This window comes from Lepisma saccharinum, chromosome 27 (genome assembly GCF_977018435.1).
Source record: "Lepisma saccharinum chromosome 27, izLepSacc3.1, whole genome shotgun sequence".
NCBI lineage: Eukaryota > Metazoa > Arthropoda > Insecta > Zygentoma > Lepismatidae > Lepisma > Lepisma saccharinum.
In genome coordinates, this window is record NC_139255.1 from 17,013,026 (window position 1) to 17,151,583 (window position 138,558).

The 138,558-nt window shown below is 38.1% G+C and overlaps 4 protein-coding genes and 1 pseudogene across 4 annotated transcripts; 4 read left to right on the forward strand and 1 right to left on the reverse strand.

The window, feature by feature from the left end:
• Window positions 1-38,185: 38,185 nt before the first annotated feature.
• LOC145980169 (zinc finger MYM-type protein 1-like) lies at window positions 38,186-40,123 on the forward strand. Its single transcript, XM_083113206.1, has one exon. It carries the CDS (start codon window positions 38,186-38,188, stop codon window positions 40,121-40,123), a length of 1,938 nt encoding a protein of 645 aa, XP_082969332.1.
• Window positions 40,124-76,742: 36,619 nt separating this feature from the next.
• LOC145980171 (DGAT1/2-independent enzyme synthesizing storage lipids) lies at window positions 76,743-108,541 on the reverse strand. Its single transcript, XM_083113207.1, has 4 exons — window positions 108,418-108,541; window positions 105,319-105,512; window positions 88,721-88,924; window positions 76,743-77,286 (listed from the first exon to the last, which is right to left on the reverse strand). Exons 1-4 carry the CDS (start codon window positions 108,539-108,541, stop codon window positions 77,176-77,178), a joined length of 633 nt encoding a protein of 210 aa, XP_082969333.1. The 3' UTR covers window positions 76,743-77,175.
• A 361-nt stretch (window positions 108,542-108,902) lies between these two features.
• Window positions 108,903-111,724, forward strand: LOC145980172 (uncharacterized). The gene is made up of 2 exons (XM_083113208.1): window positions 108,903-108,974; window positions 109,715-111,724. The coding sequence occupies exons 1-2, from the start codon at window positions 108,903-108,905 to the stop codon at window positions 111,722-111,724; spliced, it is 2,082 nt and encodes a 693-aa protein (XP_082969334.1).
• Window positions 111,725-113,509: 1,785 nt separating this feature from the next.
• LOC145980173 (uncharacterized) lies at window positions 113,510-113,998 on the forward strand. Its single transcript, XM_083113209.1, has one exon. It carries the CDS (start codon window positions 113,510-113,512, stop codon window positions 113,996-113,998), a length of 489 nt encoding a protein of 162 aa, XP_082969335.1.
• An 11,244-nt stretch (window positions 113,999-125,242) lies between these two features.
• On the forward strand, window positions 125,243-125,710 carry LOC145980174 (puff-specific protein Bx42 pseudogene; annotated as a pseudogene).
• Window positions 125,711-138,558: the final 12,848 nt, after the last annotated feature.

The following is a 138,558-nucleotide window of genomic DNA, read 5'->3' on the forward strand; positions in this document are numbered from 1 at the left end:
GAATACATAATTTTTTAAAGAGAAATTCACGTTCAATGCTAATATTAGTTTGAAAGGAATTTTGTCTGCAGAGCAAGCCGGAGATGATTTCTATTAAAATGTTAAATTATTAAGCTTTTCGGTAACAGAAAAGCTTTTTAGATATCACTTTTCGAATGTAGGATCAAAAATTGATTTTTCGAGAAATTCGCGTTCAATGCTAATACTCACTTGAAACTCATATTCTATAGAGACCAATCCAGAACTGATTTTATTAAAATGTTGAATTTTATGCTCTTCAGTGCCTGAAAAGAGTTTGAATTATCACATTTCTCCTATAGGATCAAAACTTGATTTTTCGAGAAATTCGCATTCACTTGACTCACTTGAAACTCTTTTTCTATACAGACCAATCCAGAACTGATTTTCATAAAAATATTATTGTATTATTTAGATTTCCAGAACATAATATGAGAGACAGTGTTCCAAAAAGTGATATAATGATTATATTAGGAGATTTTAATGCAAAGTTGGGAAAAGAACAAATATATAGTAAAATATCAGGTAGGCACACATTACATGATGTAACAAGTAAGAATGCTGAAATATTATGTGAATTTGCAGCTGCAAATAACCTGATGGTTATGAGCACCCAATTCCAGCATAAACGAATACATAAAGGAACGTGGATATCATCTGACCAAAGTAATATTAATCAGATAGAACATGTCCTGATTAACAGAAGCAAAAAGGATTTGATAAATGATGTAAGATCTTTAAGAGGCCCAAATATTGACTCTGACCAAATATTCATGCGAATTATCCTAAAACAGACTATCCCTGAATGTATAAGATAAAATCTTCGCCAAAAAGCAAGTGGAATCAATCAAACCTACAAAACCCGAAAAAAATGAAGGAGCAGTATTACATGAAAAATTGAAAAATCTCCAGGGAAGCAAAGGTGTTAACGAAGATTGGGATAACATACAGAATGCGATAAATGAGGCAGCTAAAGAAGTTATACAAGAAGAAAGAAATACCCCCCAAAAATGAATGGTGGGATGAAGATTGCAGAAGGATTATTCAAGAAAAGAACAAAGCAAGAAGGAGAGCAATGCAAATAAAGACCAAGGCAGGGCAAGAAATATATAATATAAGAAGAAAAGAAGCTAATAAAATGTGTAGAGAGAAGAAGAAGAAATGGTTGAATGATAAAATAAGGCAAATTGAAGTTAATTATAAGAAAAATGAGACAAGAAAATTTTTCAAAGAGATACAATCCTTTAAACAACGGCAAACAGTATCGCCAATGATGTGTAAAGATACAGAAGGTAACATCATCTCAGAAAAAGCACTAGTCCTAAATAGATGGAAGGAATACTTTAAAAAGATTCTTAATAATAATGTAACAACAAGTATTCAGGCACCAATAGAACAGAATGACAATAATCAACAAGAACTATATCCTCCATCGTGGAACGAAATAACCCACATAATACAAAATCTAAAAACAAATAATGCTGCAGGATCAGACAACATCCCTCCAGAATTAATTAAAAATGGAGGGAGAACATTGAAACAGAAGTTGCACTAGCTGATATTAAGTGTATGGAATGATACCAACTCTATGGAATAAAGGTATAGTCTGCGCAATTTTCAAAAAGGGAAATAGATATAATTGTGATAATTACAGGCCAATTACACTCCTAAACATTGCATATAAAATACTTGCTATAATACTAAATGAAAGGCTATTGGAATGCACTGAATACAAACTTGACGAATATCAAATGGGATTCCGAGCCAACAGATCAACAATAGATAATATTTTCATAGTAACACAGATTTTTGAAAAAAGCTATGAATTTATTGGACTCTACAACTTGTTTATAGATTTTACACATGCATTTGACTCAGTGAACAGTAACAAAGTAATAGATGTTTTAAAATCATATGAATTACCATCTAAAGTAATGAGACTAATTATGTTACCTTACCCAACAATAAAGGAAGAGTCAAAATTAACAGGGAACTGAGTGAAGAATTCGAAATAGAAGGTGGAGTCAAGCAAGGTGATCCCATTTCCGCAACTCTGTTTAGTATAGTGATAGACTGTGTATTGAAACAGATGGAATCGAGAGGAAATATATCAACAAGATTAAAACAATGTATTGCATATGCCGATGACATCCTTATAACAGCAAGGACAAAAAATACATTAATAGAAACATTGGAAGAACTAAAATGTCAAGCTTTGAATTTGGAGCTCATAACTAATATGCAGAAAACTAAATATCTCAGATGTGTAAAAGGTAAAAGCAGATTACAAGACCTAATTATAAACGACGAGAGAATAGAAGAAATGAGATCTTTCAAATATCTTGGATCAGTTGTAAATGGCGTTAACACAATTGAAGAAGAAATTAGAGAGAGAATTATTCTAGGTAATAAAGCATATTTTGCCAACTTAGCCCTATATAAGACCAAACTAATATCTAAATCTGCAAAACTGAGACTTTATTATAGCATAATAAGACCCATAACCACATATGCATGCGAAACTTGGACACTCAAAGACTCCTGTAAACAGAAACTCTCAATATTTGAAAGGAAAATCTAAAGAAGAATTTATGGCCCTCTGAAAGAAATTGATGGAAATTGGAGAATACAAACCAACGAAGAACTCAACAAGTTAATCAGGAATGAAAATATCATAAATTTCATAAAATCACAATGACTAAGATGGTTTAAGAACGTAAATACAATGTTTGATGAAAGATTAGTAAGAAAAATATATAAATGGAAACCACTTGGGATACGAGCCATAGGCAGGCCAAAGAAACGGTGGGAAGATGAAATAATTAAAAATGTAAAAGACATGAAAGTAAAGGATTGGACGAAGAGCATCCAGGATAGGAAAAAATGGAGAGATGTTGTTGAGAAGGCCAAAACTTTCAATACATGAAGTTGTAGCGATTCAAAAAGAAGATCCTGAAAAGCGTTTTAATTATGACTCTTCGAATATAGGATCAAAACTTGATTTTTCGAGAAATTCACGCTCGTTTGAAACTCATTTTCTCTATAGACGAAACCAGAGATGATTTCCTTTAAAGTGTTGAGTTATTATGTATTTCAGTCGCTGAAAAGCGTTTTAATTTTGACATTTGGACTATAGGATGAATACATAATTTTTTCGAGAAATTCGCGTTCAATGCTAATATTAGTTTGAAAGGAATTTTGTCTGCAGAGCAAGCCAGAGATGATTTCTTTTAAAATGTTAAATTATTATGCTTTTCTGAAACAGAAAAGCGTTTTAGTGATCACATTTCGAATGTAGGAACAAAAATGGATTTTTCGAGAAATTCGCGTTCAATGCTAATACTCACTTGAAACTCATATTCTATAGAGACCATTCCAGAACTGATTTTATTAAAATGTTGAATTATTATGCTCTTCAGAGCCTGAAAAGCGTTTAAATTATCACATTTCTCCTATATGATCAAAACTTGATTTTTCGAGAAATTCGCATTCACTTGACTCACTTGAAACTCTTTTTCTATACAGACCAATCCAGAACTGATTTTCATAAAAATATTATTGTATTTATTAGATTTCCAGAACATAATATGAGAGACAGTGTATCAAAAAGGGATATAATGATTATATTAGGAGATTTTAATGGAAAGTTGGGAAAAGAACAAATATATAGTAAAATATCAGGTAGGCTGATCATTACATGATCTATCAAGTAAGAATGGTGAAATATTATGTGAATTTGCAGCTGCAAATAACTTGATGGTTATGAGCACCCAATTCCAGCATAAACGAATACATAAAGGAACGTGGATATCAACTGACCAAAATACTATTAATCAGATTAACAGCAGCATAAAGGATTTGATAAATGATGTAAGATCTTTAAGAGGCCCAAATATTGACTCTGACCACATATTTGTGCGAGTAATCCTAAAACAGACTATCCCTGAATGTATAAGATAAAATCTTCGCCAAAAAGCAAATGGAATCAATCAAACCTACAAAACCCGAAAAAAATGAAGGAATATCGAGCAGTATTACATGAAAAATTGAAAAATCTCCAGGGAAGCAAAGGTGTTAACGAAGATTGGGGTAACATACAGACTGCGATAAACGAGGCAGCTAAAGAAGTTATACAAGAAGAAAGAAATACCCCCCAAAAATGAATGGTGGGATGAAGATTGCAGTAGGATTATTCAAGAAAAGAACAAAGCAAGAAGGAGAGCAATGCTAATAAAGACCAGGGCAGGACAAGATATATATAATATAAAAAGAAAAGAAGCTAATAAAATGTGTAGAGAGAAGAAGAAGAAATGGTTGAATGATAAAATAAGGCAAGTTGAAGTTAATTATAAGAAAAATGAGACAAGTAAATTTTTCAAAGAGATACAATCCTTTAAACAACTGCAAACAGTATCGCCAATGATGTGTAAAGATACAGAAGGTAACATCATCTCAGAAAAAGCACTAGTCCTAAATAGATGGAAGGAATACTTTAATAAGATTCTAATAATAATGTAACAACAAGTATGCATGCACCAATATAACAGAATGAAAATAATCACCAAGAACTATATCCTCCATCGTGGAACGAAATAACCCACATAATACAAAATCTAAAAACAAATAAAGTTGCAAAATCAGACAACATCCCTCCAGAATTAATTAAAAATGGAGGGAGAACTTTGAAACAGAAGTTGCACAAGCTGATATTAAGTGTATGGAATGATAACAACTCTATGGAATAAATTTATAGTCTGCGCAATTTTCAAAAAGGGAAATAGATTAAATTGTGATAATTACAGGCCAATTACACTCCTAAACATTGCATATAAAATACTTGCTATAATACTAAATAAAAGGCTATTGGAATGCACTGAATGCAAACTTGACGAATATCATTTGGGTATTGTTTAGTATAGTGATAGACTCTGTATTGAAACAGATTGAATCGAGAAGAAATATATCAACAAGATTAAAACAATGTATTACATACGCCGATGACATCCTCATAACAGCAAGGACAAAAAATACACTAATAGAAACATTTGAAGAACTAAAAAGTGAAGCTTTGAACATGGGGCTCGTAACTAATATGCAGAAAACTAAATATCTCAGATGTGTAAAAGGTAAAGCAGATTACAAGACCTAATAGTAGTGGAGAAAAGAGAGTTCTATAGTGCAAAAAAAAACTGATGAAAAAAAAAGACATTGTAACTGATAACTGGTGAAATTGACATTGTAACTGATCTGAACTAGTGAAATTCATATTATCATTGTAACTGATTGTGCTAGTACAAAATTCTTATTGTAACTGATTGTGCGAAAAACGTCTTATCTAAAAAAACCTGTTAAAACTGTTCCGTGACCTTCTATTTCTTCACGTCGTACGCGAAGGACTTCTCGGCGACCAGGATGACGCTGCACACGTATCCTCGGTCAGCGCGTCTTGGAACTCGCAGACGACCTTGATGGTGGTTCGATCGTTGACCACCACCTGCTTCCTCTTCGTCGTGTTGATGACGAACATCGGCCTGTGGGTTTTGAATTCGCTGGGCGTGTAGTACACGTCCACGCTTCCCTCGGTCACGCGCTTGTAAGCGGTGTACGCTTCCTAAAGTTTGAGGTAATCATCTTTGGTCATGTCGAGGTTGTAATTTTCGCGCGGGAACACTTCGTTCCTACCATTATTGAGATAAACGTTCTTGATCTTGCAGTCGTCGAACTTGCTGGAATCTTTTTCCTGATTCTTGTCCCGCCCGATCTGAAAGAGCACTACGACGAAATATGGCATGTCGTACTGTATGTTGTTGAACTGAGTCGTCACGTCGAATTCCAGATGACGTCCGGACGCTATTTTCTGCACGCACTGGTAACCTTGAAAGTGAATGGGCACCTGCGGACTTTTCAAGATCTCTGCTTTGTACTTGAGGGCGTAGTTCGTTTCGTATTCCACGATCGGCATTCTCAATTCCATGCTCCGGATTATACATTTGGCTGCTTCGGGTAAAGTGTTGGGCAGCGGCGTTTTGCCGTCCGCGTTCAAGTTACTGTATCTCATCAGTGCGTCGTTGTCGTTGGCCGCTCTTCGAAATGTGATTCTCAGTCCTCTCTTCCACATGATCTCCTTGTAGTCCGAGAAGAATCCCGGAAGCAGACGCATGTGAAAGAGCACCGTGTGACTTCTCGTCGATATTTTCGTCCCCGCTTCGAACCCTCCCGCCTGATAGTATGCTGCGTCCGTTTTGGATAATTTCAATGTTCCCACTGCCTCCACGTGATGCCTGGATAATCGATTCTGTCGATGACGGTGTTGTGTATATAAATAACACACATTGTGAAAAAATAAAATTCTGTAACACACACACACACACACCCTGAATTTCTCTTCGATATGACTGAAAAAATAAGTGACCTCTAAGCATTAAAACAAATGCTAAATTTGTCAGTCGAGTATATAAAAATTCAGGAATTGGAAGTCGACAAACCTTACACGATAACTTCCGGTTCAATTGTTTCTACCCAGTATGGTCCCAAGGTGCGTCTGTTGCTCAACGGACAATACAGTCTATTTTTACCAGATCGATACGCTAACATGTTATCCGACGAGAAGCTATCTATTTTAATCGAGAACAAAACTCGAATCGTGTACAAGGGGACAAAGGAACTTCTTGGTAAGAAAACAAAGCACGTAATAGAATTTGTGTAACGGCTGCGCGGAGTATATAAAATAACATACCTCGGAAAAAAAAATTACACGAGAGGGAAACAAAAAAAAATCTCAGAACATTTATATATATATAAATAACATACCGTGAAAATAACATGAAGCCCAAGGGTGTCGTGTACCAGATACCATATTCGAATCTGAAAACGCTGGGTGCCCTCGATGGGTTACTCACCAAGAAACAACGCGAGAAGAAACATTCTTGCTTGTCCAAAGGACACGGAATGAAATTACTGCTCAGCACTCCACAATTGAGACGGTTGCATCGTTCGCGGAAACAGCAAAAAACAGGGGGGTTCATATTCAGCATCCCGGCCATCCTGGCAGCATTGGGGGCCGTTGGAAGTTTGGCTGGGGGTAGCGCCGCCATCGCGAAAACCGTCATCGACTCGAAGAAGAACAAGGCGGAATTGGAAGAACAGAAACGTCACAACCTGGCCATGGAGAAGAAGGGGAAGGTGGTCCCGAGGAAGTTTAAAAAAAAGAAACAGCACTCACAAACCGAGACATTGAATCTCTGATCAAACCATTACAAATCAAACATTTCAGAGACGTTTTCATGTCACGTGTTCAAACGTTCCGGTAAACGTTGAAACGTTTATACAGAAAGGTTGAAACGTATTGTCACAAATAGTCGAACGTGTCGCGAAAGGCAAAATAATAATTAAAAAAAAATCTCAAATTGAAAATCGGTTAAACGAGACAGAACAAGATAAAAGTGGAATCTTCGGGGTCGCTTTTTTTAAAAAAAACTCAGAAACTGTCATACGCGAGAGCTATATTTTGCAACAACTATAATTACCCAACACTAGCAACAAGAACAAAAAAAATTATATCAATTACTTGTAAACTATTAATTAGTAACTTTAGATAATATTAATTATTAGTTTTCAGTTGTAATTAATTTTTAAAAATACACAATTAATTACATGTTAGGTGATGATAACCAAGTGCAAAAAGCATTGCATTTTTTTACACACAAACAAAGCACCACTTAGTTCACAAAACATCTAAAAGATGATAGATAGTTACGTGGTTCTAGTTAGGATGATGATTTTTGGTTTGTTGGATAGGGGTTGAAGAAGACTATTTGTTGTAGTGACCACAGTATTGTTTTGTTTTGTTTTGTGTGTTTTCTGTTCTCTTACGAGAATTAATATAGGTTGTCATAGAACCCTCCAATTCATGACTTAGCAAAAAATCTGTTTGCGGATTCATCACGTACACCTATAGCTGAGAAAAAGTATGAATAGAACCTATGCTCGGAAATCGAAAATGGCGACCGGAAGTGGGGTTATCTTGGAAACGGTAAGACTTGGGAAAAATCTGTTTGCGGATTCATCATGTACACCTATACGTGAGAAAAAGTATGAATAGAACCTGTGTTCGGAAATCGAAAATGGCGACCGGGAGTGGGGTTATCTTGGAAACGGTAAGACTTGGGAAAAATCTGTTTGCGGATTCATCACGTACACCTATACGTGAGAAAAAGTTTGAATAGAACCTATGCTCGAAAATCGAAAATGGCGACCGGAAGTGGGGTTATCTTGGAAACGGTAAGACTTGGGAAAAATCTGTTTGCGGATTCATCATGTACACCTATACGTGAGAAAAAGTATGAATAGAACCTATGTTCGGAAATCGAAAATGGCGACCGGAAGTGGGGTTATCTTGGAGATAAAAAAAATTCTTCGGTATATAAATAACACACATTGTGAAAAATTAAAATTCTGTAACACACACACACACACCCTGAATTTCTCTTCGATATGACTGAAAAAATAAGTGACCTCTAAGCATTAAAACAAATGCTAAATTTGTCAGTCGAGTATATAAAAATTCAGGAATTGGAAGTCGACAAACCTTACACGATAACTTCCGGTTCAATTGTTTCTACCCAGTATGGTCCCAAGGTGCGTCTGTTGCTCAACGGACAATACAGTCTATTTTTACCAGATCGATACGCTAACATGTTATCCGACGAGAAGCTATCTATTTTAATCGAGAACAAAACTCGAATCGTGTACAAGGGGACAAAGGAACTTCTTGGTAAGAAAACAAAGCACGTAATAGAATTTGTGTAACGGCTGCGCGGAGTATATAAAATAACATACCTCGGAAAAAAAATTACACGAGAGGGAAACAAAAAAAAATCTCAGAACATTTGTATATATATATATAAATAACATACCGTGAAAATAACACGAAGCCCAAGGGTGTCGTGTACCAGATACCATATTCGAATCTGAAAACGCTGGGTGCCCTCGATGGGTTACTCACCAAGAAACAACACGAGAAGAAACGTTCTTGCTTGTCCAAAGGACACGGAATGAAATTACTGCTCAGCACTCCACAATTGAGACGGTTGCATCGTTCGCGGAAAACGCAAAAGACAGGGGGGTTCATATTCAGCATCCCGGCCATCCTGGCAGCATTGGGGGCCGTTGGAAGTTTGGCTGGGGGTAGCGCCGCCATCGCGAAAACCGTCATCGACTCGAAGAAGAACAAGGCGGAATTGGAAGAACAGAAACGTCACAACCTGGCCATGGAGAAGAAGGGGAAGGGGGTCTCGGGAAGTTTAAAAAAAAGAAACAGCACTCACCAACCGAGACATTGAATCTCTGATCAAACCATTATAAATCAAACATTTCAGAGGCGTTTTCATGTCCGATTCGTTACCTTCAACCGTTAAAAATAGAGAATGCGGAGTAGTCAACTTGGACAGTCAAGAAAATCCAGGCACGCATTGGATATGTTACCACAAAAATTATAAAGCATTCGTTTTCGATTCTTTCGGAGGTGTTCCACCTACAAATTTAGTTCATTATCTGAAAACGAACAAACCTATATACTACAAAGACGAACGCATTCAAAATTTCGGAGACGTGAACTGCGGTCATCTCTGTCTCTCCATGCTCGCGTTTCTCTCTAAAATAAATAAGCCACAGGTGGAAGATTTCCAGAAAGCATTGTGGAACCTAAAGCATCACGATGGGCGTGTTCCATCTCACGAGCGAATCTGCGATCTTGAAACTCACGCTGCACGACGACATCGTCTATCCTAAATCCATAGCTCTGCGTGCATTCTACAGCATGTACCTCATACCTAACGTCACGCAGCACAACAACAAAATTAGCGTCGGAAGCGAACATATCGTCGTCACGCCAGGCCAATACAATCTTTCTACTTTGCAAGCTCAATTACCCAAAGGCACGTTCCTTTCTCAAAATTCAGTCACGCACAGAGTGGAAATCGTGTCCGCAACGGAGACCGTGGACCTGGGTACCATAGGAGAACTTTTAGGTTTCGAGAACGACACCAAACTCGAAGCTGGTATCAAGCACACGGGAGCAAACATGCCTAAGTTTCTAGCCATCGAAACTTTGAACGTTCACTATAACGTGGCCGAAGGCATGATCACGAAATCCGACGGGTTGCTGGGAAGTCACAAGCAGACGGGAATCATAGATACGTTCAAACCCAGTTCCGAATTCATGGAACCGATCATCTACACACCCTTTCGCCGATCTATTTTCCAGTATGTCGCAACCGCATAGACGACATAGAGTTGGTGGTGACGAACGAGAAAGGAGACGTGGTGGATTTTGCAGGTGCCACGACCACGGCCGTCGTGGAGATCAACGTATAATAAATAACACATAGTGAAAAAAAAATTGGAGCAAATCGAAAGTTACGAATTGCAATCTTTCAATCCCAACCGTCGCACGTTCGCAAATTTGAACGAAGCGAACCGGGAGATCGAATACGACGTGGACGTAGGCGAAGGGTTCGTTCATCCTCACAGAGCGGACCTGTACCTTCAATTCGACGTGGTGAAAAAGGAAAGCGGAGACGCGTTCCCCGCAGCAGCAAATTTGATACTCGTGGACAACTTCGTGCCTCACCTGTTCTCGCAGGTGGAGGTGAGGAAACACAACACCGTCATCGACAGAATCGATTATCCAGGCATCACGTCGACGGCAGTGGGAACATTGAAATTATCCAAAACGGACGCAGCATACTATCAAGCGGGAGGATTCGAAGCGGGGACGAAAATATCGACGAGAAGTCACACGGTGCTCTTTCACATGCGTCTGCTTCCGGGATTCTTCTCGGACTACAAGGAGATCATGTGGAAGGGAGGACTGAGAATCACATTTCGAAGAGCGGCCAACGACAACGACACACTGATGAGATACAGTAACTTGAACGCGGACGGCAAAACGCCGCTGCCCAATACTTTACCCGAAGCAGCCAAATGCGTCATCCGGAGCATGGAATTGAGAATGCCGATCGTGGAATACGAAACGAACTACGCCCTCAAGTACAAAGCAGAGATCTTGAAAAGTCCGCAGGTGCCCATTCACTTTCAAGGTTACCAGTGCGTGCAGAAAATAACGTCCGGAAGTCATCTGGAATTCGACGTGACGACTCAGTTCAACAACATACAGTACGACATGCCATATTTCGTCGTAGTGCTCTTTCAGATCGGGCGGGACAAGAATCAGGAAAAAGATTCCAGCAAGTTCGACGACTGCAAGATCAAGAACGTTTATCTCAATAATGGTAGGAACGAAGTGTTCCCGCGCGAAAATTACAACCTCGACATGACCAAAGATGATTACCTCAAACTTTAGGAAGCGTACACCGCTTACAAGCGCGTGACCGAGGGAAGCGTGGACGTGTACTACACGCCCAGCGAATTCAAAACCCACAGGCCGATGTTCGTCATCAACACGACGAAGAGGAAGCAGGTGGTGGTCAACGATCGAACCAACATCAAGGTCGTCCCCGAGTTCCACGACGCGCTGACCGAGGATACCGTGTGCAGCGTCATCCTGGTCGCCGAGAAGTCCTTCGCGTACGACGTGAAGAACGAGAGGGTCACGGAACAGTTTTAACAGGTTTTTTTAGATAAGAAGTTTTTTGCACAATCAGTTACAATAAGAATTTTGTACTAGCACAATCAGTTACAATGATAATACGAATTTCACTAGTTCAGATCAGTTACAATGTCAATTTCACCAGTTATCAGTTACAATGTCTTTTTTTTCATCAGTTTTTTTTTTTTGCACTATAACACGACATAGAATATTTTTTTTTCATTTCAGGTGCTGCAGAACAACGAGCAAACACACACACTAGAAAAAAAGCATGCAACTTTATTTGTAACACACACATTCTCCATCTTCATCAAGAAAATATTATAATAAACATAATTTTTATCTATGGCACAAATAAAACTCTAGATCAAAAAAATACAACATCAAATAACACTAGAGTCGTTAGTACACGTTGCATGCATTACGGAGGTCCTCTGTAGAGTTTCATGGAAGTTTGAGGAAAAAAAAACACGTGAAACTCTACAGAGGTGTGGTTATCTAACCGCAGCCGTTAGAACCTTTTATTTTTTTGGTTGGGCACCACGCACCCTGGCGGGGTTATAGCGGCCAGGAATCCTAAAAAAAAAACAATTATTATTTGTTTTGTTTGCTTGCGTCACAATACAGAAATAATTAGAGGCGCGCGCGCGCGTGTGTGTGGCACATCGTTCCCGAGAAGTTTACAAAGGTCACGATATATAAACATGACCCCCGGACTTAGAAAATTACGATAAGGCACATTCATCCTTCAAGGATGAGAAAGTGCATTTACTCGTACCGGCTTTTTTTTTTCGCTGTGAAAGATCGTCAGCGCAATAAATGAGGCACAGAAGAGGGAGGACATCGCTCACCACTGTTGCCAGCTATAGGTCTTTTAAATCTCTCTCTCTTCATCTTACAGCAACGTTGGAATCTCTCTCTTTTTTTTAGTTGTAGGTGGTTTACCAACACTCTCTAGTTAATAATGCTACATATTATACACACACACGCACACACGCACACGCACAGATATACTGTGTTGCCATCCATCCATCTCTCTCTCTTCTACGGCAGTGTAAGTTTGTTACCAGCTCTCCTTGCCCAGTGTGTGTATGTTACGCCAGTGTATACATTGGCTAAGCCTAAAAAAAAAAAAAAAAAAAAAAAGTAGTAGCCCTTGCCAAGTAAGAAGAAGAAGAGGTGTAGGTAGGTGTTGGCAACACTGCAAGAAAATGAGGCGTATGCCTTACAAGACAAAACCATTAAGCCGAGCCTCGCCGAGCCTCACTTCGAGCCTCACTTTCGGGCGTTGAACTCACTTTACTCCACTACTACCGTTACAAATCAAACACTTCAGAGACGTTTTCATGTCCGACTCGTTACCTTCAACCGTTAAAAGAAGAGAATGCGGACTAGTCATCTTGGACAGTCAAGAAAATCCAGGCACGCATTGGATATGTTACCACAAAAATTATAAAGCATTCGTTTTCGATTCTTTCGGAGGTGTTCCACCTACAAATTTAGTTCATTATCTGAAAACGAACAAACATATATACTACAACGACGATCGCATTCAAAATTTCGGAGACGTGAACTGCGGTCATCTCTGTCTCTCCATGCTCGCGTTTCTCTCTAAAATAAATAAGCCACAGGTGGAAGATTTCCAGAAAGCATTGTGGAACCTAAAGCATCACGATGGGCGTGTTCCATCTCACGAGCGAATCTGCGATCTTGAAACTCACGCTGCACGACGACATCGTCTATCCTAAATCCATAGCTCTGCGTGCATTCTACAGCATGTACCCCATACCTAACGTCACGCAGCACAACAACAAAATTAGCGTCGGAAGCGAACATATCGTCGTCACGCCAGGTCAATACAATCTTTCTACTTTGCAAGCTCAATTACCCAAAGGCACGTTCCTTTCTCAAAATTCAGTCACGCACAGAGTGGAAATCGTGTCCGCAACGGAGACCGTGGACCTGGGTACCATAGGAGAACTTTTAGGTTTCGAGAACGACACCAAACTCGAAGCTGGTATCAAGCACACGGGAGCAAACATGCCTAAGTTTCTAGCCATCGAAACTTTGAACGTTCACTATAACGTGGCCGAAGGCATGATCACGAAATCCGACGGGTTGCTGGGAAGTCACAAGCAGACGGGAATCATAGATACGTTCAAACCCAGTTCCGAATTCATGGAACCGATCATCTACACACCCTTTCGCCGATCTATTTTCCAGTATGTCGCAACCGCATAGACGACATAGAGTTGGTGGTGACGAACGAGAAAGGAGACGTGGTGGATTTTGCAGGTGCCACGACCACGGCCGTCGTGGAGATCAACGTATAATAAATAACACATAGTGAAAAAAAAATTGGAGCAAATCGAAAGTTACGAATTGCAATCTTTCAATCCCAACCGTCGCACGTTCGCAAATTTGAACGAAGCGAACCGGGAGATCGAATACGACGTGGACGTAGGCGAAGGGTTCGTTCATCCTCACAGAGCGGACCTGTACCTTCAATTCGACGTGGTGAAAAAGGAAAGCGGAGACGCGTTCCCCGCAGCAGCAAATTTGATACTCGTGGACAACTTCGTGCCTCACCTGTTCTCGCAGGTGGAGGTGAGGAAACACAACACCGTCATCGACAGAATCGATTATCCAGGCATCACGTCGACGGCAGTGGGAACATTGAAATTATCCAAAACGGACGCAGCATACTATCAAGCGGGAGGATTCGAAGCGGGGACGAAAATATCGACGAGAAGTCACACGGTGCTCTTTCACATGCGTCTGCTTCCGGGATTCTTCTCGGACTACAAGCAGATCATGTGGAAGGGAGGACTGAGAATCACATTTCGAAGAGCGGCCAACGACAACGACACACTGATGAGATACAGTAACTTGAACGCGGACGGCAAAACGCCGCTGCCCAACACTTTACCCGAAGCAGCCAAATGCGTCATCCGGAGCATGGAATTGAGAATGCCGATCGTGGAATACGAAACGAACTACGCCCTCAAGTACAAAGCAGAGATCTTGAAAAGTCCGCAGGTGCCCATTCACTTTCAAGGTTACCAGTGCGTGCAGAAAATAACGTCCGGAAGTCATCTGGAATTCGACGTGACGACTCAGTTCAACAACATACAGTACGACATGCCATATTTCGTCGTAGTGCTCTTTCAGATCGGGCGGGACAAGAATCAGGAAAAAGATTCCAGCAAGTTCGACGACTGCAAGATCAAGAACGTTTATCTCAATAATGGTAGGAACGAAGTGTTCCCGCGCGAAAATTACAACCTCGACATGACCAAAGATGATTACCTCAAACTTTAGGAAGCGTACACCGCTTACAAGCGCGTGACCGAGGGAAGCGTGGACGTGTACTACACGCCCAGCGAATTCAAAACCCACAGGCCGATGTTCGTCATCAACACGACGAAGAGGAAGCAGGTGGTGGTCAACGATCGAACCAACATCAAGGTCGTCTGCGAGTTCCACGACGCGCTGACCGAGGATACCGTGTGCAGCGTCATCCTGGTCGCCGAGAAGTCCTTCGCGTACGACGTGAAGAACGAGAGGGTCACGGAACAGTTTTAACAGGTTTTTTTAGATAAGAAGTTTTTTGCACAATCAGTTACAATAAGAATTTTGTACTAGCACAATCAGTTACAATGATAATACGAATTTCACTAGTTCAGATCAGTTACAATGTCAATTTCACCAGTAATCAGTTACAATGTCTTTTTTTTCATCAGTTTTTTTTTTTTGCACTATAACACGACATTGAATATTTTTTTTTCATTTCAGGTGCTGCAGAACAACGAGCAAACACACACACTAGAAAAAAAAGCATGCAACTTTATTTGTAACACACACATTCTCCATCTTCATCAAGAAAATATTATAATAAACATAATTTTTATCTATGGCACAAATAAAACTCTAGATCAAAAAAATACAACATCAAATAACACTAGAGTCGTTAGTACACGTTGCATGCATTACGGAGGTCCTCTGTAGAGTTTCATGGAAGTTTGAGGAAAAAAAAACACGTGAAACTCTACAGAGGTGTGGTTATCTAACCGCAGCCGTTAGAACCTTTTATTTTTTTGGTTGGGCACCACGCACCCTGGCGGGGTTATAGCGGCCAGGAATCCTAAAAAAAAACAATTATTATTTGTTTTGTTTGCTTGCGTCACAATACAGAAATAATTAGAGGCGCGCGCGCGCGTGTGTGTGGCACATCGTTCCCGAGAAGTTTACAAAGGTCACGATATATAAACATGACCCCCGGACTTAGAAAATTACGATAAGGCACATTCATCCTTCAAGGATGAGAAAGTGCATTTACTCGTACCGGCTTTTTTTTTTTTCGCTGTGAAACATCGTCAGCGCAATAAATGAGGCACAGAAGAGGGAGGACATCGCTCACCACTGTTGCCAGCTATAGGTCTTTTAAATCTCTCTCTCTTCATCTTACAGCAACGTTGGAATCTCTCTCTTTTTTTTAGTTGTAGGTGGTTTACCAACACTCTCTAGTTAATAATGCTACATATTATACACACACACGCACACACGCACACGCACAGATATACTGTGTTGCCATCCATCCATCTCTCTCTCTTCTACGGCAGTGTAAGTTTGTTACCAGCTCTCCTTGCCCAGTGTGTGTATGTTACGCCAGTGTATACATTGGCTAAGCCTAAAAAAAAAAAAAAAAAAAAAGTAGTAGCCCTTGCCAAGTAAGAAGAAGAAGAGGTGTAGGTAGGTGTTGGCAACACTGCAAGAAAATGAGGCGTATGCCTTACAAGACAAAACCATTAAGCCGAGCCTCGCCGAGCCTCACTTCGAGCCTCACTTTCGGGCGTTGAACTCACTTTACTCCACTACTACCGTTACAAATCAAACACTTCAGAGACGTTTTCATGTCCGACTCGTTACCTTCAACCGTTAAAAGAAGAGAATGCGGACTAGTCATCTTGGACAGTCAAGAAAATCCAGGCACGCATTGGATATGTTACCACAAAAATTATAAAGCATTCGTTTTCGATTCTTTCGGAGGTGTTCCACCTACAAATTTAGTTCATTATCTGAAAACGAACAAACATATATACTACAACGACGATCGCATTCAAAATTTCGGAGACGTGAACTGCGGTCATCTCTGTCTCTCCATGCTCGCGTTTCTCTCTAAAATAAATAAGCCACAGGTGGAAGATTTCCAGAAAGCATTGTGGAACCTAAAGCATCACGATGGGCGTGTTCCATCTCACGAGCGAATCTGCGATCTTGAAACTCACGCTGCACGACGACATCGTCTATCCTAAATCCATAGCTCTGCGTGCATTCTACAGCATGTACCCCATACCTAACGTCACGCAGCACAACAACAAAATTAGCGTCGGAAGCGAACATATCGTCGTCACGCCAGGTCAATACAATATTTCTACTTTGCAAGCTCAATTACCCAAAGGCACGTTCCTTTCTCAAAATTCAGTCACGCACAGAGTGGAAATCGTGTCCGCAACGGAGACCGTGGACCTGGGTACCATAGGAGAACTTTTAGGTTTCGAGAACAAGCACCCAAAACTCGAAGCTGGCATCAAGCACACGGGAGCAAACATTCCTAAATTCTTGGCCATCGAAACTTTGAACGTAACGTAGCGGAAGGCATGATCACGAAATCTGACGGATTGTTAGGAAGTCACAAGCAGACGGGAATCATAGCCACGTTCAAACCCAGTTCCGAATTCATGGAACCGATCATCTACACACCCTCTTCGCCGATCTATTTTCCAGTATGTCGCAACCGCATAGACGACATAGAGTTGTTGGTGATGAACAAGAAAGGAGACGTGGTGGATTTTGCAGGTGCCACGACCACGGCCGTCGTGGAGATCAACGTATAATAAATAACACATAGTGAAAAAAAATTGGAGCAAATCGAAAGTTACGAATTGCAAAATTTCCCTCCCAACCGTCGCACGTTCGCAAATTTGAACGAAGCGAACCGGGAGATCGAATACGACGTGGACGTAGGCGACGGGTTCGTTCATCCTCACAGAGCGGACCTTTACCTTCAATTCGACGTGGTGAAGAAAGAAAGCGGAGACGCGTTCCCCGCAGCAGCAAATTTGATACTCGTGGACAACTTCGTGTCTCACCTGTTCTCGCAGGTGGAGGTGAGGAAACACAACACCGTCATCGACAGAATCGATTATCCAGGCATCACGTCGACGGCAGTGGGAACATTGAAATTATCCAAAACGGACGCAGCATACTATCAAGCGGGAGGATTCGAAGCGGGGACGAAAATATCGACGAGAAGTCACACGGTGCTCTTTCACATGCGTCTGCTTCCGGGATTCTTCTCGGACTACAAGGAGATCATGTGGAAGGGAGGACTGAGAATCACATTTCGAAGAGCGGCCAACGACAACGACGCACTGATGCGATACAGCAACTTGAACGTGGACGGTATCACGCCGCTGCCCAACACTTTACCCGATGCTGCCAAATGCATCATCCGGAGCATGGAATTGAGAATGCCGGTGGTGGAATACGAAACGAACTACGCCCTCAAGTACAAAGCGAATATCTTTAAAAGTCCGCAGGTGCCCATTCACTTTCACGGTTACCAGTGCGTGCAGAAGATAGCGTCCGGAAGTCATCTGGAATTCGACGTGGCGACTCAGTTCAACAACATACAGTACGACATGCCAGATTTCGTCGTAGTGCTCTTTCAGACCGGGCGGGACAAGAATCAGGAAAAAGATTCCAGCAAGTTCGACGACTGCAAGATCAAGAACGTTTATCTCAATAATGGTAGGAACGAAGTGTTCCCGCGCGAAAATTACAACCTCGACATGACCAAAGATGATTACCTCAAACTTTAGGAAGCGTACACCGCTTACAAGCGCGTGACCGAGGGAAGCGTGGACGTGTACTACACGCCCAGCGAATTCAAAATCCACAGGCCGATGTACGTCATCAACACGACGAAGCGGAAGCAGGTGGTGGTCAACGATCGAACCAACATCAAGATCGTCTGCGAGTTCCACGACGCGCTGACCGAGGATACCGTGTGCAGCGTCATCCTGGTCGCCGAGAAGTCCTTCGCGTACGACGCGAAGAACGAGAGGGTCACGGAGCAGATTTAACAGGTTTTTTAGATAAGAAGTTTTTTGCACAATCAGTTACAATAAGAATTTTGTACTAGCACAATCAGTTACAATGGCACAATACGAATTTCACTAGTTCAGATCAGTTACAATGTCAATTTCACCAGTTATCAGTTACAATGTCTTTTTTTTCATCAGTTTTTTTTTTTTTTTGCACTATAACACGACAATGAATATTTTTTTTTCATTTCAGGTGCTTCAGAACAACAAGCACGCATACACACTAGAAGAAAAAAAAGCATGCAACTTTATTTGTAACACACACACATTTTCCATCTTCATCAAGAAAATATTATAATAAACATAATTTTTTATCTATCTCACAATAAAACTCTATATCAAAAAATACAACATCAAATAACACTAGAGTCGTTAGTACACGTTGCATGCATTACGGAGGTCCTCTGTAGAGTTTCATGGAAGTTTGAGAAAAAAAAAAAACACGTGAAACTCTACAGAGGTGTGGTTATCTAACTGCAGCCGTTAGAACCTTTTATTTTTTTGGTTGGGCACCACGTACCCTGGCGGGGTTATAGGGGCCAGGAATCCTAAAAAAGAAAAAAAAACAATTATTATTTGTTTTGTTTGCTTGCGTCACAATACGGAAATAATGAGAGGCGCGCGCGCGTGTATGTGTGGCACATCGTTCCCGAGAGGCTTACAAAGGTCACGATATATAAACTTGACCCCCGGACTTAGAAAGTGTGTGTTTGATGAGAAAGTGTGTGTTTGTTGCCGGCTCTCCTTGCCCAGTGTGTGCATGTTACGCCAGTATATACATTGGCTAAGCCTCAAAAAAAAAAGTAGTAGCCTTTGCCAAGTAAGAAGAAGAAGGGGTGTAGGTAGGTGTTGGCAACACTGCAAGAAAATGAGGCTTATGCCTTACAAGAGCAAACCATTAAGGCGAGCCTCACCGAGCCACACTTCGAGCCTCACTTTCGGGCGCAGAACTCTCTTTCTCCACTACTCCTAATTATAAACGACGAGAGAATAGAAGAAGTGAGATCTTTCAAATATCTTGGATCAATTGTAAACACAATTGAAGAAGAAATTAGAGAGAGAATTATTCTTTGTAATAAAGCATATTTTGCCAACTTAGCCCTATATAAGAGCAAACTAATATTTAAATCTGCGAAACTGAGACTTTATTATAGCATAATAAGACCCATAACCACATATGCATGCGAAACGTGGACCCTCAAAGACTCCTGTACACAGAAATTCTCAATATTTGAAAGGAAAGTCTTAAGAAGAATTTATGGCCCTCTGAAATAAATTGATGGAAATTGGAGAATACAAACCAACGAAGAACTCAACAAGTTAATCACGAATGAAAATGTCATAAATTTCATAAAATCACAAAGACTAAGATGGTTTAAGAACGTAAATAGAATGTTTGATGAAAGATTAGTAAGAAAAATATATAAATGGAAACCACTTGGGATACGAGCCATAGGCAGGCCAAAGAAACGGTGGGAAGATGAAATAATTCAAGATCTGAAAGACATGAAAGTAAAGAATTGGACGAAGAACATCCAGGATAGGAAAAAATGGAGAGATGTTGTTGAGAAGGCCAAAACTTTCAATACATGAAGTTGTAGCGATTCGAAAAGAAAATCCTGAAAAGCGCTTTAAGTATGACTTTTCGAATATAGGATCAAAACTTGATTTTTCGAGAAATACACGCTCGTTTGAAACTCATTTTCTCTATAGACGAAACCAGAGATGATTTCCTTTAAAATGTTGAATTATTATGCTTTTCAGTCGCTGAAAAGCTTTTTAATTCTGACATTTCGTCTACAGGATCAAAACTTGATTTTTCGAGAAATTCGCGTTCAATGCTAATATTTGTTTGAAAGTAACTTTGTCTGCAGAGCAAGCCAGAAAAGATTTTCATGAAAATGTTGTATTCTTATGTTTTCGAGAGACTGAAAAGCGTTTTAATTCTGACATTTCGTCTATAGGATCAAAACTTGATTTTTCCAGAAATTCACGTTCAATGATATTACTCGTTTGAAACTCATTTTCTATACAGAGCAATCCAGAGATAATTTTCATAAAGATGTTGTATTATTATGTTTTTTAGAGCCTTAAAAGTGTTTTAATTCAGACATTTCGACTATACGATCAGAACTTGATTTTTCGAGATATTCACTCTCGTTTGAAACTCATTTTCTCTACAGACCAAGCCAGAGATGATTTTTATGAAAATGTTGAATTACTATGCTTTTCAGAGCCTGAAAAGCGTTTTAATTCCGACATTTCATCTATAGGATCAAAACTTGATTTTTCGAGAAATTCGCGTTCAATGCTAATATTAGTTTAAAAGTAATTTTGTCTGCAAGGCAAGACAGAGATGATTTCTATTAAAATGTTAAATTATTATGCTTTTCAGAAACAGAACGTTATCACATTTCGAATGTAGGATCAAAAATTGATCTTTCGAAAAATTCGCGTTCAATGCTAATACTCACTTGAAACTCATATTCTATACAGACCAGTTCTATATCCAGAACTGATTTTATTAAAATGTTGAATTATTATGCTCTTCAGATCCTGAAAAGCGTTTAAATTATCACATTTCTCCTATATGATCAAAACTTGATTTTTCGAGAAATTCGCATTCAATGCTAATACTCACTAGAAACTCTTTTTCTATACAGACCAATCCAGAACTGATTTTCATAAAAATATTATTGTATTATTTAGTTTTCCAGATCAAAATATGAGAGACAGTGTTCCAAAAAGTGATATAATGATTATATTAGGAGATTTTAATGCAAAGTTGGGAAAATAACAAATTACTTACTTACTTATTCCGATCCTCTTCTACCGATTGGTGTCGAGGTTTTGTAGAGAGCTCGCCATCTGTCACGATCTTCTGCCAACTTCCTTCCTTCACTCCACGAGATGTTCCTCCTGCTCAGGATATCCTTCATTCCCTCATTCCATGTCCTCCGTGGTCTTCCTTTCGGTCTCTTGGAACCCAATCCTCCCATTCTTGCTTCCCATACCTGTTTAGGTATTCGATGTTCAGGCATTCTGCTGAGGTGTCCAAACCATCTGAGTTGTGCTTGCTCCACATCCTGATATATTGGTTTTGTGTTTAATGTTATTCTGATTGTTTGATTTCTGATTTTGTCCCTTCTGGTCTTTCCCACTGTTCTCCTCAAATATTTCATTTCTACTGTTTGTAAGTTTTGTTTTTGTTTTTCATTAATTATCCAGGATTCACTTCCATATATCAATGTTGGTACATAAGTTGATTTGTACACAATCATTTTTGTTTTTTGGCTTATTTCCTTTTTCCCTAAAAATCCTTTGTTTATTTCATAATTTAATCTGTTTGTATTCTTTATTCGAGTGTTTAATTCTTCATCTATTTTTCCATTACTATTGATTGTAACACCTAGATACTTAAAACTTTGTACTTGTTTTAGCTCTGAGTCTTCAAGGCTTATTATGCAGGCTTTTTCTATTCTTCCTATCCTTAACACAGTTGTTTTATCTTTGTTTATTTTCATATATTTCTTTGACATATTACCATTTATTATTTCTAAATTTCTTTGTAGGTTTGCTTGTGAATTTGCAAACAATACAATATCATCTGCATATAAAAGTTCAGATACAGTTACAGTTTTCAGTTTCCAATTTCCTACTTTGAATGTTCTCATCTTTGGTTTTATTTCTTTCAGAACATCATCCATCAGAATAATAAACAAATATGGGGATAAAATATCACCTTTCCTCACTCCTGTTGATGTTTTGAATTCCTCTGATCTGTTATTGCCAGTTCTGACATAGCATTTTTTTTCTGTAGAAACTTTGTATTGCTTCTACTAATTGTTTGTTTACATTGTTTTTCTTTAGGGTTTTCCATAGCTCTTGCCATGGCACACCATCGAAAGCCTTTTCCAAATCTATAAAGCATAGGTATAATTCTCTATTGTATTCTATAACTTTCTCTATTATTTGCCTTATTGTAAATATGTGATCTTGGACACCTCTACCTGGTCTGAATCCACTTTGTGTCTCCTCTAATTTATCCTCGATTTCTTGTCTTAGTCTAGTTTCCAAAATTCTTGAATAGACTTTGCCAGGCACATTGAGTAGTGAAATACCTCTGTGATTTCCGCATTCCCTGTTATCTCCTTTCTTATATATTGGTATTAGTATTGATATTTCCCAATCCTTCACTATCTTCTTTTCCTTCCATGCCACATTTATTATTCTGAGCAGCAAATCTTCTCCTTCCTTTCCCATATACTTGATCATTTCTGGTGCAATGCCATCATGACCAGCTGCCTTTCCTAGTTTCATTCTACTAATAGCTTTCTTTAACTCTTCCCTTGTAATTACTTCTTGTTCTACATCTAGCATATCTGGTTCTTCAGGCCTTCTCTCCTCCTCCTCCTCCTCCTCCTCCTCTTCATTTGGTACGTTTCTTTCGTTTTCACTTAATAATTTTTGGAAATAGTTTTTCCATCTTTTCATTATTTCTTCAGACTTTGTTAAAGGGACGCATTTTTATATAGACAATGATTGGCAACTTGGGATCAAATATCAGTAGTTGGGTCGATTTATATACAAACAAACACAAATTACTAAATAAGATTAAAATCTCATGAAAAAATCAACTTTGGGCACTAATGGGTTAATAATTTCTTATTTTCATCATATATAAATTTTAAAGGGCAATCTTTTTGTTTTCTCATGTTCTTCAAAACTTTGTAAAAAAGTTTTTGATTTTCCTTACGATTTTGCTCCATATTTCTTCCAAATTGCTCCCACATTTCTTTCTTTGGCTCTTGAACCACTTTCTTCACTTTATCCCTCTGCTTTCTATATTCTTCAAATGTCTCCAGAGTACCCACTGACAGGTATTTCTTCCATTTTTCTTTCTTATCTCTTACCTCTGCTTCTATTTCTGGATTCCACCAATTTGTTATCTTTTTCTTGCTTCCTACTATAGATGTTCCACATACTTGTTCAGCTTCAGAACAAATATATAGTAAAATATCAGGTAGGCACACATTACATGATGTAACAAGTAAGAATGGTGAAATATTATGTAAATTTCCAGCTGCAAATAACCTGATGGTCATGAGCACCCAATTCCAGCATAAACGAATACATAAAGGAACGTGGATATCATCTGACCAAAGTACTATTAATCAGATAGACCATGTCCTGATTAACAGCAGCAAAAAGGATTTGATAAATCTTTAAGAGGCCCAAATATTGACTCTGACCACATATTGGTGCGAGTAATCCTAAAACAGACTATCCCTGAATGTATATGATAAAATCTTCGCCAAAAAGCAAATGGAATCAATCAAACCTACAAAACCCGACAGACATGAAGGAATATCGTGCAGTATTACATGAAAAATTGAAAAATCTCCAGGGAAGCAAAGGTGTTAACGAAGATTGTGGTAACATACAGACTGCGATAAATGAGGCAGCTAAAGAAGTTATATGTTGAAAAATCTTTAAAATGTTGAATTATTATGCTCTCCAGAGCCTTAAAAGCGTTTAAATTATCACATTTCTCTTATAGGATCAAAACTTGATTTTTCGAGAAATTCGCGTTCAATGCTAATACTCACTTGAAACTCTTTTTCTATACAGACCAATCGAGAACTGATTTTCATAAAAATATTGTATTATTTAGTTTTCCAGATCCTGAAAAGCCTGGGCTGGGTTATCTTCCCAGAGGCAGAGCTGCATGCCACCAGGCGCGTCCCCAGGTTGCGGATAGGGGAACGGCCAGCAGATATGTTGGCTAGCAGGAAACAGTCGCGGACAAGCAGCAGCAGGATTGGAGGAGGCTGTGAGATGCGGAGTGGCAACTGCATCTCAGTAAATACTGCAAGACTCCGATGAAAATCCTGTGATGTAGCGAGGAGAGCCGCCACTAAATAAGCTCAGCTACTGCTGCCTTGCAGTAAAAGGAGGTATCCCCAAAGGCTAAGGGAAGGAAAGCCCTAACAGAAAACCAAGGGCGGGAGGAGCTCAACAGGCATAGAGAAGCCAATCTTCCTAAGGGAAACAACACTAAAAAAAATCCTAGTCCTCCAAGGTATGGGGGTTGGGCGCGAGGCCAGCACCCTAGCACCATAAAAATACCACCCGCTAAAAATTCTCAACAAGGAAAAGCCGGACAGATTCATGGATGCCGAAAAAAGCATGTGAAAAGAACTTGGAATGTAATGACACTTCTGAAACCAGGAAAGATGCAAGAATTGTCTGAACAAATAAAGAAAACACAAATTGAAATAGTAGCTCTGCAAGAAACCAGATGGAGTGGATATGGTATAATAAACAAAAAGGACTATACAGTATTCTATAGTGGTGCAAGAGATAAAAGAGGACTGGCTGGTACAGGTTTCATTGTACAAAAAAGGGTAACAGTAGTATAAGCCGGAGACACATAAAACTCGGTTGTTTTCAAATAAAAATCATTGCTACTTACCTCATATGCATAGCGGAAGATTTTTCAAGCTGGCCATAACTTTTTTCCCATGGAAAACACGTTACTTTTAACATTATAATCATTTATTGGTCGTTGCTAATTCGGCGGGCAAATCTTGACTCACGTTGTCTATCGTCGGCTGATGTGCAGTGTTTCCAAACTTATGAACCGATAAATGCCGCACAAACTATTCACAAAAGGTTTTTAAGCGAAAATTGAGGCTAGACTCTACTTTACGTCCTTATCTGCATGGTGATTGCTTCTTTGCGTTCGCGGTGCGCGATCGTGGTGTGGCACTCGGCATCTCTTCGGGTAAGTACCTTATTCTTTTTACACTTTCTGTTCACGATACCCCCACTATCCATTAACGGGGTCGAGGTATGCCTACGAGGTTAGGTTAGGCTTGTTAGGTTAGGTTCCATTAGCACTCATTTCACCTCTAAATATGTGCTTCATCATCTAAAAAATACCTCAGTACGTTCAATTGCGCATATCCGGACAACATCTGTTTTTCTCGATTTACTCCTTCAGGAAATTTTTGCTCGCTTTGGAATTTACGTTGTTGAATTCCTTATAAAATAAGCTTTCCAACTATATATGACACGTATTCCTTAGGAAAAGGACGTAAACTAGAGTCTTACCTTTTATTGAAAAAAAAACAAAACCCGCTCACACGTCATCTTGTCAAACTTCCGCGTGGTTGCTACACTGTGAGGGGGTTACATAACCAAACGCAAGGAACATTTGATTCACGTAGTCGACGGTAATGGCGGCACGAGCTATCGCACAACGGAGATGCATGATTGACGAAAAATACCTTATTTACAGGCAAAACACGTAGCACGATTATAAAAAAAAATATCTCCGGCTTCAGAAAGTCCTCAAGAACACAATTCCGTAAGTACTTTCTCGTATTTTCTCCTGAAAATTTTAAGAAATCCGTCTCCGACTTATACTACTGTTACCCAAAAAAGAATAAAAAAAATCACATAATAGGATTTGTGCTTTACAACGAAAGATTATGTAAACTGAGAATTAAGGGCAAGTATAACAATATAACCCTAATCAACACATATGCACCAACTGAAGATAAAGAAGATGAAATAAAAGAAAACTTTTATGAAAATATTCAAAATATGATAGACAGTGTTCCAAAAAGTGATATAATGATTATATTAGGAGATTTTAACACATTACATGATGTAACAAGTAAGAATGGTGAAATATTATGTGAATTTGCAGCTGCAAATAACCTGATGGCTATGAGCACCCAATTATAGCATAAACGAATACATAAAGGAACGTGGATATCATCTGACCAAAGTACTATTAATCAGATAGACCATGTCCTGATTAACAGCAGCAAAAAGGATTTGATAAATCTTTAAGAGGCCCAAATATTGACTCTGACCACATATTGGTGCGAGTAATCCTAAAACAGACTATCCCTGAATGTATAAGATAAAATCTTCGCCAAAAAGCAAATGGAATCAATCAAACCTACAAAACCCGACAGACATGAAGGAATATCGAGCAGTATTACATGAAAAATTGAAAAATCTCCAGGAAAGCAAAGGTGTTAACGAAGATTGGGGTAACATACAGACTGCGATAAATGAGGCAGCTAAAGAAGTTATACAAAACGAAAGAAATACCTCCAAAAATGAATGGTGGGATGAAGATTGCAGAAGGATTATTCAAGAAAAGAACAAAGCAAGAAGGAGAGCAATGCAAATAAAGACCAGGGCAGGGCAAGAAATATATAATCTAAAAAGAAAAGAAGCTAATACAATGTGTAGAGAGAAGAAGAAGAAATGGTTGAATGATAAAATAAGGCAAATTGAAATTAATTATAAGAAAAATGAGACAAGAAAATTTTTCAAAAAGATACAATCCTTTAAACAACAGCAAACAGTATCGCCAATGATGTGTAAAGATACAGAAGGTAACATCATCTCAGAAAAGCACTAGTCCTAAATAGATGGAAGGTATACTTTAAAAAGATTCTTAATAATAATGTAACAACAAGTATGCAGGCACCAATAGAACAGAATGACAATAATCAACAAGAACTATATCCTCCATCGTGGAACGAAATAACCCTCATAATACAAAATATAAAAACAAATAAAGCTGCAGGATCAGACAACATCCCTCCAGAATTAATTAAAAATGGAGGGAGAACATTGAAACAGAAGTTGCACAAGCTGATATTAAGTGTGTGGAATGATACCAACTCTATGGAATAAAGGTATAGTGTGCGCAATTTTCAAAAATTTTCAATTGTGATCATTACATTCCAATTACACTCCTAAACATTGCATATAAAATACTTGCTATAATACTAAATGAAAGGCTATTGGAATGCACTGAATACAAACTTGACGAATATCAAATGGGATTCCGAGCCAACAGATCAACTATAGATAATATATTCATAGTAAGACAGATTTTTGAAAATAGCTATGAATTTAATATTGGACTCTACAACTTGTTTATAGATTTTACCCATGCATTAGACTTAGTGAACAGGAACAAAGTAATAGATGTTTTAAAATCATATGAAGTACCATCTAAACTAATCAGACTAATTATGTTAACCTTAACCAACAATAAAGGAAGAGTCAAAATTAACAATGAACTGAGTGAAGAATTCGAAATAGAAGGTGAAGTCAAGCAAGGTGATCCCTTATCTGCAACTCTGTTTAGTATAGTGATAGACTCTGTATTGAAACAGATGGAATTAAGAGGAAATATATCAACAAGATTAAAACAATGTATTGCATATGCCGATGACATCATTATAACAGCAAGGACAAAACATACATTAATAGAAACATTTGTAACGTGTAGCAGTGTCCACGTTACAAATATATATATAAACTTAATAATTTCCTTTGTTTGGTATTTATAATTTTTGGGTGTTAATGGTTAATTACCAAGAAAAGTGGAACCAACCTCGTATATAGACTATACATCCAAATGTTAAACATAAGTTCAAAGAGTTTGTTTCTTTCTGCCAGCAAGCTGAGCTGGAATTTCATTATCGGGGACAACAATGCGAGAAAGCAATCGCTATTGTGTAGAAGCCAGGCAGACTCAACTTTATGTAAACGTTGAAACCGGGAAAAAGACGAAAGATTAGGCTGTCTTCCCCACGCTATATCAGTCGTGTCCCTTGACGGACAATAATTTAACTAATATCATATTAATCCCTGATTTTTTTACTGCAAGACGGTGTAATCAGAATTTAGTTACGTTAAGGTAAACGAAAGTTATGCCCGCGCAAGACAAAACCTGTATTTAAAAAAAATTGCTTAACATTTTAACGTTGTAAACTTTCTTTCTTTTCTTTGTTGTCTTTTCGCGTGGCCGTTGCAGGGAGAGAGTCAAATTAAATGCTGAGTGTAACAATTAAAATTATATTGCATATTTAATATTCACAAAAGGTTAAAAATAGTAATTTCTGCATGTATTTAATTATGTTCCTCATTGATATTTTATTAATATGTATTTTATTATAATGTAAAATTGATGTTAAGATAAAAGTTGGTAAATCCTTCACGGCACCGAGAAATCCTATATAAGCAACAAAGCTCGGTGGCCCGTGGACTTTGTATTCGAACTCCAGATAAATACGGAACTCGTATTACCGTCTTTTCTTTTCACACCCGTATTTCTGCGCTTACTTCCACGTCGCTACTAGGAATTAGGTTATTCTGGATTATCGTTAGGACAATTACTTAGCTCTTCTGGTCAGAAGGCTTATGTTCTCTCGGTTCTATGCTCCTGGTCAGGAGATATAATTGAGAGGATTGTGATTGTCGTAGGATATACCAGAATTCGGGATCGGTCGATAGACTGTTAGTAGTCAACGTTTGTGTCCCTGGTCAGGGAACACCTTTTCTTATTCTGTGGTCACGGATTAATTTTCAGTTCTCTGGTCAGAGGCTGAAAAGAGAAAAGGAAGCTGGATACTTAATCGAATATCGACAGAACCTAGTGGGAAAAAGGATTGTTGATTGCTTATAGAATCTTGGTCAAGATCTATAAGTACATTGAGAACCTTTGACCTAGAATTACGAGGGACCTTACATCGAGGATTGAAGAAGCCGGAATAACCCGAACCTTGAGCCGAGGAGACTCAAGCCCCGAAGAGATACTGAGCGTGAAGCCGAGGCTCAATAGACCTAACCGAACCAAGTACGATCCAGGGCGGCTCGTTACACATTTGAAGAACTAAAAAGTGAAGCTTTGAACATGGGTCTCGTAACTAATATGCAGAAAACTAAATATCTCAGATGCAGGCACGTATCCAGGATTTCCTTTCGGGGGGGGGGCTCAACACCATTTTTAAGGGGTATAGTAAGAACTGTATGTTCTGTATGTTCAAGACCAGTGGTGGCAATTGGGTTCCAAAACGGAGGGGGGGGTGCGGAGGGCGTTGCAAGGAAAGTTTACTTTCTCTTGGTAGACAAGGCTTAACATTAAGAGGCCATAATGTTGAGGCAAAAAAATGGGGAGCAACTATTCCTTAAATCGTCGCCACTCTAAGGCTGTCATTTTAATCAGAACGTGAAATCGGAACATTTTTTACCACTCGACTCCTCTGTTTCCATGCATTAACATTGTGTGCAGGAACCATCTCAGTATGTGTATTTGTCCATTTCTTCTCATCAGGCATAAAAACATCTATGGTGTCTTTGAGTGTTTTTATGAAGCTGTTACACATGCACAAGATGGACAATCCACTCGACAACGCGAGATTCAAATTGTGGGCTGCGAACTTGACGCAGACAGCTCTCGATAGATTGATTGATTGATTTGGTGTTTTAAGTCCACAGTAAGGCTAATCGGGACTGGACCTACAGTTTAAAGTGGGATCCGAACCACTTTTACCTCCACCAAGTATCGAACCCGGGACCCCTTGATTACAAGGCGACGACGCTACCACTGCGCCATCGGGAAGGCCCACAGACAGCTCTTTTTTTCTCTGATTCGAGCCTGAACACCACTAACGTGTCTTGTCCTCCCATGTTTGCAGCTCTTATAAAAGCCGAAACCCACCAAATTGTTCAGATTCAGACCTTAGCACCCACAAGTGTTCAAAAATGCCTGTCACAGCTTCCGCTGTCTTGTCATATATCGGCACAAGGAAGTTTTCTCGAATACAGGTAGGTCACGAAACAATTAATGCACAGTGAAAACCCTTCCGTTCCCAACACATCTAATGTTTCGTCTCCCAGTATGATCAAATGCTTACTTATTTATCTCCAGTGTCGTGCCCAAGGGAGGGTTGGTAAGGTCATAACCCCATTTGACCCAGTGTTTCTTTTCTTTTTTTTAAAAAAAAAAAAGAGGAACGTCAAAGACAGGGAAAAAATGGCAAAATCAGGACTGACCACCAAAAATAGTATGCGTAACCCCTCTCCCATCCGAAAATCCTGGGCACGCCTCTCTTTATCTCGGACACATTTTTTAAAATCAACTCACCAGAAGTTTTTCTCATTCCGTATTGGAGATTGAAGTAAGATGCGTTCTTCCTGCAGGGTTGGATATGATCCTTTAGGGTGCTGTCGTCTGCCTGCCTTCACACCTAACCTTAACAAGGCCCTAATTTTCCATCCTTGTGACTTGGATTTTCAAGACTTATGAAGGTTTCAGACCGAAGAGACACGCGATACATATCGATTGGAATGAGCCAATCAACAGCAACGTTTCACACCGTAGAGACACAAAAGGCCGCACAAACCTAATCTTCATTCGACACGGTGTGAAATCTCCCTTATTAATTCACTGTCATTGTCACCTCGAAGTAGTAGCTCGTGTTGACCACAGAAAAAAAAATCTCCTCAACCGGTGGGAATGCTCCTCAGTTTTCTTCTCTCTCCTATATTTTCTGTGCTTGTTCACTATACAGGCAACACCTTACGATTTGACATACCCAGGACATGTATGTACTATGTAGACATTTTAACGAAAAATCGGTTGAAGTCAACGGTGGCTAGGTGGCTCAGTTGGTAGAGCCCTGATTCGGGTGCTGGTAGAGCCTGCAATTTCCACCTAAAATGTCTACATATGCAATATCTTCTTGCTTTCTCTTCTCGACATTCATAAAATTTTCGGCTGTCTCTTTATGGTAGTTAAGTGTTTGAATGAGTTTCAAACCCAGTAGGCTTAAACAAAAATATTTTTTTATAACATGAAATTCTCGGATTGCATATACGAAATTTAGTTCTGGCAAAACTAAATCATCACTCAAAACTTTGATTTTGAGTTGATCTATGCAGCTTATTTCTGTTTTAATAAACCACTCCAATATCCTGTACTGCTCAAATATTCACTTTAGAGAGAGAGAGAGAGAGGGGGGGGGGCTTGATCTCTTCGGCCCTCGAACCGAACTAGCACTACACAGAGACCCCGGAAGTTCTGCTGTCGTCATTGTCTTCATTTTCGAATCACTATATCTTATAAAGCAACCAGAGGACGCTGACTGATCTGATCACCAATCGACTGTATGAATTGTCACACTTACCTCTGAAATCTCATTAACCCAAATCATCATCACATTATTCAAGAAGCCAAAATCCTAATTTTATCTAATGTAAACAGAAAAAATTCCTGAAGGGGGGCTCGAGCCTCCCGATTCTCACCTTGAATACGTGCTATTGACAATAATAAGGTTATAGAACGCTCTCCGTCTTGTCTCGATAATTATTTCTCTGAGATTTATAAATTTATTATCTTCACATTATTCAAGACGCCAAAAATCTAATTTTATCTAGTCTAAATTGAGACATTTCCAGAGGGGGGGAGCTCGAGCCACCTCATTTCCACCTTGGATACGTGCTATTAAATATAACAGGGGTATAAAACATGCTACGTCTTGCCTCGATAATTATTTCTCTCCTTACATTATTTTCACATTATTCAAGAAGCCAAAAACCTAATTTTATCTAACGTAAACTGAAAAATTTCCTGGGGAGAGGGTCGAGCCCCTGTGCCCCATCTTGGATACGTGCTATTATCAATAACAGGGTTACGGAACATTCTCCGTCTTGCCTCGATAATTATTTCTCTCCTTAAATTATTGTCATATTATTTTATTTCATTTTATTTTAACCTCATTTTATCTAGTGTAAACCTAAAACTTTCGGGGGGGGCTCGAGCCCCCTAAGCCCCCCCTCTGGATACGTGCCTGCTCAGATGTGTAAAAGGTAAAAGCAGATTACAAGACCTAATTATAAACGACGAGAGAATAGAAGAAGTGAGATCTTTCAAATATCTTGGATCAGTTGTAAATGGCGTTAACACAATTGAAGGAGAAATTAGAGAGAGAATTATTCTAGGTAATAAAGCATATTTTGCCAACTTAGCCCTAAATAAGAGCAAACGAATATCTAAATCTGCGAAACTGAGACTTTATTATAGCATAATAACACCCATAACCACATATGCATGCGAAACTTGGACCCTCAAAGACTCCTGTAAACAGAAACTCTCAATATTTGAAAGGAAAATCTTAAGAAGAATTTATGGCCCTCTGAAAGAAATTGATGGAAATTGGAGAATACAAACCAACGAAGAACTCAACAAACTAATCAGGAATGAAAATATCATAAATTTCATAAAATCACAAAGACTAAGATGGTTTAAGCACGTAAATAGAATGTTTAATGAAAGATTAGTAACAAAAATATACAAATATATACAAAAATATAAAAAAAAAACACTTGGGATACGAGCCATAGGCAGGCCAAAGAAACGGTGGGAAGATGAAGTAATTCAAGATCTGAAAGACATGAAAGTAAAGAATTGGACGAAAAGCATAAAGGATAGGAAAAATTGGAGAGATCTTGTTGAGAAGGCCAAAAGTTTCAATACCGAAGTTATAGCGATTCAAAAAGAAGATCCTGAAAAACGTTTTAATTATGACTTTTCGAATATAGGATCAAAAATTGATTTTTCGAGAAATTCGGGTTCAATGCTAATACTCACTTGAAACTCTTTTTCTATACAGACCAATCCAGAACTGATTTTAATAAAAATATTATTGTATTATTTAATTTTCCAAAACAAAATATGAGAGACAATGTTCCAAAAACTGATATAATGATTATATTAAGAGATTTTAATGCAAAGTTGGGAAAAGAACAAATATATAGTAAAATATCAGGTAGGCACACATTACATGATGTAACAAGTTAGAATGGTGAAATATTATGTGAATTTGCAGCTGCGAATACCCTGATGGTTATGAGCACCCAATTCCAGCATAAACGAATACATAAAGGAACGTGTATATCACCTGACCAAAGTACTATTAATCAGATAGACCATGTCCTGATTAACAGCAGCAAAAAGGATTTGATAAATGATGTAAGATCTTTAAGAGGCTAAAATATTGACTCTGACCACATATTTGTGCGAGTAATCCTAAAACAGACTATCCCTGAATGTATAAGATAAAATCTTCGCCAAAAAGCAAATAGAATCAATCAAACCTACAAAACCCGACAGAAATGAAGGAATATCGAGCAGTATTACATGAAAATGTAATCTAAAAATCTCCAGGAAAGCAAAGGTGTTAACGAAGATTGGGGTAACATACAGACTGCGATAAATGAGGCAGCTAAAGAAGTTATACAAAAAGAAAGAAATACCCCCAAAAATGAATGGTGGGATGAAGATTGCAGAAGGATTATTCAAGAAAATAACAAAGCAAGAAGGAGAGATATGCAAATAAAGACCAGGGCAGGGCAAGAAATATATAATCTAAAAAGAAAAGAAGCTAATAAAATGTGTATAGAGAAGAAGAAGAAATGGTTGCATGATAAAATAAGACAAGTTGAAGTTAATTATAAGAAAAATGCGACAAGAAAATTTTTCAAAAAGATACAATCCTTTAAACAACGGCAAACAGTATCGCCAATGATGTGTAAAGATACAGAAGGTAACATCATCTCAGAAAAGCACTAGTCCTAAATAGATGGAAGGTATACTTTAAAAAGATTCTTAATAATAATGTAACAACAAGTATGCAGGCACCAATAGAACAGAATGACAATAATCAACAAGAACTATATCCTCCATCGTGGAACGAAATAACCCTCATAATACAAAATATAAAAACAAATAAAGCTGCAGGATCAGACAACATCCCTCCAGAATTAATTAAAAATGGAGGGAGAACATTGAAACAGAAGTTGCACAAGCTGATATTAAGTGTATGGAATGATACCAACTCTATGGAATAAAGGTATAGTGTGCGCAATTTTCAAAAATTTTCAATTGTGATCATTACATTCCAATTACACTCCTAAACATTGCATATAAAATACTTGCTATAATACTAAATGAAAGGCTATTGGAATGCACTGAATACAAACTTGACGAATATCAAATGGGATTCCGAGCCAACAGATCAACTATAGATAATATATTCATAGTAAGACAGATTTTTGAAAAAAGCTATGAATTTAATATTGGGCCCCACAACTTGTTTATAGATTTTACCCATGCATTTGACTCAGTGCACAGGAACAAAATAATAGATGTTTTAAAATCATATGAAGTACCATCTAAACTAATCAGACTAATTATGTTAACCTTAACCAACAATAAAGGAAGAGTCAAAATTAACAGGGAACTGAGTGAAGAATTCGAATTAGAAGGTGGAGTCAAGCAAGGTGATCCCATTTCTGCAACTCTGTTTAGTATAGTGATAGACTCTGTATTGAAACAGATGGAATCGAGAGGAAATATATCAACAAGATTAAAACAATGTATTGCATATGCCGATGACATCCTTATAACAGCAAGGACAAAAAATACATTAATAGAAACATTTGAAGAACTAAAAAGTGAAGCTTTGAACATGGGTCTCGCAACTAATATGCAGAAAACTAAATATCTCAGATGAGTAAAAGGTAAAAGCAGATTACAAGACCCAATTATAAACGACGAGAGAATAGAAGAAGTGAGATCTTTCAAATATATTGGATCAGTTGTAAATGGCGACAACACAATTGAAGAAGAAATTAGAGAGAGAATTATTCTAGGTAATAAAGCATATTTTGCCAACTTAGCCCTATTTAAGAGCAAACTAATATCTAAATCTGCGAAACTGAGACTTTATTATAGCATAATAAGACCCATAACCACATATGCATGCGAAACTTGGACCCTCAAAGACTCCTGTAAACAGAAACTCTCAATATTTGAAAGGAAAATCTTAAGAAGAATTTATGGCCCTCTGAAATAAATTGATGGAAATTGGAGAATACAAACCAACGAAGAACTCAACAAGTTAATCAGGAATGGAAATATCATAAATTTCATAAAATCACAAAGACTAAGATGGTTTAAGCACGTAAATAGAATGTTTGATGAAAGATTAGTAAGAGAAAAATATAAATGGAAACCATTTGGGATACGAGCCATAGGCAGGCCAAAGAAACGGTGGGAAAATGAAATAATTCAAGATCTGAAAGACATGAAAGTAAAGAATTGGACGAAGAGCATCCAGGATAGGAAAAAATGGAAAGATGTTGTTGAGAAGGCCAAAACTTTCAATACATGAAGTTGTAGCACCTCAAGAAGAAGATCCTGAAAAGCGTTTTAATTATGACTTTTCGAATATAGGATCAAAATTTGATTTTTCGAAAAATTCACCCTCGTTTGAAATTCATTTTCTCTATAGACGAAACCAGAGATGATTTCCTTTAAAATGTTGAATTATTATGCAATTCAGAGTCTGAAAAGCGTTTTAATTCTGACATTTCGTCTACAGGGACAAAACTTGATTTTTTCGAGAAATTCCCGTTCAATGCTAATATTTGTTTGAATGTAACTTTGTCTGCAGACCAAGACAAAGATGATTTCTATCAAAATGTTAATTTATTATGCTTTTCAGAGCCTGCAAAGCGTTTTAATTATCACATTTCGACCCTAGGATGTTCGCTTTCAATGCTAATACACACCTGAAACTCATTTACTATACAGACCAAACCAGAGATGATTTTGATAAAAAGTTATATTGTTATGCATTTCAGAGCCTAAAGAGCGTTTTAATTCTTAGACTTGGACTATACGATGAATGCTTAATTTTCTCGAGAAAAACGCGTACAATGCTAATACTCACCCTGAAATTCATTTTCTATACAGACCAAGCCAAATATGATTTTCATTAAAATGATGAATTATTAAGTTTTTCAGAAACTGAAAAGCTTTTTAATTATGACATTTCGACTATAGGATCAAAACTTGGTTTTTCGAGAAATTCGCGTTCAATGCTAATATTCACTTGAAATTCATTTTCTATGCAGACCAAGCCAGAGATAATTTTCTTTAAAATTTTGAATTATTATGCTATTCAGAGCCTGAAAAGCGTTTTCATTATGACGTTTCGACTATAGAACTTAATTTTTCGTGAAATTTGAGTTCAATGCTAATATTCGTTTTAAACTATTTTTCTGTACAGACCAAGCCAGAGATGATTTAAATAAAAATGTTATATTATTAAGCTTTTCCAAGTCTGAAAATCGATTTAATTCTGACATTCGAACTATAGGATGAATACTTGAATTTTCGAGAAATACGCGTTCGTTTGAAAGTAATTTTGTCTAGAGAGCAAGCCAGAGAGGATTTCTATTCAAATGTTGAATTATTATGCTTTTCAGAGCCTGAAAAACGTTTTTATTATGCCATCTCGACTACAGGATCAAAACTTCATTTCTCAAGAAATTCGCGTTTAATGCTAAAATTCGTTTGAAACTCATTTTCTCTACAGACCAAGTCAAATATAATTTTCCTTAAAATGTTGAATTATGCTTTTTAGGGTCTAAAAAGCGTTTTAGTTATCACATTTCGACTATAGGATGAAATTTGATTTTTGCCAGAAATTCACGTTCAAGGCTATAACTCGTTTGAAACTAATTTTCTCTACAGAGCAATCCAGAGATAATTTTCATAAAGATGTTGTATTATTATGCTTTTCAGAGCCTGAAGAGAGTTTTAATTCCAAGAGCTGGCCTACAAGGCGCTGTAGGTGGTCTAACGAAGTTGACACATGTGCGGAGGGTTGAAGAAGTCTGAGCTGAAAGCAAGGCGGCGGTGGAAAGGGGGGTAGCCTTTCTGGTCATAAGACCCAGCCGTCGGGCCCGATTTTGCGTGGCTCGAAGGAGGGAACTTTCGCAGTGTTGCTCTTCAGAGATAAGTCGCTAAATCTGACTGATTTGTACGACCCGCTGGGGAAGTAATTCGTGAGAAAAGTAATATCTACTTTTCTGCCTATTTTGGAAAAAAAATCCAACTGGACGTCGAACATATACTACATATCTGTTGTAAAGAAAAAATAAGTCGAAATATCGAACGAAATTCCCATCACCATAGAATCTTTCACTTTTATATTTTTAATAAAAACACGCAGGAAACTTAGTATATGAACTTTACTTGGTGATAGAATTCGATTTTTTACATTGGATTTTGCAATATTTAGATCCACATTTTATTCAGCAGATGCTACTGGAGTTTTAGCGCTAAATATATTGTAGTTGTTAGTAACACTGGTTGTTGATGTGCCTTGCTGGAGTGGAGGAATTGGAAACAAAGCAAAGCGTTATTTCCGTGTTGGACTTTGCGGCTCTAATTGTTGTTCTTTTAGTGGAGTGGAAGGTGTCCGATAATGTACAAACGGTAGGGTAGTGAGTGAAGATGAATCAGATTAGTGCGTTATTACATACCTCGTTTTCCACGTTACCATATGAGGATAAATTAAAAGTTAAGCATCTTGGCCGGCCCTCGCCAGATTTAAACATCACTTGTACACAAAAGAGTGGTAAAGGCGAGAGGCGTCGAAAATTCAATAGTGGCATATATTCTAAGAACAAGTGGTTATGTGGCTGTGAAGAGAAAATGGCCTTGTTCTGTTTTCCGTGTGTACTCTTCGGCGGGGAATTCCACTGGACTAAAGGGGGTGTTACAGATATTGTGCATGTGTGGGAGAAAATGAAAGCTCATGAAAAATCAACAGAACACATGAACAATGTAGTGAGTTTATCCATGTTGGGAAAAGTTAATATCGAAGCTCAACTGAGTTCGTATTACAGAGAATCCATTGCGAAGCACAATGAACATGTGGACAGAAACAGGTATGTGTTGAATTTGATAATAAATTGTATTCGTTTCTGTGGCGCTCTTGAATTGGCTTTGAGGGGTCATGATGAGAGAGAGCAATCGGAAAATAAAGGCATTTTTCGGGAGTTAATTCACTTCAGTTCCGAATTAGATAAAGATTTGAAAGATCACCTTGATAGAGCTCAGTATAGTTCCTACGCTGCTAAATACACTTCGAAAACAATACAGAACGAACTGCTTCAGTGCATGCTGGAAGTGTATCATAACGAAGTTCGTGAAGAGATTAAAGGTGCAGATTACATAGCGATTATTGCTGACGAAACCACCGATGTGTCTAACCAATATCAATTTGTTATTGTACTGCGTTACATAGTTGGAGGAAAGCCTGTCGAAAGATTTTGGAAATTCATGAATCCAGGTGGACACGATGCAAATGCTATTTCGAAATGCATCCTTCAAGAACTTGAGTCAATTATAAGAAATAATTCACCTTTATTGATCGCACAAAGTTACGACGGAGCATCGGTAATGAGCGGGCGCATCAATGGAGTGCAAAGGCAAATAAAAGATAAGTATCCCTTTGCAAATTACATCCATTGCTATGCACACCAAATGAATTTAGTGATGTCAAAGGCAGCTTCCATCAATAGGGACGTGCGAATCTTTTTCGCTAATCTGTCTTCGATTTGTTCGTTTTTCTCCAGTTCTTCGCAGAGAACGGCAATTCTGGACGAGATCGTTCACAGGAGGTTGCCTCGGGCATCTCAGACGCGATGGAACTTTCATTCTCGCGGAGCGAACACGGTGCACGAGTACAGAGAAGACCTCATTACCGTCATGGACACAATTCAGAACCGCGATGACATAACTCTGCAAGCCACCCTCACCCAAGCCTCATCCTACAAGCTGCTGCTGCGCGAAGCGAACTTCGTGTTTTGGTTGACTTTCTTCCATCACATTATGCCACACGTAGAAATAATCTTCAGCCAACTGCAAAGGAGGAACGTAGATTCATTAAAAGCTCGCCAGTGTTTACAAAACTTCGAAACATGCATACAGGCAGTGCGGCAGCAGATTGATAATGTAATTGATTCTGTTAAACTGGAAACTGGTGGTGATGAAAGTGCACCCAAAAGACAGAGGACAGTACATTCTGACAACAAGAGAAGAGAAGCACTGGAAGTATGCGATACCATTTTGTCCGAAATGAAAACAAGATTTCAGTTCACGACACACCTTGCGGCGGCAAATTTGTTCGATGTGCAGGAATTTGAACACCATTTAAAACACTTCCCCGATGGGCACCTAAAAGAATTGACCAAAGCGTACCCGTTCTTAGAAGACAAAAGACTAAAAAGTGAACTCCAAGTATGCTACTCCCGACCAGAATTGAGAGCGGTGTCTGGCGCTGTTCCGTTCCTTTCTCTCATCATGAACGAAGAGTTATGTGATACATTTCAAGAAACCACTAAAGTGCTCAAATTGCTAATAACAATGCCAATGTCATCGTCAGAAGCAGAAAGGTGCTTTTCGATGATGAAGAGAATAAAAACATTTCTACGCAACACAATGAAAGAAGAAAGACTCGCGTCGTTGGGCATGCTCTCTTGCGAGAAAAGTTTTGTGAACAACATAGACAATTTTAACAAGAAAGTGATAGATTTATTCGCAAACAAAAAGGAACGCAGGATGGACTTCATCTATCGCTCTTGCTGACTGTCTCGCGAGGAATGCAGGCCTTTTCCTCTCTGGATCTCGGTGAGTAAAGCATTTCAGATTGTTACTATTGTTTAGAAAATTGATATTTTGTCTGCATGTAAATTCTATTAAACAAAATTCCATTTAAAATTACTATTTCACTAGATTCCTGTCATTGATATGCTAACGGAGATTTTTTCGATTTCTCGATCACGTTGGCACTACCCATCATAGCAGGCGCTATGCTACAGGGTGTTTCAAAATAATATCCGCTTTCTTAATACTAATACCCAAGTAGTCAGAGTGCATATAAAGTTTTTATAAGCAAAGTAAGGCGTCTCAAAAATAACTAGTAATCAAGTAGTCAGTAGTTTTTTTCATATCTAAGGATCTATCTTAACACCAACCCAAAACTCAGGTAGCATTCTCAAACAAGACTAACCACCTGTTTGGAGCATAACCCAAGTACACTCTCAACAAATCAACAGGTGGTCACATGACCCTGGGGGTAGAATATTCCCAAGCCAGATATTCAAGAATTTGAACTCTTGTTAATCACCCTAGTACGAGGGTTTAGAATCCGTAGTATGGTTAGGCAATTTGTTACACTTATAGATTAGCTAAATCCACCAGAAGATATGAAATTATAGCTTAATTTTATCCAAAATAGGCTATGGTATCAAACGACCTTGAGCAAGGTCGCAAGGTGAAGTCTCCATTTTATTTTACTGTCCCTTTTCTGGCAGGAGATGAATGACAAATATGCCACGGTTCTTTCAGGTTCCCACACTCAACCCTTGTGCTCATAACCTGCAATGAAGGGAAAGGCCATAATAAGCCTTTGTAATGTACAAACTTTACATCCTTCCTTGGTAACTTTCCACTCATTTTGAAGAAATATCTGCTTCTTTTTGCCCTGCTGTGTTGATTGGTGGACAATTGATGACTGTCAGCTAGTTCGAACTACAGTTTGATCCGAGAAGTGGTTTCCTAGTTATCTTCTGTAAACGCGAGATTCCGGTAGGATCAATGAGTGCTTGTGATCTCGTTTTCATGCATTGCGAATGAAATTTTGAAGAGTATAATAAATAATTAGCATGTAAAATTTGAAGTTCCATAGATTGGGCAACAATATTGTGCAGAATTGTCTTTTTTATTATTATTATTATTTTAATTACGTGAGAAGTACTTTAATGTTCTGATTCAACTGTTGAATATTTTGAAGGAAAACTCTGATAAATCGATGCTTCTAATTGGGCTGGAATACTCACCCAATAATATTGATCAGTATTTTGAACAATTAGAAAAAGGTAAAATCTCTCGCCAGACATCAGTGCTCGGTCAAGCGAGAATTTACAACACAAGGTAACATTCCACAAATTGCGGAAACAAATGACGTCAGGAGACACGGCATTCTTCGATACTACCGGGTTCAAGCCCGTCATCGGCTGGCAAATACGGAAGTACTGTCCAAGCAGCTAGTTAGTATTTGCAAGCAGCTTGAAAGCTTATGACCAGAATTCGATGCTCAGTCAAGTCTCAGAATTCAAAGAACCTCCAGAAGAATATCAGCTACTAGGCGAAGACCTCGACACCTTTCAGATCTCAGCCCGGCTCGGGAAACCGAGACGAAGCTTTCGCCTAAGGCAACCGCAGTGCATTCGCGAGTTGACTATCTTCAGTACCACGGCCTGCAACTTGTAGCCGTCGGTCAGACCATCGTACCAATGCCTTTTCTAGGGCCGATACTTCAAGACCAGCGCGTGCTTCGTCGCCAAGCCACGGGCAAGAAGACCGTGGGCAGTCGAACTCAGGACTCCGTGCTCTGTCGCCTGACGTCCACACTCAACCGCTTGGCCGAGAGGTAAGATGTACGTCGAGTATGCGATCGAACAAGATGTTTGAATTCTCGAAAATACATCTGCCCCAGACACCCCTCGCTCTTTTGCCATCTATTACAAGTTTAGAGGTAAAATAATAGAGAAAATGGACGCGAATTCTTACAAGGTTTCATTCAAAGATGGTCGAAATAGAGAGAAAGTCGATACGATCTCAATAGCTAGACTAAAGCCTCGCTTTGAGGGCGATCTCTCTGACACAGATGAACAGACAGATCCCTCTCACAGTACTGCAGATTAAAAGAAAAAACAAATAAACTAATTTTCGTTTTGTACTCACCAGGCACATGCTCCAATGTCGCCCCCTCCCCCATGCTCCTGCAAAACTCACTAAACACCCAATAGCTGCACTAATTCTCCTTTCTTTTATCCATGGCTCTCCTATACGTTAAACACTGCATTTATTTCAATATGGACAAATATTAGAAGTAGCACAACAACTCCAGTGTTGCCAGATTTATTTATTTTTCTCACAAATCAGAATAACGAAACGGAAAGAATAGCAAACTTTTCCGAGCATAACATGGCTATAAGAAACAGTAATTTTTGCAAGCGTACAAGACATAAAACCAACAACACGGAAAGCACGATGAATTGTTTCAGACTAGCGATTCATACGAATCAGTTGAAACAGCGTGCATCGCGTATATGCTTACTCCACAGAATTCATGTGTCCTTGGGAACCACGTATGGAAAAGCATAGAATCAAGAAAACTCAACAATCAAATGAAAGTCAGCACTTCACTGTGTCAGTAGATTATGCCGACAGCCTAGAATCGCTGTGTGTATGACACAGTTTCGGCTGAGGAATATAACAAAGCATAAATAAAAAGCAAATTCGTGTTAGGAAGCTAGAATTGTTCGCTCAGGAATACTCGATTCTTATAGTTTCTAACTATTCTTTATTAACAATAATAACAAATCAAAAGTGATAAATAATATTAATATTAACAACATTAACATTATGCACAAATGTCAATAGTGCATAAACTTGTGCTTTATTTTAGTGTCACTCATTCATTCTTTACAGCGAGTTAATAAGTAAATCACTAATAAATAAGAAAGAATGTAGCAGTGAACATTAATTATTCTGCAACGATACATCCCACATTGCTAGCTAAATTGAGGCCGTGTCTGAAAGGTGCAAGACCGTACTTGAAGCGAGCATCCTCCGAGTATGGTCTTGGAGTGCAGTCTTCAAGTCGTGGACTGGAAGTGAAAGTCTTTCGAATTCCACTTCGACTGCAGCGCCATATACGATCAGTAGATAAAACTTAGTACTCGTTGTTTTCCCCACGTTTTAAACACTTGTTTTTCACCATAGAAATCACATAGCATTTTCAAATGTTCGTACACATACATTTCTACACATTATACGAACTTTAACCAACAACTTGCTGGCCCATAACGTATTATGTTGCTGGCTTTCTACCTCCGTGATTTTAAACAAATGAACAACGAGTGTGGAAGTCACGTGACCTAGTCAGCTCCCGTCTGTACTGCAAGCTGTGCACTTGCGTACTTCTGTTCTTGGCGCTTTCGCTAAGACCATACTTCAAGTCCGTACTTTGTACCTTTCGGACAGAACCTAACATACGCTTTTACCATCTTTGCAGAACACTACGGAAACGAGATGTGTGCCATCCTTCTCTTCTTCCTCACCTGCACCTTTGCAATAGGGCGAGTCTCCTGTACTGCGCGTCAAGCAAATTAGAAAAAGTAATTGCAAATATTGAGGAAAATATGCCCGAAGTTCTTGAGTGGTATCAATCTAACATGTTGAAAGTGAACGAGTCTAAGACGCAAGTATTAATACTATCCAGTGAAAATAATAACAATACGCTAATTGAAAACATTAAAATAGGAAATTTCAATATAAAACCATGTGAATCTCTGAAATATCTCGGTATGCACCTAGATAAAAGTTTATCCTTTTCACAACATGTAAAAAGAATGTGTTCACGCGCAGCACCTAAAATCAAGCAGTTTCAATTTGTCTGCAAATATGTACACCTTGCCCACAAATTAGCGTTCTACAAAGCATTTATTAGGCCGTTACTTGAATACTGTTCCTCTGTACTTTATGGGATTAATAGAAATAACACCACGAAACTAGAGAAAATTCAAATTTGGGCTATTCGTAGCATAAGAAATACAGCGCACACGACCTCACGTGCAAACAGAGAAGAACTCCAATTACCCACGCTGGAATCCAGACGAAAATATGCATTTCTACTAAAAATTCACCAGGCAATTAACAAGCACCACCACTTATTAAGGGACAAAGTAATGATATCTAGTAATAGAAATTATCCCAATCTGCGATCCAACAACACCAACAGTATCCGAGTACCAAAATGTAACAAGGCAAGATACGGATCAAAATCCCTGTCATCACTGGCAAGTAAAGCGTGGAATCAACTACCTGTAAATTGCAGAAAGGAGAGAAATTTGGCCACATTTAAACAACAGATTAGGACATTAATCTATGAATACTGACACTGTGCCTATTCTACCTCATTTCTTCCTTCATAAAACGTAGCTGCAAAAAATGTTTATTTTAGTCTATTTCTTATATTTTTCAATTATATAAATTTATAATATTCCATTGTATGTATACTTATAAACAAATAGCATAACTGTATATTAATTCATGTAGGGCAAAAAGCTGTTTTTGTTGTTCGGAATCAATGTAAAAAAAATGTAACCCTACTTTAATAATAATAAATAATAATAATAATAATAATCACATATTTTTCCAAAATATCAATGTCGAAATCACGTCGTTCCAACATCAAATCCACGATGTCTTCCGTGCTTATAACAACCATTCAGAGGCATTGGCCCGTAATCAGCAAGAATGGCTTTCCAAATTACAAAATTTAACAAATAAAAGCACGCACCTAAATCAAGCGTTTTTTCTAGAATTCATGACAATTATGGTACAACTGAGCCAGTTTATGCAAATTTCTCAATTTGAAGATGCCATAGCCAATTGTAAACACCACTTTGCAAGCGAGCACGTTATCCCGAAAACAGTATTGCTCAGGGACCTTAACAAAATTAGAAAAAACACTTTTAGTGAAAGTTTTGACTTGTTTATTACTTATAAAACTTCCCCTATATTCAATGCTACCATGCTATTCCACCACGATTGGTCACTTGAAATTCCCCACCTCAACATAACAAAATTCCGTGTCACCGTTCCGCCCAATCTTACGGTTTTTCAACACAAATATGTACCAACAATCATAATATACTCGCCTGTATAACTACCTTCATATTATAACTAACTAACTAACTCTCTAGCCTTCTTAAACCCGAAGGTTCATGGCTGCAGCAACACAGGCCTTCCATCTGTCCCTATCTTGAGCAAGATCTATATACTCTTTTCCATCCCTACTGATTTCCTTTAGGTCCATCTCAACGTTGTCCCTCCATCTTCGTCTTGGCCTTCCTACTGGTCTCTTACCATCTGGTTTCCCAACAAGAATCCTGTAAACTCCTCTTTCCTCTCCCATTCGTGCCACATGGCCTGCCCAACTAAGTCTTCTTGATTTAATTATTCTAATAATATCTGGACATGAATACAAAGTATGTAGTTCTAAATTATGTAACCTTCTCCACTCACCTGTCTCCTCATCCCTTTTAGGTCCAAATATTTTCCTAAGGATCTTATTTTCAAATACTCTCAATTTATGTTCCTCTTTCAATGTAAGGGACCAAGTTTCACATCCATATAATACTACAGGCAAAATTACTGTTTTGTATATATTAACTTTTAGTTTCTTAGATATTAAACGAGAAGACAAAAGTTTATGAAGAGAGAAGTAACATGCATTTCCTGAATTAAGCCTACTTTTTATTTCCTCTTTAATATAATTTTCATTTGTTAATATTACTCCTAAGTATTTGAATTTGGAAACTGGTTCAAACGAGTTGTTATCAATAATTAGATTTTGATTATTACCTAACACTTGGTTTCGGCCTGTAAGCATATATTTAGTTTTCTCCTTGTTAACTTCCAAACCTATCTCTTTAGCAGTTTTGAAAAATATTTTAGCATTATTCTTAATTGTATTTATATCATCCCCCAGTAAGTCTACATCATCTGCATATGCTAACAACTGAGTCACACCATTTAATTTTAGTCCTTCTTTAGTTTCTTTTACCTTCCTTACAGCATATTCTAAGGCAAAATTAAAGAGCAATGGAGATAATGCATCTCCTTGTTTTAACCCATCATGAATTGTAAATTTGTCAGACATATTAATAACCACACGAATTTTACTTTCTGTTTCACTGGTGCATATTTTTATCATACTAACAAGCTTCTTAGGTATTCCAAACTCTACTAATATATTATATAATTTATCTCTTTTCACCGAATCATATGCTTTTTTGAAATCAAGGAATAGCTGATGGACATTTTGATTATATTCCCACTTTTTTTCAAGTGCCTGTCTGATGTGAAAAATTTGATCTGTAGTTGATCTGTTACGTTTAAATCCACATTGATAATCACCTATAATTTCATTAGCATATGGGGTTAGTCTTGTTAAAAGAATGTTAGACAATATTTTGTATGTTGTTGAGAGTAGAGAAATTCCACGGTAATTATTGCAGTTCATTTTATCACCTTTATTAAACACAGGAACAATTATGGATTCTTTCAACTGTTGAGGGATTTGTTCTTTATTCCATATTAAACAAATTAATTTATGAATTTGACATATTAATGAATTTCCACCATATTTAATTAACTCAGCTGGTAGCCTTTTAATAGCATCTTTAACTTCAGTCAAGTTAGGTTCTGGAACTAAAGGTTCTGCTGTGTGGACTTCATTTACTTCTGATTTATCTCCTACATGGACATTTAAAAGGCCATTAAAGTAGTTCTTCCATCTATTTAGAATATCGCTTGGGTCAGCTAGAAAATCACAGTCTTTATCTTTTATCAAGTTTACTTTAGGTTGCCACCCCTTTCTAAACTCATTTACACCTTTATATAAATCTCTATTTTTTTTTTTTTTTTTTTTTTTTTTTTGCTGTTTCAATTTCATTAATTTTGCTTCTCAAGTAATATCTTTTATTACTTCTAAACGTGCGGTTAACTTCTCGCTTTATTCTATTATAATTGTTTAGATTTTTATCATCCGAGTTATTTAACCACCTAGGTCTAGCCTGATTTCTTATTTCTATTAGATTATGACATTCATTATCAAACCATGGCTTACTTTTTCTCGGTTTATGGCATCCTATACTTTCTTTGGCTGCTGATTCTATTGCATTACGTATGTGCTCCCAATTCTTATTTACGTCTGTTTCATTTATATTTTCATCATCATTTAAATGCTGCAAAACATCATATCTATTTGACAGTTTAATTTGGTAATCTTTCTTAATTCTTTCATCAGTAAACTTTCCTGTATCAAATTTTATAACTTTTAGATTTTGTTGCTTATGATTTATCACTGAGAGTCTTTCTCTTAATTTAGCAATTACTAAATAATGGTCACTGGCACAGTCAGCACCTCTATGTGTACGAACGTCAATTATACTATTATGCCTTCTCTTATCAATGAGAATATGATCTATCTGATTATGAGTTTTACCATCTGGAGAAGACCAGGTATATTTATGGATATATTTATGTTTAAAAGTGGTACTTTTCACAATTAAATTCTTTGAGGTTGCAAAAGTAATCAATCTTATACCATTATCATTACTTAATTCATGAAGACTTTCTTTACCAATCGTGGGTTTAAATGTCTCTTCTTTGCCAATCTGTGCATTACAGTCACCTAACAGAATTTTCATATCATACTGAGAAAATTTATCAAAGACCTGTTCTAACTCTGCATAAAAATCATCTTTAGTATTATCATCTTTATCTTCCGTTGGTGCATGTATGTTTATTAAAATAATTTTACACCACCTACCCTGTAAAACTGCATATGATATCCTATCATAAATAAATTCTACTGTTTTAAGAGCCGAGATAATTATTATTGATGAAAAAGCCTGTTCCAAACTTATGATTTTCAGTACCACCATAGAAAAAAGTATAATTTGTAGTTTTACAATTCCCTTCTCCTGGCCACCTAACTTCCTGGACAGCTACTACCTTTAATTTATACTTCACTATCTCATTAACTGTACACTGAAATGCCCCAGGCCGGTAAAGGCTCAGAACATTCCAGGTGCCTAATTTAATATCCTTATTTCTAACGTAGATCTTATCTTTAGTCCAGGGACCTCCCAAAGTAGTCCCCACACGGAGATCCGAACGGGGGACTATTTTACCTCCGGAATATTTTACCTTGGGAACATCCATGGCCTTATATTTCTGTTTCTTGACATTTCTTTTTACAGTGCAGAGTTGTCAGCTCTACGCCTAACCCCCAATATGAATGGAGGAACTACTACACAAGACAAACACAAACACATTAGACAGCACAATTACTACACAAGACGAAGACAAACACATTAGACAGCACAACTACTACACAAGACACACACAAACACATCACAACTATAACACAATATAAACCCAAACACACCACAACTACTACACAATATAAACACCACACACACACACACATACACACATAAATCATTATTAACACATAACATAATTAACACAAATTATTAACAACAAAAATTAATTTCAAGCATAAACAGAGAGAACACATATATTCGTTTGTGACGCCCATCCATACTTCTGCCTGGGCGTGCGACAGTGTCTGGATGAAAATTTCCCAAAGAAATGGATTGGCCGAGGCAGCCCGATTCCCTGGCCGGCTCGATCCCCCGATTTGACGCCTTGCGACTCCCACACCTGGAGCCACACGAAAGACTTAGTTTACAAGACACCGGCAAACTCGCAAGAAGAACTCATAAAGAGGATCCCAACAGCCGGTCAACACATCAAGGACACCATCACACCACCAGTTACGAGACCAAGTGTACGCAAAAACCCGCGTGCCCGCATTCGCAACGGAGGCGCCCACCCTGAGCAAGACGTGCAATGCTCCCCAACTGCCCCGCTCATCGATTCCATTCACATGAAGATGAATGAAGCACTACCTCACGCACACAAATGCGAATGCCAGCAACACCTGCACCCCTCTGGACAGCAGATGACACAAGGAAGCAATGAAAGCAATTTGCACGCCCCGCGCCACACTATCCTTGCCATCAACACGCTACCAAGCAAGCCAAGAGTGAATCTCTCCATCATCAATTTACTTCTTACTTTTGTTAATTATACCTTAATTGTATGTAACACATTTTAACGGAATTCGGTGTTACATGTACGATTTTTCATAAAATGCAGCTCATATGAATGTAACCAAGCTACAACAATGTCACACAAATATACATTTTTTGTCCTTACAAAAATACAAAGCGAGTTTGAAGAATTACGAAACAGGATAAGCGGGCATGGTGGCGGTCGGTCTCAAGTTCCAAGGAAGATGAATACGGCGGGGTGGTGTCACAGAGAAATCTGAGGAGAAAGATTTGCCGCAGTTGTTCAGAACAGGAGACGCATTTTCTTTTGACCATAATCACGATATGACCTTCACATTATATCAGCATAAAATATTTCATTTGATTCCGTTATTCTTATGCCCCAAGAAAGCTAATGCTCTCTCACCCCATGTTCTCCTCCAATCCCCAAGTCATGTTGCGTCGTATTTATCCATTGCCTTATTCGTTATTCTAACGCTCAGTATAATCCTAGTTTACTTGTATTACAAAATCAGAACTTGTAGAAAACCCATTCGAAAGGTTAACGACTACGCAATTCCAACTATAAGTGCACCTTTGCCGTCGTTATCTCACCCATTAGTACGACCCCCCTCCGCCCCAAACAATCTCTATGGCAGTCCCCAGACATCAAGCTCCCCCAATCCCATCAGTAGCTCCGCAAATTCAAACCCTCAAAGTGAAACGCACCCCTCCCCTACAGTCTATCTACTCGCAAGAATATATTTCCCACACACTCCTTCTATAATCACCCCAACTCTCGGCTAAGGGACAGACGTCATTCCATCCGGAAGCAGTCCAGAGGAGTACCAACATCTTCGACGCCAGGACTCGAACCTCCCCCACCCTCCTGTGTTTCAATCAGTGCATCCAAACGGAGCTACGTGTCGTCACCCTTGGCGGCACACTTAAGGGTATCTTATGCCACACGATGGCATACAAACACCAGTGTTTAAGTGCTCCGAACAAACACTAGACAAGTGCTTCAAAACAGTGTATGAGTGCTTCGATTCACAGTGTGTAAACAACAAAAGAAAAGAAAAATCACAAGTCGTTATTTCTTTATGCAATTAAGCTCTAAACAATTATTATTTTAAGTTTAACGACTTCCACCTCACGACATGCAATTTAAACAATTGACAGTATTGTAAACAAATAATACTGCAAAACTTATGTAAAAAATATTTTATTCATGGATTAGGGTATTTATAGTAAGGTAAATACAACAAAAACACAAATATAATCAGTGCTACAAGGTCAGGAACACTACTAGTAAATAGAAACTGCCAACAAAAAAAGGTAATTTCTTGGGTGTATCTCTGTTCTCTTCCTTATCTACAAAAGAAATGCATTCCAAATGCATGAACACTGCAACTTATGTTTTGTGCATATCAACAGGTGAAGGTACAATCAATTATGTAATCCATCGGTCAACGGGTACCTTACTTCATACTTTTATGTAACATTTCTTTTCTTGGGTCAAATAAATTAATCTCATATAATCTTTCTCAAGGCTCTGGGTAACCACAAACCTGTGGATACTCTACGAGCAGGGGAATGTGGAACGAAGCAAGGGAGACTCTGTGTAAAAGGTAAAATCTCTCGCCAGACATCAGTGCTCGGTCAAGCGACAATTTACAACACAAGGTAACATTCCACAAATAGCGGAAACAAATGACGTCAGGAGACACGGCATTCTTCGATACCACAGGGTTCAAGCCTGTCATCGGCTGGCAAATACGGAGGTGCTGTCCAAGAAGCTAGAAAGTATTTGCCAGCAGCTTAAAAGAGCTAGGGACCAGAATTCGAGGCTCAGTCAGGTCTCAGAATTCAAAGAACCTCCTGAAGAATATCAGCTACTAGGCGAAGACCTCGACACCTTTCAGATCTCAGTCCGGCTCGGGAAACCGAGACGAAGCTTTCGCCTAAGGCAACCGCAGTACATTCGCGAGTTGACTATCTTCAGTACCACGGCCTGCAACTTGTAGCCGTCGGTCAGACCATCGTACCAATGCCTTTTCTAGGGCCGATACTTCAAGACCAGCGCGTGCTTCGTCGCTAAGCCACGGGCAAGAAGACCGTGGGCAGTCGAACTCAGGACTCCGTGCTCTGTCGCCTGACGTCCACATTCAACCACTTGGCCGAGAGGTAAGACGTACTCAATATCTCAAAACAATCACCAATGAATGCCGGGAAAATATTCTACAACCAGCTGCCTCATGATATCTCCAAAAAATAAACAAATACAAACAATAAAAAAAATATTTGACAGAGAGAGCTCTCTACACTATCGGAGAATTCATGAAACAAGTCAATACAAGGCCAGTACTAAACAATATGTATTTTAATTGTATTCTTATTTCAATCATGCAACAATGACAATGTGTTTTTATTTTTATTGCAGTGTAATTAAGTGTATTTTTCAATTTTTATTTTGGTGTAGTGATGTAATGTACTACACAATGTTTCTTCTTTTTTGTTGATGTACTAAACTAATTATTATTTCATTATGTATCTTGACGTTTTCCATGCGCTTTTAATCAAGGGTCAACGGAAGAAAATAAAATTCAAATTCGTCTACATCCCTTGAAATCATTCCACTCCCTGCCAGAAGCCTGTCAGCGAGATTGTATGGGGACCATAAAACGTAACCTAGCTCTACCATCTGACCCCTAAAGCGTTCACAGTAACGATCCCATAGTTTAAGTAATTTAAACCAGTGAACGTATCATTATATACGATAATTTATATTTTAAACTGAATTTCGATTGGTGATTGGTGGTAACATTAGTAAATTGGTTAAAGTTCTCCCCAAAGGAAAATATTTATCTTTGCGTAACGTGGATATTTTGTCTGTTGCTCTACGACACGAGACAGTAAGACCTTGACCTTGCCTACTGTTCGCATGCTGTTGCTCTCTAACGGCATAAAAAAGAATTAGCATCACAGCGCCGCGTTTCCGGTCGGTCGTGAAGTCTTCTTCCCTGCCTGCGCCTGGTGGGTGACCTTGTTGCATAGTCTCTGCAACGACGAGTCTGCTTTGACAGGAGGATAGGAACAACGACATTGAACCTCGCTCCAATGCTTCTCGCTGTAGAGATCAGGCCGTTGCTTCGGCCTTGCAACGTCGACCTGTACGTCTACTCATATACTGTGAAATCTCGCAGGTTGATTTCTTCTTTTTATTGCAATTAGTTTTTTGAAGCAATCAAGGGTAAAATTATTTGTTTATGTTCAATATATTTAATAGGAAAAAATGAAAAAAATACTAACAACAAGCATGCAATTTCATGGTAAAATATCCGGTCGTTGTGCAACACTGCAACAATATCAGTAACCGCCCTTGAATAACACTAAACCTCAGGATTTCGCCATTATTTCTGTTTTTCGATCGTGGCGGAATTTTAAGCAAACGGTATTTAGAGGTGTAGTAATAATATTTCCAAGGCACCCTTCTGACTTTTTAAAAACGCATCCACCCTTGCTGATTAAAATTTACGAAATGTGTCCCGTTCCCAAAACATTTCATTTCCCATAATGGCGATTCAAAACACCCTTACACTCTACTAGGCCAGTCAATAAGGGTGTCCAATAAGCAAAAAATCAGGGAAAGCTGGAACAAATTTTATTATCTTCCTAAAATAATTCTTAACAACATATTAATTTTGCACCCCTGTACCACCCAGGATTTGGCCGCCATCTTTGAAAAATGGCGCCCAAAATCAGGTTTTTTACAAATATCTCGCTTGGAAAGCACTTTACAGCAAAGTAGGTTATGATGAAAAATAATCTACATAAAATTCTCTACAAACAATGTTCTGTGCATTTTCTTCTAGGATGCTCCGTTTGGGTGCTAGATGAACGAGAAAGTTTCGGTTATTTTCCCGCCCTGTTTTGCAAGCGCGGAACTCAAGGAAGCACCTGTTACATGATGTTTTGCAGTATATCTCTTCTATAAAACTGGTCTTATTACATTTTTTCTTTAAGAATGTAATTTATGGTTCAATTGCTTTTATCATTGCATGCAGTACTTTATAAGAAATAGTTTAGTGTGTAAAAAGGTAAAAAAAAAAAAGGTAAAGTGCTCCCCTGTACTTTGCACCATGCCAGTTTAATGTGTGCGGGAGATAATATGTTTGGTTGGAAAGTCAAGGTATCTCCAAAGGAACATGTTGACTTTGTCCAAAAGGGCTATTTAACAATAAAACGCCAATCTAATCGAGGAGTCCCAGGTTCAATACCCGGTGGAGACACATTTGGTGGCTTGGAGTCCATTTTCACCTGTGGGTCCAGTCTCGATTAGCCTATTTGTGCATAAAGTAGACTTAAAACAATAATTCAAACCACAATAACACGATCACAAAAGTGTTGGACTTTGATCTGGTCAGATATGACGACTGAGCCGTGATATGCCCCATGACGTCAGAGAAGTGACTGACTCAATGCTAACCAAGTGCAATTTTTGGCATGCCTACTAGTTCACAGATAAAATAGATGAGCTGCATGTCGATGTACGAAAGTCTCTTATATCAAGGGATAAGCAAAGACTTCCAGTTCTTTTGCCAGTGATTCCCTCTCACCCACCATTCCCTGGTTTTGATGGTATAAAGTCAATAATTACAGGATTAACAGGAAACAAGAAAACCAATCCTTTGGCTGCTTATGATGTTGGAATGTCTTCAATGTTGAGTATTTGGCAAATGTGAAGTTTGAACGAAATAAGAGAGATAATCACTGGATCAGTCACTTCTGAAGTGAAAACCAGAGATGTATTGTATCCAGTTGATCCAGAGTTTTTATTTAAAATAATATTTTAACTAAAAAAATCACAAGACCTATTCAGAGTACAAACTATCCCATACCCGTTGTAGCTGACGAGGTAAGGATGTGGAAAACAAAAAAGCTTTCTCTTTATGATCCTCTTTGAACCACTCTCTGAAAGTTTCACAGACAGAGTTCCTTCGCATCATATTCTGTGAACGCCTTCAAAGTTCCCCAAGGGGCCTTGTAGCTGTAGAAAATTGGGCTAAAGTGTTCAGTGATCTGTGAACATTGCAAAGATTAACTTGTTCAAAACTTGACACTGTTCTATACTCTGTCCGGGGAATCTCTGGAGATAGGCCATGCATTGCAGTAGAGAAGGGGAGAAAGCGAGTGGGCAGAGCGAAGCAGTACAAGCTCCTGTAAACGGCTAGTAGCTACAGTATCCGCCCCCTACCACGCAATTCTGTTCCGTCTCACGCAGAGGTGTGGAGTTAGGGCCCCACACTTTCTTGAGCACGGCCGAAGGTAGGGGTGATGTGATCAGCACGATGCCCTTGGCCATCTTTACCTCCAGGTACCCACTTTATATGATGCTGTGTGGGTGCTGGAGCCACTTGAACAGGTGGAAAAATCTCATTTTCCCCTGCTGGGGATCAAACCCAGGTCTCTCACGTGGTGGTCAGATGCCCTAACTACTCTCTTTTCTTAAGGAATACTCCTATGCGGTAGTATTCCCCATCATTCACCATTTTCTCAACTTTCACACATATCACTTTTTACTAATATTCTAGGTTTCTCTCATTACGGACATACACAAGCATCCATGTCCTAGCCGAGATTTGAAACCGGGATCCCTTGCATTGCAGCCTTCTGTGAAAACCACTCCACCACGGAGGTCGACAGGACTGAGCTACCACGGCTCGTACATTTAGAATAGGTATTTTAATAAATAAACCCTCAACTTACCATGTAAGAAAGTTTCCTTGTCTTTCGCTCTTGCAAAATAGAGTGGAGAAAAATAAGTGACATTACTCGCTCGAAGCTTGTTCCCCGTTACTGCATCTCATTCTTCCTTCCAAGCATCCAGAAGAGAACAATAAAACCACATTCTACAGGTCTCTAGCAGGCAGAAGGTGGACGAGGTCTTCGCAATCTCCATCAGAAGACTTAGTGGCAGTATCGGACGGTTCGTTCCCTTTTATGCCCACATGACTAGGGACCCAGGAAGCGGACATCAGCAGTGGAAGATAAGGACACGAGCCGTTAAAGGATGCAATGCCCTATCTGGAATCTGCCTGGAATTCGGCGATTCCAGAGTCTTACACACACTGATCGAATCAGAGTAGACAAGAACTTACATTACATCATGGACATCAGCAAAGTCCAGAGCCTTTACGACGATGTTCAATTCTGCCATATAGATGGAACATGCAGGATGTAGCGAGTAACTGGAACTTAGAGAGTCAATGACGAAGGCGTAACTAACTGATTCGAAAGACTTTGACCCATTTATATGAAACATGGTAAAATTGCAGAATGCACCCAAAGCTTTCTTTCTTTTTTGTGCTTCTTCATGGAACACATTGGTACATTTCTTAACGACACCAGTAGATCCTGCTTTATCGTTGGATGGATAGGGAAGCTGGGAAAGTTGTTGTTTTTCTTTTCTAGGATATGAAAAGCATACACTGTAACCATACATTTCAATTATCATAGATTCAGTGTCTTTCTTTAAAATTCTAAATGTGGGATTTTGTTTCAAAAATCTATTGCGATGATCAGACAATTTATAACCTTTGATTTGAAAATTCAAACCGTCAACAAAAAAAATCCTTATCTTATAATGTTGTTGTCTTGATACAGGACCATTTTGAATCTAGTTAGAGGCCATGAACTTATTTGTGTGTGGTTTGATGTAGTTGCTGTGGCACATTCTATCTGAGGCAAAAACACTTGACACATCACTAATGGTAGAAGTTATTTCAAAAACTTACATCTTGAAGAAAGTCTGTTGCATCGAGAAATTTCTGTGCTCTTCGACGCTCACAAATTCGGAAAAGTTGTTTCTCCCTTAGGTTTTAACTGATTATATACAACACAAACTGTTGATACCAATTTTGATCCACTTAACATTGGAGTGCACTCACCTATTTGTGAGGTGTTTGTTTTCTTTAGCTACTCATTTTGATCCTATCAGTGACAAAAAGTCCTCTTTGTCTATATTACACTATCATTTAGCACACCAATTGATTCTTTGAGTTGCTGTTGTCCAAAAACTGTCCCATAGGCCTATTTTTTTTGTCTTCTCGATTAATATGAAACACAAAGATAAGCTTCATCAGTGTCTTTTCTCTTATTCTTTGAGCAATACTGCATTAATTCAACTTCCTGCATATTTAATTCATCACAAGACACGAAACATTCTGCAAAAACATATATTCAGAGTGCTACTACGCCAGGGGTACCGGGTTCGAATTATGTCATGGGCATGGATATTCTTTGTGAACGTCCGGTCATCAATTTCATCACATTGTCATTCATCTTCATCTTTCTGATTAGCCAAAAGTGACAGAAAAGTGAAGTAAAATATACCAAACCAAACATATTTTCTCCAATTGTTACAATTTCTCGCATCAGTAGTTCCGTCTTTTCACCTCATGTGTGACAATGCCAGCTTTCGTGTAGCATTCTCATCAAACTAGCTGAACTTCACCATGAATGCACGCCCATATTAGTAATCGCTTCAATTGGCATATATTCCTCATATTTCCAAACACAAAGAGTACCTCGGTATGAATTTTCCTCGGAAGTCTTCACACATGAATACCTCAATATGCATTCATGCCCATATTAGTAATAGCTTGATCATACACAGAACTGTCAAACATTCCCCGTATTGTCAAACACAAAGAGTACTTCGGTATGAAGTTATGAGTGTGTATGGATTTTCCTCGGAAGTCGATATACAACACAGGGTTTCCACATAAACGACAAGCCCATTTTCACTGATATTTCCTAGTTTTCAGAATCTTATTTTTTTTCACAGTGCTTCATACACTGTTCATTAATATTGTAAATTCATTTTATAAAGCCCCGTTACATTTTCCCTCACAGCCATAACACCCTCACCTTACCTTATATTACTAATATTAAGAATGCGGCAGATTAATTGGTATCCCATCAATATTAGATGATACAGGCATATCCGTTTATCACGAAAATTACAGGTAATTTTATGAATCACATATATTTATTAATGAAGGGGGTGAACGCCCAACACGTGGGCTCTTTCTCGCTCTCTACTCCATCGTGATTGCAAACAATAACGGGCGAACTAAACACAACACTGATCGGTTAGACACACTAGGCGAGTACTTGTACGCGGGTGGTTCCCGAGAGGTTGTGTAAGATAAACTGTGTTTTCTGCTTCTCCGCTTGTCTATTTATGTGCTATTCCAAATGTTCGTTATGATACCCTCTCGGTCTAAGCCTTGTTAAATCGTACTCAAACCGTGGCATCCCACCCTTCTATCTTTGCCCGTGTAATTTGAGTTCCTTGACCTATCTACAGCAACTCCTCGAAGGGAGGCTTCCCTCTCGCCGGATCCATTATATTCTGCACGGTCATTCCGTAGAGAGCGACGGGGAGTCTGTACCTATTGTCATCAACTCTCGCTCTTTAACCTTTAATATCTCCCTTAATTCACCGCCTATCATGTTGTGTTTTTGGGATTTTGCCGATCAGAATCTGATACTGGGCTCTAAAGTTGTATTTTTATGTTGTTTTTTACCCGAGGATCGGCCTCCTCGCTCGGAAAACCGGCTTGTCCTCCGTATTCCACAGTGCAACTCTCGGGGAACAGCCACAGTGCAATTCTTTTAATTGCATATTACGGTGATTAATCTATTTACCTGATAGTTGGCAAGATTTGATCGTTATAACATTCCCCTCTCCTGGCACATGAATCTTTTCTGAGCTTAAGGTTATACGCGAAGGAAGAATTCATGGAACACGAATTACCAATTAAAGTTAAATCTTGCCTAATTATTACACACAGGCGGTCGAATAGGGACTCGAACCCTGGAATATATAGTTTTCTTTCTCTGTAGACCAAATTGCACTTTTCAATTAATTCACACTATTATCTTCAACTAACTAAACATAAAATTCCAGGATTGCTCAACATTCCTTTCAGGTCCTGACTAACATTGATCATTTAACAAACACCCTACTAATACTTAGGAGATTTATCCTATTATGTATACATCTGAGCCTACTATATTCACACTCTATGTTATAATGAAAATTCACTCTTTGAGATAATCGCTCAGAATTATTGACTTACTACATAAAATATTTCCTATCATCAATTCAAACCCTTTCAAATACATGTTTCTTTACTAAATAATATCTATTCTGGGTAATAAGAAAATAAATAAATACGTTATTAATGTTATCTTGGCATTAACATAACATGATATATGCTGATATTGATACGTATATATATATATATACAGGGTTAGTCAAAAGTATCGGGACAGGCCAGTAATAACGAGATGCGTGGACGGAGCAAAATCACATGTTGCAAGTGGGTATTGGTGCAGAAACTGCATTGAATAGGGGTGTGGCCATCATGGCAGCCATCTTGGATTCCGCCATATTGGATATCACACAATATTTTCAAATGGAAAGGGGTATGTATGACACATCAATTTAGGCTAGAATTGTCCCACAAACGACAATCCGAACTCATTTTTGACCTATCGCCATTCCTGGAAGAGACAGGGTGTGCTACGTTTGACTGCAAACAATTAGATTTGTCTGAGAGAGACGTTTGGACGGAGGACAATCACATGTTGCAAATTAATATTGGTGTGGAAACTGCAATGAATGGGGGTGTGGTCATCATGGTAGCCATCTTGGATTCCGCCATATTGGATATCACACAATATTTTCAAATGGAAAGGGGTATGTATGACACATCAATTTAGGCTAGAATCGTCCCACAAACGACAATCCGAACTCAATTTGGACCTATCGCCATTCGTGGAAGAGATAGGGATGGTGTGCTACGTTTGACTGCAAAAAATTAGATTTGTCTGAGAGAGACGTTTGGACAAAATCGTGTAGCAATGAGGCAGTTTCTTTAGATGTGTTACAATCTTTTGTGGAAAATCCGCATACATCGACAACCAGCGTTGCCAACAAGCTGAACATTTCCCAGAGTTCAGTGCAACGAATTTTAGTGCGCAGTAAGTTTAAACCCTATAAAGTGAGTTTAGTGCACGAACTGACGGAAGATGATTTTGATCGCCGTATTGAATTTTGCGAAGTAATGATGCGAAATGTAGATAACGATAGTATTCACCTCAATGACATTGTATTCTCTGATGAAGCGACATTTATGTTAAACGGGCAGGTGAACCGACATAATTGTCACTATTGGAGCGATGAAAACCCTCATTGGATGATGGAACATCATACGCAGTATCCACAGAAACTGAATGTTTGGGTAGGAATGATGGGAGGCATCATTCTTGGGCCTTTCTTCATTGACGGCAATCTGACAGGTGAGAAGTATTTGACAATGCTTCGTGAACAGATTGTCCCTGCCATCCAAGTGTCCACACAGGACTTTAATCGTGTTTGGTTCCAACAGGACGGAGCGCCGCCACACTATGGACGGGATGTTCGACAATACTTACATGAAACCTTTCCACAACGATGGATTGGAAGACGAGGTATGATCGAATGGCCTGCAAGATCTTCCGATCTATCACCCCTGGATTACTTTCAATGGGGGCACACGAAGGACAAAGTGTATCGCACCAAACCACACTCCCTGAATGATCTACGGAATCGCATTGTGGACGAACCAAGAGGACTTTCTCGGGATATGCTGCAACGTGCACTTTGCAGTTTTTACGATCGGTTGGCATATTGTCAGACAGTCGACGGGAAGCAGTTTGAGCCCTTGCTTTGATGCATTCTGTAACTCAATGTCATGTTTTCTTGTTCATGCTCTCTGTAACTTCCAGTGTACAGTTACCCACAGGAATACAGTAAACAATAATTTCAGACCAATCTCATTTTTTTGCAGTCAAACGTAGCACACCATCCCTATCTCATCCACGAATGGCGATAGGTCCAAATTGAGTTCGGATTGTCGTTTGTGGGACAATTCTAGCCTAAATTGATGTGTCATACATACCCCTTTCCATTTGAAAATATTGTGTGATATCCAATATGGCGGAATCCAAGATGGCTATCATGATGACCACACCCCCATTCATTGCAGTTTCCACACCAATATTAATTTGCAACATGTGATTGTCCTCCGTCCAAACGTCTCTCTCAGACAAATCTAATTTTTTGCAGTCAAACGTAGCACACCCTGTCTCTTCCAGGAATGGCGATAGGTCAAAAATGAGTTCGGATTGTCGTTTGTGGGACAATTCTAGCCTAAATTGATGTGTCATACATACCCTTTTCCATTTGAAAATATTGTGTTATATCCAATATGGCGGAATCCAAGATGGCTGTCATGATGACCACACCCCCATTCATTGCAGTTTCCACACCAATATTAATTTGCAACATGTGATTGTCCTCCGTCCAAACGTCTCTCTCAGACAAATCTAATTTTTTGCAGTCAAACGTAGCACACCATCCCTATCTCTTCCACGAATGGCGATAGGTCCAAATTGAGTTCGGATTGTCGTTTGTGGGACGATTCTAGCCTAAATTGATGTGTCATACATACCCCTTTCCATTTGAAAATATTGTGTGATATCCAATATGGCGGAATCCAAGATGGCTACCATGATGACCACACCCCCATTCATTGCAGTTTCCACACCAATATTAATTTGCAACATGTGATTGTCCTCCGTCCAAACGTCTCTCTCAGACAAATCTAATTGTTTGCAGTCAAACGTAGCACACCCTGTCTCTTCCAGGAATGGCGATAGGTCAAAAATGAGTTCGGATTGTCGTTTGTGGGACAATTCTAGCCTAAATTGATGTGTCATACATACCCCTTTCCATTTGAAAATATTGTGTGATATCCAATATGGCGGAATCCAAGATGGCTGCCATGATGGCCACACCCCTATTCAATGCAGTTTCCGCACCAATACCCACTTGCAACATGTGATTTTGCTCCGTCCACGCATCTCGTTATTACTGGCCTGTCCCGATACTTTTGACTAACCCTGTATATATATATATATATATATATATATATATATATATATATATATATATATATATATATATATATATATATATATATATATATATATATGGGGGGTGTGATGGTGTGTGTGTGTGTGTAAGTCTCAGTTGTTTTGTTTTTTTTTGTTTTTTTTTAATATCATAATTGTGTTAAATTATTTACACCAGTATGCGGAATAATTTACAAGTTTAGAGGCTCTGTCGATGTTCAGTATCATCGCAGGCGGTACTCTGGGTTTTTGCAAGTCGTTGTAGCCACATCTTTATCTTTTCTTGAGAACAGTTCCATTTTTTGATGTTATGTATATGCTGGTGGGTAATCTCCTTTCCTCGTTTACTTCTGCATGGTCTAATAAGATATTCTTAAAACATATTCTGACGTCACTGCAACTTTCATTCAAATTATATACCAGATAATCAATTTTTTGTTCCACACTTATTTTAAGGCATTCTTGGCTCTCTGTGGCACACTTGACATCTCAACACCCCACTTGGATAGATAAGACAGAATAGTTCCTGCTACTGCTTCAGCATGTAGATTCTTCACGCACTTTTAGCTCGTTCTCATCCACAAACCGAAGTCCAAGGGAAAGCTCCTTTGTGCCAGAAATGTCTGCTGTTTCGTCGGCTAACACAGAAAAGGCACAAGATGTATCCACTTCCCGAAGTAACTGCTCTCTCAAAACTTGACCACCAATCTGTATTATTTTATTCTGTGTGCGAACTGAAGTGTACTTTGCATTCGCATTTGCAGTTTTTAAATGTTCATCTAAAACGACATCACCACATTCGACTCTAAATTCAAGCAAATCGTGTAGAACACCAGCGTTAGAAGAATTTCCTCGCAGTGGTAAGTCATGTGTGGCACAGAAGATGATTGAAGATACACTTGGAGACAGTTTCTCCCTGTTTGATTTAATTTGATCAGTAACAGCAGAATCAATCTGTTCTATAATGGTGCCCTGCTTACTGTTCATTGTTTCCACAAAATTCTGGGAGCATTCTACAGCTTCCTTATGCCACTCAGATGCCATGTGATTTTTACACGCTTCGTGAATATCTAATATAATATATTAGTCGAGTTTGGAATACCTAAGAAGCTTGTTAGTATGATAAAAGTATGCACCAGTGAAACAGAGTAAAATTCGTGTGGGTATTAATGTGTCTGACAAATTTACAATTCATGATGGGTTAAAACAAGCAGATGCATCATCTCTATTGCTCCTTAACTTTGCCTTAGAATATGCTGTTAGGAAGGTAAAAGAAACTAAAGAAGGACTAAATTTAAATGGTATGACTCAGTTGTTAGCATATGCAGATGATGTAGACTTATTAGGGGATGATATAAATACAATTAAGAATAATGCTAAAATATTTTTCAAAACTGCTAAAGAGATAGGTTTGGAAGTTAACAAAGAGAAAACTAAATATATGCTTACAGGCCGAAACCAAGTGTTAGGTAATAATCAAAATCTAATTATTGATAACAACTCGTTTGAACCAGTTTCCAAATTCAAATACTTAGGAGTAATATTAACAAATGAAAATTATATTAAAGAGGAAATAAAAAGTAGGCTTAATTCAGGAAATGCATGTTACTTCTCTCTTCATAAACTTTTGTCTTCTCGTTTAATATCTAAGAAACTAAAAGTTAATATACAAAACAGTAATTTTGCCTGTAGTATTATATGGATGTGAAACTTGGTCCCTTACATTGAAAGAGGAACATAAATTGAGAGTATTTGAAAATAAGATCCTTAGGAAAATATTTGGACCTAAAGGGGATGAGGAGACAGGTGAGTGGAGAAGGTTACATAATTTAGAACTACATACTTTGTATTCATGTCCAGATATTATTAGAATAATTAAATCAAGAAGACTTAGATGGGCAGGCCATGTGGCACGAATGGGAGAGGAAAGAGGAGTTGACAGGATTCTTGTTGGGAAACCTGATGGTAAGAGACCTGCAGGAAGGCCAAGACGAAGATGGAGGGACAACGTTGAGATGGACCTAAAGGAAATCAGTAGGGATGGAAAAGAGTATATAGATCTTGCTCAAGATAGGGACAGATGGAAGGCATGTGTTGCTGCAGCCATGAACCTTCGGGTTTAAGAAGGCTAGAGAGTTAGTTAGTTAGTTAATCGTGAAGTTTGCAAATGCCTTCATAATAAAGGCATCTTGAACTCCTCGATGGAGTCTTGGTCTGAATACAACACAGTGTCGACACAAGGCACCTCCCTCTTTTGCAGAGTACACAAGCCAAGAACTGTACTGTTCAAGCCACTTGAACATAAACGGACGCTTTTGTCTCTCAGCCAAATCACCGCGAAAGTCGTACGAAGAACTTGGTGCCCATGGTTCAGCTATTAACTTCATTTTATCGCTGTCAGTTAATTCACTGTGAGAAGATATTATCAAATATCGCCCTACATCATACTTGCAGCTTATGCTATCAACAGAAGATATTGCACTGTTTAGTAGTAATTCACTCCCTTCTGTTGAGGTCACAGACTTGTCACTCTCCCCTCCACACACACTTTCCTTGACACAGCCGGCGTTAGCTGTTACATTTTCGCTCGAAGAACCCAATGAACCAACAATGTTATTTGTTGAATCTGTTCTTGGATGTTTGAAAATTTTCCTAATGTCCATTTCTATTGTCTTACAAAAAGCACCTGGCACTGCCTTCCAAAACTGCACCAAATCAAACACAACTACATGCACTTGTCACGAACTCGAACCACTCTGAAGTGACACGACAAAGGAAAGAACAAAACTCAACTTTCACCCCGGTGCCAAATTTAGAAGTAAGACAAGCAACCCTCTTCGGGCCAGTCCAGCTGTCCTGGAATGTGGGGGGGGGGGGGGTGCATGATGAACCATACAGAGATTGCTGCCTTTCATTATTTGTGTGGATGAAATATATTTCTAAACCAAATATGTTAATTAACAAACTTAGGCAGGAATATTTTAGGCAATCTACCTTTGCGTTCTATGAAAACAGAACCCATTTAATTTAAAACATTTTATTTTCCTACGAAAAATACACTAAAATGAATGTAGACTTAATTGTTGAACTTTCTCCTTCACAAGTTACAATTCATGTTAAAGCATATCCATAGCCACACTAAAAAATCACTCAAAACTCGTGTTACTTTGCATATTCATTGGAACATTTCTCATTCAATACGGTAATGCATATAGACCGATTATTTTTGTAAGTTTGTCAATTTCTTTCATTTCTTATCTTTCTAGATTAACGTGACAATGTGGATGAATGAAAAAAAATATTTAATTGATGAAAAATATGTAGCACAAAATTTAATTGAAAATGCAAGTTTCTGAACAGCACTTTGGTCAATTTCCAGGGGGGGCACGCCCCCCCCCCTTGCGGATGTCCATGACGTAGCTTGTTTCCTATTAATTGTATCCTCCACTTGCTGAAATCGGTTCGCTATCGCAGTTAGATTGTTGCCTACCCTTTCTTCTATTCTTCTCGTTCGGTTCTCTGTTGTAGAGTTATTCCCATATACTCTCTCTCCCATATTCGTCATTGTTTCATGGATTTGGCGTAATTCTGTGTTCATATCCTTTTCCAACGTTGCCAGGTCACTAGTCATGGTTTGGTGTCTTGTTTGGCATTCCTCCCTGGATTGTTCTCTTTCGCGTATCGCAGTATGCTCTCCCAGAAGTCCTTGCAGGAGTTGGTCTAATTTTTCTTCTCTCTTCTTTGCTTCTTCCTGTCGTCGTTGTTCCTCTCCCTGTCTTTGGTGTTCCTTTTCCTCTTCTTCGTTTTTCTTTGTTCCTTCTGTCGCCTTCTTTGTTCCTTCTCTTCCTTTTCATGCCTCCGTGATTCTTCTTCTTTCTGCTTCCGTTCTTTTTCTTCCTCTTCTTGCCTCCGCTTTTGGTCCTTTTCTTCTATTAGTGCTTTTAGTTGCGAGAAGATCGCTTGGGTATCCATGACTTCTAGTACTGGCAACCCTGTTGCTAGCTGGGTGGACTCTGGCCTAACAATATTATCCATTAATCTGTCTACAGTTTCTCCTTTTCTTTCACCATGTTGTGACTGACGAGTCGTTTCTTCTTCCATTCTGGCACTGTATCCTTCCAATCTTTTACGAAACCTAGTCACATGATGCATTCAACGCGTCAAAATCTTCTCTCCTCTTCTTTTTCTTTTCTTGTAGCTTTCTGTCGCCCAAGGAAACAAAAACTAAAATTCCTTTCCTTGTTTACAATGTAGAACCCCTGAGGGTTTGCTTCCTCCCCTTACCATCCTCGATGCCTAATTTTTTTCGCCGCTTAAAAAAAAAATCTCTCGCTACGTAAATTACTTTAACTCTTATTACTTCACACCTACTATATATGGCATAAACAATTAAATACTCTATTCACTTGTCAGCTATGTGTAAATACTCTTAAATACCTCTAACCTAGAAAATTAATGATTATTGCAACACAAAGAACTGAATGCTCCTTATTCTAGGCATCCTACATGGTTATTTTTAACTGCAAGAAGTTATTAATATTTATGTTTTTCTACCTCTATTAATCTCTTGATTTCTGTCAAAGACATGTAGGCCTATAGTTCTATGACTGAATAATTATGGCACAATAAACTCATTTTTGCAACTGTTAATAACTTACTTCCTTCTATCGACACGTATTTAAACCTCGGGCCTACTTGTCGAATGTTCGGGCCTACTTGTCGAATGTTCGGGCCTACTAGTCGCATGTTCGGGCCTACTTGTCATGTGTTGGGGCCTACTTGTCACATGTTCGAGCACCATCTTTTATAAAACGGCATCTACCTTTTTGTGTGCCTGACGACGCTCTGGCTGTACATTACATGGGTAATGTAAACAAACAAGAAACAAATAAACAAAAGGCAATGATTCATACAATATTTACCTTTTGTGCCAGGGTAAGTGTAGGATAGGGTAGAATAGATGTAACAGTTACAAATTACACACCACAGGGTTAGTTTACTTCATATGATATAATTGCTAGATAAGAGCACATGCATAAAACACTTAACATTAATGTCCCTTTCATTCCTACGTTCACTCTCTCACGCATACTTCGGCATTTCAAAAGACATCACCCGAAACTAAATTTGTATTAATTAATGATGTTTAAAAACAGTAGCATTGATTAAATCTTTTCTTATTTTTACATTCATGTTTCCGTTTCCGGGTATCTTATGTTCAGGTAGGAGATTAAGCATGGACGAAAACACTACTCCTTTATGCAGGCATAATTGAATGTTATTAGGTATACCTTTATATTGATGCAATTTTGAGGTCAAATTTGATCACTGTTATATCATTACATCGACAATTTATAGTGTCGTACAATCTGAAGGTTAAGTACTTTGCCTAATTGAATGACTGAAAGTTGTACTCTGATTTACATGGTAAAATTATTGCTGGTACGATCTAATCACCGTAATAAGCAATGTCAATGAGTAATTTATACGTAAATATGAGAGTTCATTGGGCGTTTATAATTACAATGGGGCGAACGAAACTTCTCCATTTTCACTTTTCATTCGGCTTACATTTGCCGGATATGTTTGATGTAATGCTCTTGCAGATGATGATGCTCTTGGCGGCATTATGAATGAGATGGCTTCTAGATGGTAAGGCTTCACACTTCTGGATCTCAGCATCTTCAAAGGAGGCAAGCCCCCCACGTGAGCTCTTTCTCGATCTCTACTCCATCGTGATTGTAAACAATCCCGGGCGAACTAAACACAACACTGACCGGTTACACACACGAGGCGAGTACTTGTATGCGGGTGGTTCCCAAGAGGTTGTGTAAGATAAACTGTGTTTTCCGCTTCTCTGCTTGTCTATTTATGTGCTAAAATCGTACTCAAACCGTGGCATCCTACCCTTCTATCTTTGCCCGCATAATTTGAGTTCCTTGACCTATCTACAGCAACTCCTCGAAGGGAGGCTACCCTCTCGCCGGATCCATTATATTCTGCACGGTCGTTCCGTAGAGAGCGACGGGGAGTCTGTGCCTATTGTCAACTCTCGCTCTTTAACCTTTAATATCTCCCTTAATTCACCTCCTATCATGTTGTTTTTTTGGGATTGTGCCGATCAGAATCTGATACTGGCCTGTCTTAAATTTCAATCGAATCCGTTCATTGGCTCCAAAGTTGTATTTTTATGTATTTTTACCCGAGGATCAGCCTCCTCGCTCGGGAAACCGGCTTGTCCTCCGTATTCCACGATGCAAATCTCGGGGAACAGCCACAGTCCAATTCTTTTTATTGCTTATTACGGTGATTAATCTATTTACCTGATAGTTGGCAAGATTTGATCGTTATAATGTGTAATGAGAAACTATAGTCTTCTTTGTAGCTGATCAGTGGTGATTTATTCATTCTTACTTCTTGAACTAACCACTGTGTTAATTTTAAAATACCAACGTTTCAGAGGCTGAAACGTGTGTGTCATCAAAGTAGCTTGTGTAAAGTAAGTTATTGCAGTTGAAATTATTAATGCTTATTAATTGTAATTATTATTACTTATTAGTCGTAGACCCCCACACCCCCTATATGTCTTTATGGCGTGGGGCTAAGCACAGGGGAGCGAGCACTTGACCTTTTTTTAGTCGTAGGAAGAATCATATTCTAGTGCCTCTGATGCCCTCAAATGAAATTACATTGATCAATTAGAAGATTTCCCATGATATTTCCACGAGATTTGTATTCTTTTCAAATTGCTTCAATTTCCAGGTTCTTCAGGTATTACAGGTGTCTGTGTTTGGACTCTGAAAACATGAATACCTTATGTTTTACCTTTTTTTTAAATAAGCTTGACACGTCAAAGTCAGATTTTTACTAGTAAACCACATCAAAAACTATCATTTAAGACATGTGAAATTGCAATCGGAGAGGTACCTCGGAATGCCTGTGAAAAGTTGGTTTTCCTCGGATCTATGTCTCACAAATATATATATATATCTATATCTCTCTCTCTCTCTCTCTGTCTGTCTGTCTGTCTGTGTCTGTGTGTGTGTGTGTGTGTGTGTGTGTGTTAGAGAGAGAGAGAGAGGGGGGGAGAGAGAGGGGGGATATATATATATATATATATATATATATATATGCATGCTTTGAACTATTGAAAATATTGTTTTTGATTCAAAGCATGACCAGTAAAAACACTAAGTTGTTGACCAAGGCAGTTTATTAAGATAAAAAACACTTAACGGGTAAGGTTTCAACCCTGTATCAGGGTCTTCCTCAGACGAAGAACTAAACTAAAATGATGAAATATACTACATGCAGAAAGATTACATACACATAGCAGGGTCACTAGCCACACAACAACAAATCAAGTTGACAGTCCTTGATTCCTCCAAAGGAATTAAACATATCACCTCCTGACAGTTGTTGACTAATGGGTCTACTACACTGACAGGTGATCGACAGGTCAAGATTAGCAAGAGTCTAGAACCACCTGTTTACCACTCACCCACCCCTCCTGCCTTTTTGGATATGGATGAATACCTCCTCCTCTGGTCTTCTTCTTTTCTCTTCTTTCTTCCTTGTTCATACTTCTTTTTCCTTCATTCCTTCTCTTCATCCTTCCATTCCTTTCATTGCCTTATAATCGAGGGGTCCCAGGTTCGATACCCGGTGGAGGCACAAGTGGTTCGGATCCCACTTTAAATTGTAGGTCGTCCCGATTAGCCTTACTGTGCATAAAGTGGACTTAAAACAGCAACTCAATCAATCTTCCATTCCTTGTTTATCTTGAGTCCTCCATTCCAATCATGATGTCTTCTCCTTTCTTTTCTATTTCTTTGGCCTCCTTCCATTTTCTCACTACTTCTCTCTTCTCTTTTCCTATTCGCCTAGCCGAATCCCATTCAACTTCATGTCCTGTTTCTCTAGTGTGTTTGAATATGGCATTCCTGTCTCTCTTCAATCTCACATCATCCATGTGTTGCTTTAACCTGTCTTTAAGTCTCTTCTTCGTTTCCCATATATATACATTTTCACATCCTCTGCACTTCACCTCGTAGATAACCCCTTCCTCTTCTTCTGCTCTCTTTTCTTCCTTCTTCTTGCTGGCTATACTTAAAATAGTGCATCCTCCCTTCCTGTAAGTTCTTATACCAACTTTCATCAGCACTTTGCATATCTTTCCTGTGGCATCGCCCATACTTCTTATACCAAACCATCTCTCTTTTTCTTTTAATTCCTTCTCTTCCAGTCCTCTCTCTTTTATCTCTTTCCTTCTTCTGTTGGTGTTGTGTCTGTCTTTCTTTTCATAGCCATTCTCTTCTAGTTGTTCCCACAGGCTATTAATCTTGCTTTCTTCTTCCCCTTTCTCTGTGCATATCTTCTTTATTCGGTCTTCCATGTTCCTTATAAAATTACATTTAGTTCCATCACCCACATCACTTCTTTTGTGGCAGAAAACTCCTGCCGAACACTTCTTTTGATACCATGTAGCCATAATCCCCATTCCTCTCTTCTTTTTCATCTCAATATCCAAGAAATGTAATGTTCCTTCCTGTTCCGTTTCGAGCTCAAGGAATCTTCAACATCTTTAACAAGCTTACTCAGCTGCCTTTTCGTTCCCTTCCATATCCCAAAACAATCATCCACATATCTACAAAACAGACGTAACTTATCTCCTCCTTTCACTATCACTTCCTTTTCCCATTCATTCCGCCAGTGGGGAGTAAAATCATAAAGATTAGTGAAGGTCTGAATATAGGTTCTTGCTTGAGCCCTGTGCTGGTGGATATTGAGATGAAAAAGAGAGGAATGGGGATTATGGCTACATGGTATCAAAAGAAGTGTTCGGCAGGAGTTTTCTGCCACAAAAGAAGTGATGTGGGTGATGGAACTAAATGTAATTTTATAAGGAACATGGAAGACCGAATAAAGAAGATATGCACAGAGAAAGGGGAAGAAGAAACCAAGATTAATAGCCTGTGGGAACAACTAGAAGAGAATGGCTATGAAAAGAAAGACAGACACAACATCAACAGAAGAAGGAAAGAGATAAAAGAGAGAGGACTGGAAGAGAAGGAATTAAAAGAAAAAGAGAGATGGTTTGGTATAAGAAGTATGGGCGATGCCACAGAAAAGATATGCAAAGTGCTGATGAAAGTTGGTATAAGAACTTACAGGAAGGGAGGATGCACTATTTTAAGTATAGCCAGCAAGAAGAAGGAAGAAAAGAGAGCGGAAGAAGAGGAAGGGATTATCTACGAGGTGAAGTGCAGAGGATGTGAAAATGTATATATATGGGAAACGAAGAAGAGACTTAAAGACAGGTTAACACATTCGAGTCTGGCCTCATAATACAGCATTGTTACCTCTGGTCTGCAGTTTTTTTTTTTTTTTCAAAAAATCATAGAAAAAATATTTTTAATTTGTTTTTATTTACCACATATTTCTTAAATCTACAAAACTTCCTCTTTTCAATGAACAAAAATTTGTTAAATTTTATTTTCATTTTCAGACTTTTTTTAATATTTTTTTCAGCAATGTTTTGTGAAGAAGAAAAAACTACAACATTGTAACAAATGTTAATATAGATATATTTTAAGTTCGTAATCTCGAAATTTCAATAATTAACTACATAAACTATCAATACATCTTTTGAATCTTGCATAAGAATACTTCTTATGTGCACAACAAAAAATAATTACAAATTACAAGTAATTATCTTTTGTATGAAAAATTGGCTGGAGGACAGGACCAGACGATGTATCAGTTAGTTCTGCGTCATCTGTAAAAATTAAACAAATAAATAAATAAACTAAATAAATAAAATAAATTTTCATTTTACATACAATATACAAAATAATAAATGGAAAAACTAAAAATACATCAGTGCATGTAGGAGAATCAAACAAGAGGCAAGATGAATAGACCCAAAAAAATTACCCCTTCTCACTTCATTCATAAAATACTAGAGTTTGCAACACTGTTTATATTGTCGACAATAATTATTACGAATATAACCTACCTTCCAAATCTTCAAATTCATCTGCATCATCAAAATCGTCGCTAACTTCAAACTCTGAGACGGAATCCTTTATGCAGTCTGGATCTAACGACGCCATTCTAAACAATGCACAGTACATCAACCCAACAACAAACAGTCACAGGTGTGAGATAAAAATAGCACATGAGTCACCTAGCTGTCGGAATTTCAACAGAGGGGCTTGAATGAACACGCGCATGAGACGAAGTACGAGCATAGCCCGTCGTTCAATCGGCAAAGCGATTGCATACAGCAGGACGGGCTCTGCCAGTCGTTCGTCCACATTGACTTTAAGTGCACTGCGGGCTATGCCCGTCGTGAGACCCCAATGTGTTAAAGCAACACATGGATGATGTGAGATTGAAGAGACACAGGAATGCCATATTCAAACACACTAGAGAAACAGGACATAAAGTTGAATGGGATTCGGCTAGGCGAATAGGAAAAGAGAAGAGAGAACTAGTGAGAAAATGGAAGGAGGCCAAAGAAATAGAAAAGAAAGGAGAAGACATCATGATTGGAATGGAGGACTCAAGATAAACAAGGAATGGAAGAGTGTGTTAGAGAAAGTTGAAAGGATGAAGAGAAGGAATGAAGGAAAAAGAAGTATGAACAAGGAAGAAAGAAGAGAAAAGAAGAAGACCAGAGGAGGAGGTATTCATCCATATCCAAAAAAGGCAGGAGGGGTGGGTGAGTGGTAAACAGGTGGTTCTAGACTCTTGCTAATCTTGACCTGTCGATCACTTGTCAGTGTAGTAGACCCATTAGTCAACAACTGTCAGGAGGTGATATGTTTAATTCCTTTGGAGGAATCAAGGACTGTCAACTTGATTTGTTGTTGTGTGGCTAGTGACCCTGCTATGTGTATGTAATATTTCTGCATGTAGTATATTTCATCATTTTAGTTTAGTTCTTCGTCTCAGGAAGACCCTGATACAGGGTTGAAACCTTACCCGTTAAGTGTTTTTTATCTTAATAAACTGCCTTGGTCAGCAACTTACTAACTAACTAACTAACTCTCTCGCCTTCCTAAACCCGAAGGTTCATGGCTGCAGCAACACAGACCTTCCATCTGTCCCTATCTTGAGCAAGTTCTATATACTCTTTTCCATCCCTACCGATTTCCCTTAGGTCCATCTCAACGTTGTCCCTCCATCTTCGTCTTGGCCTTCCTACAGGTCTCTTACCATCAGGTTTCCCAACAAGAATCCTGTCAACTCCTCGTTCCTCTCCCATTCGTGCCACATGGCCTGCCCACCTAAGTCTTCTTGATTTCATTATTCTAATAATATCTGGACATGAATACAAAGTATGTAGTTCTAAATTATGTAACCTTCTCCACTCACCTGTCTCCTCATCCCCTTTAGGTCCAAATATTTTCCTAAGGATCTTATTTTCAAATACTCTCAATTTATGTTCCTCTTTCAATATAAGGGACCAAGTTTCACATCCATATAATACTACAGGCAAAATTACTGTTTTGTATATATTAACTTTTAGTTTCTTAGATATTAAACGAGAAGACAAAAGTTTATGAAGAGAGAAGTAACATGCATTTCCTGAATTAAGCCTACTTTTTATTTCCTCTTTAATATAATTTTCATTTGTTAATATTACTCCTAAGTATTTGAATTTGGAAACTGGTTCAAACGAGTTGTTATCAATAATTAGATTTTGATTATTACCTAACACTTGGTTTCGGCCTGTAAGCATATATTTAGTTTTCTCTTTGTTAACTTCCAAACCTATCTCTTTAGCAGTTTTGAAAAATATTTTAGCATTATTCTTAATTGTATTCACATCATCCAGCAGTAAGTCTACATCATCTGCATATGCTAACAACTGAGTCACACCATTTAATTTTAGTCCTTCTTTAGTTTCTTTTACCTTCCTAACAGCATAGCCTAAGGCAAAAGTAAAGAGCAATGGAGATAATGCATCTCCTTGTTTTAACCCATCATGAATTGTAAATTTGTCAGACATATTAATACCCACACGAATTTTACTTTGTTTCACTGGTGCATATTTTTATCATACTAACAAGCTTCTTAGATATTCCAAACTCTACTAATATATTATATAATTTATATTTTCACCGAAGCATATGCTTTTTTGAAATCAAGGAATAGCTGATGGACATTTTGATTATATTCCCACTTTTTTTCAAGTGTCTGTCTGATGTGAAAAATTTGATCTGTAGTTGATCTGTTACGTTTAAATCCACATTGATAATCACCTATAATTTCATTAGCATATGGTGATAGTCTTGTTAAAAGAATGTTAGACAATATTTTGTATGTTGTTGAGAGTAGAGAAATTCCACGGTAATTATTGCAGTTCATTTTATCACCTTTTTTAAACACAGGAACAATTATGGATTCTTTCCACTGTTGATGGATTTCTTCTTTATTCCATATTAAACAAATTAATTTATGAATTTGACATATTAATGAATTTCCACCATATTTAATTAACTCAGCTGGTATTAAATCAATGCCAGGTGCTTTGTTATTCTTTAGCCTTTTAATAGCATCTTTAACTTCAGTCAAGTTAGGTTCTGGAACTAAAGGTTCTGCTGTGTGGACTTCATTTACTTCTGATTTATCTCCTACATGGACATTTAAAAGGCCATTAAAGTAGTTCTTTCATCTATTTAGAATATCGCTTGGGTCAGCTAGAAAATCACAGTCTTTATCTTTTATCAAGTTTACTTTAGGTTGCCACCCCTTTCTAAACTCATTTACACCTTTATATAAATCTCTATTTTTTTTATTTTTTTTTGCTGTTTCAATTTCATTAATTTTGCTTCTCAAGTAATATCCTTTATTTCTTCTAAACGTGTGGTTAACTTCTCGCTTTATTCTATTATAATTGTTTAGATTTTTATCATGAGTTATTTAACCACCTAGGTCTAGCCTGATTTCTTATTTCTATTAGATTATGACATTCATTATCAAACCATGGCTTACTTTTTCTCGGTTTATGGCATCCTATACTTTCTTTAGCTGCTGATTCTATTGCATTACGTATGTGCTCCCAATTCTTATTTACGTCTGTTTCATTTATATTTTCATCATCATTTAAATGCTGCAAAACATCATATCTATTTGACAGTTTAATTTGGTAATCTTTCTTAATTCTTTCATCAGTAAACTTTCCTGTATCAAATTTTATAACTTTTAGATTTTGTTGCTTATGATTTATCACTAAGAGCCTTTCTCTTACTTTAGCAATTACTAAATAATGGTCACTGGCACAGTCAGCACCTCTATGTGTACGAACGTCAATTATACTATTATGCCTTCTCTTATCAATGAGAATATGATCTATCTGATTATGAGTTTTACCATCTGGAGAAGACCAGGTATATTTATGATATATTTATGTTTAAAAGTGGTACTTTTCACAATTAAATTCTTTGAGGTTGCAAAAGTAATCAATCTTATACCATTATCATTACTTAATTCATGAAGACTTTCTTTACCAATCGTGGGTTTAAATGTCTCTTCTTTGCCAATCTGTGCATTAGTCACCTAACAGAATTTTCATATCATACTGAGAAAATTTATCAAAGACCTGTTCTAACTCTGTATAAAAATCATCTTTAGTATTATCATCTTTATCTTCTGTTGATGCATATATGTTTATTAAAATAATTTTACACCACCTACCCTGTAAAACTGCATATGATATCCTATCATTAATAAATTCTACTGTTTTAAGAGCTGAGATAATTCTATTATTTATGAAAAAAGACTGTTCCAAAATTATGATTTTCAGTACCACCATAGAAAAAAGTATAATTTTTAGTTTTACAATTCCCTTCTCCTGGCCACCTAACTTCCTGGACAGCTACTACATCTAATTTATACTTAACTATTTCATTAACTGTACACTGAAATGCCCCAGGCCGGTAAAGGCTCAGAACAGAATATCCTTATTCCTAATGTAGATCTTAGTACAGGGACCTCCCAAAGTAGTCCCCACCCGGAGATCCGAACGGGGGACTATTTTACCTCCGGAATATTTTACCTTGGGAACATCCATGGCCTTATATTGCTGTTTCTTGACATTTTTTTTTTACAGTGCAGAGTTGTCAGTTGTACGCCTAACCCCTAATATGAATGGAGGAACTACTACACAAGACAAACACAAACACATTAGACAGCACAATTACTACACAAGACAAACACAAACACATTAGACAGCACAATTACTACACAAGACAAACACAAACACATTAGACAGCACAATTACTACACAAGACAAACACAAACACATTAGACAGCACACTTACTACACAAGACAAGCACAAACACATTAGACAGCACAACTACTACACAAGACACACACAAACACATCACCACTATAACACAATATAAACACAAACACACAACAACTACTACACAATATAAATCAATGTTCTGAACAACTTTTAATTGCTAAAATTTTCATGCATGGGTATGGGTGGGAATAAATAAGAGCATCAGTATATGTTGAAAGTAGTATCAGCTCAGCCCTAGAAGAATATCATCTTTAACACTTACGAGATAATATAATGTTACAGTCTATTCTTTAAGATTTTTCAATTAATGAACAAAAATAAGTACATTAACTTTTTGTGATTATCTATGATCTTTACTAAATCCCCTGCATTCATGACAAAAAATTGCATGTTGAAACTAAGATACTAGATTTATATCTCTCCTGTGATCTTGATTTACAGGATTCTTGGATCCAAATTCCACGTAAGAAAAGATGTATGTTGTAGCATAGCACTTATTATACCAATATAGATGTCGAGGTATTGGTACTGCCAAATACCAGTGGTATCAGTATTGCTTAGGATTATCAACTGATACTAGCTGATACTTCCAAGAATTTGGGTATTTTGTAGGTTCCGAAAAAATTAATTAAATTGCAGTTATTTTAATATTCTGATGTAATTCTTGGATATTTTGAAGAAAAATTCTTGCAAAATGATGCATGCATTTGCAACGGAATACTTATATATTAACAGTAATCAATATTATGAACAATTTTCTTAATGGTTACAATTTTAAAGCATCAGTAGGAGTATCATAATGGCTCAGCGCTAGTTATACAATATTTTTAGAACTGTTTGTGGGGTTGTCAAGTTGTTTTCTGTTCAAAGAAGTTTGTTTTAGTTAGTCAGCAACTTAGTGTTTTTAATATGGAAGCAAGGCTTAATTATATTACAATGACTTCAGTATGCCATAAATTGATTAAGATTATAATTTTTACCAGTTAAAGAAAATTATGATGGAATATCAAGTTAATTCTTTTGCATTGTTTGTCTGGAAATATTCAAATGGCCCACATCAAACTTGCACCAAGTTTCTAAATCAAATCCCACTGCTTAGTTTTAATGAGAAGGAATTTATTTCATTGCAAAAATAACAAAAAATCAACCACACAGTTAGAGAAACATATTATATTTCAACAACATAAAAATAACACCTTCACATTCATTGCTGTCTCATGAATTACTTCTGGTACATAAAGACAATTTTTATTTATGCAAATAATAGTGAAAATAAATTTCCAAAGCCTATCTATCTTCACCAACAATGCATATTTTTTTGCTACAATTATCATTTAAATGAGACACAAAATATTTTTGTAACAAATAAAAAATAACTATAAATATATTAATACAAGTTAGAAATACAATATATTGAATGGGTGAGTCAATTCTCTTTGAAGGTACTTGCATATACTGTATATGTAAACATACATACTACAGTGGAATGTTGTCGTCTTAAGTAAAACCACTTATAAAAAAAAACACCTCACTAATACATAATTCTAATACACTTTTGTTCACATGTTGAAGAGAACTAAAAGTAGTTTCATGTATTCTTTACTTTAGGTCTCTCATAAACTCTTGCAACCAAAGCTCTGAATATATTTCCTGGTATTCTCTGATGCTCTTCAATCAATGACTCAATAACATGCCCCACCTGTGAAAGAAAGAAACTGGATGATAGCAAACTCAAGAAAATTCATCACAGAACAAAAGATTAAAGATAAAGTGCATTAGACCATCAGGCCCGTAGATAGAATTGATCTCCAGGGGGAAACTCACGGGTCAATGTTTCAAAAGTTTATTTGATGAAGATTGATTGATTTGTTGTTTCAAGTCCACTTTATGCACAGAAAGGTTAATCGGGACTGGACCTACAATTTAAAGTGGGATCCGAACCACTGTGCCATGTACCTGCACTGGGTATCGAACCCTGGGACCCCTTGATTATAAGGCGATAACAGTACCACTATGCCATTGAGAAGCCACAAGAGGGGCAGCAAAGGAAACTCCCCTATGGAAAAATTATCTCAAACCTAGAGAATTTTCTACTTAGATTTCTGCTCATAAACAAGATGAACGAATGTAATAGCTACTGTTCATATTCTGTGATTTTATCCTTAACCAAGTTGTGAGCAAAATAAAACAAATTATTTAAAATAGTTTTACCTAATGCCAGGGGGAACTGAGTCCCCCTTGGGCCCTGCCTGGCTATGGAACTGCCAATCGTATGTCCATAGACAGAAATATTAGGCACGTAAAGAGAGGCCGCGGTGGCTCAGTCGGTAACGCGTCTGACTACCATGCTAAAGGTCCCGGGTTCGATCCCCGGCCGGTTCAAATCCGGGAACTTTTCTAACAGTGGAAGCGGCCCCGGCGCCCACCCAGCGTCGAATAACATGGGTACCTGGGGGAAACCCTGGGGGGTAAAGGCGGTCAGGGGCGTGATGCTGATCACATCACCCCCACTCACGACCGGATCAAGAAAGTGTGGGGCGTTACCCCCACACCCCCTATATGCCTTCATGGTGTGGTGCTATGCACAGGGGAACACTTTACACTTTACCTTTTACGTAAAGAGAGAAAAGATCACATATTTTCACAACAAAATTACACTGATTTCTCACTGGTGATTATGATGAAAAGAAAGAAAAGACATAGTAAAAAGAAAACTTGATTTCATGGCCTAAAATACATATCTCAAATGATCGGTATGGAAGCAGCTATATTTTTGGAAAGGTGCTGAACCTTAAAATCCGTTCCCTAGTGATAAGTGTTTGGTTTTGCAACCTCTCCAAATGTACTGCGCTCGAAATGTCGGAAGCCAACATCAACTTAACCTGGCTGGTAACCAGAGAGCACTTGTTCGAATCATGTTACCTGGAAAGCTACAATTCCTATTTCAATAAAAATGATGTTTTCTGGTTCTAACTGGAGGGAAACAAACTGGTATCAGGTTTAGCATGGTTTTCAATGCTCAGAAAAGAGATGATGATTTGTCACCAACTTCCGAACCCTAATCATAAATAATACATTATCACAAAATTTAGTAATATATGTATTAATCATAATATCTACCAAACACAACTGTGATTATAACCCCGAAAGTGATAAATTCCAACAGCCATTCGCTGTAGTAGATTTCTTTATGAAAATACGTAGTTTAAAACATGACCCTTTTTCCTACAGCATTTAATTTAGAGTATACAATTTGTACTGTAACTACCAGCAGTACACAGCATTATAACTGAAGAATAGTTTGTCACAACAAATTTATAATTTCTTGCTTCTACTTTTGGTGCACTACTACAAAAATATTCATTTTTCCAGAAGCACAGTACATTTCCCTGACATTTCCAGAAAAAAACTCCTGACTTTTCCAGGTTTTACCCTACACACTATCAGGTATCAGAGAGCATGATGTTTCATTTCACAACCATGAACCATTGAGGGTCTGGTACTACAGCGGAAATCATAGAACTTAAGACCTTCTGTAAATGAAAGCATGTATACCCTAACAGTGTTGCCAACTTATGAGAATAAAATAATCCACATAGCCTACAAGGTGCAAAGACATTCCATTTGTCAACCAACGTGGAATATATAGTGTTTCACTGATGACCTCTTGGAAGTTCTGTACATATGTAAAAAATAAAAAATAAAAATGTACATCTTGCCTGGTGACAGACTTTCGGACTCGCCACCGAAGTTCCTGGGTTCGAATCCCGGCATAGGTGTTATTTGTGAGAGTCCATTCATTTTCATCTAATAATCATTTGTCCTCATCGTTGGGATTAAACAAAGTGGAAGAAAAGCGACGCTAAATAACAAATCAAATACGAAATTTACATCTTATCCCCCAGGAGGTAAGATGGCTCCATACCAAAGGATTAATTTTTCCCTCATCCTTTACTAAAAAATACTTGCTAGAAGAATGCGACACATTGAGATAAATTAAGTTTTAAAACCAGGGTTTCCTGATTAAATTTATTTGGGGTTTGAAAGTGTTATGATTTATTATTATAGATAATGAAAGCAAGCTAACACGTATGATTTTATTGACTAAATTAATAATTATTAATTAGAGAAAAAAACCAAAATAACACATTTGAAATTCAAATATCACCTATCCTTGAATTGTCTTCATCGTCTTTGTATCTAATGGCAAATGTGCGTGTCACAACGTGGTCAATCTACACCTCAATGTCACATTCCAGTATCCTCCAGTGTTTACTTGAATGTCTCTAAAGTTGCATCATCCAAAAACACATTTGTATGTCCTTTTCACCACATTCAAAAATGCTGGGTTATGCAGCAAAAACGTCAAGGGAAACTAACACTGCAATTAGTGAACAACTGTCACTGGCAAAAAAAAGTGGGGAAAGAAGACGGTAAGATACAGAAATATTTTGAGGCAGTATCATTTTATTGTACCCTACATATAAAATAAAATGCATATTTGGGGATAAATTTTTAAATATTGCCACATGTTTCTTCTCTTGTTGAGAGGTGTTCATTTTAAATCAACCTCTCCACTCTCACGACCTACCATCCCCCTCATAGTGACGACTCGCCCTCCTTCACCCACAAAAGTATTCCGGAGAGTGAGGATGCCCTCATGATGTCACCATCTGGATGGTAAACACCTCTAGATTATAGATCAGCTCCTATGTGTCATTTCCCCACCTCCACCCCCCGAGGCATCATCACTGACAATGTGAAATCACACTATCATATTCCGACATTTGCCATACCACTTCTGTTTCTGTACTTCACTTGGTGAGAAGTATTGAGGTTGGTAGAAAAACGTGTAAATTATATTGGGGTATACATTTAAATTTCATTAAAAGTTTCTGTTTATCAAAATAATAAGTGATGGTTGGATAAATTACAACTGATCATGTGAGCAGCAAGAAAGGAGTGCCAATTTAGAACATGGCAACTTCCATGCATGCAAGAAGGTGTCTGTGTTCTCCATGTTTCTTTCGGAAATACAGCCATTTGAAAAGTGGCAAGAAGCAGGTTGTTTTTAACGTTTATGTGATGTGTCGGTGGTATCCTGAGAAGCAGTGAAATTGGTGTCCGAATGTAATTGTGTGTCTACGTCTTGTGTTTTTGGTGTGGTGAAAGAAAGGAAAACCATCGGTCAAGTTGTGAGTCCCTCTAAGAAACACATTGTTGCTCGCATAAACAAATACAGCGATTTTGAGATAAGCGCAATACGGCGGAAGGTGCATTCATATTTTTTCAATCAAAGAACTCTCCACTGTGGGGAAGATATTGGCAGATGTTAATGGTGATGATGACAGATCTCCCCAATTTTATCAGTATACGTTAAATCACCTCTTCTGGCATGTTGAGTTCGTTTTTGGGAAGCAAATTTGACATACTGCACTCATTGACAGGGATGATGATGTTGTCTAGCACCGAAAATGCCTCCAGTTCAAAAGGGAACTGCGGAATCAAGGTACGAAAATGCATTGCATAAGATGTGGGTAAATAATGTGCTTATCATCATCATCTTGTTTCCAGTGCACGAAGAACAGAAAGAAAGAGAAACAATCTATTTTTATTCCTCTGCTTAAAACTGGTATGTCAACAATGTTGGGCAATAATTTGGTGGAAGGGGCAGCACGAAAACCAAAAGTCTTGAATTTACTGAAACGATTATCTCACTCTCTTGTAAGTTTTACTTTGGTACTGTCATACTGAGACAGGAGGGGGAAGGGCGATCTGGTGACCCATGTCAGATAAATGGAACTTTTGGTGTAGAAAAATATGTTCATTTCTCAACAAGAACATGTATTTAATAACTTCTCGAACATTTCCTATACTTCAATGTGTAGGAATACGTTACATAAAATGAAAGTGCTAGTGAACAGCATATGATGGCCAAACCATTCACAAACAGCTGATGCAGAGTGATCCATCCATTACTCGATGTGAGATGGTTTGTTTACAGAGGGTCATAAGGTCTGTGATTCCAACTTTAGATACCAGATTTACTCATGTAAAATGCACACTTTTTCCAAAGTTTTTGCCCCCCCCCCCCAAAAAAAAAAGTGGTGTGTATTATGCACGGAATAATTCGGAAAGCCAACATGAAACAGTACACGGTCATTCCATGATTTTGTGTCACTTGCATTAAATTTTCATGTTTACTGTCAACCATGTTATATATTGTTGTAAAGCTTAAATCCTACAGTTTCTGAATATGGCAACAGTATTCCATTCAAGATAGTGACACTCATATAAAATGCGGTTCAAATGAGCTCATCATAAAATGAAGGAACATTCTGATTTTTATGGATCTTTGGATGAAAGAAAAGATAAGGAAAAAGAAAATAATAATTAGAATGTATTACTGGCCAAATAATATTTTATATATATATATATATATGGAGTGTGTAAATCCCTTAATGGAAGAAATCTTGTGCTGCTAACTGCTAGTTTGAGGGTCCTGAATGTGCCTCATATAAATGTTATATTAGTCACGGAAAAAGTATACACAGTGCGGTCCATAAGTTCCCGGACTAAGGCAATAACAAATTCAAAGTCAAAGACTGATGAGTTTTGACTGTTTATTCACTCAAAAGAGGATCCATTTGATGCTCAGCATGAGTTTTCAATCTCTTCATGGCCTCAGAAAAGTCCTCTTTCGGAAGTGTCTTGAGTTTGTCGGTCACAGCCTTTTGGATCTCCTCAATTGAGTCGAATCTTGAACCCTTCAGATACATTTTCAGTTTTGAGAAGAGGGAATAGTCCAGAAGTGACAAATCTGGTGAATAAGGTGGATGGTGTAACATGGGGACTTGCTTTTCAGCGTGAGTTATTGCTGCCGAGTTATTGCTGCCGAATGAGCCGGGGCGTTGTCATGCAGCAGGAAAAAATCACGAGAGGTGAAGAGGTCCAGGCGAACTCATTGGATTCAAGCTAGAGTTTTAACATTTCCTGATAAAGTTCCTTATTTACTGTTTTACCTGGAGGCATGCATTCTTTGTGAACGACGCCACTGCTATCGAAAAACACAATGAACATAGTCTTCACCTTGATTTTTGGAAACACAGTTCTTTCGGACTTGGGGATGTTTTACCGACCAATTCGGAACTCTTGACATTATGTTTCAGGATCGTAGGCAAAACACCAAGTCTCGTCACCAGTAATAATCTTGTCTATAATGTTCTCGTCACGGTCAATCATGGATAACAAGTCTTGACAAGACTCAACTCGATCGTCCATTTACTCCCATGTCAGACCATGTGGGAAAAACCTTGAACACAGTGTCACGGTATCCAGTGACATGTGAAACGCAGTTCGATATAAATTATTTTTGTTTATTGATTCATTTAATGTTCAAATACAAAAGTGTGAGGTTTGATTGATTTTGTGGGTAAACTTGTATCCGAGCCAGACGTCGGGAGTTTGGAGACGGGTTTTTCCTGAGTGACAGGCGAACTGTCATTGCGGCTTAGAATATGACATATTTGCACCGACACTGGACGTCACGGAGAAAAGGAAGGATTATTTTCGTCGGGACCGGGCTAGGAGTCACAGCGGGTGGGCAAACCCATTTTTCACGGATGACCAGGAAAATCAGCTGGAGCCCAAGTCTGCAAGGATCGAGGATGCGCCTGGTGACCACGTTTCAAGACAATGGACAGAGGTCATTTCCATCTCCTCGGAAACTGAAGCCAAGCCACTTTAGCGTGCTTCTCAACGGACAGATTCGAAAGCGATATAAAAACAAGAGTACTACGAGTCCAGACAGTTTTTACCCGGATTTCATAGAGAGCGCATCTCCGCGCTACACTCTCGCGTGACTATTGTTTATCTCCGTGGACTTTGTTTTCCTACGTACCGTGAGCGAATTGCAGATAGAGAGTTACCAGTGTGCGCCTTATTTTTGGTGAAGTATTACGCGGTGATTTGTTTTTGCCAAGCATGGACTATATAATAATGGGCGGCTAAAGGAGATAGAGAAGGGACTCCCTCGATTCCCTGACGCCTGCAACGATGCATCATTATCATCATCCGGCGAAGCCAGCCAGCCGACGCCAAAGCCAGTCACTGCCCAAAGCCCGAAGGACGTTTCCAGTTCGACGTCCCAATCGAAGCCCGTTACCAGAGAGAGACAGAGAGAGGATGACGACTCCAGATCGACGTCCAATCGAAGCCCGTTACCAGAGAAAGATGATTCCAGATCGACGTCCAATTGATGCCCGACACTAGAGAGATTCCGGACCGGCACGTGACCACGTACACCCGATGCTAGTGACGAGAGGAACACCCGAAGTTCTAAGGAAGTGCAAGTACACCATATCGTCGCGATCGACCTCGGAGAACAATTTCGGCGCAAAGGAACCGTGTGCAAGTCCCACATCCAGGAGAGATGAATGACCACACGATGTAGCAGAGTCCGGTAGAGTATTCTTCAGATGATCTATGTTCTTGTAAACGTGGATTGTTAGTATCAACACCGTACTGTTAACGCCGAAGTCTCACTTATTTGCAAAGTGACTCAGGAACCCCGAACCTAACTTCCGTGTCTGATAATTTTTGGTATTGTTATAAAAAAAGGGTCATTTCATGTTCAGATGTTCTAATTTAATTGTCTGCATTCAGAGTTAAAAGCTCCATTCCATTACTTTAATTTTTAGTGTAAATTGTCAAAGTGTGCTCCATTTTTGTAACCGACCGCCCCATCGCGCCATTTAATTTGTCAATAGTTGACTGATGAGTCCCTTTTAATTGTGGAAAGCGTAATTTATATTGCAAGGTCGTGCGCGTGAAGTAGTATTATTTATTCCATAGTGGTTTTTGATGTAATTTTTGCTCGTGCCGACGATTGATTTGTGTATTCCGGCAGCTGGAGCCGATGAAGTTTTTGCATCACTATGTAATGGTGTAGTTGTTCTCATCGGACAAGAGAGGCTTATGTGTATTACCCCCGTCCGAGAAACTTGTTAAATGTCGTGCTTACAACTGGATGCATACGTTCATTCGAACGAAAGATTTAACCACACCGACCCAATTGTCTTAGATAACCGCTTTCCGAGGGCTGGCACATAAATTAATTTAAAGGAGCACAGGAGCTGGCAGACAAATAAGCTAAATTCACATAAAGGTTTAAAACTAAAAAGGAATGATATGTTAATGAGATGCATGATTTGTATCTATACTTCACATGTAAAAATACCTCAGATGTGTGAAAGAGAGATAGAGAGAATGAGTGAGTGATTGAGGAGGCAATGTAAACAGTTTTTGATTGCAATATTTTTTTGTTGTTACAATATATATTCACCTTTTACCGTTCGTCAGTGTTGTCATTTGACGTTTTTCAGGTATCGGATATTATGCTATTAGTGTGTTATGATTGTTCGAATCTACATATCCAAGGTAAACAAAACAGTGTAATATTTTCAAGGTATTTATCTCCACCTCGCAATAGTACGACAATAAAGGACCCTCTCAGTACCGAACTTGAAAACCTGGACCGTAAGAGTCACGACCGGTTTCCTGTACACATAACGACATTTGGCCCCGTGCCGGGGTATGAATGACACGTCATTTCGGACACCGTGAGTGCACTCGTTACAACAGCTCCCGCTTGTTCAAATCTTCATGCAAGATCCGCAAAACCACTGTTTTGGGGATGTTTAGTGTTTCTTCTATCACCCAAGACGTTACTTTCCGATCCTCTTTAATCAAGTTAGCGACAGCTGCAATGTTCTCGTTGGTTCGAGTTATTGTCGGCCGACCACTGCGTTCGTCGTCCTTCACTGTCTCCCAGCCCTCACGAAAACATTTGTGCCACTCAAAAACAGTTGTCTGACTCAGTGCTGACTCACCGTATGCCTTCTGAATCAGTTCCAATGTCCTTGTCACTGAAAATTCAGCTTTGCAGCAAAATTTAATTGCTACCTGCTGTTCCCCCTCCTCGTCCATCTCCCGAGTCTGACACACACACACACAACACCAGGTTATATCAGATGTCCGCACTCTTCAACAACAACGGCGAGATTGATGCCTCTCAGAATGGCTGTTCGAAAGGGTTCAAACTACATAGTTCAACAGTCGTCCGCTAGATGGGGTTAATGGGAAGGCTGCAAAAAAAAAAATACGGAACCTATGGACCACACTTTGTGTATTTTAAAGTTTTTTTAGAAACAGTAAAGAAGGAATGGCAAAACCACATGTAAAAGTTTGAAGGTCATTTCCCAAGATTTTTTCACTTAGTAATGTTCTGTGACACCACGAAAAGCAGTGCCATTCTGGCGGAATTCGAGCATGCACCTCCCGTCACATGGGATGCGCATCAGCAGTATTGGTTGGGTGAGAAATAATATAAAATAACTTCCTAAACACTGCAAATCCATACTGTAATTTTGATCACACCTTCTGCTATTACAGAATAAGATGGTTAAAGAGTGGCAGGTTTGGGGTGTTAAACACAGTGGAGGGAGAGGGTGGAGGTGGCGTGGGTTGGTAATTTATTGTTTACACAAAAGGATATTCTCCTCTTGGTCCACATAGCAACAGGTGACTCAATGAATAGCTATAATGTCATTCACTGTTGACCGGCATAGCAACAGCTTTACGACCTACAACTACAAAAGCCATTTCTTGAAACTGGATTCTACTGCGCATTATATATGAGACATAATTGTTTGTCACTTTTCCCCATCAAAAACCAGAGTGTGCATTATACATATATAGGGTATATGTGTATTCACAATTCTTCACAATTGTCTGTTACCACATTCACTGCTAATTTATAGAGTTGGAAGTGGCTGGGAGAAAAATGGCTTTCTTGGATATTTCTTTTTCTATTGACATTTTATACCCTACTGTTTGAAATCATTGAAAATATATTAGTATACATTTGTTGGTAGTACGAGGGGGTGCTGAAATGTTCGTAGCCCAACCCAGAAGGAGTGCACGTGGAATGATGAAACTTTACAGTTTTAAAGAACATATCTTGGTATGTACACATGCAAATTTTCATATTAATAACGGAATTGGTATTGTGGTTTTCAGGCCCCGGAAGTGATCATGTGTGCCCAGCCAGCGATTTTCACAAACATCGAGATCAGAGCCGTCATCAAATTTTTGTTCCTCCAAGGAAAGTCGTCAAAGCAAATTCATGAGGAAATCAGTGGAACACCAAGGGACTCTCCTCCATCATATGCAGTTGTGAAGAAGTGGGTGGCACATTTTAAACGTGGCGATTTTTCAACAGATGATGCTCCACGTGCAGGAAGATCAAAAACAGTGACTGTCCCCAAAATCGTGGATGAAATTCATGACCTTATTCTTGAAAATCGCAGAATCTCAGCAAAACGTGTGGCAGAGATTATGGGCATTTCTCGGGAACGCGTTGGTACCATAATACATAATGACTTGGACATGCGCAAGCTTTCGGCAAAATGGGTTCCCAAAAATCTGTCAGCAGATCAAAAGCGTGAAAGAGTGAGGACATCAAGGGAAGTCATTGTCCATTTTGAACGCAATGTCGACCAATTTCTGTCACGAATATTAACCATGGATTAAACATGGTTGTACCACTACGATCCTGAAACGAAACAACAGTCAATGGAGTGGCGGCACTCAGGTTCCCCTTGCCCCAAGAAGTTCAAGATGCAGAAGTCGGTAGGAAAGTGTTTGCAACATTCTTCTGGGATAACGATGGAGTTGTACTCATAGACTACCTGCCAAAGGGTCAGACATTTAATGCAGAGTATTACTCTGCATTACTCACAAAACTGAAAGTGCAACGCCGCGGAAAAATGAAAAAAGGAATTCTGTTCCTGCAGGACAATCGAGCACTGCAAACACAACTGACATTGCAGGATCTAGGGTTTCAATGTCTAGATCATCCCCCTTATTCCCCAGATCTAGCTCCGTCAGACTATTTCCTATTCCCCAAACTCAAACAACACTTGAAAGGATGCCATTTTGGATCTGATAAGGAGGTGATAAGCGCTACGGAACAGTGGTGTGTGGAACAACCTTCAGATTTTTTTTTCACTGGTCTGCAAAAATTGGAGCACCATGCAAGGAAGTGTATTGCACTTCGGAGGGAGTAAGTAGAATAACTGTAAAATTTCATCATTCCTCGTGCACTCCTTCTGGGTTGGGCTACGAACTTTTCAGCACCCCCTCATATTTTTTTCTCCATACCATCCATTTATTTCTCGAATGTAAAAAGACAAACTTACGAAAGTAAAAACTCAAAAAGTAAAATTCCAAATACTATTTAAACAGCATTAAACTGAAACTTTAGCTTTAGCTTAATGCGGGACACTAAATAGTTACTAATTTGATATTTACATATCCCTGAATGGCTTTAAGAATTCAGATTTACAAAGAAAAGTGGAAAATGTGATAAAAGTTGTCTTTTTACATTAAGCACTGAGTGAGAATTGAATGCTCAATAAATTTGAAATTTGCACAAATAAATTTGGATATTATTAAAATTTATGAGTTGAGGAGGTTCTTTGATATTGTTCAGTTAAAAGTATTTGGTGAGTAATATGGTATTAAATGGAGTTAAATCATAAGGTATTCACATAGGTCACACTTGGAACTTTTTTTTAAAAAAAATAATAACAGTAAAAATAGAAATGTTTTCACTGGAATAAAAGACAAGAGATTAAAGGTTGCAATCTACATTTCCCCCCAAAAAATATGATGGATAAAAAAGTTGTAAAAATACACAGAGTTTTCAAATTTTGTGGTGGTAGGTGAAGCTTTTACCACCGTGAGAGTCACACCTGGTATTCCGGTTATTCTTGAATTGCCCAAAAACAACGTTGTTCACATACCACACTCTTCAGGACAGTAACAATGGCATCATTCTGAAACTATAATGATGATATGAATGAGCTCAATGTCTATGTTCACAAAATATCTAGATTTGAAGCATGTGATTGTCATATTTGGAACTCATGGATTGACCCCACTCACTTCTAACTTTTGATATGTGATTTGTAGCTACATATAAGCAGTACTGTTGCAAAAAACATTTCTTATTTTACTATGACTAACTCAAGATATATTGTATAAATAATATATAGTAACATGTTACTAACCTTTGCTTGGAGTTGATCAGGAGTTAATGTTCCATCATACAGAATTGGTTTACCTATGTAAGTTCTCATTTTCACCGGAAAACCGCCATATATGGGAACTAACGGAAGTTTTGTTGATGAATACAGTTTCAACCAGAAATTGTAACCCCAGCTGACACTACGGAATGCCTCTCGAAGATTTTCCGTGAACATTGGAATTATTGGCTAGAAAAGCAAGGAGAAAAATTAGAACAGTAAAAATGGGCTTCAAGGTGAGACACCTAAGAAGCTAAAACCTTCCAGGATGTGTTGAACCCACTTCTCATTAACTGCAAGAAAGTCCTCTAAAAATTAACTGACGTAATCAGGCTACTTGTGAAACAATATTAGGAATGGTTTATTTCATACATTCTACTAGATTTTGACACCATACATGTATCAATATAACCCTAAAAATAAAGGAAACACTGCATTTCTGGGGTAAAAAAGCAGAAACTTTCACCATATAGGTACCACTTTTTGAGGTGCTGCCAAAAAATCTCAGCAGAAACAAAATGGCAGCTAGTTTTTTCCAGGTTTAAAATCTATGCTTTGTTGGAAGACCACATATTGAGTTCTAGTACCTCCATAGTGTGCCATGCACCGTGGCTGTGCGGTCTAAGGCATCAGGCTTTGGGCTTGGGCTACGGGATGCATGCTGGTTCAAGTCTCCTAGAGGTAAGCACAACAACTTTTCTTAAGAGATTTCGGAGTGTGTATGGGATTGGTGGCCACCCACCATCATGAGGCAATTGGGGATTGTGACGATTTTTCACGCCACAAATATTTGCATTCAGTTTTCACCCCCTTTTTGCCATTTAAATATGTCACAAGTCGAGACTTTCTTCCCCTGACTGCGTTTGCGAGTTCTACGGCTTCAATTGTCTGCCAGTAGTGACTCAAGCAAATACCAGATGCCTCTGCTTTCCACGCAGCTTTCTTGGTCAGTGTGAAACTTTGACTATACACTTTGTCACTACAATTAGACAAGGAAAGATGACTAGAACTCATAGCACACCCTCTACCTTCACGCACAGACGTAAGGAGCAGAGAAGACCGATGGAAGAACAAGAGTTACATGAACTAGCATATTTGGATTCTACATGAAGCTGAGTGATACGTCGATACTTTGTGCTTATGTCTTTTACAACCGGCGATTTTACAAGAGAGAGAGAACTGTGCTGTTTTCACCCATTTTCACATGATCATCATTATGTCAGAATTGAGGCCAGCAAAATTGTACCAACAATGAGGGAGAGAAAGTGAACAGGGTACTTCCATTTTCCTCAATGACTGCAGAACTTGATACGCACATTGAGAGTTGGTTACCATTGCGCCAGTCCAGTCCTCTCAACTGTACTACTTGGCAACGTCGCAAAAGAACAAACAATAATGCAAGTTCGTGTCAGTGAGTAGTGTACAGAGAAAGTTAATTTTACCAAACTCCATTCTACTGGTCATGAAGGTAAATGAATGAATAGCATCCAGTCATGGAAACTTGAAACAATGACAGGAGGTTCATCCTGCTGACCACACTTCACCCAATAACTGGTTGGATGATCTCCCGCCTCTGCTGAGGCATGAGGGAGTGAGGCCGGCAGTCAGTAGGTAAGCCCTGGCCCTCATGGACTGTTGCACCACAGGAAAAATTTCCACAGTGTGGAGAGAAAAGGACACGTGTTGAGTTTGCTTCAAATAGCTTGTGGTTAAATTTGTCCTATTGTTATAACTCTAATATTGACCAAACTACATATAAATGTCTAATGAGAGGTGCACTTACTCTCCTGAAACATTACATGCAAAAAAATTGAATTGGTTACAATTCAAAAATATTGAATTCAAGGCAAAAAGTATATTTTAAACTCAAGATAAACTAATAATTATCCATACAATTAACATATTGATTGGATTGATTTGTTGTTTTAAGTCCACTTTATGCACAGTAAGGCTAATCGGGACTGGACCTACAGTTTAAAGTGGGATCCGAACCACTATGTGCCTCCACCAGGAATCAAACCCGGGACCCCTTGATTACAAGGAGACGACGCTACCACTGCGTCATCAGGGAGGCCACAATTAACATATCCCTTGATTACAAGGCAAGAGTGTTATTTCTACACTATTGTATGAGGGGGTGCAGATAAGTTCCTGGCTTTGCTTTCTTCCCATCGTTTCCCATTTGCAATTCATATCTCATTTGAAAGTGTGTAATATGAGTATGTTATGGTTCAAAAATAATATTGCTCTCGCAATAGCTTCTTTCTATTTTTCAGGTTTGAAGTAGTCATGGCAGAGGTATAAGTCAGTTTCACGATGCCGGAGGTTCGGGGTGTGATCAAGTTTCTGTTCCTCCAAGGAAAGTCTGCGAATGACATTCATGGTGATATATCACAAACACTGGGAGATAAGTGTCCTTCATACAGCACCATGAAAACATGGAGAGCTCGATTCACGACTGGATATTTCAGCCTCAAAGATGAGTTCCGCAGTGGGCGCCCTTCTTCAGTGACTGATCCGGCAACATGTGATGCTATGCATGACATGATTCTTATGGATCGGCAAATATCAGCCAAGAAGATTGCAGAGATAATGAACATCTCACGGGAACGTGTAGGATTCATCGTACATGATGTACTGGACATGAGGAAACTTTCTGCCAAACGGGTTCAGAAATGCTTGAACAGCGACCAGAAACGGCAGAGAGTGAAGTCATCGGAGGCCATTTTGGCTCGGTTGTATGCTAGTGAATAGGATTTTTTTGGGCAGATTAGTGACTGAGGATGAAACGTGGCTACATATCTATGATCCCAAGACCAAGGATCAGTCCACGAACGGCCCCACAAGGGGGTCACCCTGTCCATCGTGAAACTGACTTGTGCCTCTGTCATGACTACATCAAACCTGAAAAATAGAAAGAAGCTATTGCGAGGGGAATATTATTTTTGCACCATAACATACTCATATTACACACTTTTAAATGAGATATGAACTGCGAATGGGAAATGATGGGAAGAGAGCAAAGGCAGGAACTTATCAGCACCCTCTCATAGTATTGTTCTTCTTGTATGTACCATTACGCAATTGGACCTCAGATCATTTCCAGTATATTACACTTGAAGAGTTTACAGACTCGAGAATAATATTCTTTTCCATGTTATACATATGCTCTAAGGCTGACACGATTGTAATTTACTGAAATAAAAATATAACATAGGTAATGTGAAAGGCAATCATTTATTTTACAGGCTGAATTCTGAATGCACATTTCCACAATCTTTTGGCTCATTCCACAGAATTTGAAACCAAACTGTCATTTTTTTTTCTTTCTTCTTTTTTTCTTTCAAGTTAATATACTAAAACTGATAATCTGGAGTGATATACCAGTGAGTAAATTTAAAAACAAATTAATCTGCTACCTTGACTACATGATACTATATCATGAGAACAATTTTCGGGTTTTGAATGAAAGTAATCACCAACTTCTCGTTGGAAAGGAGTTGTTGATGGTATTTGTGGCAGTGCAAGTCTCGAGTGTATGCAGGAGTCATGACACAACGAGCTGCAGTAACTGCAAAAGAAGTTCCAAATGTGTATATAATTTCAGTGATGCAAATAGGTATAGATTAAGTCCAAATTGAGTGGAATCTCAATAAAGCAGCCCGGAATTAAGAAGAAATATGTTATCAGATCCTGTTCCAGGGTCATGTTGGTCCATTTAGTAGTGAAGTCATTGAACACCTTATATACAAGAGATTTGTTACTGTGGGGATGCAGAGTCATGATGTGATCGTCAAAGTAATGTACATGGTATTCAGTCTTCGGTCATCATCTGCTACAAAATGCATCTCAAATATTTTACCCGGCATTTTCCTGCTGTAAAAAGATGTGCAAAATATGGTTTCCACGTTTCCTTTCTACAAGTGTCTGCAGTGCAAGTCTGATATTTGTGTAGTTTTCGTTAAGAAACAGTCTGAACATAATAACTTCATAGATATCAAGAAAATAGCGTGAGCACCATACAACTAAATAATATAATTCCAAGACTGCCTACTCCCATAATTAACAATCGTGGAATTATGGTATTTCCATTCTCAGTTAGGTAAAACTAATATCAAGAATTTGCCAGGAACCAAAATCCCATGTATTCTCATACAATGTCACAAACCTGATAGCCTGTCACATACAGCGCATTCGGTTTAGCCTGAGCTCTGGTATGCGCAAAGCGGGAAAAGTTTGTCGTCTGCAGAAGTAGTCACGTGACTCATAAGAGCAGTGTTGCAATTCTACTAGACATGAAACTGGCAAAGCTATATGCTGTTGTCTCATTAAAAGAAATACTTACGAATCTAAAGTGGCATGCTGTCCTTCACTATCATGAAATTCGTCAATTGTTCTACGAATAACACACTTGTCAAATTCGTCCACATCACTTTTAAATGTCTTTCTTCTGCGTGGTTTGTTAGGCATTACTAATTCCTTCTCAGTTACTTTGTAGCGATCATTTTAGTTTCAAAGTACTTACTGACATATCAGTAGATGCGGAAACATGCTTTTGCACTTGTTTTACGTTCAACGTAAGACCACTGTCAGTTTCTATCTTCATAAACCTATGCACGTTAAGATAATTTCTCAACTCTGTCTATGAATCACTTTGCTTTCACCAATATTCATTCCGTTTTCATCTCAGCTTCCGTTGAATAAAAACACCCTAAGCAACACAGGTCAACAATCACCTTACTCATGGCAACACAATCTGCCCCTCCCTGAGAGGAAGAGGAGAAGAGGGAGGATGCCTCTCTTGCTGAGGGGTTTAATCAATGGGGGTTTCACCGATAAAAAGAATCCTATGTCTTTCTTTTCCTTGAACTATCACCTTCTTAAACTGTCGCTTTTTTAAAAATATATATATACAGGGTGACCTGTAATTAGATGTATTCCCTGAAAGGGGTTAAAGTAGAGGCAATTTGAAATAAATTTGACCATATGATACCCCGGCCGAGATAATCGAATTTCTATTGTTTTTTTTAATGACAATTTTCCACATAAAAATGTGAATTGAGAAAAAACAGCTCATTGTATGGCACATATTTCAGCGTTTTTTGATAACTAACAAATAAGTGGTTGGTTGGAAAAAGTTTGTCCCAAATAACAATCACATGTAAGTAACGGGTGGGTCTAAACTTACAAGTGATGATAAAAAAATGCACTCTTAGTTTACTTGGCAAGGTATTAATAATAAAAATGGTATGACAAGAAGCGTACAAATTACTTAAATTACTTCCTTGTGTCATCTGCTAACCAACAAGGTACAAATGTTGCTAACATTCACATTTGTGTACAAGAAATAATACTTCATTCATCTTCATGTGAATGGAATCAATGAACAATACAATTAAAGAACATTACACGTCTTGCTCAAAGTGGGCACCTCCGTTACGAATGCATGCAGGCAGGTTTTTACGGACATTTGGTTTCATAACTCATGATGTGATGGTGTCCTTGATGTGTTGACCAGCTGTTAAGATCCTCTCCCTTAGCTCTTCTTGCGAGTATACCGGTGTCTTGTAAACTAAGTCTTTCACGTGGCTCCAAATGTAAACGTCGCAAGGCTTTATGCAATTCATTACATAATCAATTCAACCACCTCATAACAAACCAACAGCAAAAATCATATAAATTGTCTCTCAAATGTGCACGCTCCTTTTCCTCCCAACAATTGTTCACGCATTTAAGACCAAATCCATTAAGATAAGTCTTATTTCTCTCTCTCTGGTAATTTGCAGTGCATTACAGAAACAAGCACATTGCAAGTGAAGCAAACAAGAACATTTTTAATCAACTTTTTTGCAAACTGAAAACACTATTGATTTAATAGGGCACAAATAATTTCACGAGGCGACATGGCATTCTCTCTTTTACACCTTTTATCATTTAGATTGTTCGGCAGCCAGGGCCAACTCCCACTACTCCCTAGCTACGGCTCTGAACTTGACGAGACTAAGAAAAGCAGGTATTGCGAGCAAGAAAATTTTTAGAAATGTACTTTTATTTGCATGAAATTTGAAATCGAGGGGGATAATTGCCCCTCTGTGCCCTCTACACGTGCCCTTGGCCATCAATGTTTGCCCCCTTGCCCTCCTTAGAATTGATTTCCATTCAAGGTTGGGGGGAGGTAATGCCCCCTGCCCCACTGTGGTTGCGCCACTGATATGCACACACAAATATAGTACCAATATGAAGTGTCTGTGTGATTCCAATGTATCCAAAAATTTAATTTAATTAAATGGTATATTTAAAACATTTAATTTGAGGTCCTTAGTTTACATTTGCCATTTCACATGCGCAGACTCAAAATACATCTACAAACACAAGTCACACAAATGTTATGGTATATAGTGTAGAGATATGGAGATTATTAAACCGAGAAAACCTCGTCATGGTAATATTCACGCTTGTTTATTTCCTGGAATTGTCCGACCAGCGGGCGATCCCAAGAATGTGCTAACTTTGTAACTTCCGTGAAAACAATGACTGAAAGGCAAACGCGTGGATCTAAACAAGATCTAGCGTGTTCGAAAGGTTTAACAACCTTTCGAAGCTTAAGATTATAAAAGGGAGCTCACTCCCCGAGCTCGCGCTCATATGGATCATAGCTCTCATTTGAATTACTTTTATCATCGATGCTCATATGGATAATTAGTCTCTGATTACACTTTACTCTACAACACATTACAACCTACAGACTACGACTACGGAACACGAAGTTACGGCTGCCTAGCATGCTACGAGTCGCGAGGGATCGCTCGGTTTGGTGAGCCAAAGGTCGCAGGATAGAACCTTGGCACCAGTCACAATTCGGTCTGCAAGAAGCATCTGGACAAGAACATCAGACACCTACCAGGTATGAAGAAGCGTAAATAACCTTTACATTCAACATTCCATATCTCTACCCTCTTAATCGGAGCAGATTCAGCTAACAGGTACAATTAAGCTCTACCTAAATGTATTATTGAAACTTCCCTGTGACCTCAGATCCCAGGTAAGACGGGATTACAACAATAGCTATTCTAACCTGCGAAAAATTATTAATTGTGTAAGAATTTCAAACTCAAATCTACCTAATCATCTTCAAGAAATCTTATCTTGCAATAATCTTCCATCCTTCAGATTGCTCTACAAAGGACAGTAACAAAGTAAATAGATCGAGAGAATTCTGTTTCATTTTTCACACAGTATTATTTTCCTTCCTAGATAAAAATAACCTCAAAAGTCAAAATCTCGCCTCGGGGCATTTATCAATAGGATTTGGACTAATAAAAGTTGCAATTTTTCAAGCAGATTCAAGCATAATTCCTGGAGCTAATAATTCACGCAGAATTCCCGGTGAGTAGCCACCCTGTCATAATAAAAATGCAATTGAAACAGTCAAATATTCAATATAATCTATTCTCTGATATTATTTACTATTAATAACATTCTAATTTACGCAATAAAATACATTTCATCTCAATACTTCATTTGTGACCCAGATTACCATTATTTGTGTCAGTATGGGAAGGTATGTCACATACATGACTGTGGAATGAGCCTTTTGGTAAGAGCAATAGACTGTATCCGTAGTTGATGCTAAATTCTTACTTGATATTTAAAAATCTTTTCGTAAGATAAAATTTACAGTATCTGCAATGAATGCAAAACTGCATTAAATGCAAGAAATCTAACTTCTACTTTAGCTCTTTTAGCTCACAATTATTGACCAATACACAAAATCATCAAGATTCTCAAATCATAATTATAATGGGTACATATTTAGAATGAAAAGTGTTTGTGGTGTGTTTAGCGTAAAAGCACATCATGAACAAAATTCTAAGGTAAGAGGTAAAGTTCCCAGTGAATGTAGTACCATGTCATGTAGGCACATTTAGATGTGAGGATAGGGCCCACACATTCTCGATCTTAGCCATTTTGAAGGTGAGGTGATCAGCACCAAGTTTTTATAATTAAAACGGAAACAAGGTAAAACTTAAAATTAAGGAAAATATTACAGCATTTCACTAGATTGGTACCACAAAATTGAATGTATAATGCAGGAAAACGAAAAGTCTGGGAAAGTAAAATTGGGTGACTACTGCATTAGTTTCTAGTGCTGGTAATTTGCGCTACATTGCTCAAATAGCAAGTGGCAAGAGTGATCTTAATAGAGTGTGAACTGGGGACCAGTTGGTTATCACTAGACCTCGGATTTTTAGATTCTAAAAAGTGTGCTTTTAGGTTCCTAAAATAGGCTCTAAAAATCCTAAAATACATATTTAAAAATCCTGAAATAGGTTCTAAAAACATTAAATTAGGCTCAAAAAATCCTGAAGTAGGTTCCAAAAAACTTAAAATGGTACAAAATTCCTGAAAAATACTGATTAGATACAATCATAAAAAAATCACAATGGTAAGAACTTTTAATATGTACATACGTATGTATAACAACCAATTACACTGGGGAACAGTGAAATTGCGTCACAGTGTTTGAGAGCTAATTTAGGGCAATTTCATGCTGCTGAATAATGAAATAATAATATATTTCCTGAATTGGCTCTAATTTATGAAATAAATGCAACTAAACCACAATGGCGGAAACATAAGACATACATATAAATGAACTTCCAACAACAATTTAATATTTCTTTTTGTGATTACAATCATTATTATAAAAATAAATTTATATAGGCCTATGATCATAATAATTAAGAAAATATGTACACAATGAAGTAACAAACTATGTGAAACGTTTTCTATACGATTTCCTGCTGTATTGCTTTTTAGGACAATCCCTCTGTAAGCTCCAACAGTAGTCGGCCATCATGTGGCAATCCCACCGTCCCTGGTACCTTTCTTCCATTATTCTTATATCCTGATGGAACCTTTCTCCCCGTTCTTCACTAAAATCACCAAGGTTCTCAGGGAATCTGTCAATGTGGCTATGTAGAAAATGTATCTTCACACTCATATTAGCTCCCAATTTCTCAAAATTTTTCAACATATTTCCAACTATATCGGGGTACCTTTCTGCTCTGTGATTCCCCAAAAAGTTTTTGACGACGGACACAAAGCTCAGCCAGGCCTCAGATTCGATGTAAGACATGTAAGTTGTAAAATTGGCATCATTTATAAGTGTACGAATTTGTGGTCCGTCAAAGATTCCTGCCTTCAATTTTTCATTACTTAGTCCTGGAAAAGTGTGGCATATATATTTGAAACAATCACCACTTGTATCTAAGGCCTTGACAAACTGTTTAATATGCAGTGGCGGAAGGATGATTTTGTCCCTATCTATCAGCGGTTCATGAATGATATTAACTTTTCCCACTAATATTTTCCCTTGGGGGCCAAACTTTTATGGTCCAATGCTTTTCTCTAGCACGACTATCCCACAAACATAGGAAACAGGGATACTTTGTGTACCCACTTTGCTGTCCTAGTAAAAAATTCACCATCTTCAAATCCACACACACGAGCCACTTATGTTCAGCATATTCAATTTGTTTCTAAAACCATTTTTATGTTTTGGTATTCTTCCTTAAGCTTTGTTGAGTGTCCGATATATTGCCTAGCAACAATTTACAAATAAATAAATAAGTTTCTTAATGGGAATTTCAGCCAATTATCAAATTTTGATATTACCGAGAAAAGCGTAGAGTAATTTTACCTCCTACATTTTCCATGGTGTGTTTATTTTTATAACTGGAGTCAATTCAACTGAACCAATCATACAATTGGCAATCACAGCTGTTTTGTGTGCTGAAACTGCTATTAAACTTTATGCCGCAAAATAAAATCTTTTTTTTGTTCCCCAGTGTTATTAATGTCTAACGAAATTTTCATTTCATTACATCATTTTCAAAATTATGCACAAATTATAGTACAACAATACTTGTGCTGTTAGCAAAAGTTACTTGTTGACTGAAAAATGAATTACGTATGTATAATTTGCTGCACAATATAGGGGTGGCTACTCACTTGGAATTCCTTGAATTCCTGAAATTATAAGTGAATTACTGGCTCCGGGAATTATGAATGAATTATTGTGAATTATGTGTGAATTTTGGTAAAACATGGAAAAAGGTACAAGGAGATGTTTTCTCTATTCCAATTTTTTTCCTCTGTAGATGTAAAAAATTGCAACTTTTATTAATCCAAATCCCATAAAATGTATACATATTTATAAATGACCTGAGGCAAGTTTCTCTTAGTTTAGCTTTTATTTTTATTTTCATTGTGGAAAAAGAAGAAATCTGCATGGAAAATAAAACAGAATTTTCTCAATCTGTTTACTTTGTTTGTGTATTTTGCAGAACAATCTTTCTGACACAGAAGATTATTGCAAAATAAGATATCTTGAAGTTGATTAGGTAAATTTTGGGGTGCATTGGAATCACACAGACCCTTTATATTGTTAATATATTTGTGTGTGTGTGGATGGCGAGAGTCGATCATGCGTAAGGTTGGAATAGAGAAACATCTGCTTCTACCGTTGAATTTTTGGAAAGTTCGCCTTTTAAATCGGGAATTACAGGTATACTTGAATTTTATCGTGGTCCTAGTAACCACCCTGAATCTTTTTTCATGTTATCCACAGTCCGCCTTTTGTCTGTAAGGATCATCTTATATGCTGAAAATGATCTTTCAACAGAAACATAGTCAGTGGTGTAAATTTGAATGCTGCTACGTTACTTGGCAAGACGTAAATGTCACAAAAGGACCAAATTGACGCTAAAGTGAGCAAGACCACACGGATTAGAAGTTTAAACTTTGGACTGTGCAGGCAGTAGAGACAATTGGGTGCCAAACCTGGGAAGTTACCAAGGTCAGTTTACTTTCTCCATACTGTGGGGACAAAAAGTAGAGGGGAACTGCCCCATTAAACGCAGTGTTTGAAAAACAGCATACACTTGGCGGGAAGGAAATCGATAGAAACATATTTCAAACACGCCAGTCATTGAACTGTTTCGTCACCAAACCGAGTAAATACTTCTGCGAGATATAAAAATATATAAAAACCTTAGGTCCTAACAAGCATAATAGTTATTTTAGGCACTATAAAACTTCATCAGTTGTTGTGTTTCTTAATGAAACGCTCACATAACTTGTTATTTCTTATTTATCTGCAAAGGAAAAAATAGGTTAAAAACCTAAAATCCAAGGTCTAGTTATCACACAGGATTTGAAGTAAATTCACAGTCTGTTGTAGGTTTGATCTCTACTGTTACCCTACCCTGCCCTCATGCCAGGGCAAGTGTTTAGCCTTGTAATAGTTTATTAACATGCTAATTAATTAACACAGGCCTTCCATCTGTCCATATCCTGAGTAAGATCTATATATCCATCCCTACCGATTTCCTTTAGGTCCATCTCAACATTATCCTTCAATCTTCGTTTTGGTCTCCATCAGGTTTCCCAACAAGAATCCTGTCAACTCCTCTTTCCTCTCCCATTCGTGCCACATGGCCTGTCCACGTAAGTCTTCTTGATGTAATCATTCTAATAATATCTGCACATGAATACAAATTATATACTTCTAAATTATGTAACCTTCTCCACTCACCTGTCTCCTCATCCCTTTTAGGCACAAATATTTTCCTAAGGATCTTATTTCAAATACTCTCAATTTATGTTCCTCTTTCAATATAAGAGACCAAGTTTCGCATCCATATAATAATACAGGCAAAATTATTGTTTTGTATATTTTAACTTTTAGTTTCTTAGATATTAAATGAGAAGACAAAAGCTTATGAAGAGAAAAGTAACATGCATTTCCTGAATTAAGCCTACTTTTTATTTCCTCTTTAATATAATTTTCATTTGTTAGGATTACTCCTAAGTACTTGAATTTGGAAACTTGTTCAAACTAGTTGTTATCAATAATTAGACTTTGATTATTACCTAACACTTGGTTTCGACCTGTAAGCTTATATTTAGTATTCTCTTTTCTAACTTCCAAACCTATCTCTTTAGCTGCTTTGAAAAATATTTTAGCATTATTCTTAATTGTACTTACATCATCGCCCAGTAAGTCTACATCATCTGCATATGCTAACAGCTGAGTCACACCTTAGTCCTTCGTTAGTTAGTTACGGCCGTACTAACATTCATTAATTAGTGTAACTTCATTTATTAAGTACTTTTTAGGTTCATTTCCCTATATAGCAATTATGTAACACTGTGTTCTTTCGTATTTCGAACATTAAAGAAAAGGCAGGCATTTTAGCTGTTAAAAATTAAAAGTTTTGAAAGAAGGGCAATTGGCAACAGACGCCAACCAAACATATATAATATAAAACTCCCAGATGAGAATAGGACTGTGACTTGGAAGGGAGAGACTCTCATTTCCGAGAGTCGCAGTTACCACACGAGGTGCAGATGAATTGAAGGAGCAGTGCAGTTCCGTCTGCGTTTTTTGTGTTATTTTTGCTTATCATAATTAAATCCTTCGTTCTCAGCACAGCTTCACCTTCGTTACAGTTCCTGGTATTCACATTGTTTTTGCAATATATGAAAATATTGCGTAACTTCAATGTTTCTTTCATAACATCCATGACCACATGCTTCTACTACCAACTGAGCGTAAACAACGGATGTATCCTACATGCAGTGGCCATGTTAGTTTTCAGGTGATAACCACTTATTGTATGCTCACAACTTACATTTGTTTGTGGAAACCCGTCTGCGCCTATAAAATATAGAGGTTCAGGATTATGTGGTGTCTGTACCAACGGGGTGAAACTCAAATGCTGGTGCTTGTTATATGGTCAGGATGCCTTTCTAAAATATATGCACTGCTCCTTCAAATAATCTGCACCTCATGTGGTAACTGGGACTCTCGGGAAATGATTTGAAAATAAAGCAATTGACCTGTACCTGAAAAGCTGGGCAGTTATTTTTGCAGTTCTTCCTCCAAAGAGGAAGGCTGGTTTAATAATAATAATATAATTCACAATTTCATGACCATCTTCACTAAAGAACATCATACTGAATCAAACAGCAACATAGCATGTCCATTTTTTTTCTGGTTACATTTAAGACATTAATTCATTCTCAAACTATTTTCATCTTCATCCTTAATCGACTTGCATCTGTTGAAAATAATATATTGTTTTTCTGGATGCATTAGGCAAGATGCTTCATGAATTTTTAAAAAAAAGTTTTATTTACAAAGTACAATTAAAATCTTTACCTTCATGGTAATATATAATCATCTTTCGAAAACTAAAGTGAGCAGACTAGTGCATGCTTCATAATTTCCTTGCTGCATTACAGTGGTGTTATCCCCCATGTCAGTCTTCTGTCAATCAATTCTGTTTACAGTGATTTATTTACAAATTTCATTTTGTTGATTTCATGGGGTGGAAACACATGAAATCTTTTCACTTGTTCTGACCCATAAAACAATTTAGACCAAAAAACTGAACAGTAGACGTTACTCTTTCACACACTCCTCATACTCTGAATAACTCAACACAACATACAGTTCTTTCACAGCCGAGGTGGCTGTGGAGTGGCTGCTACCATGCTGGAAACTAAGAGCTCATCGGCCGGCATTTAGACATTAAGCTGGCATTGCCACTGTTCGTGTCAGTGTCCAGTTTGTACATGTTTCTGAAGTGTTAAGGTGTTAACAAGTGTTTTACATTGTTTTGTTTTAGTTTATGTTACTGGTGCTTTTCTGCAGTCTAATAATGCCACGCTATATCTACAATTTAAAACAATGAATTTTTATATAAGACTCTTACATCATTACGAATTCTTGTAGGGAAGTTAGAATGAGTTTTGTAGCAGAATTCCCACATGTCCCTGTTTCACAGTGTTCGGATACATGTGAACAAATTTAGGTAATCAGGGTCTGTTCTTGATAAGAACCAAAGGGTAAAACGGCGTGTGCTTACTGAGGAGAAAGTAAATGATATTGGAGCATGATTGGAACATACTCCTCAAAAATCCCTTTGACACCTTGCACAAGAAACAGACATTTGCATGACATGTCCGTGGTGAGCTACCAAGCTTCTAAACCTGAAGCCATACCTTAGAAGTATTGAAAGAATGTATCAGGACAGAAATTGAAACAATTTCAGAAGAGGAACTGGTAAGTGTCACTGAAAATTTCCTATAAATATATCCTGTAAATGTGTGAATGCGAGAAGGATGTGTTCATCGAACAGGCACTGCGGTCTTGGCAAGGGAGAGGTTATATGTTCATTTCAGCTTACACTGGGTAAAGGAAAAGCAGCAGGAGCAGATGAGATATACCCAGAACTAATAAAGCTGGGAGAAAAGAAAGTTGTACAATGGTTGTGGAAGATCATGGAAGAAAATCAAAACACCCAAAGATTGGGAAAGAAACATGTTCATACCAATCCACAAAAAGGGTAGCACTGTAAAATGGGAAAATTATAGTGCAATCTGTCTATCGTCAGTAGCTCTAAAAATATACACGAGAATCTTAGAAAGAAGGCTAAGAGGTGAAGTAGACGAGGAGTTAGAAGAAGAACAAGCAATCTTCAGAAGATTGAGAGAAACACAAGATCACATTTTCATGCTATGACAAGTTACAGATAAATTCCTGAGCAGAGAAAAGGAACTGTTTGTAGCCTTTTTGGAATTAAAGGCAGCTTTTGATACAGTGCCACGACAACAGCTATGGTTGGCATTAAAGAAAATAGGAGCCTCAGAAAAACAAGTAAAAAGAATACAAAGTGTCTACAAGAGAGTTAAAGGAATAGTGAGAATAGGAGGGGAGAAATCAAAAGAATTTAACATGAACAAGGAGTTAAACAGCCCCTTACTATTTATAATACTAATGGACCAAATACATAAACAATGTAGAAGAAGAACTCAAAAATGTAAGGTTGGAAATAGGAAACGGAAACCAGTTTATGTACAATCACTTCTGTATGCTGATGACATAGCATTAATAACATCAACTAAACAGGAACTACAACATGAACTACAATGGGCCAGCTCAATACAAGATAGAGAGATGATAGTGAACCCAAAGAAGAGTAAAGTAATGCATATATCAAAGCATGGAAATGAAGAGACATTGGAAATAGAATGGCAAGGAGAACAGCTAGAACATGAATATATATCAATATTTGGGAACAATAATAACAGCCGATGGAAAAGTACAAGAAGAAATAGAATAGAATGGTCATTTAAGCAGGCCCCGTGTTTCGGCCTCGTGGGCCGTTCTTACAACCAACCCTTGTCAAAGATACAATAAATGAATAAAACAAAGAAAAAAAACATTGATCATGATAATACAATAAAGATAATATAAAGATTATACAATAATAAAATGATACATTGAATTGATAAGTATAAAAGATAAGTAATAAGTCTTCAGTAGTTCATTGTGTGAGTGCAAGGGGGGGGGGTGGAGGTATGCATTGTGTGATCTGTAAGTGCAGGTGCAATTGTTTACATATGAAGGTTAATGTAGTTGTTGGGACAATAAATAACAGAGTTCTAAAAACAAATAAAATATATTACCAAATAACTAATACAATAGTAGGAAAAAAGGAGGTACAAGAAAATACCAAATTAAGGATTTATAAAACTATAATTACTGTATAGAAAGCTTAACTGCTCCAAAATAAGCATAAAAGTAGATTAACAGCAATAGAGATGAAATACCTCAGAAGACCTCGAATAGAATGGGAACAATACCTGTCAGAGATGGTTACTAAAAGAGGGAAGACACTATTGAAAGTTAAGAGTATGGCACAAGATAGGAAAACTTTTAGCAGATGGCTGAAGGACCCAGACGCTTAACAGCATGAAGGGGAAGAAGAAATAAGTAAGTAAGTATGTGTGGATGCAAGAGGACATCATTTCCAACACCTCTTGTAACAAGGTACATGTTCATTTTAACCCTTAGACGACTGAGTGTGTTTTGCTGGTAAGAGCTTATTTCATTACATAGCTATCAGTTTCAGTTACGTGAACGTTGCATCCAGTTTGCCGACAGATGCACTCTTAGTTCCTGATTTACTAGCCGCCACTCCATGACCACCTCGGCTGTGAAGGACACTTTAGTATCCTACATACAGTAGTTCCGGAAAATCTAACCAGATGGCATATCAGATAATTTTAATCGCGAATGGCATATCTGTTGAAATTTCACATAATGCACCATAAAGAAAAATGGTACTACAAGAAACTCATTCATAAGTAAATAAACACATCATAAATATGCTCTAAAAGATGTTAATGTAAGCACCAGAGCCACTTCACACCTACCTACTGTAGCAGGCTTTCAGTTCACAGTCTAATAAGACCACTGCTGCTACTTGAGGACAATATACATGAGCAACACGTCTGTTGTAGGTTCGATCCCCACCACCAGCAAAAATATATTTGTTTGCTTGAAGACAAGAGGAGAGGTTCTCTCTTGAAATGCAGTGTTAGAGTAAGTATAGGTAACAGCACTAGACAATGGATAATGTCAAATTGAGAGTAAAAATATATAATTTTAAGTAGTCAAATACCTAAGAAACAAGACATTGTTTGTCTAAATGATTATACATACTTACGACTTTTGCTTCCAAAGCAACTTTTGCAAATCCCATTCTTTTCTTCCACATTAACTGATAGTAGGAATTGCCAAACTGGGCCTCATAAACCCCTCCAGGGGATATAGCTAATAAATTATTATCCTTCAAAATTGAGGCACATGTATGAACTGTGCCAGGAATAACTTTAAATGCTTCTAAAACAATGGACCATCCTGCAAGAGAAAACAAGAAATAAACACACTACTCTAGGACCATGATAAAATTCAAGTATAATTCCCGGTTTTCAAGGCAATCTTTGCAAAAATTCAAGGGTACAAGCTAATACTAAATAATAGAGACCAGTTTTAGCATGTACTTACTTTGCTTTCTAGCTTTCACTACATTATGTGGCTTCTTCAGGACATACGACAAAAATAGTCAAGATTTAAGACATGGGAAGGTAAGTTAAGGTTCAATAAACGTTAAAAAGATAAAAAGGCAATAAAAAGATAGAAGGCAGTGGAGGGTGGTGGAACTGGAAAAAATGAGTGCAAATTTAACATTATTAGGAAATCACTGCAACTGGACATGAAGAGCAATTGAGGGTTACAAAACTGGGAAAAATGTGAAATTTTTAGCGACAAAATTTTGCATTCAGACGAAAGAAAAAAACATGATGCTCACTACCCCTTTCTCTTTCCTGGCTCACACCTTCTCCAAGATTCCGAGGAGAAACATTTGAAGGAGGCAACAACTCAACATTTTCAACTTGTTGATGCCTTTTTCCACTTTCCTGCCCAAAATAATGAGTAATCTTCCCTCAAATCATGGGCACGCTACCCTGCCCTGTGTTTTATATTTTATCGTATTTTTGTCTTTATAACCTTTTTTAACCTTAACTCCTTTCCATGTCTTAAATCTTGACTATATCCTGAAGAAGCCTCATGATGTGGTGAAAGCTAGAGAACAAAGTAAGTACATGTCAAAAACTGGACATTATTACTTAGTGAAATGATAGCATGTGGTGTAAGTTATGCCTTATGTACAAGCTAATGTTTTCTGTTTTTCAATCTTACATATTACTGCCTCTCACCACCCACCACAAAAGTATTAACAATATAAAGGGTCTCTGCAATTCCAATGTATCCAAAGAAAGAAAATTTAATTTAATGAAATTCAATTCTTCTTTTATTATACATGTAAGCAGGACACACTCTATATCCACATTTTCTTCCAATCAATGTGAACAAAGAAAGAACATTAACTTGAACAAAAATTTTTTTTCTAAATGTTAGTTCTTCCAAACTATTTTCTTGTGATGAACAAAAATCAATGCAAAAAACTGACAACGGCATGCTGTGTTATCCTTTATTTCTTTGCTCTGCTTGTTTCCACATGTTGTCATCACAGCACACAAATAAGTCATGATTTACTGGTTTCTAGGGACAAGCACAAAAACATGAAATGTGAAATAACACACTGTAATGTTAATCTTCCTTGTTTTTGAAAAGATGAGGTGCATTTTCCTACAATGTTTTGTCCCCAAATGATGCAAAATTAACTCTTACACATGAAATTTAGAATTTATATATTGACGCGACACTTTCAGAAGTCTTAATTTATCCTGCAAGTTATGCAAATCATGGAAAATTGATTAATTCTGCTGTAAATATTTGAGAAGCAAAAAATGGACCCTTTTATACAGGAATAAACTCCGGCAACTTCATAATTGTGGTATAAGTTTATTTTGTGTAAAAAGTATTAGTTTTTAAATGGAATTTATTGTTCTTTTTTCAACATTTTAATGCTGAAGTGCCATTTTTATATACCACTTTTGATCCTGAAATGTGTCTAGATTTGTACCGAAATTTTGATATTTTATTCCCCACACTTTACTTCTTTCATCTCTAATGTCACAGAAGAGCTGTAGGACAAATATCGTATGTTACAGATAGATTGACCTTACACCTAATTGGTACCTTCAAAAACTATAAATTCTCAACATAGTAAAATTTTGATCCAGTTATAGTATCTTTGTTTACATAATCTTTACCAGTATAGGAAAGATAAGAAAATGAATTTGTATATATTTTAAAGCTTCTATTTAACAATAATACAAATATTATTTAAAAGCAAACTTGAAGTGTGTCAAAATCACAGAAATGGTACAATATATGTAAATACATGGATAATAAGAACTTGATGACTGGAGAAAGATAAATTCAAGAAGCTATATAAATATAAAACAATTGAAAACGTTTTATACTTTGACACAGAATCTTTGTCAAATACCAGTTGAAATACAAACACATTTCTATCATGGGGTCGCATGATTGTCTATATATCAGGTCTACGCCTAAGCCAGTACCACTTCGAAACAATTCCCATAGTAGACACAAACAATAATATGATAGTTATGTTGGGCACCAAGCAATTATAACAAGAGAAAAAGGAGATATCAGTCAGCCCAAAAGAACCATACAGGCCTCAGGACAACAACATCCACTTCAATCGAGGGAATAACGCATCACAAATATATTGAAGATCTCATTTTATTAAAACAGGCATGTGTTACAATACAATATACTAAATAAGTACTTAAAAAAATACTATAAAAAGGATTACATACAACATGAGTAGATGTTTTATAGAAAACACAACGTTTCGAGATGCAACTGATCTCTTCCTCAGGTGCACTTCTTGGCAATCGGAATTACTTCATGCTTACGTCAAATTACACAAAAGAACAAGGAATAAGGTGACAGCAAAAGATCATGGTTAAAAATGGTACTTGTTAAAACTGCCTTTTTGTGCACATAAAAACTCACATTACAACATATCTCCCATTACACGTTAAAACCCCACCTCAAGCAACGTTGTCTACATGGTAACTGATTTAGTATCTCATCGAATGCCGGAAGTTTACCCACTTCCGCTCCTACCTTCTCTCCCCCGTTTTTCCCCCTCCCCTACTGTTACGTCATTTTAAACTGGAAATCTTGGATCTCGTGGGTCGCGTTGATTACGGCCAGAGTGACCTGGAAACGACCCCCCCCCCCCCCTTGCTCTTATTCTATCGCTTAAACATCTGGATCCATAATTCCTCTACATTTCCATCCTCCCTGTTCAATTTATTACTTCTATCTTTACAAATATATGCCACTTTATACACATTTCTATCTATTGGTTTATTTTTAATTTTGACCAACTCTCTTTTCCTGATTCTATGCCCTTCTTCAATTACATGTTCAGATAACTGCATTCTTGGGAGCCCCTCTCTAATATCTTTATCATGCTCTCCCCATCTAATCTTCATACTCTTTCCAGTTTGCCCTACATATTCCTTATTACATTCACATTTTATTTTATATGCCCCTTTTACATTTCCCCCCTCTTTCTCCCCATTCTTTCCATCCTTTTTATGTTCAGTAAAATGTTTTTAGATTGTTCTCGGTGCTCTCATTCCACATTGATGAGAAAGGGCAAAAATTAGCCATTAGGGAAGAAAAGATTGTAAAGGAGGAATGTATAATAGCGGCCGAAGGGATAGGGGCTATGGTGGCGATAGAAGGGAGGTAAAACAAAAAATACATGACATCATCAAAAATCAGATTAGGACGGAAATGGTTATGAATAAGGAAAGTAGAAAAGGAGGAAGGGAAGGGGAAAATAAGCACAAGGAGTATAAAAGAAAGGTAAGTAATGTTAAAAAATGGGTTAAAGAAAATAACATATTTCTGATAAGATTGAATAAGGAAAATAAAATGGTCGTTATGGACAAGAAGGAATATGAAAGAAAAATGGAGGAGTGTTTTGATGGACCCAGGGCGAGCCTCAGCTACTGGGCGGGTTGCAGGTGGCGGAGAGCGAATGGCCCCCAGATATGGGGGTTAGCTGCAAATAAGGGGAAACCCGAATAAGCAGTCCCGGACCGAGGCAAACTGCTGCCTTGCAGTGAGAGGGAGAAACCTCAAAGGCTAAGGGAAGAAACCCTAAAAGAAAATCTAGCAGGCCGAGGGCTATAAGGGAGGCAGCCCCTCCCACAAGGCTTTGGAACTAGGGCTGATAACCCGAGTGTCCGAGATGAAATTATTAAAAGAAACTACAGAGGAGAAACCGGACTGATTAAACTGTTGACGACCAAGAGAGGGAAAAGGATAATGAGAGTGGCAACCTGGAATGTACGTGGACTTGCTGGAAAGGAGTTTGAATTAATGACGGAAATGGTGAGAGCAAAGTTGAATATATTAGCGGTGACAGAGACCAAGAAAAAAGGAAATGGATATGAACAAATAATAGAACCAAATAGTGGTGAAAGGTTCCTAATGTTTCATTCAGGCGTAGGCAAAGAACAGAGAGCAAAAGGAGGAGTGGTTATAGTAATCTCCGAGGCCTACAGACATTATGTTAAATGCTGGAAATTCATCAATGAAAGAATAATCTTGGTACCTTTAACAGTAGCATAAATGAAGACACTACTTTTATTGCTACATATGCACCAAATGAAGATGATATAGCAGAAGAGAAAGATAGATTTTACGAAGAGCTGCAGAGGACAGTGGATGACACCATGGGAGCTGTCTTTGTATTAGGTGACTTTAATGGCAGAGTTGGAAACAACATAGAAGGAATGAAAGGGCTGTTAGGGAAATACGGCGAGACGCACCACAATAATAATGGGAGAAGATTACTAGATATGTGTGCAGGAAATGATTTTGTAATTACGAACACAATGTTCCCACATAAAGAAACACACAGATATACAAGAGAAGTCCCCAGCCGAAAGGAAAAATCTATTATTGACTACATATTGACACAGAGGAAACAGTGGAGATTTATCTTAGATGCAAGAGCATATAGAGGTTACGAGATTGGAAGTGACCACTATTTAGTAATTATGCAGTTACATGTTAATATCAAGACCAAGGACCCTGGTGATAACAAACGGAAACCTAAAGAAAGAATAAAGGTATATAAATTGAGAGAAGAGGCAGGACAAAAAGACTATCAAGAGGCTGTGAAACAAAGGGTGGAAACATTGGAATGGCCCACTATGAGAGAAGATAAACTGGAAGAAATATGGAGTTTATATAAAGAGGCAATCTTAGGAGCAGCTGCCGAAATCTGTGGAAAGTCCAGCGGAAAGCAACAACAGAGAAGAACAGCATGGTGGACGGAAGAGATAAAAGAAATGGTAAAGGAAAAGAAGCAACGGTGGAAAAAATACCTACTCACAAAACATTTAAGTGACTATGAAGCTTATAAACATCAAAGATTAGTAGTGAAGAATATAGTGAAAGATGCAAAACAACAGTCATGGGAAAAATTTGGAGAAGCAATGGAAGGAAACCTACAAAATAACCAAAAGCTGTTCTACAAAATATTAAAATCGATGCGAACAGAGAAGCAATGTCCTCTTAAGTTCATAAAAGACAAAAGTGGTAACCTCCTCCGAAGTGAAAATGACATTATGGAGCGGTGGAAAGAATATTTCCAAGAATTGCTTGGAGGAAATATGGAAATTGGAGAAAAGGAGAAAGAACAGACTGAGGAAGAAAAACAGCAACACCAAGAGGAGGGAGAAACTGAAGAAGAAATAACTATGGAGGAGCTAAAAAGAACACTAAAGAAAATGAAACTAGGCAAAGCGGCAGGACATGCCCAGATAGCACCTGAGATGCTTAAATTCATGGGCAAAAGTGGTCAAGACATACTACTCAAGATTATTAATCTAATTTGGAAAGCAAAGAAGATACCAGATGAATGGGAGTGTAGTGTCATTGTGCCAATATTTAAAAAAGGAGATAATAGAGACTGCAAAAACCATCGTGGGATATCGCTATTGAGTATGCCGGGGAAAGTATATGCGAGGATACTAGAAGATAGAATAAGGCAAGTGGTAGAGCCACAGCTAGACGAGGCACAGTGCGGATTCCGACCAGGAAGAAGCACACAAGACCTCATATTTACCATCAGACAGATCAGTGAAAAACTGATGAGATATGGAAAAGAGGCACATATGGCTTTCATAGATCTAGAGAAAGCCTTCGACACCATTCCGAGGGATGAAATATGGAAAATACTAAAACAAAGAAATGTTACCAATCAATTAATTACAGCAACGCAGAGTCTGTATAAGAAATGTAGAAACTATGTCCGCACCTGCAATGCAGAGTCTCAAGAGTTTGAGACTATAGTAGGACTTAAACAAGGATGTATCCTTAGCCCACTCCTCTTTATCACCTTAATGGATGATGTTATTAAATCATGCAATGGGAAGGTACAGAAATTCAAGCTGGGGTATAGGTTTTTAAAACCAATATATATAAACCATTGTGCCTTCGCCGATGACATATTAATATTGGGAGATTCCGAAAGAAATTTACAAAAGAACGTGAGAATCTGGGAAAAAAGAATTAAAAAAGAGGGGTATGAAGATAAATGATAAAAAGACTCAGACCATGATGATGGCACGACAGCCAAATATACATCAGATTGCTTTGAATAATGGAACGACATTAGAACAGACTACAGATTTTAAATACCTCGGGGTTATAGTGCAGCAAGATGGTAGAATAGATGGTGAAATTATAGCTCGATCCCAAGCCTCAGGGAGACTCTTTAATGCGCTAAAGAGAAATTTCCTAAATAATCCATTAGTGACCAAAAATACAAAAATCCGTGTGTATAAAGTGATATATTTACCTACATTACTTTATGGTAGTGAAACCTGGACATTGACAAATAAATATAGGAGTAAAATACAGGCTTCAGAAATAAGATTTCTCTGCAAACTAGAAGGGAAAACAAGAAGAGACAAAATTAGGAATCAGACCATTAGAGCTAGCCTGGGCGTATCACCAGTGCTTGAGAGAATCGAATAGAACCAGTTACGATGGTTTGGGCACATACAAAGAATGGAAGACTCCAGAATAGCTAAACAAGCCTTGAATGCAAAGATGCAAGGAGAAAGACCACGCGGGAAACCCAGAAGAACATGGGAAGAAGATGTGAAGGCAGCTGTAGAGGCTAGAGGAGGAGAGTGGAGGAGAGCAAAGGAGCTGGCCCGAGACAGAATCCGATGGAAGACCCTCTGGGAAACCTCAACACCGCAAGGTAGAAGAGGATCGACTAAGTAAGTAAGTAAGTTTTGATGGTAATGATTATCAGGAGGTGGATCGAAACCCTATAAGTAAAATTAAAAGGGAGGTCAAGAAAGGGTTGGAAACTAGTATTACTTTGGCCCGAACCGAGAAAAAGAAATTCATTGAGAATTGTAAAAAAGGGAGTATACCAGTGGCCTTTGGAATTCCAAAAACCCACAAAGAGCACACCCTGCTAAGACTCATAATACCTATGTACTCACACAAGGGGTACCATTTAGCCAAAACCCTTTGGTTTAAAATTAAAGAGGGGTGGGTAAAATACAGAATATAGCATAAGGAATTCGTGGGAGGTGAAGAAGGAAATAGAAAAACTCGAAATAACTAAGGAAGATAGAATAATGAGTTTTGATGTCGTTAACCTATAGCCCAGTGTCCCTAGAGACAGAGCTGCAGACTGCTTAATGAGATGGTTAATGGAAAAAGGGGTCAGTGTCATTGTAGCCTGGGAATAGGTAAGATGGTTTCACTTGTACTTAGGGTACAATTATTTTAGTTTTAATGAGAAGATCTATTTGCAAAAGGAGGGATTAGCGATGGGAACCCTGTCTCTGGAATTATATCCGGGATTTTCATGCATTATATTGAAAAAACCACCTTGGAACAAGCAAGTGGTGGTATTAAATACTTTGGGAGGTATGTAGATGATACCTTGATTATAGGGGACGAGAAGAAACTTAAAATAATGTTTGAGATTTTAGGGGAACAAGATGACAGGATTAGTTTTAATAAGGAAGAAACAAAAAAGGGAGAAATTAACTTTTTAGACCTATGGATTATTAACACCGGAAAGGAAATTAGGACAGGGGTATGCCACAAAACATTAGCAGGTGACCTGTATATTCATAACAAATTGGAACATGCAAGGAGAACTAAGAATAATGTGTTTCTCAACTTTTTCAGAAGGGCAATAAGGCTATGTAATCACAGGGAAGAATTAAAGGAAGAAGAGGCATGGATCATTGCCGTGGGAAAAAAAGAACGGGTACAAGGAGATCGATTTGAGGAAACTACAAAGGGATGCTCGTAGAATTTGTGAAAGAGGGGAAAAAGAAAAGAGTAACGATATGATAGGAGAGGAAAGTGTTGAGGAAGAGAATGGGGAAAAGATAAAGTATAAATACACAGGGATCCCGTATTTCAGAGGAGTTTCGGAGAAAATAGAAAAGGTGGCCAAGGAATATGGAATGAAATGTGGAATGAGAGCACTGAGAACAATCGAAAAACATTTTACTGAATATAAAAAGGATGGAAAGAATGGGGAGAAAGAGGGGGAAAATGAAAAAGGGGTGTATAAAATAAAATGTGAATATAATAAGGAATATGTAGGGCAAACTGGAAGGAGTATGAAGATTAGATGGGGAGAGCATGATAAGATATTAGAGAGGGGGCTCCCACGAATGGGGATATCTGAACATGTAATTGAAGAAGGGCATAGAATCCGGAAAAGAGAGTTGGTCAAAATAAAAAATAAACCACTAGGTAGAAATGTGTATGAAGCGGCGTATATTTGTAAAGATAGAAGTAATAAATTGAACAAGGAGGATGGAATGTAGATGAATTATGGATCCAGATGTTTAAGCGATGGAATAAGAGCAAGGGGGGGGGGGGTCCAGGTTACTTCGGCCATAATCAAGGCGACTAACGAGATCCAAGATTTCCAGTTTAAAATGATGTAACAGTAGGGGAGGGGGGAAAGGGGGAGAGAAGGTGGGAGCAAAAAATCTGGCAACTTCCCGAATTCAGGGAGAAGCTAAATCAGTTACCATGTAGACAACGTTGCTTGAGGTGGGGTTTTAACGTGTAATGAGAGACATGTTTTTATGGTTGTTTTTAGGTTTGAGGTTCATGCTTGGCAATGTGAGAAAGTGAGTTTTTATGCGCACAAAGGGCAGTTTTAACAAGTACCTTTCTTCACCATGATCTTTTACTATAACCTTATTCCTTGTTCTTTTGTGTAAATTGACATAGGCAAGAAGTAATTCCGATTGCCAAGAAGTGCACCTGAGGAAGAGAACAGTTGCGTCTCGAAACGTTGTGTTTTCTACAACCTTGGTGACAATGAAGTTCGACCAGAAAGGAATACGTGATTAAATGCACAGAGGCATAGGCGGTGGAATGGGTGACCCGCAGAAGTGACGCATGTGTGTAAGAGGAGGCGTGTGAGCAGGCAAGAATCGTGATCCCAGCATGTTGCACCCAAGGTCACGTAAAGAACGAAAACGGGAAACTATACGCGTGACATTGAACTTCGACCAGGCACCAGACCCATATGGAAAATTCCAGATAGTGGCGCATTCGACGGAAGCATGACGTCACGGACACGATAAAGGAGTCCGCCGTATATAAGCGCGTGCTGTGCACCGAGGAACCGCAGTGCATCATCACCATGGCCCGGGGCAAACCTATTGACAACACCGTGAGGAGAAGAGTGGTGGAGTTGCAACGGGATGGACTCAGTGAACGGGAAATAGGGCACCAACTGAAATTACCCAAGTCAACCGTCCACTGCATCATCAAACACCACCAAAATACGGGTACTACAGAGCCAGGTAAGGCCCCCGGTCGAAAACGCCTGCTGAGCATGCGTGACCTACGGATATTTAGGTGCTATATCCAGACCAACAATCATGTTTCTGTGGCCGAATTACGACTGTGGACTCGAGAACGCTTTCACATTGAAGTGTCAACCAGAACCATTCGCCGTTACCTACAGAGATGCGGGTACCGAGTGTACAAGGCGAAACGTAAACACTTCCTTTCCATGTTGAACAAAGGCAATCGACTACGGTGGGCACGAATGTACCGGGGATGGACATTTCGGCAGTGGAACAGGGTTTTGTGGACGGACGAATCCATTTTCAATGTTGTGTATGGGAAAATACGGAAAACAGTCATTTGTCGGAAGGAGGAACAGAATGGAGCAAAATGTTATGCACGTCGGGTACAGAAACCTGCGTCAGTGATGGTATGGGGATGCATGACGGCATTTGGGGTTGGCCCACTACACGTCTGTGAGGGCATTGTGAATGCACACGCCTATACACGCATACTGGAGCGGCATCTTCCCACAGTGCAAAGGCACCTGTTCCACAGGTGGCATCTCATATTTCAACACGACAATGCCAGGCCTCATACAGCGCGGCTGACAAGAGAATGGTTGACTCTCTATCATGTGCGAACTCTGCCATGGTCACCATCGAGTCCCGACCTCTCGCCCATTGAGAATGTGTGGCGTGTTCTTAAGCGACGTGTGCAACAGAGGGGACCCACGACAGTGGCTGCTCTTATCGCCTGCCTGCAGGAGGAATGGCACTGCATCGATGTGGAATACCTTGAACGACTCGTCCGCAGCATGCCCCGACGCATTGCCACAGTTATTCGCCGACGGGGCGGCGTCACACCATGGTAAACAGGATCCCCTCTAACAGTGGTCGAACTTCAATGTCACGTGTAGATGGACGAAAATGTTTTACTTTGTGTGGACACCATACATTGCTGTGTTGCAGCGGAAATTTATGTTTTCCTTTGTTCCATGTAGCCTGCTGAATAAAATATGTTCAGCATATGCATGTGTTCTCCTTCTTTCACAACGCACTCCTATATTTGTGACTGGTCGAACTTCATTGTCACTAAGGTTGTATAAAACATATACTCACGAACCGTAAGTAATCATTTTTATAGTATTTTTTAAGTACTTATATTGTATTTTGAAGATGAATGGAACTTTTAACTTAGTTAACAACACAAGTACAATTAACAATTACATATAAATAACTATAGGTTCAGATACCGCTGCAAGAAAAGTATTAGTAAATACACATTACAGCAATACACATCTTGATAATAAAATTAACAAATTAAAACACAAATTGGCATGCGATATTATTTATTAGTAGAACCCGGACATTTAGGTGCAGCACCTACAAAAAAAATGTTTGGCGCTTCCTTATATGGAGTCTGGCATCTTATATATCAACTTATAGACCCATTCCGTGGTACATTATTCCCCCTTATTTGCACCTAAAACCCCCCTCTCATCTAAACATGAATTTTGTACAGGGTTCCCACGTGAACTTGAAATGTATTTTTCCTGAGTTTTCCAGAATCTTCAATTCTTTTCCAGAGTTCCCTCAATTTTCCAGAATCTTCAATTCTTTTCCAGAGTACTCAATACACAGTGCAATATTGTTTATTTTTTTACAATATCCTCCCATTTCCCCTCATAGACATTACCAGTGGTCAGAAGTAGCGAGCTACTTGTAGCGTCGCTACTGTAGCTAGCTACAAAATTTGTAGCTGTAGCTGTAGCGACACTACATTTTGAAAATTGTAGTTGTAGTGGTAACGAAGCTACAAAATTCCTGTAGTTGTAGCGAAAATTTTGCTACAGCTACATTTTTTCTCAGCATTTTGAGATGACTTTTGAATGTGGCAACAGCGTCAGAAAAAATCGACAATAACCCTTAATTTTGCATGAGGTTCATAAAGACAGTCTATTTCATGGAGATGCAGATTATCTAGACTGTAGATTATAGATATCTGCGTAATTTATTTAATTAGTATCTGAATAATTCAGATATCCAGATAACTAACTGACATATATGAATATATTCCTGCTATCAGCTACGTTTTTTTAGCCGCATCGCTATTTTGGGGAGAAACATGCCTCGTTTGCTGCACCACTGGAAACAAGTGCCTCGTTTGCGTCACCCCCGGAACAAATCCTGTGGATATCCATGGTGTAAGACACACCAAAATGTCATTAATTGCTGTGTAAGACGCAACTTGCAGTGCAGAAACGAGCGATGGATTTTCCAATGCACTGACAAGGGAATAGTGCCAGCAATAAATGGCTCAGTACGTTAACAGCATTGATCATTGTCAGTATATAGGATCTCGCCAGCAATAAATTATTGTTACAGGAATGATAAGAGTTTCTGGAATTACAATTATTTTCGCGATAGTATTTGTTCACAAATTTTAAAATTACAATATGTTTAGAACACTCAGGTTTACAAGACAGTTTCCTCAATAATTTTATCATATTGCAAAAAGTATGTATGTAAAAAAAGGTAAAGTGTTCCCCTGTGCATAGCACCACGGCATGAAGGCGTATAGGGGGTGTGGGGGGTAACGCCCCACAACAACAATTTTCTTTAGTTAATTGATTGATTGATTGATTTGGTGTTTTAAGTTCACTTTATGCACGGTAAGGTTAATCAGACTGGACCTACAGTTTAAAGTGGGATCCAAACCACTATGTGCCTCCACCAGGTATCGAACCCAGGATCCCTAGAATACAAGGCGATGACGCTACCACTGCTCCATCGGGGAGGTCTTTCTTTAGTTAATGTACATAGTTTTCAAATTTATATATTTCTCCCACTTTTGCGTCACTTTTCTGTAACTTTTGGTAATCATGACATCATCATCCTTCGCCGTTTCCTGCCTCTGGCTGGGTCGGCATAGAAGTCAAGCCTCTCCATTTTTCTGGTCTCCCACCACTCCTCTCTTTCCACAGTGTTCCAATCTTGTCCTCTTCTCCTAACACTCTTCACTATCTGCTCTTTCCACCGACATCTTGGTCTCCCCCTTGGCCTTATTCCCACTTTGTTCATTGTAAGCTCTTACTGGCAGTCTTTATGCACCCATCCTCTTTCAAACCATCTCATCTGTGCCTGATCTATCCTGTCATGAAGCTTCACCACACCCACTGTCTGTCGGATCTCCTGATTCCTTATTCTATTCCTTCTAGTCTTCCTCAAAAAACTCCTTAAAAATTTAATCTTCACTGCCTGATTCTTTTCTTTGTCTCTCTATGGCATTGTCCAAGTCTCTGCTCCATATGTAATTATTGGCACTTAGTACTTGATATTACCTTCTTGCATTTCATAGGTACATCTCTGTTCCACATTAATCTTCGAACGCCACCCATTTGTCCTCTTCTGTTTACCTCCTCATCTATTCTCCCACTTCTCTCAATTATGACAATGAAGGATGAATGGTTTATTTAATTATTCTCTTATCTATAGTCGCTTTCTGCCACTTTCGGCTAATTGTGAGGACGAGGAAGAATGATGAATGATGAGCAGTGTGGGGAATGGAGAATCTCATCCTCCCAACTTGAGGTTTTTCCTAGTTTTCGTTTTGAGTCCATTTTATGCATAGATAAGCTGATCGAGACTGGATCCTAACCACTATGTGCCTCCACTGGGTATCGAACCTGGGGCCCTTTTGTAGTCAAAGGGCTCCAGGTACTTTTCATTCAAAATGCTGACTTCATATCAGTCTATAAAAAATGAAATATTTATTCTCAAGAAAAATATGTTGAGGTGAACATAAATACGTAATCCTACCAAATTTTATTTGTGTATAGTTGTAATCATTAATTTGGGTAACACCCTAATTGGAATATTCATATATCAAATTTGAATTAATATGCCACTTGCATAGGTATGGTATTCTCAAAAACTATAGTAAAAATAAGTAACTGAAGTAACACTGCTATCAAAATTATCGAATGACTGGAATCATGATAATGAATAACAGAATCTATTTACCAGTATAGATCCACCAAGCTTTCTGAAACCTCGGAAAATATGCGAACTACAGGCTTCCCCGTAGCTTTAACTAGCGCCACTGCTCCCGTGCTAGGGCTTCAGATGAGTTGGTGGATGTATAGTAGGGGATTTTTTTAATACCCATATGGTTGTTTTCATTTTTTTTATGCAGAAGTAGCGCAAAAAGTAGCGAAGTAGCGAGTAGCGTAGCGAGCTACTTTTTGGTAAATGTAGTTGTAGCTGTAGCGAAGCTACATTTTGGAAGAGTAGCTGTAGCTGTAGCGAAGCTACTTTTAAAATGTAGCGTTCTGATCACTGGACATAACTAGACCTCGGATTTTAGGTTTTTAACCATTATTAACTGACGGGACTTTAAAGTCCCACATCCTACAAATGATAGCTACATGGCACAGTTGGTTTCTGACTCAGTTGGACTTGTGCATCCCTGTTGATTGCAGTGATTGCTACTCACAACAAATGGCAGGTGCCGCTGGAAGTATATGCAAGGCCGTAGTGAGCAATTTCTTAGACCTATGCGTCAGTGCAGTGGTCCTAAATTTATGAACATTTGATATTAAAATATGTGTAAGTATGCCAGACTTTTTATATCTTATTCTTATCTCATATAAATATCGTTATAAAATAATTTTGGCTAAATATGATCGGAAAGTTGTTTTATGAGCAAAACATCACCTTGTCTACTTCGCCTGAAAAAAACTTAATATATTATCCTCACTTCTAAACTAGTGGCGTGCCCAGGATTTTTGGAACAGGTGGTATATACACTTTTTCTTAGCAGTCAACTCTTATTCTGGGCCAAATGGGAGCTATGACTCCCACCAACCATGCCTCCTTGTACACCCCAATGTTTTAGACAGATTCTTTTTGGTGTTGTAGGCTATGGCACAAATATTCATATCCATCAAGATATTAATAGGTGACTGGCAGAAAATCTGTCGGATGTAGACACACCATTTGAGGATAACAGCGATAAATGTAAGGTACAGGCATGCCCAAAGGGGGCATTGGTGGTGGGTCATAACCCCCACCCCTTTGGCTTAGTATTTTTAAAAAAGACCATCAAAAAGGTGGGAAAGATGGAAAATAAGGGCTGCCTACTAAAAAATGTACATGTAACTATCCCCTTACCAAAATCCATGGTACACCACTGATGGCAGGTCAAGAGTGATGACTCTTGTTATTTACTATTTCTTGCTCATTTGTCTCTTAATTCATACAGGGAGGTTATTTCAGTCGTTTACCGCGAGAGCGTCGGCCGCTCGGCAGCCCCGTCATGCAACAGGTCCCCGCAAATTGAGTTACAGGAAGTCCGTAACAGAAACTGCTTATTTTGTAAGGTTTCCACTTTTCATAATTACAGTTACAATTACAATTGAAATAAGCACGTACCTTGTTGCAAGGATGCTGGAAAAGGTGTCCTCCCAAATACAAATATTTCTGGCACCTTAATTCTGACATCTAACCTTAGATTAAACATTACTTCTTTATCCTCAATTGTCGCGAGAGTGCCGGCAGCTATCAGGGGAGTTGTCAGCTGCAAGAGGGCGCTTCATACTGCATGAATGCGACACCTGTCGGCAGTGATGCCAACCGTAGGGCCATTTCCCTATGCATAGGGACTTTTCACTATATTTCGCCACGTAGGGACGTAGGGACAGATTTTACCAAATGAGGGAAAACGTAGGGCCTTTTTTCAATCTTGGAAAATAACATTTTATTGTGCAAAGGTGCAAAGCTTACTCGCCAGTCAGTTGCACTTTCTTCGTGCTCGGTTTGGAATGAATGGATTAGTTTATCTGGATACTTTAGCGAGGAGGAGAAAAAAGAACTAACTAACAAATCTCCATCAGAATTTTGGAACATGTTATGGGTTACAAAGAACTTTCAAAGCAAGTTCTTTTTTGAAAACATTTCCTCTCGCAAAAATAGTGCTAACATTGCCACATTCTAACGTGGAAATGGAAAGAATATTTTCAATGTTAAGTGAAACAAAAACAAAAAAGAGAAATAAAATGGGACCAGAATTGTTAAAGACTGCAGGAAATGCAGCATATATATCACCAACCAACATCTATCTCTTCACAGCAGCAGCATGTATTACTTCAAACATAATCAACAGTAAACGACTCAACATTATTCATTAAGGCAAGAATTTACAATACGGGACCCTTCTGTAATTTCGATGCTACGTCTTATACTCACGAAATAATTAGTTGTGATGATTTATCTCAAGTTAACATGTTGGGATGAGGTGAAAAAATTGTTCATTAACATGTAGAAGTTGTAAAATAAGCTTTTCAATTCTCGCAATGATTCTATGTATACAAGTATAGTAGCCATATTTGTTGATATGAATAATTGACGTTCGCAATTAATTTCGCTGTCTACAGCGTTGCCACACTGTTGATTTCATACTTGGAGAACATGGATCGTGTAAGAATGGCGGAAGAGAACAGTAAAAAAAGTTGTTAATGTTGTACAGATTGTTAGGTGGAGTGTGCAGGAGGATGGTCATGGGCTAATTAATAAACTTATGGATTTCGGTATTTTGCCAAAAAAAGGTGCTTACATGTGACAGTGACAATCACGATGTAGAAGAACATGTGGAATGTGGACTGATTTGATTACAGGTAAGTTTGGGAACAGTGCATCAACCGTAAAATTGCAGGATACGAAAATGGCATCTTCGATGATGAATGTTTGCCGTTAAAGTATTACGAAAATACGATTTTTTATTGGTTCGTAATCACAATTAGAGCAAAACCATTCACGATAGCCTCACTGACCATTCTCGGTAAGGTTAGGTTAAGTTAGGTTAGGCAAGGCAAACATAGTTAAAATTGGAGTCGAAAAACCATGCACGGGTAGCCCCATAAACCATTGACAGATAGCCCCACGAACCATTCACGGTAAGGTTAGGTTAGAATAGGTAAACATAGTTAAAATTTGGGGTTGTAGTAATATCAGGAATGTATATTTCGTTTTAAGTATAGGAAACACAAAATCTTCCGGTAAATAATGAGCACCACTCAATTTCACTTATTTTGCAATTTCTACACGTGACCCACAAATTTTAACTTCAAATTCGTGATTAAGAGGCCTCAATTAGAGAGTATGCGAATTATTACAACAATCGAGGAGGGGTCCTGTATTGTAAATTCCCTCCTTCATTAATTGTGGAAGCACCGAGCAGAAAGATTTGGTAAGTAAATGTATATATTTTATCTTCTGTTTTGCATGCTCATGAGGTGTTGTTTTTTTTAGTTGCTTTACTTGGCGTAGGGACATTTGGTCAGTTGTAGGGACATTTTGAATACGTCTGTAGGGACAATGCCGAAAAATGGTTAGCAACACTGTCGGCTACCAGACGTAGTGAGTGTACGTTCATGTTCACTTCTGTTTGCGTTTATCAGTACGTGTATTGTTTATACTGTGTTATCTAGCTGGTGTGCTATTCAGTGCTTCATTGTGTGTTAATTGTTATTCATTCATTAGTTATGCCGCTAAACAAATATAGTCTTGAACAAAGAGTTTTTATGTATGATAATTACATGAAAACGAACTCTTGCAGAAAAGTAGTCAGGCAATTATGAGAGACAGGATCTCTTGAACCTAAGAAACGTGTTGTACTGCTGTTGAAGGAGGTCATTTTCAACATCTCTTATAACACAGGAGGTTAGTGATCATCATTATTATTACTTTTAAATATAATTTTACGTTTTCGGTTTGCTTTATGCACCGGGATGCTGTCTTCCCTTTCTGTCAACTGAGGATAAAGTAGTGATGTCTAATCTAAGATTAGATGTCAGAAATAAGGTGCCAGAAACATTTGTATTTGGGAGGACACCTTTTCCAGCATCCTTGCGACAAGGTATGTGCTTATTTCAATTGTACTTGTAACTGTAATTGTGAAAAGTGGAAACATTACAAAACAAGCAGTTTCTGTTATGGACTTCCTGTAACGCAATTTGCCGGGACCTGCTGCATGACTGAGCTGCCAGGTGGCCGACACTCTCGCGGTAAACGACTGAAATAACCTCCCTGTATAATTGTCTTCTAAGAAGTTTCTTCCAAAACATGTAACTGATAGACGCAGGATAAGAGGAAGAAGAAGAATTTGTATTTTATAGTACGTTATTGATTGGTTGTTATAGTAACAGTGTGTAAGATGTACGTAAATGGCTTCCATGTATTAAAGTTATTGTTTAATTTGAACCTACGTATTTTGTATGTCTTGTGCATGTATACATAAGAAATCACACAACACAACAAGGCTTACATCTATGGCGCAGTCGGTAGGATATTCTTGGTGATTCTTCGTAAGGAGGAGTATGGATGAAGACGTCACGAAGAGTACGCGACGATCATCATTCCAGCATAGGTTTATGCAAGGAGAAATTGTGTCGGCTTGATCAATTTCTACGGTAAGAAACCAAGATTGCTCGGTTTGTGTAGTATTTACAATAATTGTACAAGGCAAATTCAAATCAGTGCGATACAAATTGTGTCTACGGCGTAGATTACAATAATTGTACAAGAACAAAGTTTAAATCAGTGTGATACGGATTGTGTTTAAGATATTGTGATATTTAGTTGACCACAATTATGAATATGTTCGGTTTGAATTTATTCTCTGAGTTCCGGCCAGATTCGGAAGAAATAGAAGATTATTTAACGAGGTTCGAACAGTCTTGCTTGGCTCATGATGTTAATGAAGCCAGGAAGGTACCCATACTGATTGCAGTTATAGGACCTGAAACATTCAAAGTGCTCAAGACTATCCTAGCACCTGAACCAGTCGAACGGCAAACGTATTTGACCCTCAAGGACAATCTGCTTAAACATTATGGACAGATTATAAACAAATATGTGGAACGTTTCAAGTTCAGACAGTGCAAGCAGGAAAGCGGCGAGCATGCAACACGATTTATGGTACATGTTAAGGAACAAGCACTAAAATGTAGTTTTGGCCAGTACTTACAGGAAGCCATTGTAGACCAAATAATTGTAGGTGTTCGGTCTGACGCCATTAGAAAGAAATTACTGTATGAACCTACATTGACTCCAGCAAAATGTCAAGTTATTGTACTTCAAATGGAATTAATTGAACGGGAAACACAAATGTTCGCACATCGTGAAAAGGAATGTAGTTCTAATGTAGTTGCATTTGCTGGGACACAGAAATTTAAACCATGTTTCCAGTCCTCGCAAGCAAGCAAAAATAACTTTGTTACTCCTCGGAATAGAAGTTATAAAAGCACTAAAGAATGTGATAGATGCTCCAGAAGGCATGATCTTGGACATTGTCCAGCAAAATATTCGATATGTTCATTTTGCAAAAAGAAAGGTCATTGGCATGTAAAATGCAAGTTTAGGAAAAAGAACCATAAACTTACGAGTAAGACAATTACCTCGGATCAAACTTCTAAGTCGAATATTAAACCTTTAGACGCTATTGTTGGTGAAAAAAGCATACATAATGAATTTCATGGTTTGTCTTTATTGCACGTTGAAGTTAGTGATTCTCATCCGCCAAAAGATAATACTTGCACTATTTCATGAAGCACAGACAATTCACAAGTGGAAGATGCTACGCTCAATCGTTCAAAAGCAAGGAGCGTTAGTTTCAAGCCAAAGACAAAAGTTGTAGATGGCACTAATGTTCTTATGTCAGTGGAACCGTGCGTAGTTAATCTGTGTATTGATAAACGAATTATACAATGTGAACTAGATACTGGATCTACAGTTACGCTGTTCAATACCAAGTCTTTCAAAAAAATGTTTCCTCATCGGCGAACACAATTCACTACACTTAAGTTACGAGGTGTGAATAATAATACTTTGAAGTTGAAAGGTCAAGCTTTCATTGATTTATCATTGAATGATGTATTGTATAAATTACCGGTTATATTGTGTGAAGAAGAACTGCGTTATCCGTTGATTGGACGTTCATGGCTCGACAGTATTCATCCAGGTTGGAGGAACTTGTTAGCACAATGTAACACAATGTTCATAAATACGGGGTCCGGACGAAATTACAACGCAGATATTAATACAAAAATACCGGAAAGTAAAGGTTTGAGAGCGCAGCTGGAGAAGAAACTTACCCAGAAAGATAAGGAATCAAGGGAACGTGACCACCTGCGATATTAGGGACATAAAAGATCGAAGCTCCGGAGAGACAGGGAGAATGCCATTGGAATGCCAGCTAAGAGCATGGCCAGTGACGACACCCAGTTTGACCAGAAGCTGTTCAACCAATCAAAGGGGTTGGACAGTGGGTACGAAGATGACGAAGCGTACAACCTGTATGATAAACCTTGGAGGGATGCAGGAACTCTGAGCCAACATATTTACAGACCATCAAGATATCTGGACAACGCTGTGAATGGAGATGATTTCGAGAAAATAATGAAAACAAACAGATTTGTCCCAGACAAGGAATTCGGTGTCACGGACCATGGAGCACCACGCAGCACACCTGTTCAGTTTGAGAAAGATGAAGATGATCCTTTCGGTGTGGACCAGTTTTTGACTCTAGATAGAAGAGCTAGCAAGAGACCTAAGGATGCAGAGGGAAGAGATAACGAAAACCAACCAAACACAGACGCTAGGCATGCACCACTCAGAAGATCGAATAGACTTAGGAGACCTCCTGATAGATATGGTAAGACCAGCACTTGAAACAAAAAAAAGATACTCCAGGAGGAGATGATAGACACAGGATAAGAGGAAGAAGAAGAATTTGTATTTTATAGTATGTTATTGATTGGTTGTTATAGTAACAGTGTGTAAGATGTACGTAAATGGCTTCCATGTATTAAAGTTATTGTTTAATTTGAACCTACGTATTTTGTATGTCTTGTGCATGTATACATAAGAAATCACACAACACAACAAGGCTTACAGTAACATGTAGGGTGTAGATATCTTGCATGCAAGTGTTGAAAGGAGAAAATATTTTATAACCAAGAACATCTAATATATCAGTTCTCTGTTTATACACAAGACGTTAATGGAATGTCGGGACTCTCAGGTCCCATTAATTGTAATTAATATTAATACAATGTCAGATGATGTTTTGTTGTCAATCCTGCCAATGGAAGACTTACCCATACATATAAATATTTCAAACTGCCTTTTTGTTCCATAACAAAAATTCAGGCTACAAAGGGTAACCTATTTTTTTCTTTGCAGGTAAATAAGAAATAACAAGTTACGTCAGTGTTTTATTAAAACACGTAACTGATGAAGTTTTATAGAATCTAAAATAACCTATTTTGCTTGTTAGAACCTAAATTATGATCAGAATTTTTGTATGACACAGAGGTATTCGCTTGGTTTGGTACCGAAAAAATTCAATGACTAACATGTTTGAAACATACATTCTGTAGATTTCCCTCCCTCCAAGTCAATGCTGATTTTTACGAATCAAAATGTCTGGTGCCACTGTTACCTGCATGGTCCAAAGTGCATGCAAACTTCTCATCTGTGTAGCCTTGCTCACTTCCGTGTCAGTTCGATGCTTTGTGACATTCATGGCTTGCAAATTAACGTTTCCCAGAATTCAAGGAATTCCCGGTGAATAGTCACCTGGTACTGTGCAGCATTCTTCATATCAACAAGTAACTGTTGCTAACAGTACAAGTATAGTATTACAGTAATTTGTTTGTAATTTTGAAAATATATACAAATGAAAATTTGGTTTTGGTTGTTACATATAGAACTAAAATTTCTTTTGAAATTTTGTTTTTAATGATCATACCTAATCAGCATTTTTCACGAATTTTGAACCATCTTAAGTTTTCTTGGAACCTACTTCAGGATTTTCGAACCTAATTGCAGATTTTTAGAACCTATCTTAGGATTTTTAGACCCCATTTTAGGAACCTAAAAGCACACTTTTAAGAACTTAAAACTTCGAGGTCTAGCCATAACATATTAGAGATTAGCTGACTGATACATTTCAAATTTTTGGTTGCTTCAGCCTCTGTGGCTATTTTGCACCCTTCTAAGTGTATGGGTATAATCCCCTTATTAAAACCCTTACCTTAAAATTTAAAAAATAAAAAGGGGTGTAAAGAGACCTTTGGCAAAGGTTAAAAATGCAAGTTGAAAAGGGACTTCCATAGAATAAACACGAAATTTAAAAAAGGCAAGGATAGCCTAAGAGTTTCCTCAGAAACTGTGTAAAAGACCCTGCTCTTCTCAAAAAGATAAAAACATTTCGTTAAACATTGTCATCATCTCCCAACATGGATGTACGATTAGAATGTGCCGAACACTTAAAACAAAGTTACAGGTACCGTACAATGGAGGGTACAGCTATTGCAGGAAATGGCAATGTGTGAGACTGCTGTGTCTTCTCGGTGGGAGAGAACAGGAATGAAGTGGTAGCAGTAGCATCAGCTCCTTCGTTCCCCTTGATGCTTACATGACTGGGGACCCAGCAGACTAATTGAAGGACTCGTGTGAAACATGATAAGTGACATTTTGGTAACTTCCGAGTTCATCAAGAAAAACGGTTATTAGAAGCTATACTATAGATGAATTGTTTTCGTGTTGTGTTTACCAATTTCAGAAGACTTCACCGAGTCCAATGAAAATTGTATCACATGGCAATTTCACTCGAAAATTGAAGGATGGCACATTTTACTTTGAAACTCAAAAATGACCAAAATGTCACTTACCATGTTTTACACCCGAGCCCTTCAATTGTTACTCTATCGGTATGGGTATATCTGTGTATCAATAATATTACTGATAATGCTCTTGTAAATAAATGTCTAAATACGCAGTTCATTATTAAAGTAATCATATTGAATCACTTGCTTACATACATTAATTGAGTGAGGAGCTGAATGATTGTTCTTCAAGAATCATTTGCAATTTTGTATTGGCTTAGTTATCAGAATCGGTAAATTTTATATCAGTAGTTCATCATCAGTACTGGAAAATATTCAATGTCAGTTCACTTTCTGAAACCAAACTAAATGAAGAATAAAATGATGGCCTCCTTGTGCACATTAATTTAGGATTAATAAAGCCAATAAAGAGCAACGTTTCAAACCGTAGCAGCATGAAGGGGCAGCACAGGCCAGCGTTTGGTTGGTGAAATCCTCAAGCGATAAGTGTCGAGTGCTGCTTGTCCCTTTGGTGCGCAAACTCCCTAAAGCAAGACACTCATTGTATCACACATGCAGGAATAACAAACCACGGCAACACGTTGCAAGCTATTGAGGAAATGGCCCAGTTTGAGTGACACGCAAGCGACAAAGCAACACATGCAGCTTATCGTGTCGCCTAGATCTGTTGTAACATGCAGTTTATTGTGTCTCCTAGATCTGTTGTTGTAATGTGTGGTTTATCGTGTTGCCTAGATCTGTTGTTGTAATGTGTGGTTTATCGTATCGCCTAGATTTGTTATTCACACAATTAGCAGCAAACGCTTGCTAATAGATTGAAGGCACCATGTCACTTGTCACTTCGTTGGGAACTCTCCCTGTGGCATGTCGCTTCGGACTAGTACCCTTCCTTTAAGCAACTTTCCGACCGAAGTAACAAGTAGCACGCGAATACGACATATGAACATGTGCTGAACGTATCGCTTTCTGAACGGCTTGCTGTTTGGACCCTCATGGGCAATGAATGCTATTTTACAGTCTGGAAGTGTCTGCAACTAGTCACATCAGTGTGAACATCCTGTGTAATTTGTCTCATTGTTGTGAAAGTTTCCTTACACTCATGTCGATGGCACTAATGAAGTTTTGTGGGTTTCCCTTTGTCGTTTCATGCAATCATCAGTTATCATCATTTCTTCGATTAGTTTCAAGTGAAAGAAAAGAGACAGTAAATATCAAAAATACAAATGCTTCAGTGTGTATATCTTTAAAAGAAATGATGATGATAATAATAATTTCGCACACAAAATTTGCTTACCAAGAATATTCCACCCGTATATTTTTTCCCATATTATTAATGAAAGTCATGATAATAGGCCGTGGTTGACTGTCTAGAATGTTCGTTAATATCTTCACGACCACTGTACCAAATATCATAGCAATTATCACGTTCATTGAAATGCTTCTTGTAAAAGAATCAGACATTGCAGCGCAAAAACAATTTACTTCCATTATAAGCAGATGAATACCACGTAGCAGGGCCGACAACAGTGCCTCTAGTGGTATCACATTCGAGTGGAACCTGCGAGAGTGCCCAGAACAGTGCCGTTTTCCACACTACATATTCAAGGTGCTGTAATTGCGGTAATAAAGTTTGTATTGCAAAAGTCCAGTCTTTTTTTAACAGCCCACGCACATCCGATGACATGCTAACCTGTCATCTTGGATTGTATATCTTTTACATATACTCAATTGTGTCAAATTTCAACACTTTAACTTGAGCTCACTAACAAATCATTTAACTGCCAACTTAACTTGATGATTTTCATTCTTCTAGCACCGAAAATCACGTGCAAACCAAAGGGGGAATTTCCCTCCTTCAAAAACCACCCTGCTAATGAATATGGAACATGTTCTGTAATACAGCTTGTCTGTGATTGTTACAAGCACAAGATAGGTGAAATTAAATTAACCCTTCAGGACTGACAGTACTTTTGAAGTAGCCCTTCCTTTCTTTTTAGTCTATGTTTGTCCACTTTCACATGCAGCCACTGATGAGATATGTGAAGATCAACTCACTGCAGTGTATCCAACTACCAACAGAGGGCAGGGGTTTGGAAGTCCATTTTGTGAGTGCCCATGCAAAAGTTTCTCTTCTTGTGTACAGTTGTTAGCCATTGTTGTGGCATTAGCTGTGTCAATTTTTTTTGACAATGTTATGTTTACACTTTTCAAGGTAAGCAAGGTACTATTTTCAATTTCAATAGACCTGAAAGAAGTTGCAGATGTATGTATGCAAGAGAAATGAACAAATTTTCAATTGTTTACTTTTATGCATCAAATATTCAATCATACCACACAGGCAAGGATGTATTTAGGGGGTCCAGGGGGGTTTCCCTTCCCCACTCCCCCCCCCCCCAAAGACTTCCTAGGATAGGGTTTCCGGGTATGGCTGGTAACGCTAAGTTATAAAATTGAATAATAAAATTATAAAATAACTAAAATTAAATTATGAAAATATACTTGTTTGTTATTTATTTCGGTCAAACTTATTGACAGGCAAGGATTATATTGGGATCATACGACTTTGAATGACAGTACCAAAGACGATTCATGCAAGATGTATTACTACTTATAATAACATGCATAAAATATTACCATGAAATTTACTTTTCATCAACTGGATCTAACATCACTTTTTTATTCAATAAATATTCAGGGTGGCTACAAACAAGCAGAAATGAAATTCCCTGACTTTTCCAGCTTTTCCAGGACAAAATTTATATTTTTCCCTGACAATTACAAAATAAACTAAATCGATGTTTTTGAAAATAGAAATAATAAACTCATACAGATCCAGGCATGGATTTGTTAAGTAGGACCAATATTATCTTCTATGAAATTGACTTAATTTTTCTCTATTCTCTATGATTTGAATTCAAACTGCAAAATAGTGAATTTGGAAAATTATAACAATTCACAAGCTAGGGAAGGATTACGGAATTTTGTCATACGCAGTAAGTTTAAAATAAAATACTAGATTATTTTTAAAGTTACGACTAAATGAGATAAGAGTGAAGAGTGATTGATTAAGAAATACAATTTGTAATTTTTCAGTTTCCTTATACATTCTCGGTATTATATGTTGATATTTCCACTGAGGTTTGGAACCCTCTGCTTGCAAAGAACCATGAGTGCAGACTCATTTTTCAATGCATAAAGCTACTTCTCTCTTCTCTGTAAAGCAAACAACTTAACTCTTGCATATGTGAAACAATTGAATCGAACAAAATAAAGTGTGATATTTCCTTACATTATCAATGGGATTTCTGCTTCAGTACAGTATATCCAAGTGAAGTACTGTGAAACTGACAACATGCAGTTATACCATTATTGCTGACGAAAAGGGTATGTAGGTATTAGAAATTTAACGCAAGGAATTTATAGAATTGCATTGTATAGGTACCTGATTTAGCTAATCACACATTAAAACAGGAATACACTAATAATAAAAGCTTCTTAAAGTTCATATAGGACTGGCATCCTGTAAAAAAGCTCCAATGTTGCCTATACGCAGCACTAGTGGTCAGAGATAGACACACTCACATGCAGGCAGGAAGAAGTAGCATGTAGCTGTAATCTGGTACAGTTGCAATGCAGCCGTTTTAGGACAGTTCTAGGTTAAAGATTGCAGCTCTTGTACAGTCTTCCACCGACTGCGATGTAGCCTACGTGTAGTAATCAGATTTTTGCATGCTCAGAATCTGGCACAGAGCCAACAGCAATCGTGTGAGGTGTGCAGACCGGACGTTGTGAGTGATAGTATGGTCAGACGATGGTGCAGACAATTCACGGGAGGCCAATCGAATGTGCACAACACCATACAGCTGAGTACACGCGAGCCCTTTGCATCACTTCAGGTGAGAGATCTTGGACCACTCCCTGTACAGCCCTGGCCTTGCATGAACCGACTTTCATCTCTTTGTTTAACTGAAGAGTTTTCTGGCAGGACAAGGGTTTGACAGCTACACTGCGGTAGAGATAGTTCCAGTCTTTGCTGTCAGACACATATACCATGGGCGTACAAAATTTAGTGCCATGCTACAACAAATGCCAGAACAACGGTGGTGGTTAGTCGAAAATTAGGTTAGGACTCTCACCGTTACTAATGTAATAAATTACAACTGATATTCTTGTTTTATTTATGCCTAATCGGTAGGGACCTTGATTTTTTTTTCAAATTGGTGTATTTTCTTATTTTTTTATTTTTTAGTATACGGTGTTATTTTTTCCAAAATTCACATTTTTATTTAGTGCATTTTCTGGCAAATATCTGAAATTATACCTTCGTGGTGTTTTTTAAACTACTGTTTTAAATTGTAAGTCACATGGCATACGCCTCTTAGCGAGAGTGATATCTTGAAAGTTATTTTGGGAAAGTTATTTTCCATACCCCTTTTTTAATTTTAAGGTAAGGATTTTAGATAATGGAATTTTCTCCGTATATGCTGAAGGATGCATAATGACCATTAGTGGCGACACACCCAAAAAATTAAAATCAATCAATCTCACGTGACAGATACCGATATATTATGGCACCAAAAATTGGTATTATCTTTTTTTGACTTGTTAGTGTTACGTTTCCCAAAATTCGCGTTTGTGTTGTAGAATATTTATCTGCCAAATATACCGAAACTTAATACTCTATTGTGCTTTTACACTATTATTTTAAATTGTAGGTCACATAGTCTACATATTTTCGTGACAGTTTGATATGTTGGAACAGATTTTTGAGGAACTAAAAGTAAAGTGCTCCCTTGCACTTTTCCATGAAGGTGTATAGGGGTATGGAGTTGGGGCCCACACTTTCATGATCACGGCTGAAGCTGGGGGTGATGTTGTCAGCACCACGCTCCTGGCTACCTTTATCCCTCAAAGTTTCCTCAAGGTACCAGCTTCATATGATGCTGGGTGGGTGCCGGAGCAGTTTGAATAGGTAGAAAACATCCCTGTTCTCCCCCGCAGGGTACGACCCCGGGTCTCTTGCATAGTAGTCCGACGCCCTAACGACTGAGCTCCATTATTGCTCGCTCGACAAATGCCGATGGTGCGCACTTAGCTTGGTAATTCAAAACATATCTCGTGCGACAAATACGAATATGTGGCTCACGTGTTGACGGTAGATACGCACTCGATCTCCAGGTAGAACCCTGCCACTTTGCTCTGTGATATAAATGGTTTTGATAGAAGTTGAAAAAATCGTGGGAAATACATGATTTAATGTGGTTGTCGGAATTATTCCATGTACGTATAACTCTATAGTTTACTCTTGAGTAAAATGTTGGAAAACTTGCATATTCTATGTACACAAACATGGCCTAGAAAAGACAAGAATGTTGGATTTCATGGAATTTTTCGTTGTTTTAGGACATTTCTTTTAAAAAAATCGCTAAAAACGCCAACAATTCGCATTATTTCAATATTTTGAACTGGCGAAAAATGTGTCCAGACATCACTGCACATTCCTAAACATAACATCGCAGCAATTACCATTTTGCACGATTTTGGCGTTTGCGAAAAATCAATGTCCCTACTAATCGGAAATCACTTTCTGGCCACACCTCGTATACATCAGTAGATGGAAAGTGAAAATTTAGCGGGCTGGCAGAGAAAATTCAATTCTTGAAGAGAGTGATTTGCTTTTATGATTGAATGATTCGAGTAAATATATTAAAATATTTACGTATTTATTATTAGTATTTTATTTCATAATATTGGACATTAACCTGACTCAGTGAGATATTAATGACTAGGGAACGGAACTTTAGGTAAATAAATGTGTTTTTTTTCTGCGATAAGATAGAGACCCTCGTTTTTGCCAAAATTCTGATCATAGCCTTATATACCAACACATCAAATTTTATTTTACATAAAAACACATTTTCTAGTTTTCCGTATGTAAATAAATATTTTGCAAATTTTCATTTTAAATACATAAAATCGCTCATTGACTTCAGCAACCTCGAAATCCACGAAGGAAAAATGTTTATTCTCCCCACCTCTTTCATATCGAGAGTGTTAGGTTTGTTTTGTCTTTGAACACGCTCGCTGGCAGACTTCTGGTACCTTGCCTACGATCCTATTGGGGGGAAATATTAACCCCACTGGATCTAACCCTCAAGTGCTAATGTCTAAATGTGCAGAATTTTTTGGGGAAAACCAAGGTTTTCAAACTTTTTGCCAAATTGCACGTGTTTTGGAAGGAGGTGAAGTAGAGGAAGAGGAAGCTTTGGAAAACTTCAGCATTAGTGACATTTCGTGCTTCAAATATGCAAGAATTGTTTTTTGTGACGTAGAGCGATCTTTTTCACAATATAAGATGCTTTTTAGAGATAATCGTCACAGATTTACAATAGAGAATTTGGAAAAAACTATTGTGATCCACTGCAACTCTTCCCAAAAATATAGCTCGCTAAGAGGTAAGCATTTAGAAACTGATTTCAGGTGTTTATAATGCATGTAATATTTTGTTCTTGTTACCAAATGTTTTTATTTTTGTTACATATTTTCCTGTTTTTATCACATACTTCAACATTTATGACACATAAAAAAAAAAATATTTCTGAGTTTTTAGCACATAAAGTTCCGTTCCCTATTAATGACCATCTCTCATGAGTTTAAACAGACAGGGCAGAGAGTGGCGTTAATATCATTGCAATACTAGTGTTGCAGTAAATTTGAGGTTGGGAGCATGCACTTGCCAATTTTTATAACGTTCGCCAATGCAGATTTATGTTTCACATTTTCGTGATAGTATTCAATATATATCCCGTTTTGTTGGATTCTTCTTGATATCTAAGAATAGTGCAATGTCATTGTAAACGTATGTTAACTTGTGTGAAACCAGTAATACGTCAGGATGATGAAAGAAAACATTCGTAAGCACTGCTACATTAAATAAGGTGAAGTGAGCCAGAAGAGTAATAAAATTCCAGCAGCACATTTGCAGTCTAAAGCTCTTCTTGTTTATGCATGTAATTTTTGTTGGATGTTGCAGTCCATGATATACTTTGTCAGGTGGCGATATTCGACAAAAATCGTATGTATCAATGGAACCTATTTGTTTCCATGTTCCTTCAGTTTGCCAAACAAAATGCCTTACTACGTCGTCTGACAACTATCGGACGGCACCACCCGCTCTTATCGGCTCTATCTGTTGACAAGTTCCCTTACTACTCCCATAATCACAAGAAAAAATGATAATTCAATGCATTTTTCACGTAATATTTAGAGGCTTAACTCCCCCGATACCATATGGTATCATCAGAGTAAGGTCGTACTGGCTCGATGATACCATATGGTATCATGGTGCTGATTACGAAATGACTGTGCTTTTTGGACCTTCATACTCTTATGTTTGGGTGGAAACTCTGACACAGGTCTGGAGCAAGCCTGGGAAATTCATATTGATGACCAACCTCTCCCCCTCTCCGCAACATATCCATGCCACATTTCCGAACAGAGTTTCACATTTTGGCTCATTATTCAACTTGTATGGCACCCAAGAACATGAAACATGTTTCAATCTCTTTGGAAACGTCCATTCTTTAAAGAGAATACTAAGGTTTGCGCATTTTCCCCAAACCCCCCTTCCTCGGTTCTGCATTCTGAATTGTACACGGTTGCATGCTATGATGTTTTAGCTGCAAAACAAAACTTATCCGAAGTAGATGCCTCCCATAGTGCCCTAGTTATAACAATTTTCCTCCAAAAATGCAAATTACCTATTTTTCGTAAAAAAATATAAAAAAAATCAAATTTTGGCTTATTATTCAACTTGTATGTCACCCAAGAACATGGAACATGTTTCATTCTCTTGAGAAATGTCCATTCTTTGAAAAGAATACTAAAGTTCGCGCCATCTTCCCAAATAGCGGGAGAAGGGTCAAACTCCAGATTTTTATGTTTTTTTCATTGAGATTCGGGGGTCGCGCCCCCAACCCCACTTTCATCGGTTTGGCATCCTGAATTGTACACGGTTGCATGCTCTGATGTTTTAGCTGCAAAACAAAACTTATCCGAAGTAGATTGCTCCCACAGTGCCCGAGTTATAACAATTTTCCTCCAAAAATGCAAATTACCTACTTTTCGTAAAAAAAATTCACATTTTGGCTTATTATTTAACTTGTATGGCACCCAAGAACATGAAACATGTTTCATTTTCTTTAGAAATGTCCATTCTTTAACAAGAATACTAAAGTTCGCGCCTTCTCCCCAAAATAGTGGGAGAAGAGGGCAAACTCCAGATTTTTGTTTTTTCCATTAAAATTCGGGGGACGTGCACCCCCCCCCCCCCTTCGCCAAGGGCTCCCTTCTTTGGTCCGGTGTTCTGAATTGTACACGGTTGCATGCTCTGATGTTTTAGCTTCAAAACAAAAGTTATCCGAAGTAGATTGCTCCCATAGTGCCCGAGTTATAACAATTTTCCTCCAAAGAGTGTTCAAATTTAAAATTCCCACCGAGAAGCCCGAGCGAGAGAAATTTCGCTCTCTCTCTCTCTCTCTCTCTTTCTGCCATCACTGGTTTCTGGCGCCGTGGTTGTGTTGCCCATAAAAGGGGCCTAAAAGTTGAGGCCGAAACTTACGAACAAGATTTCCTGTTCCCGTGCAGTTCCATAACGATATCTTTAAATAAATAAATAATAAAAAAAGTCAATGAAGACTAAATTCCCTGACATTTCCCTGACTTTTTTTGATACCTCAAATTCCCTGACTTTTCCCGGTTTTCCAGGTTTTCCAGGTCTGTCGCCACCCTGATATTCAATTCTTTATCTATTTGACATTAATTTCCTGCCAGGACAGTTGTTTTATTTTTTTGTTTTTTTTCTAAATTTTTCTAAACTTAACTATACAGAAGCTAGATAATGAATACCTGCTGTTATATCACTATCCTTATGCTGTCTTTTTACCTACAGGGTGCTCCACAAAAAAACAGGAAATTTAAAGTTATTTGTATTTTATACGTTATTTTGTTGTTTTAATGTGTTAATGTTTCACTGTGAAGTTTATTTGTAATGTGAATGTGTAATATCCTTTTTTCCGTTTTTTTTCATTCAAGGATGGCTCAGTTAACAAATTTCCAATGGGAGGTGATTGTCTTCTTCAAGAAAGAACATCCAACGTGGGGATTGATGAAATGCAATGACATTTTGCCAGAGTTCTTTTGTTCAATAAGTAAAAATCAGATTTCCGATGTTGTGGCTGTACCTAAAAATGAAGGATCACCTGCTGCAATTCGTAAATGTGGATCTGGCAGGACCAAACAAATTCATACGCCCATCAAACAGGCTGCTTTGGACCTTGCTGTGACACCACCAAGACAAAACAGAAGACATTCCAGTCAGCGTGAAATTTGCTGAGAACTAAACTTATCAAAGGGTTCAGTGTTTGACATTATTGAAGAATCGGGGTTGAGGTGCTATAAATAGAATAAAATGGAATGTTCTTACTGAAGCACATCAGGTAGCACGAGAAAGAAAATGTGAGTCTCTGATACAACGTTTCGAAGGAAACGAGAAGTGGAAACAAATATGGTTTTCGGATGAAGCAAGTTTCAGTCTTCATGCACCTTTGAACCGGGAAAATGAGCAAATTTATCATGCTGTTCAGGTTAAAACAAACATTTCACAGAATGATCTGCTGGTGGAAATTGATAATCAACAGCCATCAATCATGTGCTACAGTGCAGTCTCCTGGCATGGCAAAACAGAGTTGCAGTTTATTGAAGGCAACGTTGCTGGGTAAGAAGATCTACCAAGGTACAGAAGAAAGAAAAAAGCAGTAAACCAGGTTGTTTATAGAGATGAAATGTGCACCCAAATGTTCCATGACGTAAACAGAGTAATGGACCAGGATGAATGGACGTGGCAACAGAACGGAGCAAAGGCCCATACAGCCAGGGACACTGTGGCATGGCTCAGAGCCAATACTCCTGACTTTATTGAACCTAATGACTGGACGTCAAAAAGTCCAGATCTTAACGTAATGGATTTTTGCATATGGGGTCTACTGTTACACCAAGTTCAAATACAGAGGAGAGAAATCACAGACATTGACTGCTTAAAAACTGTGTTGACAGAAGCTTGGAACAATATTCATCTTGACACTATCCAGAATTGCACTGCAAGTTGATTACACCGTGTACGGCGTTGTGTAACAGCCCATGGGAAGCATATTGAACATTTGAATTGAATATGGCAAAGTGTAACAAAGGAACAGTCATATTAAATGAGCTCAAACAAATTTCCTGGTTTTCTGTGGGGCACCCTGTATTAATGTAATAAAAATATATTTGAATATTTTAATTAATATTGTTGTTAATAATAATTATTTTAGTTAATTTAATATACTTAATAATAATAATAATAACAACAAAAACAACAACAGTTGTTGCTGTTATTGTTATTATTACTATTATTTTGAGACACTTGGTTTGGACCCCTCCCCCCGAAAAATATTTCTAGATGCGTGCCTGCACACAGGTATTTTGTACATAAATATCTGCCTGTAAGTTCTTGAATCAAGACTTAAAATAATATGTTTATGAACAAAAATTATAGAAATCTTGTATTCAGTGTTGCTAACTTTTGTACGGAAATTGTAAATAATTGGAAAATATGCAATGAATATTTTTTCAAAGCAAATATAACATGTGCATCAAGGTAATTTTCCAGCATTATTTCAATTACTAGCACTATTTAATGAATTATAGATATTACAAAGTGTACAACTCATGTACCATCACTGTTGCATTTATTACATGACACATTGTCGGGGAGCGAGCCCCGTTCCGATTTGTATCCAAAAACTTTCGGTGGTTGGGTAGGTGAATTTGCAAAGGACACTCACAGTA

Bases quoted from the DNA above. Each gene is read 5' to 3' on its own strand.
- LOC145980173 (XM_083113209.1), top strand. From the start codon at position 113,510: ATGATAGGAGAGGAAAGTGTTGAGGAAGAGAATGGGGAAAAGATAAAG.
- LOC145980171 (XM_083113207.1), bottom strand. From the start codon at position 108,541: ATGCAGTTATCTGAACATGTAATTGAAGAAGGGCATAGAATCAGGAAA. The intron at 105,513-108,417 runs GTAATAAATTGA...TTTCTCTTGCAG, and splicing joins ATATATTTGTAAAGATAGAA to GATGGTCCATTGTTTTAGAA. The intron at 88,925-105,318 runs GTAAGTATGTAT...TTGCTTTTCTAG, and splicing joins TTGCTTTGGAAGCAAAAGTC to CCAATAATTCCAATGTTCAC.
- LOC145980169 (XM_083113206.1), top strand. From the start codon at position 38,186: ATGGCCTTGTTCTGTTTTCCGTGTGTACTCTTCGGCGGGGAATTCCAC.
- LOC145980172 (XM_083113208.1), top strand. From the start codon at position 108,903: ATGGTTATGAATAAGGAAAGTAGAAAAGGAGGAAGGGAAGGGGAAAAT. The intron at 108,975-109,714 runs GTAAGTAATGTT...CATCAATGAAAG, and splicing joins ACAAGGAGTATAAAAGAAAG to AATAATCTTGGTACCTTTAA.